The 121,896-nt window shown below is 32.6% G+C and overlaps 17 protein-coding genes and 1 pseudogene across 30 annotated transcripts; 8 read left to right on the plus strand and 10 right to left on the minus strand.

Moving 5' to 3' along the window:
• The first annotated feature begins 4,616 nt into the window (after positions 1-4,616).
• Positions 4,617-10,548, plus strand: TIR1D (protein TRANSPORT INHIBITOR RESPONSE 1D). 3 transcript variants are annotated; one of them, XR_001387588.2, is made up of 4 exons: positions 4,617-5,321; positions 6,597-7,089; positions 7,200-8,061; positions 8,135-8,440. XR_001387588.2 is itself a non-coding variant. In NM_001358246.1 (3 exon segments), coding segments are annotated over 3 exon segments (1,761 nt in total). In that variant the 5' UTR covers positions 4,668-4,851; the 3' UTR covers positions 7,998-8,440.
• Positions 10,549-14,274: 3,726 nt separating this feature from the next.
• On the minus strand, positions 14,275-16,978 carry LOC100816761 (stress response protein NST1). Its single transcript, XM_003521484.5, has 3 exons — positions 16,684-16,978; positions 15,030-15,139; positions 14,275-14,861 (listed from the first exon to the last, which is right to left on the minus strand). The coding sequence occupies exons 1-3, from the start codon at positions 16,841-16,843 to the stop codon at positions 14,556-14,558; spliced, it is 576 nt and encodes a 191-aa protein (XP_003521532.1). The 5' UTR covers positions 16,844-16,978; the 3' UTR covers positions 14,275-14,555.
• A 5,026-nt stretch (positions 16,979-22,004) lies between these two features.
• On the minus strand, positions 22,005-23,943 carry SWEET2 (sugar efflux transporter SWEET2). Its single transcript, XM_006577060.4, has 6 exons — positions 23,827-23,943; positions 23,647-23,683; positions 23,320-23,536; positions 22,906-23,073; positions 22,616-22,726; positions 22,005-22,508 (listed from the first exon to the last, which is right to left on the minus strand). The coding sequence occupies exons 1-6, from the start codon at positions 23,870-23,872 to the stop codon at positions 22,137-22,139; spliced, it is 951 nt and encodes a 316-aa protein (XP_006577123.3). The 5' UTR covers positions 23,873-23,943; the 3' UTR covers positions 22,005-22,136.
• A 3,055-nt stretch (positions 23,944-26,998) lies between these two features.
• Positions 26,999-28,723, plus strand: LOC100817307 (CASP-like protein 1E1). Its single transcript, XM_003521485.4, has 2 exons — positions 26,999-27,389; positions 28,153-28,723. Exons 1-2 carry the CDS (start codon positions 27,160-27,162, stop codon positions 28,502-28,504), a joined length of 582 nt encoding a protein of 193 aa, XP_003521533.1. The 5' UTR covers positions 26,999-27,159; the 3' UTR covers positions 28,505-28,723.
• Positions 28,724-31,544: 2,821 nt separating this feature from the next.
• Positions 31,545-34,839, minus strand: COL15 (zinc finger protein CONSTANS-LIKE 13-like). The gene is given in 4 exon segments (NM_001292014.1): positions 31,545-31,641; positions 32,265-32,527; positions 33,538-33,699; positions 34,311-34,839. Coding segments are annotated over 4 exon segments (1,050 nt in total). The 5' UTR covers position 34,839.
• A 4,826-nt stretch (positions 34,840-39,665) lies between these two features.
• On the minus strand, positions 39,666-43,147 carry LOC100818374 (E3 ubiquitin-protein ligase MIEL1). 5 transcript variants are annotated; one of them, XM_003521487.4, is made up of 12 exons: positions 42,995-43,144; positions 42,800-42,887; positions 42,627-42,683; positions 42,492-42,524; positions 42,340-42,417; positions 42,179-42,222; positions 41,994-42,034; positions 41,745-41,827; positions 41,554-41,645; positions 41,401-41,467; positions 40,540-40,578; positions 39,710-39,974 (listed from the first exon to the last, which is right to left on the minus strand). In XM_003521487.4, the coding sequence occupies exons 1-12, from the start codon at positions 43,042-43,044 to the stop codon at positions 39,831-39,833; spliced, it is 816 nt and encodes a 271-aa protein (XP_003521535.1). In that variant the 5' UTR covers positions 43,045-43,144; the 3' UTR covers positions 39,710-39,830. The 5 variants fall into 5 exon arrangements, with proteins under 5 accessions (XP_040870103.1, XP_025983703.1, XP_040870104.1 ...); XM_026127917.2 differs by lacking the exon at positions 42,800-42,887 and having other exon boundaries at positions 42,995-43,088; XM_041014169.1 differs by lacking the exon at positions 41,994-42,034 and having other exon boundaries at positions 39,666-39,974; positions 42,627-42,887; positions 42,995-43,146.
• A 3,860-nt stretch (positions 43,148-47,007) lies between these two features.
• LOC100818909 (membrane-anchored ubiquitin-fold protein 3) lies at positions 47,008-49,644 on the minus strand. 4 transcript variants are annotated; one of them, XM_006577063.4, is made up of 5 exons: positions 49,282-49,560; positions 48,760-48,911; positions 48,305-48,523; positions 47,655-47,825; positions 47,008-47,415 (listed from the first exon to the last, which is right to left on the minus strand). In XM_006577063.4, exons 3-5 carry the CDS (start codon positions 48,435-48,437, stop codon positions 47,360-47,362), a joined length of 360 nt encoding a protein of 119 aa, XP_006577126.1. In that variant the 5' UTR covers positions 48,438-48,523; positions 48,760-48,911; positions 49,282-49,560; the 3' UTR covers positions 47,008-47,359. The 4 variants fall into 4 exon arrangements, with proteins under 4 accessions (XP_006577126.1, XP_003521536.1, XP_014629430.1 ...); XM_003521488.5 differs by having other exon boundaries at positions 48,760-48,969; XM_014773944.3 differs by having other exon boundaries at positions 48,760-49,000.
• A 1,849-nt stretch (positions 49,645-51,493) lies between these two features.
• LOC100305984 (uncharacterized) lies at positions 51,494-52,289 on the minus strand. Of its 2 annotated transcripts, none has more exon segments than NM_001248947.2 (2): positions 51,494-52,042; positions 52,130-52,254. In NM_001248947.2, a coding segment is annotated over 1 exon segment (306 nt). In that variant the 5' UTR covers positions 51,984-52,042; positions 52,130-52,254; the 3' UTR covers positions 51,494-51,677.
• A 1,963-nt stretch (positions 52,290-54,252) lies between these two features.
• On the minus strand, positions 54,253-54,906 carry LOC100819447 (glutaredoxin-C11). Its single transcript, XM_003521489.4, has one exon. It carries the CDS (start codon positions 54,807-54,809, stop codon positions 54,501-54,503), a length of 309 nt encoding a protein of 102 aa, XP_003521537.1. The 5' UTR covers positions 54,810-54,906; the 3' UTR covers positions 54,253-54,500.
• A 4,835-nt stretch (positions 54,907-59,741) lies between these two features.
• LOC100819977 (OVARIAN TUMOR DOMAIN-containing deubiquitinating enzyme 5) lies at positions 59,742-63,506 on the plus strand. Its single transcript, XM_041014171.1, has 3 exons — positions 59,742-59,879; positions 60,910-61,026; positions 62,425-63,506. Exons 2-3 carry the CDS (start codon positions 60,920-60,922, stop codon positions 63,290-63,292), a joined length of 975 nt encoding a protein of 324 aa, XP_040870105.1. The 5' UTR covers positions 59,742-59,879; positions 60,910-60,919; the 3' UTR covers positions 63,293-63,506.
• Positions 63,507-66,674: 3,168 nt separating this feature from the next.
• LOC100820510 (monothiol glutaredoxin-S6) lies at positions 66,675-67,381 on the plus strand. Its single transcript, XM_003521491.5, has one exon. The coding sequence runs from the start codon at positions 66,807-66,809 to the stop codon at positions 67,113-67,115; it is 309 nt and encodes a 102-aa protein (XP_003521539.1). The 5' UTR covers positions 66,675-66,806; the 3' UTR covers positions 67,116-67,381.
• Positions 67,382-72,871: 5,490 nt separating this feature from the next.
• LOC100775606 (monothiol glutaredoxin-S6) lies at positions 72,872-73,945 on the plus strand. Its single transcript, XM_003521492.5, has one exon. It carries the CDS (start codon positions 73,342-73,344, stop codon positions 73,657-73,659), a length of 318 nt encoding a protein of 105 aa, XP_003521540.1. The 5' UTR covers positions 72,872-73,341; the 3' UTR covers positions 73,660-73,945.
• Positions 73,946-77,447: 3,502 nt separating this feature from the next.
• LOC100776155 (uncharacterized) lies at positions 77,448-78,426 on the minus strand. The gene is made up of 2 exons (XM_003521493.5): positions 78,209-78,426; positions 77,448-78,060 (listed from the first exon to the last, which is right to left on the minus strand). Exons 1-2 carry the CDS (start codon positions 78,265-78,267, stop codon positions 77,865-77,867), a joined length of 255 nt encoding a protein of 84 aa, XP_003521541.1. The 5' UTR covers positions 78,268-78,426; the 3' UTR covers positions 77,448-77,864.
• Positions 78,427-78,951: 525 nt separating this feature from the next.
• LOC100776688 (BTB/POZ domain-containing protein At1g03010) lies at positions 78,952-83,409 on the minus strand. 3 transcript variants are annotated; one of them, XM_003521494.5, is made up of 4 exons: positions 83,014-83,409; positions 81,818-81,884; positions 80,251-81,450; positions 78,952-79,755 (listed from the first exon to the last, which is right to left on the minus strand). In XM_003521494.5, exons 1-4 carry the CDS (start codon positions 83,103-83,105, stop codon positions 79,225-79,227), a joined length of 1,890 nt encoding a protein of 629 aa, XP_003521542.1. In that variant the 5' UTR covers positions 83,106-83,409; the 3' UTR covers positions 78,952-79,224. The 3 variants fall into 3 exon arrangements, with proteins under 3 accessions (XP_003521542.1, XP_006577128.1, XP_014629431.1); XM_006577065.4 differs by lacking the exon at positions 83,014-83,409 and adding an exon at positions 82,009-82,627; XM_014773945.3 differs by lacking the exon at positions 83,014-83,409 and adding an exon at positions 81,978-82,627.
• Positions 83,410-89,349: 5,940 nt separating this feature from the next.
• Positions 89,350-94,941, plus strand: LOC100777225 (peptide chain release factor APG3, chloroplastic). The gene is made up of 15 exons (XM_003521495.5): positions 89,350-89,664; positions 89,752-89,808; positions 89,884-89,964; positions 90,055-90,112; positions 90,211-90,314; positions 90,882-90,933; positions 91,411-91,460; positions 91,675-91,740; positions 91,821-91,985; positions 92,418-92,490; positions 92,599-92,731; positions 93,025-93,082; positions 93,214-93,261; positions 93,670-93,753; positions 94,623-94,941. Exons 1-15 carry the CDS (start codon positions 89,476-89,478, stop codon positions 94,692-94,694), a joined length of 1,290 nt encoding a protein of 429 aa, XP_003521543.1. The 5' UTR covers positions 89,350-89,475; the 3' UTR covers positions 94,695-94,941.
• A 667-nt stretch (positions 94,942-95,608) lies between these two features.
• LOC100777751 (spermatogenesis-associated protein 20) lies at positions 95,609-101,306 on the plus strand. 2 transcript variants are annotated; one of them, XM_003521496.5, is made up of 15 exons: positions 95,611-95,982; positions 96,045-96,117; positions 96,235-96,256; positions 96,348-96,426; positions 96,536-96,568; positions 96,799-96,947; positions 97,128-97,284; positions 97,541-97,781; positions 97,980-98,221; positions 99,122-99,385; positions 99,486-99,596; positions 99,902-100,126; positions 100,210-100,413; positions 100,567-100,743; positions 100,830-101,306. In XM_003521496.5, exons 1-15 carry the CDS (start codon positions 95,737-95,739, stop codon positions 101,034-101,036), a joined length of 2,430 nt encoding a protein of 809 aa, XP_003521544.1. In that variant the 5' UTR covers positions 95,611-95,736; the 3' UTR covers positions 101,037-101,306. The 2 variants fall into 2 exon arrangements, with proteins under 2 accessions (XP_006577129.1, XP_003521544.1); XM_006577066.3 differs by lacking the exon at positions 100,830-101,306 and having other exon boundaries at positions 95,609-95,982; positions 100,210-100,417.
• Positions 101,307-102,401: 1,095 nt separating this feature from the next.
• Positions 102,402-104,664, minus strand: LOC100500446 (60S ribosomal protein L19). Its single transcript, NM_001251296.2, has 5 exons — positions 104,503-104,664; positions 103,912-104,034; positions 103,029-103,342; positions 102,717-102,781; positions 102,402-102,637 (listed from the first exon to the last, which is right to left on the minus strand). The coding sequence occupies exons 1-5, from the start codon at positions 104,612-104,614 to the stop codon at positions 102,613-102,615; spliced, it is 639 nt and encodes a 212-aa protein (NP_001238225.2). The 5' UTR covers positions 104,615-104,664; the 3' UTR covers positions 102,402-102,612.
• An 838-nt stretch (positions 104,665-105,502) lies between these two features.
• Positions 105,503-112,057, plus strand: LOC100778635 (peroxisome biogenesis protein 6-like; annotated as a pseudogene).
• Positions 112,058-121,896: the final 9,839 nt, after the last annotated feature.

Raw genomic sequence — 121,896 nt, forward strand, 5'->3', positions numbered from 1 at the left:
TTATAAACTTTAATTTGATCGTATTATTAATCAGCGTCAGCCGCATCAGATATCCAACGATTATGACTGTAAATTTAAAATAAAAAATATTTTTAAAGAATGAAAGTTATATACTTTTCGGGAAGGGTTTGATGGCATTTGTGGAAATTGAGCATCTTCGTGTTAAGAGAAACTCTTTCAAAGAATTTTTTTTTTAGTGGAACTCAACCGATAATTTTAAAGTAACTTTCTTACTATTATTTTTTTGAAAGAAAAAATGCCTTTCATGTATGGTCAAGGTCATTAAGACGATGATGATTGATCCTTGACAGTTCATTACCGATGTCCATGGTTTGTTGAAGGTTATTGGACAATTGGCCTGCAGGCCTAGTGCACTTGGAGTTAGAAGAGAGAGACAATCCTTTCTTGAGTCACATTAACTTTACCAGCACCCGTTCAAGAAGGCACACTTAATCCCATCATTGATTGGAAAATACGATTGTAACCACATATGCCAAAGAAAGAAGCAACGAACAGACAATTTTGTCTAGTTGAATCCATAGCACCATAGAACAACCTTACTATTAAACCACCATGTACTAAATTTTGATTACCATTGAAATTGTAGGAACATCAAATATTGGCATTTTCATTCAAAAATAAAAAAAAATTCTATAAAATGTTGAGTTGGCCAAATATAATGCATATCTACTCAATAAATAGGTAGCAAATCATACAAGAAAAACGTGAAACAAAGGCTGCTAGTTTTGATTTTTGAATAGGATCTTGCTATCAGGTATCAACAACAATAGGACCTGAATTTGGAGGATCTATAACGCCTATATAAAATTAATAAATACACCCACATTGTGAATTATGGATCATTCTGTTAACGAGATTGTGTTGTTCTCTGCTGGCACGGTTCCTGAATGTGCCTTTGCCTTCTATGATTTGATCAGCAGGTGTTCCGGCATGCTTTCCGCTCTATTCCCATCGATCCATGCTTCTTTTTCTTCTATCTCTTCCTCGCATTTATTTCGCTTCATTTATTTATCTTCTTTCCAATCCTCCACATTGGATGTGCCACTTAACGTGTAGAAGTTAACACGATGATAAAATCTAAATAAGTTTATTTAAATATTTGTGGTGTTATTTAAAAAAAACATTATATATATAATTTGTTGTTGTTATTATTATTATTATTTTAAAATCCCAAGTTCTATCCTTCACAAAAATTGTATGACTATTTTTTTAATACTTTCATTTACATTTTAATTCTTTTATTTTTCTTTTGTCAGGTTCAATTTTTTTTTTTTCAGATTGCCAGATTCATTTTTGAAATCAATAAAATTGGAGGGTACCTTAAAAAGTACTATACGAAGCTTATACTAATACTAATATTATTAAAGCTGAAGGCAATTTAATTCCACTCGAGGGAGAGAGAGAATCCCGGAGAACCGTGCGTGGGCTTAATATTAAACTCATTAAATTAATTATCATAAGCTCGATTTCTTGACAAAAAAAAAATGATGATCTATATGTGCAAGACAACTAAGTTCCTGCTTTAGTATTTTAATACAAATTATTGGAGTTCAGAGTTCAAATAGAAAAAGAAAGAGATCAATGAAGTGGTTGTTAATTCATTACCCTTACCTTACTTAGATCTTAGTTTTTGAGCGGAACTCGTTTAAAGTAAATGTTTTTTACTTCATAGATGGGGCGGGTTATGAAATCTGTGACAAGGGTGGTGTATCTGTGTAAGTACCTTTGGTACTTTTGTCTCTACAATTTATTTATATATATAAATATATTATCTTTCCCGATAAAAAAAAATATTTTTTGGAAAACTTTTGCTGTTTACTAAAATAATGTAATAACATTTTCTTTTTTAAATTTTTGCTGTTTTGAGAACAGCGTGAACAGAGACAAACGTTGATTTAAGATGCGATCTAAACCGTTGATTCTCCGCCTCTCAGGCTCTCGGCTCTCAGTTTCTCATTTTACTGTCCAGCAAGCCAAACCCCATGGCCCACACTATGTCACATTCTGACCATAATACCCTTCATTTTACGAAGCAAAGACATAAGAACGAAGGATAATTGAGTCATTTCAGTTAGCCTCACCAATAGTTCTTGTAATGCTCATCATTCATGCATACTAAACTATACAACTGCCAATTTATGGGTTTGTACAAGGAAAATACAAACCAAGACTCATTTTCTTTTTTCTTTTGTCAGCCACAAAACCAAGACTCGTGATAGCAAGTAATGATATGAGCATTCAATTTTAGTTATCTAAGTTTTGATTGTTACTACTAGTAAAAAAAGTAATCATTTAATTATATTTTAATGACACATTATAGCTCCTTAATTTCTGTTTACTCGCTTTCGTGTAGAACAACATATTTTCAGTTTAATAAAGTAATCAAGTAACGATAAAATATAAAAGTGGAAAAAAATATTGAATATTTTAAAATAAAGATGATAACACAAGTAATTTATTTAGGATTTTTGAAAGAAAAAAAAATTATTTAGGAAGCTATTACAAAGAATTTAGTGTTTTCTCATCATGAGTATTTTATTATTCTCTTTTTTAGGAGGAAGTGTTTTTATTATTCTAGAAAAGGGTGAAGGGGCCATCATAGACGATTTTTGAATATATATATATATATATATATACACGTTTTAGTAACAATGACATGTTAATGTACAATTTATATATAATTTAGATTAGATACTCCAAACTATTTTTTTCTAGTTCTACCGGTGTGTAGTTAATAGAGTTAATCAGTGGAGTATTTAGTCTAATTTTAAATTAAAAATATATATAAAAGGAATATTTATGTAATTACTTAATACTTTTTAATTAAATTTAATATATATTTTTTTCTGGATAGAAGACCTGATGAGATGTTAGTGTGTGTCAAAAAGCGAATTTGATAAGTAATTATAAATACACACATATACACACATGTAAGGAGAAAAGAAGAGATTGGTTCTTTGAATTCTTTATTTCCTTTGGAGGTAGCTTGAGATGATGGAATTCTTCCTATCTTAGAATAGAATTTGACTGAATATATACTAAGGATAAAAACCAATCAATCCTTACCTTATTAAACTTGTTCATCTACTTGATTTCTTATTGGATATCACCACCTATGCTAATCAACTTTATAGAGAATTGTTTGTCATGGTGAACTTAAGATAATACTAGTTTAACTAACCAAAGGTCTATGATTAGCATCTACCAAAAAGGGGGGAAAGAAGATAACCAACCAATACGGTAACTGAAGAGATTTATATGCTTTTCACGGGCTTGGTACTCCAGTAGTTTTCCACTTTTTTTAATTTAAAGTCCCCAAGACAGTAGTCATCTAACAACCAAAAATATTTTGTCTACCTTTTTATTTATTTTGAATTTTAACAGTAGTAGTTAAAAAAATTCCACTCACTCACAAACAAGAAAATACTGCAAGTACTACTATTGACTTTTATAATAGTTGTATAAGTTATACTTAGAGTAATTTATAATTAAGTTAATAGTATCATTTCTTTCAAATTAATAATAACACATAAAACTGAACTTATATAATGTTTTCAAGAATGTCGTATTTGAAATTGACATGAGGGCATTTTGAACTTGGCTGATTTTGAAATTAAATCTCACCTAAATTAGGTGCGATCGATGTTCATTCCAACTTTAATTTTTCCTCAAATAAAAATGATTATTGATATAAAACGGTATCATAGCAATTATCATGATATAATCATCAGTATATAAAATGTAACCTAAAGCCAATAACCATCATAATAAAACATTAATTGAAGGAAGTATATATTGACATTTGCACGATAAGGTCATTAATGCAGGCTGATTCGTACTCGTACCATAAGCATATGGTAAATAATGGCAACGATCATTAGATTAGTGTGTATAGCGGCATTAAAAAAGTGGACCTAGCCTTTTCTTTTGAGTGAGAAAAAATAAGTTTGATAGGAAATGTGTGATAAACCGGAAACAAATATCTGACTGTTAGAACTTAGAATCATAGAATGAAACAGTTACATATGATTGGACGGCCATGATGTCATGATTTCCAGTTTCCATATCATTCATTCATTCCCTCAATAAATTATTTAACACAACGCAAACTTTTTTTTTTTTTGTTTGTCTGAAAAAATGAAAATATATAATATCCGTGCATCGCGGGTGGTCCCCAGCGGATCCTCCCCCATCTCTTCAGATCCAGCCGTGCAACGCGAATCATGAGATTCCCTTCCACACCCAATTCGGTACACATGATAACAGTTTACCAAACCCCCCTCCCCTCCGCGATAAATAAAACACTGTCGGTCTTCCCATCCCCGACGAGTCGCGAGAAAATAACGACATATAAGGAAAAATCTCGTCCCCATTTGGTCCACGGCTTTTACGTACACCCGTTTTCTGCGGCTCCTCTTCCATCCTTCTCAACGGATAAGATATTAAGATCACCTTCTCACACTTGTCATCCAACGGCTCCTATCATCCTCCCGCACCACGTGTCTCCTTAATAATTGCTCACACACAACAACATTACCAGTTTCAGTAGTTCATAGTTCAGTTCAGCAGCACCACCTATTTAACCATGGTTAATTTCTAACCTTACCGGGCAGCATAAACATAAACTCCTTATCCTCTCTCTCTCTCTTTCTCTCTCCGTCTTTCTCTCACTCACATCACACAACACAAAACACATTATTACATACTACTACCACTACTCTTGCAGTCTTGCTTTGGTGTTTAATGGCGTCTCAGATCTAACATAACAGTGCAAGTGGTTCGGCGTTGTTGTGAGTTTGTTTTTAAACGACGGCGTTTGGTTTTGTTAGTATGCAGAAAATGGCGTACACGTTTTCGTTTCCGGAGGAGGTGCTGGAGCACGTGTTCTCGTTCATATGGAGCGAGAGGGACAGGAACGCGATCTCGCTGGTGTGCAAGTCGTGGTACGAGATCGAGAGGTGGTGCAGGAGGAAGGTTTTCGTGGGGAACTGCTACGCGGTGAGCCCTTTGATGGTGATCAAGCGCTTCCCGGAGCTGAGATCCATTGCGCTCAAAGGGAAGCCGCACTTCGCGGACTTCAATTTGGTCCCCGAGGGTTGGGGAGGTTACGTTTGCCCCTGGATCGCCGCCATGGCCCGGGCCTTCCCCTGCCTCGAAGAGATCAGGCTCAAGAGGATGGTCATCACCGACGAGAGCTTGGAGCTCATCGCTAAGTCCTTCAAGAACTTCAAGGTCTTGGTTCTCACTTCCTGTGAGGGTTTTACTGCCGATGGACTTACCGCCATTGCTTCCAACTGCAGGTTTCTTTCTTTATTTTCTTTTCTTCTTCTCTCTGTTTTGATCCTCTCTTTTCTTTTAGTAGAGTCAAACGATACATTGCTGGAGCTTCTGGATTCTGATTGGTAGTGAACACTAGGTATCTATAAAAACGATACTCTGCTTCGGATCTTCGCTTTTGAGTGTCGTTTTGCGTTATGGTTAATGTGAACCACGGCTCTCTCGCCGCTTTTAAGCTCATGTTTGGCCCATTTGTGTTTCTCTTAAATGAAGTGTTAAATGTTTTCGATTTTTTTAACTACGTCTTCGAGTTAAGGCTTAGTTCGTAAGAACTGGGGTTCATTCAAATCGAAATTACTGTTTTTTCAAGTTTTTAATTTGAGTGTTTGGAACAGACGTTGTGTGAATTTGAGAGACGTCTCGTTATTTTTATTCGGTTTTTCTGGTTTGCTGGACTATGCCAGATCCGTTTTCCTTCCCTTTCAAACATTTCTAACGTTTTCCGTTTGGTTTGTGTTGTGTTTGTGGCGCTATTTGTAAAAAGATGTGAAATTTTGGCATCGTGAGTATGGTTGATTATGAATGTCTGTGATGTGATTACGGGGTTTAGATTTCGCAAAGTCTTGGTTTAAATGACTACTTGTACTAGTTTGTATTCCTTATATTATTATTATTAATTTCACTTTCCAGCCATCGGGAATTGGGGTATTCAATACTATGTTGTTAACATTATTAAACTTTGGAGAGTTAATTTTCTCTGCTTATTAATTTCTCTTGCATCCCGGTGTTTTTTTCTGTGTACTTCTAATTATGGAGTTTAATTCTGATACACACAATCATCTAATTAAATATTAAATTTAATTATTTTTTATGACGTGACAGTTTAATTTATAATTGATTGACAAGTTAAAAGTTTTTGTAATGACAATGCATTTCAATTAAATCCACAGTTTAATATATAACCTGTATTTTTTCCGTCTATTCTTAATTGAGAAACTTGGATGTTTAGAGGGACACATTTTGTTTGATAACGGATAACGGATTAGAGGCGGTAGTCTGAAACATTTGGGAAAAATTTATATCAGTTTCTTCTAAACCTTTGCTTTACGTTTGGTGCGTCTGTGTTAAATAGGATGATATGCTCATATTGGGTCATTGCCAATAACGATGTTAAATTTTGGCTCTGTTGTTTAATGTACTACATTTTGCTGTAAGAAACCCAGAGGATGCGAGTTTTTGAACTGAAGTGTCTTGACACTGTCATTGAAAAATCTACTGTCTCTGCTTGTGCATTGTAGGAATCTAAGGGAATTGGACTTGCAGGAGAGTGAAGTGGAGGACCTTAGTGGGCACTGGCTAAGCCATTTTCCTGATTCCTACACTTCATTAGTTTCACTTAACATCTCTTGCTTAAACCATGAGGTGAGTTTATCTGCATTAGAGCGTCTGCTTGGGAGGTGTCGGAACCTGCGGACCCTCCGTCTCAATCGTGCCGTGCCCCTTGATAGACTACCCAACCTACTTCTCCGGTGTCCTCAGCTGGTTGAGTTAGGCACAGGAGTCTATTCAACTGAGATGCGACCGGAGGTCTTCTCAAACCTGGAAGCAGCATTTTCTGGTTGCAAGCAGTTGAAGAGCTTGTCTGGCTTTTGGGATGTGCTTCCATCCTACCTTCCAGCTGTCTACCCCATCTGCTCCAGGCTAACATCGCTAAACTTGAGTTATGCTATTATTCAAAGCTCTGATCTTATTAAGCTTATCAGTCAATGCCCAAATTTGTTGCGATTATGGGTATGCCTTTTATTTAGTGCTAGTCCCACGTTTATGTTTCGTCTCTGATTTACTGACTGGCCTGGAGTGTCATACTTTAAACTCTTAGCTAACTAAGGTGATTGCTACAGGTGCTGGATTACATAGAAGATGCTGGTCTTTATGCCCTTGCTGCATCATGTAAGGATCTAAGGGAGTTAAGGGTGTTTCCGTCTGAGCCGTTTGGTTTAGAACCAAATGTTTCATTGACAGAACAGGGCCTTGTCTCTGTGTCTGAAGGTTGCCCCAAGCTCCAATCGGTTCTATATTTTTGTCGACAAATGTCGAATGCAGCCCTACATACAATTGCACGGAACAGGCCTAATTTGACTCGTTTTAGGCTTTGTATTATTGAGCCTCGAACTCCTGACTATCTAACCCTGGAACCCCTGGATTCTGGTTTTGGAGCTATTGTAGAGCAATGCAAGGATCTTCAACGCCTATCCCTGTCTGGTCTTCTTACTGACCGTGTTTTTGAGTATATTGGGACTTATGCGAAGAAGCTGGAGATGCTATCTGTGGCTTTTGCTGGAGATAGTGATTTGGGACTTCACCATGTGCTGTCAGGGTGTGATAATCTTAGGAAGCTGGAGATAAGGGATTGCCCCTTTGGTGACAAGGCCCTTTTGGCAAATGCTGAAAAGCTGGAGACAATGCGATCCCTTTGGATGTCCTCCTGCTCAGTGAGTTATGGAGCGTGTAAGCTACTGGGTCAGAAAATGCCCAGACTCAACGTTGAAGTCATTGATGAAAGAGGACCTCCAGATTCAAGGCCAGATGATTGTCCTGTTGAGAAGCTTTATATATACAGGACTGTTGCTGGGCCAAGGTTGGACATGCCTGGTTTTGTGTGGACAATGGAAGATGATTCTTCACTAAGGCTTGAGTGATCACGCGGTGGATTGAGGCAAGGAAATCTAATGCCACTTTGGTTTGTGATATCTAGAATGGCAGGTACATGCTCAGTATGCTATTCTCTAGTGAATTTACTGTTGCCTGGCTTATATATATATATATATATATATAGTTGCAGACTTGCAGTTATGGCTTGTGGTTGAGCTTGGTACTGGAGAGCTTACACAGAAAGCTTGAGCTCGATTGCCATTCATTTTACACTTTGGCTGAGCTACGGGATGCCAATTTTACTGATTTACAAAGAGTCTGAAACTGTGTTGTTGTTGTATGTGCGTTAGATGCAGTTATTTTATTCTTCATACTATAATATTTGCGGGCTTCAATTTATTTGTATGTTAACTTTGTCTTTCGTAGTAGGATGTTGGACACATTTGTCATTGTTAGCCTTCCCAATGAATAATATTCGTATTCTAATGCAGCCAGCGTTGTTAGCTCTTTGCAATTTTGATGCATTTATGCCCATTTGTATGTTTGCTTGTTCGTTGGATTCAAAGTCACTCTAAGTCAACACAATTGAGATTCACCAGAGTTCCAATGCGGATACCGTCTGAAACCATGAATCATTAATGGTTCTACTGTTAAAAGGAATTTTTATAGTCCCATAAAGTCGGAAGAGGTATTTAATTTGCTTTCATTGGACTATGGCTTTAACTTAGGTCATATAGAAGCTCCAAATCCTTGGCTTAGTGGACTATGTTGTGTTTGGTGAAATCTCCCTATAAGCATAAGAAAACTCTAAACTATTCTAAAACCATACCTGTGAAGAAAGTAAAAAGGTAAGCTTGTATAAGCATATCAGCTCTTAACGGTTGAAACAGCTTTATTAAACCCTATAATCTATGCATAACTTTTCACCCAACTTTTAGTTGTTTCTGTTTCATTCAAATGCTGTTCAATAAATTACTACAGAATCCTTCTCAAAGAATCAGATTTTATTTAATCTTTTCATTATTTTTATTGCTCATACTTAACATATGTTATTTTATGCTACTGAATGGTAAGGTATCTAGTTCGTATGCCTTTTACCCATTTAAGCTAAAAAAGAGTGGAGACGTAAACTTGCTGCATTTTAGCAGATTATGATTATGTTTTTACTTTAACAGCTTGCTAAATCGAAATCCAAATAGAAGCAGTGTGTAAAAGGCTAAAAGCCTGCAAATGGATCTTTGGTGCTCTCTTCCTCCTGAGAACTGGAGAGAATCCAGTAAAGCTTTTTTTGTAAGTTTTGCTTGCGGAGGAGAGCGATCAGGTTTTCAGGTGGCTTTGGCAGGCTAAATTGTGAATGGCCCAAATTTTGTGGCACTGTCAATACTATGGCATTTTGAAAAAGCAAAAGAAATAAGAAAGGCTAAATGGCCTCAGCCTCAGGTGTGGTGACATCTGCTTTTCATTCAATGTTATCGGGGAAAGAGAGGAGGAGAGCCTCGACTGGTGAGCCACGTGATAGATTCGGTGACATTGGATGGTGTCCCTCGCTTTTTCCTTCTTTTCTACTAACCCACCTGACAGTAAATAATAACAATGACTCAGTAATCTAATAATTTAAGCAGAGAGAAAAGAAACTCAGATTCTGTTCTAATTAGACACTAGTGACACTACCATAGTTCCAAAAACCTTTGTTAACATGTCAATTATATTTCGGAGAAGAGGGTGTGATCAACAACTTTTCTTTTTTAAAAAGGAAACTGAAAATCAGTAGAAAAAAAAAGAGAGAGAGAAAGAAAACTGTGCCGGGTAGGACAAGTAGGCAAGACAAGAACATTATGTTGCACGGACACTTTCGTCCCCACCAAACTTATCCAATCAATAAAGAAAAAGTAGTGAAAGAAAGAAAAGGGTCAAGAAGGTCTGGTGAGGCCTCGTTTCATTAGTTAATGATGGCCGCACGTTTCATGTTCACGATCATCATCATTTATATTCTCTTATTATTATGGTCCTTTGATCATTAATTCACCCAGTTCCCTTTGTTCCATATCCTTCATTCGGTTTTCACTATTCTTTCGCACACTTATTATTATTATAGCGGTCTGGCCTTTTTTGGTGTCTTTTTTCGAACGGTCTTGTGCTGCCTATTCAAAATAGGTCAAATAATACTGAATAGGTAAAATAATACAGTTGTATTAATATTTAATTATGGTTTAATTTTAAAAATTATAAAAACGGTATCATTTTGAAAGGACAATATATGGGGATAGTTTGGAAATGAACAATAAAGAAGTCAAATTGTTTCCAAGTCATCTCTTCCAAACGATATCATTTTCATAATTTTTAAAATTGAATCACAATTAAGTATTAACATAACTGTTACGTAACGTCGTTTTGAAAGGACAGCACATGAATAACATGAAAAAGGATAACAAAGAAACCAAATCGACTTAAAAAGAAACAATAGAGAAGCCAAATCGTTATTATAGTATTACAGTTGCAAATAGATGTTGTATGATTACAAAAGTTATGATGACGCTGCTGCTCATATCACTTCTGTGGATAAAGTCATGCTCTAATTTGTAAGGTTTAATTGTAAAATCGGTCCTCTTAGTTTGTCTATTAGATTAAATCCATCTTTTTATTTTTTATTCACTATTTGAATCTTTTTATTTTTTCTTAAAAATATAAGAACTTAAAAAAATAGTTAAAGAAAAATTAGAACCATGATTTTTAAAGTAAAGAACATATTCTTTTACTACTACACCCAAATATTCATTAATATTTGGTGTAAAATATAGTATTAATACAAATTTTTTAGGAAAATAGTTCAAATTTTAAATTTTATTTTTTTAATTTATTATATTTTATAATGTTATCTATTATCTTTTAAAATATAACAGATTAAATTTTATTTTCACATAAATTAAAAAATTATATATATATATATATATATATATATAGATATTCTAATTTATGTAAAAATTGAATTTAATCTTATATATTATATTTTAAAAGATAATATATAAGATTATAAAAATATAATAAATTAAAAAGGAATAAAATTTAAATTTTGAATTATTTTTGCATAAAACTTATATTAATATTATATTTTACACCAAATATTCAATTGAATACTTGGGTGTAGTGGTAAAAATATATATGTGTTTCTTACTTTAGGATTATGGTTCTAATTCTTCCTTAAGCATTTTTTTAGTTTTTATTTTTTAAGAAAATATTGATCAATTTTCTAGTTTAATTCATGCTTAAAATTTAAGATAGTGTATTTTGAAATTTAAGATAGTGTATTTTGAAATATAAGGAGATTCAAATTGTGAATTAAAATATACAAGAACGGATTTAGTGTAATAAATAAAATTGGAGAAGCCTATTTGTAAAATGGAATGGAAGCAAGAAGGAAAAAAATCATAAATAAATTTGAGCATTTTGATGTATAAGTTCTAATATCAAGGTATAGATGTGTTAAAATCTTCAAGTTCAATTATTAGATGAATTATTTTAGTAAGTCTCTGCCAGTAATTCCAATTTCGCGCTGGTCAATAACAAATAGGATTGTTGAATAATCTACTTCATCGTCAGGGTTTAGGGCCTCAATAATATGTACTCTCCTCAAGCATTGCAGGACATCTTAGCCCAGCCCATAATGCTAAACCCCTGAAATATTTTAATTTGTAACTGAAATAGAAGTACCCACCAAAACAATTAAAATAGGAATATTTGCCAATTAGCTATGAGGGTATATTAATTGAAGTTTCGCAATAGTATATTTCTTCACCATCAATAATATTAGTATATATTTCTTCATCATCAACAGTATATTAATATTATTAGTATTAATTTTTTTTATACGTCATTATTTTATTAAGATATTTCTGTTAATGTTTTGGTTATAAAATAAATGCTATAATATTCTAAAATTTCGAAAGATATCGATACGTTTTTCTATGGATCAATAGTAATTCAACATTTTTTGGGTACAGATAGTAATCTAACATATCTGTACATTATTGCTCCACCCATAATCTGACTGGTTTTTTTTACGAGTTTCTTTAATTTCTTAAATGAAGAAATTACTAAGCAATTTCAAATTTCTATAGCGTTAATTAGTAATTACACAAAATCAAAATATTAGATGCCCAAATTTGCAAAGATTCATATTAGCCCTGTTTTTTGTGTTGTGTTTGAGAAAACAATCACTTTCATCCAATCACCATTAATTAAAATGGAGGCTTGGAAAATAAAATTAAAAGGATATGACACTCTGACTTGGCAACATTATCTTTGACGCCTCTCGGCTACTTGCTGGGCTGTCTTATTGCTCCGCTCATAAAGGTATTTATTTCACGATGAGAAATAAAGAATATAGTAATAATTTTGTATAAATTGGTTGATTGAATAGAATTTTGGTTTAACTCGAAATAGCCTGACTAAATCTTAATTTTTTTTGGGAAGTCATCTACTAAAAGTTAGGCCAAGCTAATCTAAACAAAAATAGTACATGAGATTAGAAATTTAGAATATAATAAGTTGAGGAAAAGAATCTTGCTTACGCAATTGAATTAGAATATTATAGCGGCAATAACTTATTTCGTATCCATAAGATTTTTTTTCCTCTTAATATTGCTTTTTCAGCCTCTGAAAAATGATAAAGACCAAAGACCTCGTCAATTATTTGGTTTTGAATTGTCTGAATATGTTGTATTGACCAACCAAGTAAGCATCCACTCCTGTCAAGTATAAGAGCTGTAAACCATTCGATTAAGGACGGATGGACCTCTAATCCTTGAGTCTAATTATATTTATTAGTGTGACCACTTCTAATCATGCCAGATTGCACATAAAAGAATATTTACTTATGTTTTTTTTTATTTTATAAATTTTAACTGATTTTAGGATTCCTCAAAAAGTATACCAGTGATCAGTCATACGTTTGAGTTTTTTTTTTTTAATAGAGAAATGTTAGTATGTTAGTTTTGTTAAGGTGAATTTAAATCCATAATCTCTTTCTCCTTTGTTTTTCCTTTTTTTTTTCAACCATTAGACTAACCTTATATTTTTTTAGATTAGGATTAGTGTTAATCCATGATTTCTAGAATGATCTTGAATAATATTGTTGTTTGATTATTAAGTATTGCGAGGAAATTGAAAATCAACGACCCGTGAGATACGGGTTCAGGAAGTCAGGTGCCTAAAGATGAAAGTTCTAGTAGGGAGGGATGGTCCAAGAAAAAATGTGATTAAAGCTATTGTTGATAGTAAAAACTAGAAAATGAGCTGCTTTATTTTTCAATTTTCAAACAAAGTTGGGATTAAAAGGACATTAAAGAAACTAGTCACTAGAGGAAAAAATGAAAAGAGATTATCAAGCATGCCCCTTCATTAAGTCAAGGTTGGTGTAACTCAACCAGCCACCATGCAATGGCCCGCCATGAGAAAATTTGTAAATCATATTTAAAATGGACTTAGACTTGTAATAGAGCTAATAATGGGTTTAATTTTTATTTAAATAAAAGAGACAAGCCATCATAAAATAAGATAAGCGAATACCGTGGCCATACACGACCTTATTTTGCCCTTGCTTCTTTTTGGCAGAGCAAGACTTACGCAAGACCAAGGCACAACAATGGCTTGCACGGAGTTATGTATTGACTTCATGGGACTTCTCATGGCGCTGGTGATTGCTCTCACCCTCATGATCATCTGCTCCTCCCCTAAGAGGCGCGTCGTGGTGCATCGCTGGCCTTGACCTTTTTCTCTCCCCAGAATATCTCTGTCAATCGCTACAGATTTCTGACAATCTCAAGTTTTGTCATTTTGAGTTTGTGTTCATAGGGTGATTTTTCATTTCTGTGGTTTCCTTACCCTTTGTGATTTTATCTGGTGTAATTCATATAGCTGGAAGCAGTTAACTGGGGATGTGCCATCTTCATTTCCCCTGCCTCTCATAGCTAAATAGATAGATACTCTCTGTTCATACAATTGAAATGAATAAAATAGAAGCTACTTTTCAATCAGCGAGATACCCACTTTCAAGTGATATCTAATTTACATATCAATTAGTAAGATAGGTGCACAGTTTTCTTTTTTTTCCTCACATATTTCGTGTGGTTGACTTCAACGAATTTCATTTATGAGTAAGATATTGGAATTACGGATGAGATTCCTCAAAGTTACCTTGAGTTTGATCCGTGCGAGAATAGTTGCAACTACTACGATCACTTCCTACGTTAGGATGGTATTTACATGAATAGTAGCAGATTTAAGGTCTCAACTGCATAACTAATAGATTAGATAAATAGAAGAAAGTTTGCATGATAAACATTCCGCATTTCATATTTATCTGTTTCTATATTGGCGCAAATGGCAACTTAATGTACTCACTGCTTACAGTGATTATCACGGCTGCTACATAAATATTACTAGCATCAATTTTGGTACAAACAAAATTGTGATGAACAGTATACTGCACCCATCAAATATGCTAAAGTCAATATATCATTAAGCAGAGCATCGTTCCTCAGTAACTGTTCTACTCAAGCTGGCTCACCGAATAGACGTCACGATTGGCCCTTTTTCTACTCCACGACTCAGGATTTACTGCCAGCTGCATTTTTAGTTGAACCTTGAATAGTCTCCAAGAGATGCTCAATTCTGTATTTCATAACAGGCTGCCCTTTTCGTGTCTTCTTAAGCATTTTTTCTCGCATAGCCTTTCTCCGAGCTTCAGCTTGTTCTCTCTCTTCCTTCTTTACCCTCAGGACAGCCTCTCTCTCCATTATTTCTTTCTCCTTCTCTTCATGCTGCTTCTTGTACAACTCTTCCAAACTAAGGGCACTATTCTTCCTCTTCCTCCTCTCACTATCGTCCTTGTTCTCTTCAGTTTCATTTACATTCTGTAAAAGCAAACAGAAACTAAGTGAATAGTGCATCAGAATCAGAAAAATAAATACATTTATGAAAGAGCAATTTATGAATTGAATTTACAGTATACATTCTTATGCCTTATCAATTTCACAATCATGTTAACAACCTCAAATCAAGCAGCTAATAAGATATCAAACCTCTATATGTCTCTGAGCCAAAGAGGGTTCATTCTGCTGGTTTTGCTGCTTTACCAACTTCTTAAACTTATTCACATTCTTAGCATTTTTATAGAACTCCCTTTGCTTCTCTGACAACAAGGAAACAAGACCCGTCAAAAGTGTGTAATGGCATATGACAAAGGAACTTAAGTTAGATACGGTGACACCCACATTTTCATCTCAAATCGTAAGTCTGTATGATAAGGATATAATCAGAATTCAAACAAGGGTTCAGAGACCTATTTACTAACCTTATCATGACTGGAACATGTCTTAAAGACAACATAAAATAGGAAATTGTAGGATCTGTAGAACATATTATTGGAAAGTGCACAAGAAAGAACTCTTTCATATTTTTTATGAATCACATAATCTGAACAAATCATGACAAGGACTTAAGGTTTTTGATTATGACCCAAATATTCAATTACATTAACATAATGAACTAGGTCCAAAAGATTTTTGACAACTGTACCCTCGTGGAAGTGTAGAAAATGAGTTGTAAGATTAATATTCTTGATTCACTTTGCACTTAGTTTACTATAACTACCACTTATAAGAAAATTCTTCATCAAATTTGTCTATCGTATAAATAATTTTTGTGTCTCAAACTATAATTCATCACATTGATTCAGCCAATAAATATTAATTTTCCCAACAAACAAAATATAAGGATGTTGGACAATGCCACAAAAGGAGAGGGAAGATGTTTGAGTGAAAGAAGTTTTAAAATAGTGGAAGAAAGACTACAGCTATTTTTTTATACATGAAAAAGAATGGAATGAAGTGAAATTATTCTAGGCTCTGCTGGCTGGATTGTTTAAATAGGATAGAACTGAACCTTGAAGGAACGTATTCCATACCATTCCATCCAATTTCAGGGGTATCAAGTAAAACAAACTTGTTTCCCAATTTAATCATAAAAATATCCATGCAATGAAATGGTAACATTATTATTCAATTCAATTTAATCCCATTCCATTTTGTTCAACTCACCATTACATGTCCAATTTATTCCATTTAGCACAAAGTGGTAACTTAATTCAACAATCTACTGGCATTTACAATATGAAAATTTCAAAACATTTGGTGATATTAGCAAGAACACACCAACTGCTACAGCATTTCCACGTGTCTAACTCCATTAGTATCGATGTTTTAACCTAGAAAGTGCTAAACACAATGGCACATCCACATTGAAAGCTCTACATTACTGGTGCCGTGCAAGTGTAACTAGAAAAATATGAAGAAAATGCCTAGCCCAAAATATTAAGGGAGAAACCATCGAGCATGTTTTAAAGGGCTATTAGCAGTAAAATATGCGCAAAGAACAAATAGAAATCTATCACTCTTAATCCTTAGAAACCCAACTCAAGTTTGCAAAACTAGCATCATTAATCTCTTGTAAGATTTAAGATGTTATTAGGCATCAGAGATGGCCGTTTCTACATAAACTCTGGTACTAAACAGGAATAATAAAAAGCACATAGTATGCGAACAATGCACCTAATCATTCACAATTTCATCGCAAATTATCACTCAAATGAAATAGCTAATGAAGCAAACACAGAAAACCATAAAATAAAAGGGTTTAAAAGCATTGAGAAGAAGTTGAAAAGAGAAAGTTGCGTACTTATGATGGCTGGGTTATAGTGATTGTTCTTGAATTTTGCGTTGGCGAAAGCGTTGAGCGAAAGGCCACTTCCGCCCAACCTCGAAACGTTCTTCTTCTTCATCATTATTTGTTTCTTCTTCATGCTCTGATTATCGCTGCGTTCCTCGTTCTTCTTCATCGTCGATGGAAAGATGGAGATTCTTCAGAGCAAATTGAGGTTGCAAACCCTAACAATTTGCACAGTACCAATTGGAGGACACTGCCCTAAACTTATACATGATGTGCTGGGCACAGCACAACAAATGAAATGCTGACACAGTGACACGTCATTAAAATTTAATATTAAACGAAATCTGGAGTATTTGAGTTAATAATCCAATAAAATCTTATCAAATCTAATTATGATTTATATTTAATTTTTTTAGTATTTGAGTTAAATTTAATTCATTTAAAATATGATTATATATAAATTATTTTATCAGTTTTATTTTTTTAACTCAACCCAATGCTACATAACTCATATTATATAATTAAATTTATTATTATTATTATTATATATTAATTATTAAATATAAAATATATTAATTTTTAGTTCACATGATTTATTAAATTAAATCATTCATAATTTTTTAAAGTAATTTCTTTTATTTGTCTTGATTTTATTTATTTTTTCATGTTGATATAATATTTTATTTTTATATAAAATAAAAATACCATATTAATATTGAAATTATTAATTTGACAATTTTATCTTATTTGTTTACATTTAGTCATGGTATACTTCAAATTTAAGACAAACACAAATTACTATTCTAAAAATGTTTAATTTTTACAAAATAAAAAATGATTTTTAAATATTAAAATCTATTTAACCTAACCTGACTCAATCTAGTTATAATCGGATTAGCTTGAATCGGGTATGTAACAAATTTGCACAAAATCAACTCAACTCACAATTTTTTAATTAGATTAAATAATAAATTTAGTGAAACCAACTCAACTAGTCCGGAAACACCCTTAATCTACCTTTTCGCAAATCGATCAATAAGCTCCACAACTAATTTTGAAGGCACCAAGACACAAAAAATGTGTTGTGTTCTTCTAGATACTAGTTTTTTTTATAATAGCTGCTATAGATTGTGTGTCTACAAATTATGTACAGCGGACAAGAAAATTCATTCATGCAGATTTTAATTATTAATTTTGATATATTTATTTCAAAATTTCAATCACTTATTTTGCATCCAAGTTGTGTTTATGAACTTTGATATTACTCTATCAATGAAATCGTCTTGTCAAACTCACACACGCACACATGAAAAATTATCAAATTATATGAGAAATTATCAAATTATACCGTTTAATTTTATCGATTACGTGATCACTGAATTGTCTTTCCTGCATCCCGGTGTTTTCTTATTTCTCCTTCATCTGCAAAAGGTGTCTAACAAAAAGTGTCTAACAAGAGAACCTAAGCATGATAATAAACGCAAGGAGGTCTTTATTAGTGGATATCTTTTTTAATTTTCAAACAGCATGGTCATCAATTCATATTCTTCCAAATTTAGTGTGCAATTACAAATTGGAAAGGATATTACTGAGCAGTGAACACCTTCACGTAACCCACCCACTTTAATAAAATATCCTAGATCCTCATATTTAAATAAAATAAAGGGACATGATTAAGAACAGCTTCAAACACTTACTCAATAGAGACTGGATCTCTTTCCTATTTATAAGTTGAGTAAGTGGATCTCTTTCCTATTTATAGACTTACGTTAATATAATTAAGATGCATCTTCTGATGAGAATCATGAAACTGGCCAAATACAGGCTAAAGGCCCAAGTGGAGAAGGGCAAAGCCCCCGAGTGGAGAAGGATGAAGGCCCAAGTGGAGAAGGATGAAGGCCCAGAGGCAGAGACACTATCAAGACTATTAATTGTTGCTGAAGGCCCAAGTTAAATATATTTTTTAGTTATAATTTTTATTTATTGTAATTTTGGCCCAAACTATTTAGAAGGTCCATGTCTATTTTTATCTTTTAGTTCAGATACACTATAAGTATTGGTTTTTGTTTTGAATAAAAGAAACTTTTGGGCATTTGATAAAATTGGGTGAGAGTTTCTCTCTGGGTTCCTTGTTGAACCAATTATCAGACTTATCAAGGTAATCCTTGTGGCGTCTACCCAGACTTATCTTCCTTCACCGGAAGTGGCGTCTACCCAGACTTATCTTCCTTCATTGGAAGTGGCGTCTACCCAGACTTATCTTCCTTCACCGGAAGTGGCGTCTACCCAGACTTATCTTCCTTCATTGGAAGTGGCGTCTACCCTGACTTATCTTCCTTCACCGGAAGTGGCGTCATCCAAACCTTCGTAGCCTGTATCAAACAATCCGCCCCGTAAGATTCACATCATCTGGTATCAGAGCTTCGGCTCTTGATACAGGTTCTATCCTATCCTATCCTATTTTTTTTTCTTTGTAATTTGTCTAGGTTCGTGTTTTTGTCCTTGTTCTGTTATTTGCGTTCTTGTTTACATCTTGTTTCGTTTTTGTTTGCGTCTTGTGTTCTGTTATTTGCGTTCTTGTTCTTGTCACGTCCTTGTTCTTGTTTCTTGTGTCTTTCACACTGTGTCAAAAAAAATTGCAAAAAAAATTTGAAAAAAAAAGTGGGTGTTTGATCTTTGAACACGAAATTGAGGCAGTTAGAGGCTTTTTTTTGGCAGAAAATCATGTACCAAATCCCCTTATCTAGATTCTCCTCTGAATTCTGAGCGTTTTGATATATAGTGGGCCTCAAACGGACAACCGTAACAAAAGTTATGAGCATTTGAAGTTTAATTGTCATATCTGTTATCTTATCTATTATCCTATCTGTTATCTTATTTGTTATCATATCTGTTATCCAAATTAAATCTAATTTGTTATCCAAATCTGATCTATTATCCAAATCAAATCAAATCAAATTTTTTATCCAAATCAGATTTGTTATCCAAATCTAATCTGTTATCCAAATCAAATCCAATCTGCTATCCAAATCAAGTCCAAGTTATTATCCCAAATCAAATCTGTTACTCTGATAATTATATTGTCTTTCCTTTTATTTTATATTACCTTGTGTGTCTAATTCGATCCATCCAGGAACTTAAGAGGGAGTGAGTGGTAAAAGGCAAGAGTGAAAACATCACACAAAAGCCTATATTGAGAGCATCAAACACGAGTGAACTACCATTAAAGAGAGAAACACGTGAGTAGAGTGTGGTGAGGTCCTGAATTTTTTTTAATTTACTGCAAAATTCTTTGTTCCTTAATCATGGCAAGAGCTGGTGACAATGGTGGTGTATATCATCAACTGGACGAATCTCAACGCTTATTTCTGGACGCGTGGACTACACAAATGCAACATTTGTTGAACCGTAACAAAGAAAAGCCCTACAGACGAATAGCCAAATCTTCCTCGTTTACTCTTAAACCTCTATCCCCTAGAGAAGTGTGTGATGACCAAATCAGAATGAGAGAAAAGAGAGAACAAGAGAAAGAAAATAGTGAGGCACCACAAAGGAATATGAAAAAGAAGAGTGATACACCCGAGGAAAAGAGTGATACACATAAGAGAGAGAGTGATACACATGAGAGAAAATTTAATTATTTTGCAGAGGCGAGTGAAGTGAGGAAAGTGTTACCTGCTCATGAACCACTCAATCTACAGTATTGCAAAGACAGTAAAATTTCTACTGATAATTCTAATGAGTTTACTATTTCTATTTCTCCTAGTGTTCAACCCTTATTGCAGGAATTTAAAAATGTCTTTCCTAAGGAGATTCCTCATGGACTGCCACCTTCAAGAGGCATAGAACATCAAGTTGATCTCCTCCCCGGAGCTTCATTGCCTAACAGGCCAACTTACAAAAGCAATCCCCAAGAGACTCAACGTAAGGATGCACATGCCAAAGTTCAGTATGTGAAAAGATTGTATGACCAAGTGAAGGTGCAAATTGCAAAGAAGAATGAAAGCTATACCAAGCAAGTCAACAAGAAAAGGAAGGAAGTGGTACTTGAATCCGGTGATGATCCTAGACATTTGAGGACAAATGTTTTCCAAGAAGGAGGGAATGATGAGAATCATGAAACTGGCCAAATACAGGCTAAAGGCCCAAGTGGAGAAGAACGAAGGCCCAAGTGGAGAAGGACAAAGCCCCCGAGTGGAGAAGGATGAAGGCCCAAGTGGAGAAGGATGAAGGCCCAGAGGCAGAGACACTATCAAGACTATTAATTGTTGCTGAAGGCCCAAGTTAAATATATTTTTTAGTTATAATTTTTATTTATTGTAATTTTGGCCTAAACTATTTAGAAGGTCCATGTCTATTTTTATCTTTTAGTTCAGATACACTATAAGTATTGGTTTTTGTTTTGAATAAAAGAAACTTTTGGGCATTTGATAAAATTGGGTGAGAGTTTCTCTCTGGGTTCCTTGTTGAACCAATTATCAGACTTATCAAGGTAATCCTTGTGGCGTCTATCCAGACTTATCTTCCTTCACCGGAAGTGGCGTCTACCCAGACTTATCTTCCTTCATTGGAAGTGGCGTCTACCCAGACTTATCTTCCTTCACCGGAAGTGGCGTCTACCCAGACTTATCTTCCTTCATTGGAAGTGGCGTCTACCCTGACTTATCTTCCTTCACCGGAAGTGGCGTCATCCAAACCTTCGTAGCCTGTATCAAACGATCCGCCCCGTAAGATTCACATCATCTTCATTGAATAAGATGATAAATAAATGATTATCATAAGACAACTCTGAGTGTAAATTAAGCAACTAAAATAAATAACATGAAATGTACCAAAAACATTCAAACCAAAGTAATATAACTAAAATGAATACAAGTAATTAAATATATAAGTTGAAACATTTTCTTAAGTAGTAAAAGTAACTACCTATGAGAGACCAGCAAAGGCACGCATATGTGTTCATAAAGAAGAAGTTTCAAACAAAACGACATGTAAGAAAAACTCGTCATAATATAAACAACATAATTTATTTTTGAAAGGATATAAACAGCATAATTAAGTTCCATATTTTGCAACTAATTACAAATTAAACAAACACTCAAAAGAGACAGCATGTATTATATATGTTATAACGTGTGCGTATCATTGTTTTAGCTAGTATTCGATCATTAAACTTTTCAGGCATTATAGTGACCTCTCCCTCAAAAAGCCTAATATTATAAGATCCATTTCGCTTTAATTATAGTTCATTAATTCCCTCACACTTACACGTATATACTACATACCAAGACTACACAGTATATACATACGCTATTGTTACGGTTCACAAGTAAAAGGGTTTTCATTTTGCATAAGCAAAATCTTATTATTAAGATAATACAAGATTTTCTATTTACAATTCACAACAATATACATTGTGAACGTTACTTGGCACCACGTTAATTTCTACTTTTTCTCACCGTTCATCCGGGAATTTCAACAATCTCTGGTTCCGCCACCGACTGGATCTCATTACACACTATTCTTGTGCCGTTTCTTGTAACAACAACAATATTGTTCTGCAAATGGACAATCTCACAAGGTTCCAATTCCACCCTGCTGCTGCTGCCATTTTCTTTTTTCTTAATATCATCGTTGTCTGTTTGGTGATCAACATTTGTGTTCTTCGCCTCAGCAATTTGCATTTCTATTGTCTCCAAAATCTCGTCATTTTCATTATTAATCTCACCAGTTTCTGACTGCACCCTTTCTCTCTCATCAGCACCACCATTCCTGTAGATGAAGCATAGGATCATCTGTGCAACACCAAGCCAAAAGTGTAGTACATTTGGCATCTACACACAAAAATTAATTAAACCATATATGCATCAAATTGAGTATACATATATATAACCACATATAGTATGTACATAAGTTGGATATAATTTCTAATACTACTTACCACGATGAAATAATCGTGAGAAAAAAAGCCATAGAAGAACCAAACGATGGAACTCAGGGTCAGAGAAATCAATAAAGGCATGGATATACATTTTGTCCTCACAACCGTTCTCTGAGGAAATTATACATATTAATATAATTTGATCAAATAAAATAACACACATATATATTTAGAAGCTGCAACTTATGATGGTATATAATGCACTGAGAAGAACAAAAAGCAAATATTGTTGGTTAAGTGTGAGCTTAATTTGTTGTCATTTTGCAGTGGAAAAAATTAAATTAACTTACCATCATGGGATTGATCAGAGAAGTCACATAAACACCGACAGAGAAAGTGGCGCAGATCCATCCCACAACTTTCAACCTATTACTTAATGGTGAGACCAAGGAAGTTAAAAATAGGATGACTAAGTATGTCGCACCATTGAACAAAAACACCCATCGGACAATCACTGTCTGCATGGTCAATGAGAAAACCAAACCATAATTAATTAATCAATTAATTAACATGCATACCTGTAAGTAAATAAATAAATAAATACAACTTTATTGTATTAGGAATTGTTGCATGATTAAATTTCCTATGCCTAGACACATTAAATGACAATAAAGCTTTTATTGAAGTTATTTTAGTAAGTTTTTAATTCCTTGTTTGTGCAGGCATATTAATTATATGAATGTCTGCATATACGAAAACATTACCTTGGCTCTGAAGTTGGCATAAATGTAGCATATGATGAGATAAGCCACTTCCATGGTGCAACCAATTGAGTTTATGGTGATAAGAAGCAAAGCTTCTTCGTTGCCCTTAAGGTGGGCATAGTATAGCATTAAACTTGCAGTGAACAGAGAGAGAGAATAGGGAATGGCATTATAATGTTGCTTGGTTTGCTCCTGGAAGGTATCATAGATGGTTACCCTGCACCAAATGTGTTTTATATATTTATGTGCGAAATCCAGTTAAAGCATTGAGGATTAAATGCACAGTAACATATATATACAGAGGTCTATTATAAAGAGAGAGATTACATAGGAGCCAGATAAATAAGGGAGTTCACAATGTTTCCTGTAAAGATAAGAAACAATAAATAGATAAAGTAAGCAAATTGGCAGAGAGGATGATGAATTGATGATACATATAAATCTAGACGTACATCAATAAGAACAACTAAAACAAAGTACGTGCATATAAGTAGGTATTTTATGTACCAAGAACTCCAAATACAAGAACAAATACATCATGGTGGGTTTCCATTACTTCTTGGTGCAAAATAAACTGTGAGAGACTGAGAAGAAGATAGATTTCTGAAGAAATTTGCGTGAGTTGTGAATTCTTGGCTATGGAATCGGTGGTGTCTATATATGACATAAAAGGAAAAAGTAATGCGGAGATTATGGCACGAAGAAGAGTTGCTTACGGACACACTCATTTGGCTCTATAACCTTCGTTTCTCTTAAGAAGTTTTCTTCATCACCTCTAACTGCTTGCATTGGAGTTTTTCATGTGAATAACTTGGTGCGCTTTTGGCTTTAACTTCCATATTCCCTTGACGTGGAGCTTTCACGTGAGAAGCTTGCTACACTTGTTCAAGAGTTTTGCATTGTCATCAATCCACATGCATATAGATTTGGAGCTTCTGAAGTTCTCTTGTAACAAACTACTTCGCTAGCCAAAGCCAGCTAGCTCTAGCTGCAATTTTCATTACGGTTTATGGAAGAGAAGAAAAAAACGACGTGGAAGATTTGTCTGTTCATGATAGCATAGCTTAAGTTTGAATCGGAAATTCTTGTTAATTAGTGGATGATTCATATCTTCATTGTCTCTCACGCTAGTGATTTGCTTCAAAATGTGTAGATGCTTTTTACCTCCTCAATTTTGAACTTTTTATTAGCAAAAAAGAAAAGAAGAAAAGATCCCTTTAACTACGCAAACTTTTCGTTACTTCTACGTGTTCATTCACCTTATTTTCCTTGAAAATTTTGTATGGTATATTCATTCAATGATTAAATTTTTATATTCTTTTAAAAAAAAATCATGATATAAAGTCTATAATTGCCTTGATGAGTATGAAATTTGAATTAAATAAATACCAAATATACTTGACAAGCTTCTTTTTTTTTTGTCCGTATTTCTTTCTATCACACTATTTAACAAGCTAGTAGGCGATTGCAGTTTAGTTATTTTTAAAAGTATTTCTTTCTAACACTTGTCATAATCGCCAACGTTCTAAATAAACTTAAGAAAATGAATTGTGTCAATTAATGTTCGCATTCAAAATTAATGTGCGAAAATGTGATTTCAATTTTTTTATTTATTTACTATTATTAGAATGTGATTCATTTGGAGCAAAGTAAGTGCATATCCTGATCATCATTCTTATGACTCTATTGCTATTAATTAAAGGGGTGAAGGATGTATATACGGTGTGGGATATGCCATTAACTCGTTGTTTAAAAGGAGGAAATTAAAGTTGTTTGATCTAGCAATTTATGCTCAATATATAGCAGGAAATTACTTTTCATTTTATGGATAGTCCAACGATATAGTCAGTTTTATTTTTCCCTAACTACTTCCTTTGGTCGGTGTTTGCGTGTGTAGTTTTGCTTTAGGGCGTTTTTTTGCCCTCCTTATACAAGAAAATTGATATAACCATGAAATAAACTCTAGCATTTCTCCTTCTCAAGGATAGGCTATAGGGTGATTCTTTTGTCTATGTTTCCACACCGAATAAAAAAACTATGTTATTATTGATGTGTAAAGAGAAGTAAAAAAATAATATTAATTTTCAGTACAAACATTCGTGAAAAATTAAAGAATAATCTTCTACAAGTGTTTTCACTCATGTTTCATATACAACATATGAGATACACATGCAACAAAAAATTATGGGATAAAGATAACATGATCTCATTTTACTTAATTTTAACATTCAATAAATTAAGTTCATGCAGGTCTTTAGTATTTCGTTCTTTCTAACAATCAATTAGCCACAAATAGTGCCATTTTTTTGAGAGAGAACCAATAGTGTCATGAATATTACTTTTTTGTTTCTATTATAATAGAATCTTGCTTTGGTGGGGTTTATTATAGTTTCAGGGTCAAAAAATTTTACAAAAACATGTTAACATCTCAATTACATATTTTGCACAACATACAATTTATATAAATCAGTTTTTCAATTCACACTCAATTTTTATATTGATTCATTGCGTGTTTTTTTTTCTTCATTTTTTTAGTCCCTAAAAACAGATATCCCAGCCCCAACAATTACTTTTTCATTTAAACAACTGAGATTTTACAAATATCATGTTTACTGACATTATTTAAACAAAACAAAAAAAAGAATTTAATTTTGAGTTAAATTTTGTACACAAGCTAGAATCAAACAAGAATCCAGGAAATATCAGTGGTTAAAATTAAAGACAGTGTTATTACATTCACATTTCCTTTTCATTCGTATTAATTAGAACCATTATCAATGCAAAATCACCTATGAAAAGATGAAAAATACTTAAAAAGTCCTTAGCTAGCCAAGGTGTCATTGCATGTGAGAGTTTCTGAAGTAAGCTTTTTGTGCAAGGGGTATACAAAGGGGGTTGAAATATTTCTCTCCATTAGGTGAGAAATAGTATATAGATAGTAGCTAGATAAGTCCCATAATTTTTAAAATTGTTTTCAATTTAATCTTATCGACCAAACAAACCAACTAATTTCAATCCCTTTCCTTTTTTTTCAATTTCTCTTATACCAAACAAAGCCTCTTCGAGAAAAATAAATAAAAAAAGAAATTTGATTTGATGATAAAAAAAGAGAAATATCAACAAATTAAGGATTTGTGAAGGAGGATTCTAAAATAAATAAAAAATCATAAACACTTACGCATTATTTGACACCTAAATGAAAAGACGAGGAGAAAAATATAAATATAATAAGTAATATATAATGAGATAATAAAAGATAAATAGAAAAAAATATAAATATTAATAAAAAAATTATAAGTTGATACAAATAATTAAAGATTCATTACCAACTCTCTCATTCTTCATAAGTTCAAATATCTCTCTGATGCCAATTTTCTAGCTTGGTATAGTTAAATAACTGTATTTAAATAGAAACCTATTCTAACATCTCATTGACATCCCACTGGATAATATGAGGAGCATCTCCTCATTCTGTAACTTTTCTTAAGAAAAAAAAAAGATATCTGATATATAGTGGTATTTAATGATATACTACTTATGTGTCATTACTATATACAAGTAATGCATGAGCATTGGGCATAGATTGTTGATGACATTAAATAGGTACAGGCCGTACGTGGTGCCTTGAATGCATCTCCAACCTCCCCACCTTTCTCATTCATACATACATCTTCGTTCTCCTTATTATAATAACATCCCATCAACCCTCTCCTTCTTCCTAGTGTTACAACATTCCACAAACAACTCTTTCTTTTAAATTTTATAATATTCTTCTGAGTCTGTTTTTTTTTTTTCTCACAAGACCATTATACCAGATCCAGTTTGAAGAGATCGAGTAGTATGAGCAGCCAGACGTCGAAGCCGAACGTGGATGGAGTGCACATCGATGTGAAGGTTGTGGAGAGGCCAATGAGAGAAAGGCCCTACGATCTGTTGCTGCGGTTTCTTGGCCTTTCACTCACTCTTGTGGCAGTCATCATTGTTGGTGTTGACAATGAGACCAAAGTCATCTCCTATGCCGAAATGCAGTTCAAAGCCACTGCTAAGTGGGAATATGTCTCTGCCATTGTGTAAGCCCTTCTCACTCTTATTCACCGCTTGTTCTTTCTTTATTTGTATTTAAGCTCTCTTTGAATATAAGGTATAAATGTTTTTTCAGTTGATCTCTTAAAAATATGAAGTTTTTTCAGTAAAAAAACTCTTAAAAAGATTTTTAGTCTTGTATCCAAAAGACTAGTATAATATAACATGAAACTTATTCATGTATACACATATAAGGAGGTCTATTTAGCTAGTTAGAGAGTGCCAAAAGAGTTATAGTTTTAATCAATTTCTTTTTGTAAATATAATTTGAAAAAAAAATGTGTATATTTAATTTTTAATAATAACTATTCAAATGTCTAATAACTTACATTTATTTAAAAAAAAAATATAAACATTCACTCTATTTTGAAATCGATTTTAAGTGGAAGACAAGTGAGATCCAAAGGGGGAAATAATAGATGTGATAAAGAATGTAATAGAAAAAAAAAAGAGATGGAAGAGAATATGAATCTATGAATATAATTACTCTTTTTTTATTACTTACACTAATCAAAATTTTATGTACACTCTTTATATGTCTATATTGATTAGTCAAAAAATAGATACTTGCTAAAGGTATTTTTGCTCCTAAAACAGCAATTTCTTGTTTCTTCATTTTGTGTACTGGAATTCAGAAATGAGCGTCAGAATTTGCTAAAGTATTTTTCCAACTTTTATCCGAATATAGTTAAGACAGTTAGAGGTTTGTTGTTTCCATTGTGATCTGAAAACAACTCAAATCTGGAACAGGTTTTTCTTGGTGATAAACGCGATAGCATGCTCATACGCAGCTGCATCATTGGTTATCACATTGATGGCAAGAAGCAATGGAAGAAAAAACGATGTGACACTGTTGGGGCTAACAGCGCTAGATCTTGTGATGATGGCTTTGTTGTTCTCGGCCAATGGTGCAGCTTGTGCAGTGGGAGTGATAGCACAGAAGGGGAACTCGCACGTGCAATGGATGAAAGTGTGCAACGTCTTTGATGCCTATTGTCGCCACGTCACTGCAGCATTGGTCCTCTCCATCATTGGATCCACGGTCTTTCTCTTGCTCGTGCTCCTTTCTGTTCTTAAACTCCATTACAGAACAGGAATTTAGATCTCGATATGATATGATACACGCTATAATATATATTTGTAGGGTTAATTAATTAATTGAGGGTGTTCTTGTACGTGTGAATCGTGTTTTTGGCATAGACCTTGTGCACTTGTTGTGGTTGATGAAGAACGCCAAAGCACTTAAAAGATATAGATGCTATATTTAATTTATTATGTCCTTTAGTAGTGATTAAATTGAATGTGGTTCGTTGGTAGTAAATATACTTTACCAGATGGTAGTTCGATTTATTTAAGAGAGCAGTAACAGTAAATATAGGTAGCTACTTTAATTTTGGTTTTCTGAATGAATGCGTGATAGAGTGATCATTTCACTTTCCAACAGTAGGTAAATGTAGTAAGTTACCCTAGATATATCAATATACGACGACCTTCTCCACCTTCCTTCTTCAAAGGAAATTAACGTTACCTAGTAGTAATAATAATTAAAGAAGGGAATATACCTGCATTGTTCTAACGACTAACGAGTGCAATACTAGCACATTGTTCTTTCACTTTTTTTTTTAGTTTAATCATCACAATTAGAATTTTTACTCTTCGATATATAAGATCCTTAAATATTTAATAAGTTTTAGTTCTTTAGACTAATTATGAAATTAGTTTTTAATCCGAGATTTAATTACAATTTAAGTTTTTCTTTTCTTTTCTTAAGTGTATATTTTGTGATATTAAATCCAAATTCTTTATCACAAACTCTCAGCATGGATTAACAAATGGCTTCGGTCATTGAATCACGTTCTTATTTTACTACGTACACATTCATCTATTGTCTTTAATTTCTTAGCTACATATCCATTGGACAAGAGAGAAATTGAATTAAATAAACACAAATGTACCATTGGTCAATATTTTTTTCTTCTAAGACAATTTTATCAAGAGGCATCGCCTTCAAATCAAAATAAAAACTAAAAAAGGAAGATCTTCTAGTCAAATACAGATAGTATTATTATTGTAATTCCTAGAAAGAAGGCTAAGGGGTCTACGTACTGTGTACAGACTGCTACCTTATTGAAGGCACATGCTAAGAAATTGCCTGAAACTTAAATTGATGTACGTGGTTTCTGTGCTAAGTAAGACGTTGCCTTCAATGACTGTGTTTGGCAGAGACGTAATAAGTTAATTTATAATTTATTTAAAGTTTTGTTTAATCAAAGTAATTTTTGATGAAAATATGTTATGCACGGACAAGTATAAAAAAATTTACATTTTCAATAATTACAAATTATTTTGTATAATGTATTTGTTAATTTTTACAATAATTATTTTAAAACTTAAAAGTCATACAAACAATACTAATTTATGATTGATTCATAGTCTATAAAATTTTTTACCTTAATAATACATAACCATTAAACTCAAAAGAATTTCACTCAACTTATAAAATATTTTGAATTATTATTTCATGTAGCTAGTACAAAGATTTTAAAACTAAGGGTGCAGTAGTATCACCTCTTTCTTCAATGATGCTGTAGCTTCGTCCCTTTCCTTTTACCTTATTTTGAACATGAACATTACTAAGATGAATTAGATATGAGATGGCTTATCAATCAGGGAAAGCTTCGACGCTAGAAAGGGAAAAAAATATATTAAGGAAATTAAAAAGATAAAAATATTCAAGGTCAAATAACTGAGAAGTGGCTTTTGGTATATATTCCAAGCAAATTCACCATTCAACTTCCCACATGATCACACCATCCCTGCGCTGATTCATGTAGCATCTAACGACTTTTATTTTATTTTATTTTGGTGTATACACGTCATACTTTCATAAATACCTGAGGAATGTCTACAAGTAACACTCTCCAACCCTACATCCTTTAAGCATTCATAAAGTGTAATGAAAAAAAAAACACTTGTACAAGCTTACATTTAGCTGGAGAACGTAAACATCATCCAAGCTACTGTTTCTAAAACAACTACAGAAGAATGCGTTAGCCAGCAAAACGGTGCCTTCTCCAATGTATGTTCTGCTCCATATATACTTCAAAAGCTAATGATATCTGTCGAACATGATATCAATGCTTTTAAGTAAGCACGATATGGAAATGAAGAGAATATAGTTGGTTATCACATTTACAAGATGATTAGATTGTATGAAGCACAGAATAGATTATATTGATTTTCTATATTTAGATGATTAGAACATAATGCTGCTCATCAACACACACTTCAGTATTTACCAGACAATTAGACAGTTTGTGTCCTTTGCTTGTGCACTTACCCCTTTTATTTGCCACCTTTTTTCCTGAGTCAGCTATTAGCAGTGTTTATTGTTCTCAAATTATTTCAAAGCACAGAATACCTTTTAGTTATTGGGAGAACTAGAGTACTCTCCTCGGATCCAGGAAATAACTCTCAGATCTTTTTCCCTTTTAGAAGATACAGGAGCGGAACAATCAACAATTTAAAAGAGGTGAAAAAACACATGCAGCCTCAGCTGAGTTCAGTTCCAGTAACATATCCCCCTCGTCAAAACAAGAAACGATGAATTTGCAGAAGATGTCTTCTTTTGTCATGAATCTTCAGCTAGCACTTTCTGAGCTGTGTTATACCTCAACCTTCATAATATTCAAACATTTAGACAAGTATAATGCTTTCCCTTGCTCCCATGGAAAGTTCAACACTTGTTCAAACCAATTTAAGGAGTCTGCAAGCTATCTCAAGTTGAGTTTTTTTTTAATTATTATTATTATTATTTGATAATCAAGAAGAAAAAATTCTCAGTCGTCCACAAGATACTCTCCAAACACAATCCAAGGCCAAAGACCCCAGTAAATTTGATTCTGATTTACAGAATACTGCACATATTTGTCTACCTCAGGTGCAGTCAATTATGAAGCAAAAAGGATGATAAAAACACTACTGTACTGCAAGAATATGTCTGCCTTATATCCTAGCTCTGAATCCTAGAATACATCACTTGGAAAATTTTGTTAAGTTCACTATACAAGGGATATGCTACATAGTGCATGTGATTTGAGCTGGGAATTATAGTTATGATGTCATAGCAGCCTACCATGATTTCAATGTTCATGTTCCATCTTGGCAAATCGACCCTTGACTCTTACCCTGCTTTCTGCCCGAACTTTTCGTGATTCATACCTTATGTGTTTGTCAAATCTGTTGTTTTCCATATAAAGTATGTCAATTTAATAATTTGAGAAAGTTATAAACTCATATATACAATCATCACGACCACAATTCACACATACAAATACTTGCAGTTCATAATTCATATCAATAAACAATACAACAATCATTTAATATAGCAAGGAGAAGACAAGGCCCCATTAACTACAGAAGCACGCTACACAGTAAATGGTGATAAAAAATAACAAGACGAATATTCCAGAATAGTCTGAACTGAACTCTTTCAGTCAACATATTGGAGAAAACTATGTTGCATATTAATGAATTATTCTTGATATCTCAGAAAATATATCAAAAAGGAAGGTCTCATTTCCCAAAAATATATCCAAACAATTATACTTGTGACCAATGTTTATAAAACATGTCTAGGAGGAGTTAAAGCTTCTTCTATGAATAGATGGAAATGAAAATAACTTTTATTCCTATAATTTCAGCATGTTACGGTTAAAGGCCTGGGATATAGTGTATTGAGAACTTAACATATCAGAAATTGTGCGGCTCAGTCTCAAATAAGCACTTTCAAGCATTAGAAAATAATAGATACCTCTCACATACACACACAAAGCAAGCAAAAGATGCTGTAATAGTAATACCTCCTAGTTTTCTTCTTCTGCTTGTACCGTAATAATGCAGAATCTCTTTCTTGGCTTGTTAACTCACATGCTGCAGCTTTGGGAGTAGTTGATAGGGTTTCAGATTTAAGAGAAATGGATGGTTTTCCTCCATTGTCACCGTAGGTTTGAGTTTCCCCAACAGCAGAAGTAGAATGTTTAAATGGAATTTCTTCTGTATAAGTTCTCATTAATGGGTCAGGAGGAACAACCTGATACATAGGCTCGCTGCTTTCTCTATGCCACTGAAATACATGGTCAATATAGCAGCACAATGATTTTTTTTAAAAAAAAATAAACAGTGAAGAAGGCATCATTATCATTGAATAGTTCTACCATAAAAAGAGCAAAAGACCTACCCTGTCCATAACAACAATAGAACAAGGCAAGCCACATGAAATAACAAAGCAAGATAGATGGTGACGGTGATTGGTTTTGCAAAAGATTTATCATAACAGTGAAAATTAGGATTCAAAATTATAAGAATGTTGAACCGTTAAATAAGTTTCACCAGGCAAAACAGAAATCAATTTTAAAAAAAATAGTATGTTGTGAAAAAATTTCTAGTCAGTCAAATTAAAGTGTATTCGGAGTTTCTTTCATGACCCATCATTACACGACATGCAACATATCTATTAGGAAATGTCATATTTTTACTATTATTCTCATTTTAGACGAGCAAAATCCCCGTATAAGAACCAGTCAAATGTTTAAGTAAACCAATCCATCAGTCATATTTCCTGGCTAGGACTCCAAGACATCTTGTAGGAAGTTGGAGAATCCACTAATGAAACCCTTTCAGCAATAATTCAACTAAATTTACCCAGTATAACAACTTTTTCAACGAACGAACTGTTGAACTGTTTAATCATACTACATACTACATGGAATGTAAGTGCCAATATCATACTATCCCCCAGGTTCATCTTATGAATACCCATGCAAGTGAGTTAAGATGCCAGTAGATATCAAAATTTTATGCAAATAGTTTTTTGTCAAGCAATATCAATCATAGCTAACACTCTCCTCTTAAACAAAAATTCACATACAGACAAAAATTCACATACAAAACTTCAATATGAACAAATAAAAAAGGAAAAACAAGGCAAATCCAATCTAGAGACACAAAAATCTATCCCTTATACAAACACAAATAAAATTACATGGTTGGAAAAACAAATTACCCATCATCAGGCATCAGCACCAACTTTGACAAGAAAACACAAGTACAAAACAAGTTTAGTAGAAGCTTTACCTCATGAGAAGGAAAGATATCAGCCTCTGGTTCACGTTCAAAACCCGAGGACAAGTTCCCCGATGACACATATGGTTCAAGGTCCAATGGCTCAGACTTGGCCAATTCCCGAAGCTGACTAAGAATCTCTTCTTTGTGTTGCCCACAAGCAGCCTTCCGATTCTGAATCAATAACAATACCCTAAACAAGTCAAAATTGTAGGCAATAGACACGGATTTTCAATGTCTTCCTTCAAATCCAAATAATTCACTCTCGTATAAAACAACCACACCTAAATAAATAAATAAAAACATAAATTAACATTTTCACTGTTCACCAACCAATCCCCCCCGGTTGAAAAAACAAAACCTGAAAAAGAAAAGAAATCCTACCGCCTTTAAAAATTACTGTTTTACCCAAATACTAAATTTCCATTGCATTTTCTATATTCTCAGCATCCAAACAAGCTAACAAAATAAAAGCTCTTAGAGATCTCACATTTACTAGTATGTAAATGGGAGACAAGTTTCACTCCATCACATATTTTAAGATTGAGTTAAGTCTAACCCAAATTCTAAGATGATATCATAGTCTATTCAACTAGTTATTATTAGGCCTATCGAATCATCCCTTATTGAATTAGCTGCAGATATTTAGTCCTTCAAACTCAGATTCCAAGATGGTATTAGAGTCTATCATAACGGTTGTTGGACCTATCGAGTCCTCCGTCATAGGACCTAGAAACTTCACTAGGCACAAACTCAAATTCTGCATTCATAATTCATATATATACCTTGGGCAGAGGAGGAACCTCCATGGCCTGAAAGCTATGAGAAGAAGGAGAAGAAGAAATCAAATCATCAAGCGTAACGAAAGAAGGAGAATCCCACACAAACAAATCCGAAAGCCCTTCAATTTCTCCACCGAAGATCCCATCAGCGCCACTTCCCTGAGGCGAAGAAAGAAGAGATTTTTTGCTTAAATCCGAAAACCCCACGATGGATAAGAGTTCGGAGACTGAAGGGCACCCAGTGAAGCCTTCGAGGGGCCTTCGTTCGTGAAGGGAATCGGAGAGCGCAGGGTTGTGCTTCTCCCAGTCGCAGTTCTGGCACAGAACAGAGGTGTCGGTGGAACAGAGTATGGTGGCAGGGGAATGATCGCATGCGTCGCAGAGCAGCGTGCGCGTGTGTTTCGAGAAGAGCTGGTTGGTGGAGTGAACCTCGCGATCGCACGAGAAACAGAGTTTTGCTGAATCGGCTCTGCAGTAAAGAAGTGCTGTGGAGTGGCCACAGTAGTCACAGGATCGCGCTTCACCACTCATAGCTATGGCTTTTTGTTTTGCTTCCGAGTTTAGAGAAGAATTGTCAAGGGCATTTGGGAAGGGAAGGGTAGGTGTTTGTATTCATGAGTTTGTTTTTTATCCTTTTCTAATCCATGTGTATTCATTGTAGACTATCTCACCAAATCAAGTAGGATTGGACGATAAAATTCTTATTATTTTAAGTATTTAATGTAATTATATATTTAAGATTTTAAACCAAAATTCTTCATTAGGTTGGAACCTTAGGACTTGATAAGTTATTTTACTTCTTTTCAAAAGTAAAGAATATATATATATATCATTTTGAAGTGGATGGGAGATAATGGAATTGAAATTTTGTGATTAGTACTAAACTGATGTTTTTTGGATTTTAACTTTTAAGTGGCGTGGAAGATGATAATTTATGGGTTAGAATTTATTTTATTACACAACTTTATTTTTTACCTTTTGGCTTTTCTTACCATCAGGTTTAAGTAAGATATGGGATTATAGTTGGAAATTATAAATTCAACTTTTTAATAATTGAAATTAATTCATAATTATAATTTTAGTTTAAAAAAAGTCACATGATTTTTCTAAATGCTCATGTAACATTAGATTTTGATCATTCATTCATAATTATATGATATGAATTTACTTTTCTCATTCTCCTATTAAGAATATATAATGATATCTATTATTATCTCTTTTAAATTTATTTTAATAAGCTCTATAAAATAATTTGTGAAAATAACTTATAAATCATATCAAAATATTTTAACTCAATCCCCTCTTCAGTCATAAAAATAACTTATCTATAAAATTTGATTTGATACGTGGCCTAAGAAAGTTGAAGCACAAACTGACAGACAACCAGATCAAATAAAATAAAATAAAAACAGTGGGTTCCAGTTCCACTATACGAAAGGGACCATACGTATTATTTTTATTTTTTTTCAATTTCTCGTTCAATCTTCTAGCACGCATGATCATAATTAAGAAAAGTGTAACCGGCAAGAATTTTTTTTTAAAAAAAAAGTATTAATATAAAAATCCAAGTAAAAGATCTTTTTTGGCTGTTCAACAAACAGACTGTATATTCTATTTTACGATGGTGAGCCTCTAAAACCAAATCTTCTATATACAATTTATATTTACTTCAATCATTATTTTAATAAAATCTCATGATTGAGTTAGATTTGGACTGATAAGAGTAGTTATCTAATAGCAGTCAAAGTACTACCATATTACCACCACAAAAGATAGTATTGTATTAAAAATATGAAAAGAAATAGATTATTTTCCCCCTAAACAGTGCATCTTGATTTTTGAACTTTCCTTTTTCGTATCATAAGCGATAAATATATTTGTACAAATTTATATTCCATGTATACTTATTTTTCGTATATGTAACTAATATTAATCTTATTGTCACATTTTAAATAAATATGTCGAGAAGAAATTCAATTATATAATTTTAATAACTATTATATTATTTTATGATTTTTAATTGAATAATGTTTTATTAAATTTCATCATTTTGACATATATGATATTAGTAATACGTAAATATAATTTAAAAATTAAATAAATTAAAATTATATTTTATATCAAATTATGAAAAATAATGTAATAATTAAATCTCTCCTTGTATATAAAATTTTTTCTCATCTATCATCATAATATACATGTACTATGAAAAAATTGTATTATATATATATTATTTTTTATAATTTCAGGAACATAATAAGGATAAATAAATCAAATTAATATCAAATTATTAATTTTTATATAATACAATTGAATATAAAGAAATATAAGAATGATAACGTATTTTTTAAAATAAATAATTACTTTTTTCGACATGGTAATAAAAAATAATTGTCTTGTTAACATTACAAAATCGTTCTTCATAAAAAAAATCATGAGAAAATAACGTTATAAATTATTCCATTAACATTACAAACACAACATAATTTATCATTGTTTTTCTTATAATTTTTTTTTTAAAAAAATAGTTATTTTTTCAAATTCATTTAAATAGAATAAATATTATTATTTTTAAATGAATTTGAAACAGTCACACTTATTATTTTTAAAATAATTATATAATGTAATTTACTGTGCATGAGAGACAAAAAATGATTATTTTAAAATTAAATAATAAATTACTATAATATCCTTACATTAAACTTAATGACACAAAGGAATTAAATGTTTTTTTCCAAATATTTATGATATTGAATTTTAATACACTTATACTAATGATGTATGTATATTAATATTCTCCCATATATATATATATATAAACATACTACTTGGTCATCTATAAGAAGGATTTTAATTTATCTAAAAATATGATATAAACCTATTTATTTGGGTATGGAAAAAAAATTATACACAAAAAAGTTTCTCTTCATGAAGTATGTTTGTCATTGAAACATACACATATGTTAAATAAATGTATTATAATGAGTAGCATCTAATCCATTGGGATCGATCTAATGTTAAGAAATTTAAGTAATACACATATTATAGGTTCTATAACTTTAGTACAGTAGTAATAATAATAATGGATAACATCCGGGAAGAATTTTAATAAACTATAGCATTTTTGAAAAGAAAATTATTGTATACTCATATATAGAAATATAATATTTAAAAAAAAGAACAAAAATATAATATTACTCTATGAGGTCATATGTAGGTTGGTCACTCCTGTATTGCCCTCTTATTATGGCAAAAGATTTGACCATTTCAGAGAGGTGTGCGCCATCATTTGATTGTATCCCTGAAAATAGGATTGAAGTTTATCCCTTATACCAAAAAAATATAAATAAAAGAAAAAAAAAACGAGAAAAATCAAAAGGATAGGTACACAAAAGATTTGGTGTCTTTTAATACAGTTTTGGAGTTCAATAATTCTGAGGAGAATAAAATTCAATAGAGCCAACCACCAAAAGAGAATGAAGATAATTTTAAATTCTCCCACAACATCTTTTATCAATTTTTTATTGATATAAAAATATTAATTATTTTATATTTTTAAAATATTAATTACACTTAATATAAAAAATAGAAGATTTATTGAAACATATAATATTATTCTTAGAATTTAGAGGAGACTGATGCTTCGTTTTCACGAGCCATATCTGGTATGGATATTTACGCCTGTGGGCCAACTTGACAAACGACCTTTTCAGAGGAACTTGCTGGAAATAAAAACTGGACCCCTCCATCACAAATCACACTTTTCAGTTCTGACCCAGCAACCTACTCAACTAAATCATCATTAATATTTTGTGCTGTGAGTGTTCAAATAAATTTTAATATAATATATATATAGACGGGTTATCCATTTTCAATTTGATTTTCATATGAATTTTATTTATTCTTTATATATATATATATATATATATATATATATATATATATATATATATATATATATATATATATATATATATATTTTTAATTTGGTCTGTTGTTATTATATTTATAATTATAATCCTGTATGTTAAAATTATAATATAAAAAGTATACAACTTAAATTAAAAGAAATATCACGTATGAAGAATAATAATATTATATTGTCACATGTCATAGGAATATTTGTTTCATATAAAATTATAAAAAAGAAATAAAAAATAAATATTGGACCAATTAGATTAAACTTTAAAAAAGTAATTTAAAAAATATTTTTAAGGAGGATAAGATTTGCCTCTTAAAAAAATTAAAAAATATACTTTTTTTAAGAAAAAAATATATCAAAAAGTGTAAGATGATGTGAACCTTACGGGGCGGATCACTTGATACAGGCTGTAGAGTTTTTGGATGACGCCACTTCCGGTGAAGGAAGATAAGTCAGGGTAGACGCCACTTCCGGTTAAGGAAGATAAGTCTGGGTAGACGCCACTTCCGGTTAAGGAAGATGTGAACCTGAGTAGGAGCGGATCGTTTGATACAGGCTACGGAGGTTTTGGATGACGCCACTTCCGATGAAGGAAGATAAGTCAGGGTAGACGCCACTTCCGGTGAAGGAAGATAAGTCACGGTAGACGCCACTTCCAGTGAAGGAAGATAAGTCTGGGTAGACGCCACTTCCAATGAAGGAAGATAAGTCTGGGTAGACGAAGATAAGTCTGGGTAGACGCCACAAGGATTACCTTGATAAGTCTGATAATTGGTTCAACAAGGAACCCAGAGAGAAACTCTCACCAAAATTTTATCTTCACAGAATTTGAATGAGATTAATGTGGAAAGAGGTGGCAAATTAATGATTGTGGTTCTTTTTATCAAACATACTAAAAGGTGCCATATACATATTTATCTGCTTCCGTCTCCCCCTACTGAACAAGACATACTTTTTGTTTTGATAATAGTTTCATGCGAAAAGACAAGACAACTCAATTTTGAGCATATTCCTTCGGTGGGTTTATAAAAAAAATATACATAGACAAACCTCACACCCAACAGAGATTCAATAAAAGTGTATCAAGAAACATTTTGATGATATAAACTCTTTCAAAATTACATTAATAAGTCATTACATTTAGTTTTATTAAACGACTTTTTTAATTTTATTTTCTTTATAACTAACCTTATTTTAAATGCATTCTTTAATTAAAAATATATTTCCCTAAAATCACACGGTTATGAATATATGATATTGCAAGGTTTAGAGCCAAGATCAGAGTAAACCCACCAAATATAGCACTAAGTGTCATCAAGCTTGAAGACAGTATCAAGAATTTTGGTGTAGCATACAGGATATCATTCTCTATCTTTTTTTTTAGTGTAAATTCCTTGAATGGAATAGACAAGGCGCTAGAACAAATCGCATGCACGTAACACAAGTCATCCACAATATATTTCACAACATAAGCCAATACTATCGGCAAAATAATAATGTATATCCTTTTATTTCCCTTTGATATTACATCGGGAAAATAAGCAAAAGTGATTAAAACAAAATGTAAAGAATAGAATAGAAATTTTGGGATGATTTTATAATTAGGTTCCACTAACACCCAAACCTTCTTGTTTGGGTTTCGAAATCCTACGGGTGTTATACGAACCGCACTGTAAACACTTGTGACCAAATATGTGAAAAGATACTGTGCTGGTAGAGTTACAATCATTGCATAGAATTGAAACCTGTCAAATACCCAAACAATAGTTACATTGTATATTAAGAGCAGCAGCACGGTTATAAACCAGAAACATTTGAGAATAAATAAATTCTGACAAATTTCATCATACCCCCCTCTCCCCTCCTACCAAAATGAATAAATAAAATGGCATAAAAATAAGAGCCTCTCTGAAACAAGCATTATCATAACAAAGTATATGACTCTCCACCTAGAAAGTATATGCAGAAATCTTGGTTCTGCCTCCATAAGCCACACGATTACTACCATGGTCTCACAGTATATCCCCCCCGAAACATTTTGGTTATTATCATATCATTTATTATCATGTTAAGTCCAAAAAATGATATACTTACATGCTCGTCTACGCTTAAGAAGCATCCTAAACCCAAAGACATGATGATGCTATAAATCAATTATCATATATATGCATTGACAAAATTTAGTCATCAAGTTGTAGGTAACCATGCCAATTCATATTATATGAAATTCAAAAATGAACAAACATATAAATGACACTCTTAATAGATCAACTATGAACTAAAGAGAGAATCAAACAGATAAGTAACTACCTCAAACTTGTACTCCTCAGGCATATGAACGCCTTCAATCTATCAAGAATTACAAGTGGATAAATATAGAAGAAACAAATTTCATAGGTCACGAAAGAAATCATTATCAAGATAGAACACTAAAGTAAAACAATTACTAGCAACATCAAAAGCTTTTATAGTAATTGATAAATTTATTAAGCAATAAAAAAGAGCTTCCAAGACAAAAGCATAAAGGAACAATGGCAATAATTTATTAGGAAGGATGAAGGAAGAATATCAAATAAAGCAATGAAGTTGTTCCAAGATGCCACTCAATTAGTTATATATCCTGAGTAACACCAGTGACTATTATGAAACCTCCATGGAAGTCTTGTCATTATATTTTCTCCTATGTACTAATCAATTAACAAGTTACCAGAAAACTAAGAAATAGTTCTTATAAGCACTTATCCCAAACAGAAGGTTGAAGAGTGACAACAGATTTCTCCAGGACCATCCGCTTAAGCAAAAAGTGATTTTTTGTAATAAGCTACGGTGCCAAAGCATCCCTCACAATAGACAATTACTACAATTACCTCATGTTTTCCTATGTACAGAGAGAAATTTTAAATTTTATCTCAAAGCAAATATGCAACTCACCATGCTAGTTGCATTTTATTTATATATGACAACAACCATCCAACCATTACAATCATAGCAAAAATTTGATACAAAATGTCTTCCAAGGCTCATTTCCTAGTTGTTTTATCCCCATGAATTTTCCTTGTCTCCAAGAAAGTCATGTGGAATATTACTTTAGAGTTCAAAGACATAAAACATGGTCATACATAGACCAACAAAAAATATTTCAAAACAAAATTTAATAATAGTTCCACACACCTCTCGATCTAAATATTCCCAGTTCATATCATTGACTATTGTCTTCAAGCATATAGGACAGCGATACCTGTTGATGAAACAAATCCCAAATTATTAACTGGGCACAAAATATTTAGCTCGTCAGATAAGAGAAGGAATTATTAGGAAGTTAACTGATTTTGAGTTGCCATCTCTCGATAGCACTCCATATGCATTGTGTGTCCACACTTCAAAATGGTGCTGCCTTTTATTGAATCAAATTGGTACTATCCACATACAACAACCTTGTCAGGACAGTTTTAAATTTTAATAACAGTTTTGAGCAAAATAAGCAATTAAAATAGCTACAAAGGCAAAAAACAAACCTCCAAACAGATAGGGCAGAAACTCTTCATTGAGTTCTCTACACATGAGTGATTGTTTTGCACACTCACTGAATAGCAAGCACCTGTATTCATACAATAGTACTAAAAAATGGTGAGGACATTCATAATCTTAACAAGTCCAAAGTGAAATGCAAATGATAAAAAGAGAAAATATGTGATTTGTTACATATGGTCCTTGTACTTTAAAATATGAATAAATGACAAAGGTTGGTCGGTCAGAGTACGTACAACATTTCTTACAGTGAAAGAACTTATCACGACCACCAACCCTGAAAATAAGAAAATTTAAAAAAAAACCACACCGAAAACTCCACATTTCATAAAACAACTAAAACAGTATAACCCAGTCCATACTCCATAGCATGTTAGATCAGGTTTATTAATCAAATATCTCATAAATATAAGATTCTAACCTGCAAATGCCGCATTCATCACAATGGAATTGTCCTTTATCCGTCTGCGACAATAAAAAAAAATTGCATGGCATCAAATTAAAATGCTAAAAACCAACAAGACATAATCAGCATTCAGCATACAATATCTCGATTACCAATATTCAGAAAGGAAACCTTACATCATCATCATAGAATTTGCAAATCTCGCAATAATATTCTCCCATATTGACGCCACAGCTAGAACACACCTTGGCAACCTGAAATGTCAATATCAAATAATCAATTGATAAGTTTATATTAAATTATTTTTTGTATTAATTATTGATTCTACCTCCTGTTCAGTATCACAGACAGAGCATATAACCTGAAATAATAAAAAATCGTAATCAAATTAGGGTTTACATGGAAACCTAGGTCAACGAAAATGCAAGGGAAGAAAAGGGAAAAAAAATTACACTATTCTTACTTGCTTAACATCGCGTCTAACAAGTTCATGACGATCTGCGGGGTTGCTAGATGAGTTCTAAACGACAAAAACAATCGAAAATTAATCGAGGAAAAAGAAGAAGAAGATAGAGACGAAAAAAAGAAGCTAGACGTCAATTGCATAATAGGAATAAATGGAAGAGAGAAAAAGACCGCGGCGTCGTTGTGGCAGTGACGACATGGAAAAATCTGATTGCAGCATGGTGCTCGAATTTTGCATCGTCTCTTATAGTGCTCGCATCTAAGCGTGGAACAAAGGAATACACGCAGAATAACAACATTGAAGGAGATAGTCGTAAATGGAAAGGAAGCGAGAGAAGGTGTTTTTGCAAGATTAGATTAAATTACCCGTACTGCAACTTCCCAAAATCCTCTCTCTTCTCGGTTGCAGGCTCCATTCATCAAGGTGCAAAACAAGCTAAACAAAGATTAGGTTTATTTAACAGTGATTTTCACCATTGGATTTACAAAATATATTTATACGTTTAATTATGAAAAGCAAATAGGATAAATAGTGATCCCTGAAAATGTAACTCGCTGTCAATTTGGTCTCTGAATCGAGATAAATTGCAAAATAGTCCCTGAAAGTGCAATTTGTTAGTCACGTTAGTCCCTGCCGTGAATGGAGTAGTTAACGCCGTCAATTATCGCTGATGTGACTCGTTAAGTGCCACACAGACATGATTATGTGGATTTTTTATTTCTAATTTCGTTTATTTTAATGAAATGAGGGACCAAAACGAAAATAAAAAACCCTCATATATCCTCCTCCTCTTCTTCTTTAACATAACCCTTAAATAGAACCTATGCTCTCTTCTCCTCCTCCTCCATATTTGCACTTCTAATCATCTCAATAGACCTAAAAAATCGCACCATTTCGTTCTCTCTTACTATCAACAATGTCGCAGAGGAGCAATGCATCATCATCTCGAACAAGAGTTTCATCACAAGTTGTTCTTTTTTGTGGTTGTGGTAGAAGGGCTGTTAGGCGTGTTGCTGGAACAAATATTAACAGAGGAATGACGTTTTTCACTTGTTCAATTAATAAGGTATGTCTATTTCACATTTATTGATTTAGGATTTTGATTTCACATTGGGGGTTTTGATTTAGAGTTTCTACTTGGGGCTTTTCAGGATGAAGTTGGATATTGTGAGTACTTTATTTGGGTTGATCAATTGATTGAAGCACTTGGAGTTGATGATTCACTTGGGACATTTTCCATGGAACAAAGAAGACAATTTGGAAGAGAGGAAGATAAGACAACGTGGAAGGCTCAAGTTAACTCAAAGCTTGATTGTATGGGGATTGAAATGAAGATGTTTAGAACAATTGTCTATGGAATGTTCTTAATCCAATTGTTGTCAATGATGGTGTTTGTATGTATTCACAAGTACTAGGAATATATATATTAAGTGTAATGATGTAATTTGAGTCTTAGTGTGTTCATGTTGTTATCTACTTGAATGTTTTTAATCAATTTGATGTAATGCTAATCTAAGGAATGTTATTTTGTTGTCTTAGTATGTTCATTTTGTTGCAAAATTGCATAAGATTCAGTTCTGCATAAGGGCATAATCTGTCAAAAAACAATGCTGCATAACTGTATAATTGGTTCCAGAAAATCAATGTGTAACTGTCATTTTAGTCCCTGAAAGATATACGTTTATATTGTTTTAGTCTCGGTAAGTTATCACTAAACGTGGCATGTCTGTGTGACACTAAACGTGCCACATCAGTAGCGAAAACTGACGACGTTAACTACTCCATTTACGGCAGGGACTAACGTGACTAACAGATTGCACTTTCAGGGACTATTTTACAATTTATCTCGATTCAGGGACTAAATTGACAGCGAGTTACACTTTCAGGGATCAAAATGACTATTTACCCAAGCAAATATGCTCTTGTAGACAGGCCAAGATTTTGTAATAAAAAATTGTTCAAAACGACAACAAAAAAATTGTCCTTTTTTACGCATTGAATCTTATTTTATTTTTATAATTATTCTATTTTATGTTTATTTCTTAATATATTTCGACACTATTCCAACATAAGAGAAATGATATATTAAAACACGATTGCAAACATAATATTTCCATTAGAAAAGAAAAAAATATTTTCACTTATCCAAATTATAACGTTTAATTTCACGTTCAAAAATTAATTATAGACAAAATTTTACATGTTAAAGAATTAGTTCATAATTGATAATTTTATTTATACACGTATAATTTAAAAAACAAAATATCATATACAAATATAAAAAAATTATAATTTAAATGAGCCCGTGCAATAGCATGGTTAAATCATATATTATAAGTAAAATTTACTTGAAAATTTTTACAATCATTAGATTAAAACTTAAAATATATAATAGTAATTGATTTAAGAAAACAATAAAAAAATTGAAAATTAACCGTTAATCAGACTTAAATAATATAATAGCAGTTGATTTGAAAAAAAATGATTAAATAGCTCAATTAATATTCTTTATCATATAATTTATGCACATTTTTTGATATAACTATTGAGTATAGCATGCTAAAATATTTATTTATATATGAATTATTATTATTATTATTATAATACAATTTAATGAATTTTAATATAATAATAATACAGTTTTAAAACTGGTTATAAACATAAGTCTATTAGGTGTCCTCTTTTATATATATATCAAACGGTTCAGATTAAAATATTTCAATTAATATATTATTATTATGAACATCATTATCGTTACTATTACCATAATGATGTCATCACCATTGTCATCAACTAATACAATCATTATCGTCAATAATCATTAGTGATAGTGATAGTAACAATGAGGATGACAATCATGATCATAGAAGTAAGGACATTATAGTGGTGACGATGATGAGTTAACGATAATTGAGATATTTTAAGATCATATTTATTTGATAAATCTTTTAGAAATTTTATGGCTATATTAGATTTTAATTTAATTTTAAAATATTTTAATCTTAATTATTTATTATTTTTAATCATGATCTAATTGTTATGATTAATTGATCTCATTACGTAAAAAAATGTTCTTAGAGGAGTTATATTCTATATATTTATATTATTTTAACCATATTTTCATCAAAGTATTTTTTAAGATATTATTAAAGTAAAAAAAAATTATCCTTATATATAATTATAAAGTGATCATTATTTTCAAAATTATCCTTTTAATCATTATTTTCAAAAATAATAATTAATAAAAGAATTAAAAGATTATTAAAAAATACTACACATATATTAATAGCATTAAAAGTTATATTTTAAAATATTTTTTTTACTTTTATTTACTTATGATCAATTTTGAAAATATAGTGTAAAATTTCATTAATAACTCATATTCATAGTATTTATTATATAACTTATGCAAAAATTTAAATTAATTTATAAACTAAAATATAAACCTTTTTAACACACACACACACACATTTTTCAATTTCATTTTATTTAAATCTTAAATATTGTTATAGGTAAAAATATATAAATATTATAATAATAGCATTGTATATTATATTAATATTTATTCTCAACTTTATTAAAATTTAAATTTAGTTACTTTAAATTATATTTTATGAAAAAATCAAATAGATTAACTTTATAAATACGTAATTATCTATATAAGTATAATTTTTTGAATTAATTATTAAAATATATTTTATGAACAATTGTAGTTAGAAATAAGGAGTTTATAGATATTTAATTAATTTAAAAGTAACTTTAAAAATAAAAGTAGTAGATAAATTGTCATAAACTTCATTTTTTACAACATATTTCAAAAAAATAATTTATTATCTCTCTCAATTTTAATATAATACTATTTTTTTAAAATAATTTAATTAATATACTATATTTTTTTACAAATACTAAATAAAATATAAAATATATAATTTAATTGAAACCCATGCATCACACGGGTTTAAAATCTAACTAGTATAACCTTAAAAATTATACTTATCATAACTTTTTGATTTAAGTACTATTTCATCCTTATAGTTATAAAAAAACTTCCTTTTTAATCGTTATATTTAAAAAAACATTATTTTGATCCCTACACATTTTTTAAATTTATTTACTCCTTAGACATATCATTTTTATCTTTTTTAGTTTGTCTCTCAAACGACAATTAAAAGGGATTAAAAAAGATATGTGTAAATATTAAAACAAGATGTTTTTAAGTATAATCATTAAAATATTTTTCTTATAACTATATGGATTTTTTTTTTGTTTTTTAAGCAATTACAGGAATCCAGCAAGTAATTAAATCTAATTTTTTCATTAGTTGATGACGTAAAAACATTTGCATAAAATTTAAACTCAAATGTAATCTATCAAGGAATCATTAAATAATGTCAATTGGTGCTTGGCCAAGTTTTGTCAAATTATTTACTTTCAAACAGTATGCATTCATCGAATGTTGGGGCCGCCTGATCTAGTCACGTATAGCCATGTTTTGTGCCCTGCAACACTCTTATTGTACTTGTTGAAGTCCGAATTTTACAATGTTAATATCTGATTTCACTCCGAAGACAATAACAGAGAAATGAATTGAACATTAACAGAAGCAAACATGTCTTAAAAAGGTGACCACAAGGTATTGGATAGGCACTGGCTACCCATCATTCGCAGCGTTAAAAATAGGAAAAATGTAACCTTATCTTCAAGTGCAACCATGATGTATGCTTCCTAAACTAAAGTATAGTGCATGAGCATGAATTCATCTTTTGATTGTTCTCCTTATTCTTCTCTGCAAGGCAACCACAAGGGAAAAGCACGTTATAAAAAAAGGTAATATCTTAAGTCTGTCTGTGAATCAAATATCTCAAAGGCAACATAATATATGTCGCTAAATGCATCTATGTAGTAATGCAAGTAGCCCTGTACCAACACTAATATAGGTGCACAGGTGAAAAGATTGAGCAAACCCAATATCCATGCAACCTATATATACTTGAGAAAGAGTGCAATGAAAAAGACTGAGCAAACCTGTTTTCTTTTTAGTTACTCGAGGTTGTACTACAACATGCATTGTAACAACATCCCCAGGGATGTCACCAAACGTTATTCTGGAATCAGCAAGAGTTTTGTTGTTTTCCAAAACTTTACCAGCATGTATAAGTTTTAGGTCACTTACAGACATTGGTGTAACTGGTTTGCCTGTAAACAGAAAGATTCCATAAACTCACAATACAAATAGAACAAAGGATAAATGCACACAGAAAGAACGCATTTCTGTAGCTAAAAGGAGCGATAAATATATAGCCGGATACATATTACAGTCAATTGCCAAAAAATGTCTAATGTATGTTTCAAATTAGTTCTTAGAGAAAACACAAAGTACATAGAATATTGAACAACAACGATCCAACATAAAATAAAATAAGGAATTATCAATATGACATCGTTCATTTTGGTGATCCAAAGACTTTTAAGTTGTAACATCAAATATTCAAAGCAGTCCTACATGTGACATCAATTTTAACCATTTTAATGCCACTTAAGTCTTTGGGGAACTAGTTTGTTCCCACAAATGTTTTGAATGACCAAATTGTTGCCAAATATATTTTTAGTGAACCAAAGTGGTTGTGAAGTCTTAAGAAATTTTTTATACAGACACACCCCACAAGAAGACAAACCTTGAGGCCACTCAGCAACTAGCTTTTGCTTAAGGGTACCAACTGTGGTAGATGAAGAATATGTACTATGTGCTATATCAGTTCCATCATATATGCGGAATTTAAGCTCAATACGTCCCTCGCCTTTAGCCATGATAGCTTGTGTCCACCTCCGCCAAGCTTATGCAATAGCAAAACAGTGCTTCCTTGGATCAAAGGATTTAGTCTTGCCTTGTTCACCTACAAATGAATTCCCATTTCCATAAGGGAATAACTCCAATCCATTTACGCACAAATTTAACTATCAAAGAAAATCAATAGTTGTATCAAGAATGACAAAGCAGAGTAGAAGAATTCTAACTCTTAGCAAGAATGACAAATATAACATGTTTTCAGTGACCAAAAAAATCAAAATCCCGAAACATAAACACGAAGAATGAAATTAACATGCACACACGCTATCCACTAAAACTAACCTGTGTGACTCTGAGGGAAATTTCCTTATTATAGCAAACTTGCAAAAATTGCACATCTGAATTGGCTGCTAGAGAACCGATACAACCAAGTGAACACCTCATATGATCCAATTGCTTCTCCAAACAATGTTTACGAGATAATTCTCAGCGTCCTTATAGGGAATTTCAAGACCAAAAACAAAGAGAAAGATCGGATTCCCACAGATCACACTGGATTCACGTTAGAATTGATTCAATCAATCTGAACTAAGAAAAACCGTAGAAATGAAAACCAGAACTAATTGATAAACTCTGTAATTGTTCCATTTCCTAAAATTTTGGGCAACAGAATGCGGTTCTACGGTAATTAGCGGAAATTAAAACCTAGAATGATGCGAAAACGAAGAATCGAATCTTAATAAAGAATCGGACACGATTTTAACATGCCCTGGGTTTCTCTTCAATAAGGCTTAGCTAAAACTGAAATTCAACAACAACAAAAAAAGAAGAAGATAGAGAAAGAGTTTAAGGAATTGATAATACCTGATCAAGAAGCCATCAATGGAAGATCAGTGACATGTGATAGTGTATATTAGAGAGAGATCTGTTTGCTTCGTTTCTTTACTACGTTTGTGGCTACGATGGCTTGTTAAAATTGTAACTATAAAAAGATAAAAAGAAAAACACAACAAGGGTTGTTGAATGAACCAACTGACGGTACGGATTCACAAATACAACCACTCTTACCCTGTTAAACCACCCATGCATGGACCAAAGACACAATGTGCCATTGCATGGTCGCATTTTTGGATTTTTATGATTTTGGTATCTACAAAGTATGTTAGGCCACGAAAAATATGTTTGTGTTCCTAGTAAACATGATTTCTAGGCCAAAGAATTCACCTCAACAGTCACTTGGTTTAACATAAGGGATTAATAAGCTGAAATATACCTTAAACATGATTTCTAATTTTATTTTATCTTTCATTTTATTATTGTCGGCAACATTTCAATTGATTTTTTGCACATATTTTTTTTAAGACAATAAATGTAAATATTTTTATCAACAAAAATTTAAACCTTAATTCGTGGTATTTTAATAAACTAATCCCTTATGTTAAACCTTACTATCTCAGCTGATTCTAGGCCACTGAAATATGCTCAATCTGAAAGATACTAAATACAGGGATCACCTGAAACTGGCGGAGCATAGGGAATTCCATGATCCCCACAATTGCTATCTGTAATATATGCTCTTACTTGTCTCTAATTATTACATAACTTGGATTTTTTCATCACCAATGACACTAATTGACTTATTTGGTAGCAAATGTCCACTTAACTTCCTTAGTAAATAGACCAGTACTACAACCATGCACAATCTGACAGTTATACTTATTTCCCATGTAGTTGGGAAATTCTGTATTTACAAGACATGGTTATGAAAGTTGATTTGACACCTATTATTGAAAAGGGAAAAAGTAGAACTTTTTTTAAAAAAATCTGTTCCCGACTTGTACTATATTTATACTTGTGTTATTGCTTCGCTTCAACTGTGGACTAAGAGATCATTCATAATATATTCGGAATTGATAACCATCATTCTTCACCAAGATACTAGGCTACATATGTATAGCTAATTAAACTAACATTAAGGAAAGAATTTTTTGTATAAATACAGGATTAATTTCACAGAACTACCTCTTGCTAAGCCTAGAGTATGCTTTCCCATAATTCGATATTGACTGATGTTTGTGGGAGGAAAAGAAGAGAATAAAAATAAACACAAGATAAAAAAAGGTAAGGAATGTAATACCTTTCTTTATCTTGGGATAAAGTTGAAGAATCCGTGGCACTAGATCAGAAAAAGAAGAGAATTTCCCTGTTTACTTTTTAAATTTGTGGACAACGCCAAGAGATTGAAAAGTTAATGCCAGCACAATATTTTATCTTTTTCTATATGTTGCCTCAGTATTCTATTCTCCCCCTCACAAACAATTTCCAAAGTTTCAAATGCTTTTTTTTTTTTTTTTTTAGTTTAATAGGTATACACTGAATGTAAAAGTTTTTGCATTATGAACCAATCACAAATCAATTTTAGCATGACTAAAGTAGTTATTATATAATTCAACAAATTTATATATAGTGATTTATGATTAAATGAATGTATAAAGAACCTTTACACCATCAATGCATATATTAGTTTATTCTTTTTATTTTACATAACTTTTTGGTAGAGAAGCCCCCTTCATCACTATAGAATACATGAGGTTAACATGAGAAGGATGGACAAAATCTGACAGAAACAATGATTTTGACCTATATAGTGGTTGGGCCGACTGAGACAGGAAAAACCATAAAGGGTTTGCTAGCTATTAGTGTTGGTCAATTACCATGCAGCTTACATTTCTTTCAGAGAATATTTTCTTCACAAGATGCAGAATGAAGGATGGACACACTCACACACATTCAAAATAAGTGACTGCAGATACTTTTCATTTTACTAGGATGATTTGAAGTTGAAGATTGAATATTACTGGTAGTTGCTTGAAACAGATTGGAGAAAGAGGGACAAAGACAAGAGGGAGAATGATGGTTGAGCCTTTTTTCAGGGTATGCTCTTTAGTATACTATAGTGCTAGTACCCCATGTTAATTGAGAGATTATTAGCCTTAATTAACCCAACAATTGCCTTGTTATGGGAAACATCTTGTGATAGAGATTGTCAATATCATAATCAGACAACTGGTACTGTAGTACAAGTATATAAATCAAACTTTCATTAAGAATATTTATGTGATTACATTATAGCTAATTAAATGCTAGGAGCAATTTCAGACATAAAAACACTAGAATATCAATACTATGGTCACTACTCTACTAATTCAAGCCAGCTTATTCTTCCAGCAGGTGTCAGGAACTGTTTCTTGTGCTTCTTTTCAAGACAAAGCCTGGTAAGGTTTCAGCATCTGAGTGAGTGAACCACTTAGGTGGAGGGACATGATTTCATTGGTGGATCCCATTAGCTTCCCTCCTATGAATACAGCTGGAACTGGAGCAGTGCAGCCTTGCCTCAATAGAGCTTTCTCCATTTCTCTGCCTTCAGGGTCATGATCAATCTCATGAACCACAGGATTCACACCAAGTTCTTGAAACAGAATGTTGACTGCATAGCAGAGGCAACAAGAGCTCTTTGTGAAAATCACCACACCCTTTTCAGAAGCCAACCTCGTCACCTTGTCCATCCTGATACACCACTGATCAAGCACCCTGTGATCTTCTAAATATATATATGTACAGAATTCTGTTCCTGACACACAAAAAAAATGTAACACATGAAATAGAAAAAAAAAAAAAAAAGTCTAATTTGGAAGAGGTGTGTTCAGATTACCTTAGACTTAATTAGAACTCCCAAACCATTAGACCGAATTCAGACTGAATTCGATCCAATGGCTATATTGGGTTGGCAGTCTAAGGAGGAGATTTGGGGAATAGAAAATTTATATGAAGATTGAGGTTATTTGAAATGAGCTGATATGCTAGACTATTTATAGGGACAGATTAGGGACCGCTTTTGTTTGTGCAAGAGCAAAGCACGTTCCAAAGAGGCTGTGCTTTTTAGATACCCAACTTAGTGTATGATCTTATTCGGTTGTGCAAGTTGGAAGACATATTACACGTATATGCCTCAATTGGTAGACTAGCTATGAGACCAAAATTATTTAGTACCAAGATTTTATTCAACTTAAACAATTGAAAACAGTATCTTCCTGTGACCAAGTTAATGCAATTTTTCCTGTGTCAAACGTGTGTCACATATATATTAACCCTTTGTTAAACTTGTACTGATTATGTGAATGTTAAAAAATAAAAATGCTTCTCTCTCTTTCTCTGGTGAGTGGTCAATTTATATCTGATTCTCACAATCAACCGCTTTGAATCCTTATGCCTAAAGAATGAGAGACTGATGAGATGGCTTTTTCAGTGGCTGCAAGATTCTTGGTGTTGCACCCACTAACTTGTGCGATTCTCTCTGACACTGAAGCAGTTTAATTTTGGGAGTTGGGGAACTCTACGTAGATGCAGCACTTATATAGTGTCTCGCGCGTGTAGATGACACACGAATGTAATACATTATATTATACGCGTATAAAAGTAGAGCGAAAAAATAGTTCCATTTTGAGAAGAATTAATAACCATTCAACCCGCAAAAGAATCCTATGCATATATCATAACTGAACCATCCAACTTCTTATCCATGGGTAGGTGCCAGCACAAATACATATCACAAGCACATGAGTCTTGGTTTGATGAATATATGTTAATTAGCCAAATGGAATAATGACTAATAAATTTGGAGACATGGTAAATTATTTGTCATTGCGAATGTTGCTTGAATGTCACGTCATGCTCATACAGATAAATTATTTTAGAAATTAAATGATGCCTTAGCAATAGCATATGTAGTCTACACACGCATGAAAATCGTACAGGAAAATTAATATATCTTGCTTTGTGGATAGGGAGGAATAATAAAGGAGACATAAAAAGTGCTTGCATTACCTTTTTGTCTCAAGGTTAGGAAGGAGGGCTCGCCATGCACGTTCCTCGCTAAAAAAGTTTGAATATCTCTACAGCCAACATATCTCTAGCATACTTGATTATTGTCCCTCGCACCTGGTGCCCATATTGAGCGGTGAGGAATCAACTCTTAGTTATGCCTTAATTTAACATTTGAAATAATACAAAGTCTTATTCCACTATAACTATATGAGATTAATTACATGGAATATCTGATAATAATTGGCTCAATTAAAGAACAAAATTTTAGATGTTATTTATCATAAAATATTTCTTGACAGTTTTGCATGTCTTCCTTAATTAGTTTTTCTCTTCTCCTCTTTATAGGACTAAAAATCACAAAATCTATTCTTCCATACTTGAAATATATCTGTATAGAGAATTTCCAAGTAAGAGAGATACACACAAATAGAATATAAGTGTAGATTTTTTAACCATTTAATTTTTATGTGTATCTTTTTCATACTGAAAATTTCTTCTCACTGGTGTCTCTTTTCTTTATGTGCCTATATATACCACTTTATCCAATTTTCTATTATCTTTTCTTCAATTAATTAATGTCATGTCAATCTCTTCTTGTATACGATGATTTTGTATCTAACACTTGGAATAATAGGATGATATATTTGTATTAGCTTAGCTGACTTTCACGAAGGAGGGGTTTATTTCCCTTTTCACCAAACAGATGAGACTTTGATGGAATACTATATTTTTTGATTAAAAACAATACTCTACCGACTTTATTATTCGACAGCAAATTTTGCCCGCAATAAAGTGAATTGATGGCTAATTGACTATGTATTATCCTCTTATATGCGAGAGGAACATGTTGTTATGGCGAAATTAGATAAAGCGTGTGATCAAAGTACTTCTTTTTTCTCAAGGTTTTTAAAATTAAAAGCGAATCCAAGAAACTTTACACTTGCATAAACCTTTTCTCCCGCATGATCAAGTTTCATCATACAACTTAATAGACATAGAGTTAGCCTTTTAGAAAATACCCCAAAAAAAGACTATTTTTTTTAACAGACTTGTTTAGGTACAATTGAAAGAGGACCCTCAAGAAAAAGCAGGAGTGTCCCTGATTAAAAACACTGACTGCAAATAGCATATCAGAGTTCCTTCTACACCACTTTAAGTGTATGGAACTCTTATATATAAGTGTTAATTAGTGTAACTAACTAAAACCAGATGGCTTTTGCATCCATGAGCAATTGTTTGAGAGAGCCATCAACATGAAGGGATATGACATCTTTGGATGAGCCCACAAATTTTCCACCAATGAACACTGCTGGGACTGAAGGGTTACAGCCCATACCCCTCAAAGCCCACTCCATTTCCTTCCCATAGGAATCATTGTCAAGCTCATGAACTGCTGGGCTTGCTCCAAGCTCATAGAAAAGTTGCTTTATGCTGTGACACATGCAACATGAACTCTTGGTAAATATAACAGCAGCCTTCTTTGATGCCAAGTCCTTAACTCTATCCATTTAATATAATAACTAGCTACTAGGGAGAATATATTGAAAGATGAGTGTGGGAAGCTAGTGTGTGATTTTTTGTTGTTGCCCTGGTGAACCTTGAGATTTCATCACCTCTTATTTATACTAGTTGGTGAGGGATAGTGGATTGAATTGTATAAGCTAGAAAAGCATAGAAACAAATTAAATTATAGTTAAATTGGATAGGAAAGAGAAAGAGAGAAAGTTCCTTCAGATATTTGTTTGGATAAGGGAGGTGCCACCCTGATCATTTGGTCGATGGTGACACAGCCAGTACCATGAACAAGTTGCATTTAGCATCAAAACTGTAAATGATAATTCAAATATTTAAGGTGGTCGTCCGTACTAGCAATCAACACAAGAATAAGAACAATGTATAGTTTTATAAGCCTAAAAACTCTTTCCGCCCTGCCTTCAGCATCACAAAACATTATTCTAATGTTAATTATATGAATGAACAAACTTCTCTGAGGCAGGTGGCACAAAACCAATGCGGCGTTGTCACAAAATCTATCAAAAGCCTGAAATCCATTAGAATTAGAAATATGCAAAGTCATAGGCCCAGAAGAAGAGAAAACAAATTCCAAGTGTCTTTTGAATTGTTATCTATCAATAAGGTAACCGCATAGGCCATACCTTGACCTATAATGTGTATGTGTGTGTTGTGGGGTGGGGGTACCCTGCCCTTATTTAATTTGTTAAGATATATGAAAACATAAAAAGGGAGTAACAAAAGAAGAAAAAGGAAAATGGTTATGTTAATTAAATTTTAAGTTATTTAACCAATTAGTGTCATAAGTCTATCTATTGATGTGGTGTTTATTATATCTCATAGACACTCACTAACTTCTGCAACAAGTGGTATGTGGCAGTGGTTTAGTTCTATTTCTGCATTATGTTAGGTTGTGACTTGTGACCGAGGTTGATGTGAGGAAAGATAAGAGTTTATCCAAATTCTTTCCACTTTTTCACTTTGGTCCCCGCATCAGAATCATGCAATGCAATGCACAAACAGTGGTGTATGTAAGGTCCGGTAATCTTAGTTGCATTCGGCCCTTGGGCATGGGAAGGGATTCTTGAAAATTGTGGGTGTAGGTTTATATTTGATTTCATCAATATATATAATTCCATTTCCCCTGGTATAAATTACGTGGCTTCGAGCAATCATGCTAACTTTGGGAGAATGCTTGCATACATATCCATGAAAGCAAATCCAAATTAAAGGATTTTAGATTCTTCCACATCAATTTATAGTATCAACTCAAGGAAGGAGAGAATGTCAACTTGAAAGCAGGAATTTTGCTAGAAGGATAAGGTATAATTTGATGGTAGGTTGCTCATTGTTCATGTCTAAGAGTGGAGCGGGTTAAAGATTGCACTGTATTTAGATATCTTATGCTGGGTAGTTAGGCAACTATAATATACAACACTAAAGAAACCGACCAAATCGGTTATCTAATATTCTTTAACTGTTTCAAAGTCGTTATGCAAAACATAAAAAGTTTTGAATTATTCAGTTTGTGTATTCTTTTTTAGATTAGTTTTCATACACCGTCAATCTAAACATTTTGAACAAATTACACTAATTCCTCTAAAAAACAAATTGCTCTAATATTGCTATGGTTCCTTGAAATGACAGACTAAACTCTCTTGTCTTCTTAATTCTTTTGATTATTTAAAATATATTTTCATCGAAACTCTTGTGTTATTCGAGAAATACATTTCACCATGTATCCATGTAACGAGTTATTTTAAATGTTGAAAAAGAACAAGAGCATCGTGTTTAATTCCAAAAATCACAAAAAGTATAATGTAATTTGCTCAAAGATTTTAAAATAATTCAAGATTTATGTAGAAACTTCGGCACCGATATAAGCTGCTACTAAGCAAAAGATGCTGATAGAGAAATTGAAAGGGGGGTGGCTGTATCTTGAGGAGGGATACCCCTCCACCAAAGTGAGTTTGTATAAAAAAAATTACAATATAGGGAGCATCTATTCTTAACTTTCCTGTACCAAAAAAAAAAATCATTCTTAATTTTTAATTCATTGGTCACAATGTATTTCAAACTAATCTAATAAATACTACTAAGTCCTAAATATGCAGCTCGTTAAATATTTGAAAAAGAAACAAAAAATTATTATTGAGAGAACTCTCAACTAATGAACCCTTAGTTTAAAAAAATAGAAATGGAGGAAAAGGATAGAGAAGGAAGAGAAAACACAATTATCAAAAAACTTTCCCCCCTTTGACATACAAGAAGACGTGAAAAGAAAGAAAAAATGAGAGGAGTCTCAAACTAATCACACTAATATTCTTTCTCTACAATTTAAAAACAAGGTGATAATAAAAGATTCAATTGATATAATTACCATTATACTCCTTGATATAACAATAAATATAAATAGAATTGTTTTTATAAAATTATCATTTTTATTTCAAAAGAATAAACAAATAATTTTAAATTTATGAATATTTTTACATTTATATTTAAACATATCTCAAGTTTTTATTGACTATTTTTTTTTCTTTCTCATTAACAATTTTTGTTTTGTTTTGTTTTTTCCTATATAGTATTGTTCCATACCATATCTTGGTATGATCTCACTCAATATCCTTGTGCCCAACTTGAGCGTGCCCCCTTATTAGTGCATGATTGTTCTTAGTTTGTGAGTCAAGTATAAACACTAACTTGATCTCATCACTCACTCTTCTCCTTCTGAGATTGACTTAGGCATCAAAGTGTTTACAAGTATAACTCCCGAAGTCGAGCTCTATCATTGGACAATATGATTTGTGTTGAATCTTCGTCCTAGGAGTGAATCTCCATCACTTCCACCGAACAACTATAGGCATCCACTTTAAGTAAACATTTTTTTTTTCTTTTTTTACTTAATTTATTTTTATTTTTTTAATAGATAAAACGAGTATTATAAATTTATCTTAAATTTTGATGGAATATTTATTTTTATATTTTTATTCCCTTGACTACATTTCTTTTTTTACTTAAAGGGTATTTTCGTCATTTTTGTAAATGGTTAGAGTTCTTTCTTTCCTCTCACTTTTTGTTTCCCTAGAGTTTCATCAAAATTCAAATTAGAGATAGCAAATGTCCAAGTAATTGATCAAGCCCAAAATTATAACATGTCACGGACGTGCTTGGAGTCATGTCTCTATCCTCCAAGGTCATGAACTTTATGAGACCACATGACCTCCTAAAAATGATGATGCTGAATTAATTACACATATTAAAGGTTAAACGAGGGGAGTTTATGTGCTTAGAGCCATCATTGAGCACAAGATGTTGGAACACAAAAGTAGTCAACGATATCAAAGGTAGCTTGGAGCAAGTTTTGAAACCATAGATTGTCAAGAGGAAAAGTTTCACAACTTCAATTTCTAGAGAACGAGTTGTCTATAATCTCATGAGGGGAAACGATTATCAACCATTATTTAGTAAGATATATATTTTGAAGGAAAATGCTTTTAAGTACGAAAATAAGTTTCGTAAAAACTGCACGAAGGTTATTTTCCGTAAAATCTTAATTTATATATTTTAATCTTTTTAGTTAAGATTTAGTTTAAAACAAAGATATTTCTCCACGTCATTATTTCATGCAATTCGCACTGTTTTTTTTTTTTTATTCGTAACTAATAGCCCTGCTCAAAAGAAAAACACAAGCATCACGGATATTGGATTTATTAGAAAAAAATAGAATATTTTAAAATTTTGGAAAAGAAAGAATTTTAAAGTATAAATAACTAAACTTTGAGATTAAAAATCAATATAAAAATAAAATTTTAAAAAGTTTAGATATGAAAACTTTAATGTAAAAAATTGAAAGCAGTTAATATTTCTTAATATAAAATAAATAAATAAGAGTATTGTCACTTTATAGATAAAATAAAAACACAATTAAAAATATTCCCACATTTAAAAATAAATATTCAATCTTATAATGTAAGCATGAATTAGGCTTTTATGGAACTTGGAAGTTCTTCTCTTATCATGTTTGTGACTAATTTAGATGTAAAAGTAAGTTAGGTCAAATAAGTTTCGGTAGGCTTGAGTCTAAATTTTGTTAAGAAATAAAGCATCAATTTTGCCTATTTGCATGTTGTAGGTATTTTTAAAGGTTTAACCTAAGATGCATAAAACTTTGGCCCAGTCTCTAAGTGTATATTTAGACTAAAGTTTGCAATCATACTTTTGAATAAAAAATATTATAAAGTCAAGTTTGACAAATAAAATAAAATAAATAGGTTTACTGTAACTTAATTTATATTTAAATATTTTTATTCAAAAGTACGTTGATAAAATAAATTCATCTGAATAATACTAAAAAAAAGTAAGTGGATATCTTAATTTATATTTAAATATTTGTCAATTGTTATCATCATACTACTAAGGTTAAACTCAATTGTTATCATCATACTACTAAAATTTGTTTGAGTTGAAATTAAGTTTACTATTAAACATAGGTGAGAAAAATACTATGAGGGACAACTAAACATGATAACAATTGAGTTTATTGAGATAAAAGTAAGTGGACAAATAGTTTTCAAAACATGTTCTGAGTTTGCTTTTATTTTGTAATAAGGAATAATTAAAATATTAAAAACAGATGATTTTATGTAAGATGTGCTTAAAAAATATTTCCTCTTTCTTTCTGAAAGCCACCCCACAAGTTCATAACCGGAAACAATGAAATTAATCCTTCAAGGTGTAAAAGTTTTTTTTTTCATACGCACCATTAGATAGTCGAAATCCTATGTTGGACCTTGTTGGCTCTTGAAATAAATTATAAAAGCTAGTTTAACAATATATATATATATATATATATATATATATATATATATATATATATATATATTATTTTTTTTTTTTTATCATCGTACTTTCATTTTCTGAAATGTAATATTGATGGGCCATGGTAACCTAAGTCCAAGTTAGTTGAAATGGACCCAGCCCACGACCTTCGCTTCTGGTTGTGTTTTGTGTTTTGTCATTTGCGAGACACAAACATCGTCGTCGTCTCCGCCGTATGCCCTAGCTTGGTAAGCACCTTCTCTTCCAACCTCTTCCTCTTCCACTTTTCCACAGAATAACTGTTTTTTTTTCATATTTTTATTACTATTATTCTTAACTTATGAGTCATGCCACACACCATTCTCTTTCTCTTTCTTTCTCCTATCAGTTAGCTAATTTGTACTGTAGCCTAACGTTTGCACATGCTTCCGTTAACTACCCTTTTTCGAAAATTGATTAAAGTTTTAATCTCTTATGTAATCTGGATGTATAAAATAACTTTGTGACTGGGTATTTAACTTGGGTTTTGGTATTTTCTCACCCCTCTCTCTCTCTTTCTCTCTAAAAAACACTATTGGGTTTGATTGTATTTTTTTGTTAAATTATTAGTGGCTTTGATTGTGAAATTTCATTTTTCCATTGTTTTGTTTATTGTTAAAGATGGTATTTGAAATTGATTCCGATTCATGAATCGGATGTAGCTCTGCTTCAGTCTAGGAATTTAGTAATTAATTTTGACCGAGGAAGGATTTCCCCAAGCGTGACCACATCATTTGTAGTTGGAAACCCTGATTACACGTTCACAACTTTTAATTTGTTTGTGTTTAATATCTGTTCCCCAAAGACAACCACCTTACCCTTTCTGATGTTAAGTTTGTATTCATGAAAATCACAAGTCTTGTAATTAGAATTATGAATGAAGAAGTTTTGATTGTAATTAGTTGTTTAAACATGTCTAAGATTGCGATAAACCACATGTCGCACTATATTAACTGATATTATCTACTTTGAGTTGTTAGTTAATGATTAGCTGTCTAGTTTTAGGAATTTGTTGTTATGTCTTCATACATAACTTGCACTGAACCATCCATGCAAAATGTAAGTCATGTTTGCAAGAGTTAGATATTGGACAACTAGACTTTAATAATGCATTAAGGTTTGAAGATCTCAGTACCTTTAGATGGCCTCATCATTTTATTTCTAACTATGATGATTGACTTGTTTATGATTTCTTATTTCTTATTTCTGTAAAATGTTCGCATTTTTATTTTATTTTAGGGTTGCTCCAATGGAGGATACCCAAGAAATTGAGGAGCAAGGACATGAAGAAGTGATTTCAGACAAAACATTCAAGAAGCAGCAGGAAACTCTTGATGAAATTCTTTCACGACACAGGTGATTCACACTTCATAACATTAACAGCATCAGCTCTTGCCATTTTTATGAAAGTATTTAGTCTTACATAGATGCTCATAGAGATGGACTCTAAAACACAACACTGATGGGCTTTATCCATTCTGGTAGATTCATAGTTATCAGACTGCACTATAGCTTAATCAATTATATTATATTAAAAATACAATTAGATGAGCTGGTAGGATGTGGTTTCAGTAGATTAATGGAGACGGAGGCCTGAATAATAGTGTATTGAAACTAATATTGAATTAAAAACATCATTTGTTCAGGATTCATTCTTTTGATCTAATATATTTTGGATTAAGTCTTGTTGCTTCTTCCCTCTTTTTCTTTTAAACTTTTTAATATGGTTGCAATTAGCTTCGTGTTTCATCTGGTACTTATATAATGTCAATTTCCCCCACTACCCTTCAGATGCTCAAGGGAGGTGCGTGGATGAAAGGTCATGTGCTTACATAGATCTAGGCCAGTTGCCACCTGACCTAGGAGAGTGCCTAACATTACTGGCTAGGCATGCTCCCTTTTCAAAAGCTTCCTCAACTTATTTCTTAACCCTCAACCCTAGAATACCATGTCCAAATCAATGTAAAGGTTTCTGTAATTACATTTAAGATGTGTTTCATGGATTTTGTTTGTGTTCTTCTGAGCCAGTGCTTAGAGATTCTAGCCTTCATTGTTTCTGCCTTTCTTTTTAACCTGTGTTTCTTTTCGAAGAACACACACAGAAATTGCTGAAACTTCCACTGGTGTCACCTTCCTTGAATGCAAAAACAAAACAAAAAAATTTGCTCATGTAAATTACATTTTTAACTAATTTTTTGATTATATTTATATGAATTAATAAGATATAAAAGAAAACAAGGTGATCAAGTGTTTAGTTTAAGTTCTTTAGATTTTCAAATAATTTGATACACTTTTTGAACTATTTTTAAAAAATAAATAAAATATAAAGGATCACTTCATTCACTTAGGTTAGCAGTTAGCACCTTCTACATTTGGCTTCTCAACAACTTATGCCAATTGCCACTTTCCACTGGCGTCTGGCAACAGCTATGAAGTAAATAAAATCAGGCATTATGTGGTTTAAGGTTTATTAGTTGAGAAGATAATTATCATATCAACACAGCCATACTCTGTTAAATAAGCTGTTTGACTTAGTACTGCTTGCTACATTTGTTTTGCATGGTTGACAGCAGCTACTTGATAATGATGTACCTTAGGTGTCCTTTGTTTTCCAAATACTTGGTTTATTATTTTTATCAAATCCGTTTGCATTTCAATATGGTGACTTGAATGTTAAGGTATGTGTTACTTCTTATGTTGTGTTCTTTTGGTTCTCATTCTATGTGGGTTCCTCCCTAACTTGCATATTTTCAGGAAAGAGATATTGCAGCTGCAGAAAAAGGAAGTTGAGATGAAAAAGGCTGCAGCTAGAGGTAGCAAGGCTGAGCAGAAAGCTAAGAAGAAGCAAGTGGAGGAAGAGGTTTCTCAACTTTCTGCTAAGCTTAAGGAAAACCAAGCCAAAGAGCTGGCTGCATTAGGCTATAACAGTAGCAATGGAAATGAAAAGAGCAATTTGGACAGTTTGGTGAAGGCCATAGCTGGAGTATCTGTTGCTAGTCAACCTGAACATACAAAGGTCAGCAAGGCCAAACAGAGGCGAGAGAAAAGAGCTCAACAAGAAGCAGAAAGGGAGCAGAGAATCCAATCAGAGCAGAGTGACATTATAAGTGATCGTATGATTGAGAACGAGAAATTGGAAAAGAAGTTGAAGCCTCTTGGTTTGACTGTTTGTGAAATAAAGCCTGATGGGCACTGCCTCTATAGAGCCGTGGAGGATCAGCTGGCCCTCCTCTCTGGGGGTAGATCTCCTTATACATACCAAGATCTTCGAGAAATGGTGGCTGCGTACATGAGAAATCATACATCTGATTTCCTTCCATTTTTCCTGTCAGAGAATTTGATTGAAGATGATTCCGACGAATCACCTGCCCAGAAGTTTGAAAATTATTGTAAAGAAGTGGAGTCCACAGCTACATGGGGGGGACAACTAGAGCTTGGTGCCTTGACTCACTGCTTGAAGAAGCATATTATGATATTTTCAGGGTCCTTCCCAGATGTGGAGATGGGCAAAGAGTATAAATCTGATGGTGGTGCTGGCATGTCTAATTTGAGTATTATGCTTTCTTATCATAAGCATGCTTTTGGGCTAGGAGAGCATTATAACTCTGTGGTTCCAACTTGATCAAATTGGGCATATATAATATTATCGCAGGGATGCTTGCTTATCATGTTGCCTTCTATCATTTTTCTTTACAGCCTGGCATTTGGCTTTAGGTCTCTTAAAACCGTAGTTGTGATTTTGAAATGGCTATAACTGTACATTTCACAACTGTAATTGATATTTTCTGGATTGATTGTGTTGATGATCATGGAAAAGCTCTTCTGGCATTTACCTACTTTTGAGTGTTTTAGTAATATCTTCAAAAAGAGATGAGATTTGAATACCGTGATGAACTTGTATCTGTACTGGCACTTTTGTTCTGCTGATTGAAGTCACTAAGGTAAGGATTGAATGGGTGGTATTATTTTTAAAAAGTAAAGCACATTTTCTGTTTGATACAGGAGAGTTTATTTAGAGTACTTATTTAGTGTGTCTATTAAATAACACCACCATTTAATAGACATGTGGTTAAACATCTGATTATTTACTGTAATACAAAATAAAAAAAATTAGGACAAAAAAATGTTTGCCTATTAAACTAGTCAAGCATACTATAGCCAAAAAAAAAAACTTGCACCGGTGTCATAAGTACTACACATCAATCATTTTTAATATTGTTTTGTTTTCTTTAATCTCCACTCTTAAAGCTTCCATAATGGTAATACAGGACAAAAAAAACATGTTTGCCTATTAAACTAATTAAGTATACTAAAGCAAAAAAAAAAAAAAAACTAAAACTTGCACGGGTGTCATAAGTACTACAAATCAATCATTTTAAATATTGTTTTGTTTTCTTTAATCTCTACTCTTAAAGCTTCCATAATGTTTTGAGGGACAGAATGTGATATATGTGTATGAAGGTAAAATGAAGCGTTTGGAACTGTTTGCATATTGAATGAATTGGGCGTTATTTTGAGTAATTAATAGATATTATGATGAAATGCAACTTCAATTCTTGTTGATTTGAGAAATTTAAGCAAATGACCTGATATTGAAAGGAATTTTCCCTCTCTATACCAGTAGAAACTGAAGAATTAGGTTAGAAGTTCACACCATAGCAAAATACTGATGTGCTAAAAGAATTGAAAAATTATAGTTGTGGTGTCAACAGTCAACACTATGATTTACGCTTTAGCTTTTATAATATATAAATAAATAGATGGATGGATATGTTGTTAATCAAGTGTAGAAGAAACATATTCTTCAGAGCAATAGTTGAAATATAACGTAAGCTGATTCACTGGTTATTATTTTTTCTTCATCCGTAGGAAATTGAACACAGATTTACAACAACTTACCGAGCCCGAAGTTTACCACGTGAAAGAAAATAAAAAGAAAACACAGATTATAATCAGATAATGATTCCACTTACAGAATCCTATGAAGTTGACATGCACATTGTACTGTTGTTATCAATGCAAATGATTTTACTGATCATAGATAATTTAAGATTTCCATATAGTAATAATGACCATATTTTTAACATGTTGAAACATAATTAATCAAAGGAATATAAGCTCTTTGCATCTAGGAAAGGGTAAAAGTTGAAGCATACACATCGTGGTCGGAACAAGCAGAGCGGAGAGAGATAATATCTAGGTTCCTTAATCTGTAATCCATGAGTCTATATGCTGAAAACCGTCTTCGTATTCATTACTAGTCACGCTCGTCCACAACTATTATATATTCTTATTCCTTTTATATCTTTGTCTCTTTCTCAACCACTTTTTTTCCATATATTCGTCTTATCAAACCATCCACATGTAGACTTACAATGGTTGAGGTGGCCGGTAAGGATTGGAATAGAGGTGTCAGGTTTGGGTTGCGGGAATATCCCATCTATGAACCAATCAAAAATTAAAATTGAAGAATTTCGTACTGATGATCACTCCTTAAGAAAATACCTATGTATATAGAAACACATATACATGGAGAAAATCGTGAGGCTTTTTGGTTTCATAATTAAATGGAACAATAAAATAATTTGATGATATGCCTTGGCATGATATTACTTCGTGAAGTCGTCAAGCATTAGTAGTCTGTGTTTATTCCTTCCATTTTAAGAGACACTTCCACCAAACAGTTTAGGTAGTAGTCATAACTACTGAAAAGATTTTCACCAATAGATTATTCATAATCCCACAAGTGAATTTAATATCACATTTGTATTTCAACAAATCCACGTAAGCATACTTCACATTTGCATTGCTTGTTCCTGAGTCACAACACAAGTTCCAACTGCAGAGTTAATTGTCGCATTTGAGGAAATGATCAAGACCACATGTTTAAACCCAAAATTTTCATGGTAATCAAAGACAAGAAAGAAATAATATTACCATATATGTGGAGTTGAAAGCATTAATTTAGGTCTGCTGCATGTATAGTCCTGTCACTTTCATAATATGAATGGGATGTAATTGCTAATTAAGGATGTGTGATTTCTATAGTAAGAGGTTATATATATGAACGACACAAACAACATGTACGGTCCAGCATGGCCACTATGTAGGATGCTGATTTTCTCGCTCGTTAATGAGGGGTTCCGTATCTTGCGCTTTTAACCATTTAATTGTATTCCTAATCTCTTCTATCAGCTTTCAAGTTTTCTGAATTGAAAGGGCCACGAATCTTGTAATGAAAAAAGTTGCTAATATTGTTTTAGGCCCACTTCTTTCAACCTTATAGCAGATGCTCCAAAATAAACAGACAAACAAAAAAAGAAAGGCGGAAAAATCCATTTAGGAAATTGAATTTTGTTTATAGGTTCAGATTTGTTATTAACACTTTTTTTTTTAAAAAAAAAATTGTTATTAACACTGTATCATGGTGGTAAGATCTCTCATGCATACGGTATTATATATTATTTTAATGTGAGACGTCTAACATTTCTCATCCCTTGATTGGGAGTCTTTTTCCTTTAACAGCTTCACTCACATTAATATTTGGTTTGCACCTTAATCTAGTCTATAAATAATTTTTTCAGTAACTAGCCCACTTAATGAAACATCAATGTTAGGATTTAAACACAAGGAGAATTCAACTCAAAAGACTAATATGTTAGATAGGAAAACCTCATGGCTTAAGTAATAAATCAAGTTGTGTGACTCCTCCTAACACTGTATCATGGTGATAAGATCTCTCATGCATGTGGCACAAATAGTGAATTATTTTTGACAAAAAAAAATATGCCTCATGCACGATCGACCATGAATCTTATTCTTGAAGAAAGTTCTGGATTCATTAGATTGACCTTAACAGCTAGCTAGCCAACTTGTTTTCTACAACACATGAAGTACAGTGCTAAAGGACAGTTATCGGGAATCCTCCGAATTCTCTACTACGATCTTTATTCTTCTATATGAGGCGAGAATACAACATTGGCCACCACATTGAATCAGCTTATAAATAACCCTTCAATGAAGCCAATTTCCACATAGCCAAGAGTCTTCTTATATATGCTTAATTTTCCTTTGTTCTCTCTATATTAATATTGCATTGTGTTTGAGTTTTATCTATTTGAAGCCAGCTAGCGAGCATGGACGTGATCACAAGCATGGTAGCTGAAAAGCCGGTGGTGATATTCAGCAAGAGCACATGTTGCTTGAGCCACTCCATGACATCACTGATACGTAGCTTTGGCGCAAACCCCACCGTTCATGAGCTCGATGAAATGGCGAATGGCCAGCAGATTGAGAGTGCATTGCTTCACATGGGGTGCCAGCCAAGTGTTCCTGCTGTGTTCATAGGACAACGATTCATAGGTGGTTCTAAGAAAATCATGAGCCTACATGTCAGGAATGAATTAGTTCCATTGCTCAAAAACGCAGGGGCTATATGGATTTAACTCATTTAAGACCAAAGTGATGATTTCTATAACCAAGATTATAGTAGTTGCGTACGTTTTAGAACAGAATAAGATGGTTTTGTAGTCCTGGTATACGTGGTTACGCTGGTGTTTTAAAGTATATACTATATACTATGCGGCCTAAACTTTTACTTTGTACTTCTCCCTTTCTTTTCTTTTCTCTTCTCTTCAAGTGAATGCATAGTATGAAATATGAATGATGCAGATTGCAGAATGAGTAACATGCATGAATACTTATTTTTTGGTAGGGTATACCTCCTGATCAACAGTGTTCCTCTTCCTTGATCCCATTGCATTTTTTAAATAAGAATAATATTAATTATGTCTAAGCTAAGTTTAAATTAGATAAAGTATTTGAAGAGTATTTATATAAGCTATAACCCAAAGTAAAGATAAAAGGCTTAAATTAATAAATCGTAAATATAAATATCTAGATACGGAAATTAATTAAGATATTGTTCCGATTCGAGAATATTATCCTTGAGAGTTTTAGCCCCGCATTGAGAAAACAAGGCTTCCAACTAATGCTAAGTTCCTATAAATACAAGCAACATTATTGTAAAAGGGTCATGCTTTCATTGTATAAACGTATAAAGTATATGCTTTCATTTCACAATATATACCTTGAACGAGATATTTACTAACATTATTAAGCATCGGATCGCCTCATGTTGGGACAACTAACTTGATTGAGTCCAGACCTCCACTGACATATTATCATTAAATTCATAAATTAAAAAAATACTCACATAAATTAATAATCGTAATTAGTTTATTCTGCATATATTATGCACCAATCACTTGCTGCTTTTTCTTTTTATAATTTATACAATGAAAACATGACCCTTTTGTTTGCCTTTGATCCATTTTTTATGGCCATTCATATCTTTTCATTTTATCAAAACTATATACCTCCACAGAACACATAAGTTTTCTCAAATTACGATCTTATTTAAATTTAGATGTGGTACACGTATAAATGCTTTTGATATATGTGGACACATGCTGCTGATATTTCGCAGAGACTGGCTATATATTTTTGATACTGCTCATATCTGGTTACACATCTGATTATAGTTCAGTAATGAGGGAATTGCATAGGATGATGCCATGATGGGACTTCAGTTAATTTTTTTATTTTGTTTTTCTATTACTAATTAATAATTAGATATTTATGAAGACCAATCCAAGGCTTCTCGCTTAAGCACTTATGGGAGTTTTTATTAATTAAAACACATCTTTGATTTTTATTTTTTTTTAAAGTAGCACATCTTTGATTAGTGACTAGGATTTTGCTATCCCATTGTCTTCTATTTAGAAGGAAAAGTAAAGAGAATGAATCAAAGGAGGAAAAAAAAACGCCACTAGTTTGGATGTAATCATGTTACAAAGAAAAGGATAATAGGTAGTTAGTTAAATTGAAATGATTAATAAAAATAGATGAATTTCTACGTGATATTAATTATTATTCTTTTCTAAAAATTAAAAACATAAATAATTTGGGAGGACTCATAAATGTAAAAGAGGGTGTTAAAGAGTTTATGGAAAATTCTCATTTTCATCTCTTTTTCTTAATTAGAATATTTATAACAAGAGAAAAGATTATCCTTAAGTATTTTCTTTTTCTTAAGCTTTTGAAAAAGAAAAAATCATGTCAACTAGTTAAATATTGCTGATAGAATGATGTAGGAGAACAAAATCTTAACTGGTGGTTTTTAATAATAAAAGAAATTGAGAGGAGTGAGACGTCCTAATCTTGATGATAAAATATTACAATAGAAAGTTATTAATTATAGTAAATCATCCTTCTGTTCAAGTAGGTGGAAAAGTAAGCAAGGTGAGTCAAATTGGATGGTTAACTAAAGCTTTTGTTTTTCGCTCATGGTTTAACTTAATTAATAACGTTTGGAGTTTCCTGTTATAGGCATTAGGCATGCTCAAAATCTGCGGAGTGAAGAGGTGATTCATACGCATCCCAGGGCAGGTATATACTTACCATTTTATTTGTTTTAATCAAAGTAAAAAAGAAAGAAGGAGATCGGATAAAAATATTAAATTTAATTAAATTGATTGTTTGAAAGTTGAGATAAGTACTTTTTTTTGGATCTCATGAAAAAACTTCCCCTCGAACTAGCAGGGTAGAAATTTAGTTTTCTTAAAACTAAATAACTTTTCTACGTAAAATAAATAAATAATAATTTTTTTAAAATAATATAGTCAAAAGTTTAATTTTTAAGTTGAATTTATTTTTTAATTAGTAAAAAAAATATGCAATTTATTTATTTATTTATTTACTTACTCTTCTGCTCATTCAAACACGTAGAAATAAATTTCTCTATTTTTTATTTCTTATTTATATCAATTTAAATAATATATTTTTAACTCTATTTTCTTTATTTTTATCTTTCTTATTTTTCTTTTTAATTCAAATAAAGCATTAGTAAGAAAAACGAAATAGAAAAGAGAGAGAAAAAATGTAACGAATGATTTATTTAACGTAATGGGAAGAGAAGAATTGAAAAAGAAGAAAGTAAAAGTATCATACAAATATATGAAAACCACGTGTTAAATGAGTAGCACTCTGTTTTTAATATTCTTGTGTTTTCACCATGCTAAGTAAGTGTAAAGTAATTATCATTGCACATATTCTACTTTCACTCCATTTTTCTCTCCACCTTTCATATCACGTTTCTACCTAAATAATCAATCAATGACTTTTTTGTTTTGTTTTTCCTTAAAATGTTATTATTCAGGTAAAGATAAATCTCATGATTTGACTCTTATGTGCACTTTTCGCTCTGTCCAGATTTCAGATGCAGATAACTACTAGTTCAATAAAAACACTATCTAATATCTATCAGCTCAGAACCAAACCAAGTGACCCTTTGATTTACGCTTGAGCCGTTTATTCAAACCGATGGAACACACACAACTCGGACACAAGGAGCCAAGGGCCGTTTCTACGACCAGCAGGCACGTGGAAAATTCTGTTCCTTAAAGATTACGAATAATCTCTAAATACCAAAAATGTTGTAATTCTTAATCTTATCTGCCCATGACAATGTGCCTCAACAAAAGTAAGATCCTCATTGATGCAAAGCTAAATCAATATCACATTCAGCCATATTAGGTCTTTTGTATTTTCTGCAATCAAATAACCAAGGAATCATCACTTGTTGTTTTTCTTTCTTATGTTTCCAACCCCATTCACATTTCTGCTGAAACAATGACAACATTTGCTGACATGTGTAGATTACCTCCTTCAATTCATATATTACTAGACTTAAATCAGATAATAATGTTATTATTTATTATTATCTGATGACATTTTCAACGTTAACCAATGGAGATATCATCAAATACTATGGGCATACAAAAGTACAAAACTGCATCATAAATCAAACTTTGCTAGTTTGTTTTTGTTACATTTCTCACTTTTAAGAAAAGAGTGACCTGTAAAACTTTTTTATCTTTTCTTTGTTAGACTTTTGTTTAAGATTTATTTTTCATAAAAAAAAAGTCAACAAAAGATGCTCGAGGAAGGAACAGTCAACAAAACCGTAGTCATATTTATCTAAGTTAATTCCCTAAAAAATAATTCAGGAAGCAATTAAGCAAATGCTAAAATCCTACCAACGTCACATAATACTTTTGAGTTGCCTGTAGTATTATACAGCACTTTATATAGTAACACGCTAATTTAGAATCCTACATTATGAAAGAGACATCATAATAAGCCTGCCCAAATGTTACAATTTGACAAAAATCATAATCTCTATCTATGCATAAGATTACAGAAAATATTCCTAGTATCTTCCTCATCCCCTATAGCCTATATAGCAATAAATTACAAATTGCGAAAAGGGAAAATTCGGTGCGTCCCCAAAGCCAAAGGTAGCGTTTTCTTTTCCCCTCATTCCTGTACGGCCATTATGTAGATTTTCATGAAATCAAGGGCCAGCCACTGCCACCTATAGCCAAAAACAAAGTAAAATGCTATTATTCAGAGTTTACCTTTTAATTAGCATCTGCCCAAACAAAATAAATAAATACTTTTTTCTTCTTCTAATCTTTCAAGTTTCAGCTCAAATTGTGATAAATCTTTCGGTTTTTGGTGCGAATCTTGTGAAAACATAACAAGTTGCTGCATGTCGATTGGATAAACCCGACTCCTCTGTCGTGCCAAAAACAGAGGAGGGTAGTCAAATTATGATTATACTTATGTAACTTTTTAATGTGTTAGTGATTAATTAAATTCCATGCCATGTCCAAGTCCAAGGAAAAAGTCTCAGAGTTTGAGATGATTTATCCTACTCCTGGAATAATTTTCATAATGCTCGTTGGTTGCAATTAAATGTACTACCTGTAATATTTTACTGACAAAACGTTCAAGTTCAAGTTGTGATATTAGATTTGATTCTTTTAAATAAAATCTTAGATTTAAAATTAAAAAAAAAGTCATACTAAAACAATTAATCAGGTTTCCTGATTTTCTGATAGAATAATCGTCAAAAAACCAATAAATACTTTATCATCTACACCAATATCATGATTCAAAAGGGTAGTTGTCACGCTTAATATAGTCAAGAACTTGGGTTCGATACATTGTCTATGTCAACCGTGAGTTACTCGTCAATTCGGGAATCCATTGTTTTGTTCAAAGAGTTTTTTTTTTTCGTCATTTAAACCCAAAAGGAGTTTAGACAGACAGATATCGCAAACACATGTCCTCCTCACGATTCTATGTTTAGATTGCTATAAACTATCCCAAAATCTTCTGCTGTAGAGCGAAGGGGAAGGGATCCTCTTTAATGGGAAAAAAAAAACTTGACGCAGCAAGTTATATAATTTATTCGTTTATTCTTTCATACCTGTCTTATCATAAAAAAATATGTTATATTAATAAAGTCTATTAAAGAATTAAGATATTATATAATGATAAAGTGGTAATATTTTCGTCAAAAAAAGATAAATGGTAATATAAGAAAGGACGCTTTCAGCAAAATAAATAAATAAAATAACGGTGATTTTATATTCCCATTTCCATATCTCCTTGGGTAAGAGTTCTTTGGGTAAGACTTGCAAGAATATCTTTAGTACTCTCTTTTTAATACTCCTTTTATCAAAGGATGTTGCTAGTATTCTTTGACTATTTTAAATGCTTAATTTAAGTAAAGATGTATAAATAGTTTTAAACTAATTAAAATAATTTTATATAAAAATTAAAAAAACTAATAAGGTTAGAATCCTTTCATTTAACCTCCTTATCAAGATTTTTTTTTCGAAGTTAGAAATTAAATATTTTTTAATGAAAAGTTTTCATAAGTTAGAAGTTAATTTAAACTAGGCATTTATACTTCTTCGCTAACATAAACATGATAGTTGAAATTGGGTGAACCAGAACGAAGTAAAAAGGAATAGAATAAAATAAAGTTGTCATTTTTTCATTGTTTAAACTAATATATCAAACGACGGAGGATAATATTTTGTGTACACTTATATGATAATATATGTCAAAGATAACAGGAAAAATATAAATATGATAGATAATATAATATGATAATAAAAGAAAATAGAAAGAAAAAAGGAGCATTAAATAAGTGTTAAGAGAAAAGAACTGAGTTTGAATTTCTTGATATCACTTTTTTTATTTGGTGAAAAATCCTTTCTAAAAAGATTTTTTAGTGCCTATAGAAGCTAGTTAAATAGCTTTATTTGAATAGTTTTGTTTGTAGTTAAATTTTTAGGTGAACTTCAACTGGCAATTCTAGTATGTCATAGGCACGTGCGTGCGTGCGTGTTAGGATATGTTTCAAACCCAAGCTAGAAAAGAAAAAGAGGAGTATTCATCAATCATCACTTGATACATAATATGATTCCAGTCCATTATTTTTCATCAACTGAAATGGAACTCACTTCTACTGCACTAACCGCGAAGGTTTTGGGAATCCATCGATGATGAGGCACACAACTTTAATGTTTATATTCTTTTATCAGATAGATGTTTATTCTTCTCTATGTGGAACTACCCAATCCCATCTCCCAGAATAACAAGCCATCTGAAACCGGTATAAATAGACCTCCACTTGATCTCAAGTTCCACGTAGCAAATCAAACCAAATTCCTCATTTCACTTAAACCATATATAGTTCCCAGCAAACTCTAGTAATTAATTAACCCTCCAACTCCCAATTATAGCATAGCAATGGATGTGGTAACATCATTGACTGCTGATAAGCCAGTGGTGATCTTCAGCAAGAGCACATGTTTCATGAGCCACACCGTGAAGGCTCTCATATGCAGCTTTGGTGCCAGCCCTTCGGTTATTGAGCTTGACAAAATGCAAAGTGGTCACCAAGTAGAGAGAGCACTTATTCAACTAGGTTGCAAACCAAGTGTGCCTGCAGTGTTCATAGGACAACAATTCATAGGTGGTGCTGATGAAGTCATCAAACTCAACGTTCAAAACAAGCTTGCCCAATTGCTTCTTGGTGCTAAAGCTATATTTATCTGGAGTAGGTAGCTATGCCAAGTTCCAAACTCATCATCCTCATGTGATCAAATAAGAGGTTCTTATTTTCTCAAAGCTGTGTGAGGCGGTTTAGTATAGAGCTTCTTCTAGTTCTAGTCATGTTCCTTGTTGTATTCTCCATTTTTCTTTGTCTTTTTTGTTTTTGTGGAGCAGAATATCACTCTTTCTTTTGTATATTGCAAACCAAGCTTTAACCATATATGATCATGGTCATGTCATGTAATGTAATCACCTATTAATAATCCATTTTTGAGTCCTGTGGACAGACGTTTCTCAAGTGAGGTTAGTAAACCAAAATTTTAGGTGAACTATATCAATTTCAGGGATGCTATTTCTATGCAAGAGATGTATAATCAATAATATGCAAATAGTATTAATGGAATAATAATACATGAACACTTATTTATTATAAACAAGCATTTCACAGTCCTTATTTCTCTCTACCTTTATTTTTTACTATATTATATTATCTCTCATATTTATATTTCTCTGTTTTCTTTCTCAAAATGTCTAATAGCATCAGCTGTTCATACATCATTATTTAAAACTACTCAAAGAAACTCTAACATTGACGACATCAATCACAAGCTTTAACATTATTATATTGACCAAGGTTGTAAAACTTTACTGTTGTTGGATTAAAGTATTCAGAGAGTGTATATATGTTTGAGTGTGAGTACAGAGTAGTATACTATTATCTGAGTTACATGAATTTTGAAATTAAACAAATATTCTCACACTTGTTTTGGGTGAACTGAAATCACTCCATCTCTTAATTCGACGAGCTCTATTCAAAAAATTTCAATGCATGTGTTTTTATTGTTTAACAAGCTATCTTTCCAACAAAAGTATGACCAAAATATTATATTTGTGTTTAATTTTTTTAATTAGAATCATCAAGAGTTATTACAAACGTGTATAGTTTATGAGAAACACTTTGTTTGCAATACATCGAAACAAGTTAAATGAATGTTCTTTTTTAGATCAAATTTTTGTAAGTACTTATAGCATTTGCAAAGTGCTTATATAAGTTACTTAATTTTGAGTAATATTACTTATAACTTTTTTTCATTGCAACAAATGACATAAAATTTCATATACAAGCAGTATTGTTTAACCAAATTTATATCATAAATAATATATTTTAAAGTATTATAGGATTCATAAAATTAAGTTAAACATTCATTTTAATAACTTTAATATAAGAGTAAATTTTTATATAAAATATTTAATTTATATGAAATTGTAAGATTTATAAAATTAATATAAATAATTCATTTTAGCAGACATACATTGTAAATGTTTTTATACTAGAAAAAATAAAAAGGTAATATGAATTAATTTTTTGTATAAAATCAACTTAAAACATTTTAGCTCTTCGAGAAGTTAGATAAGAAATTTTTTATAAAAGTTAATTGGTTTTAACTAACAAGAAAAACTGTACTTATTTTATCTTCTCATTTTTTTCTCCCATAAATATTTATTCAAGCAAAGCCTAACAATATAATAAGGAAATTAAACAGCAGGATATCATAGAGGAGCCAATATAGCCACAACTTTTTTTCGCATACATATTCCAGCTTTATACATAGGATATCCTTAAAATATGAGAGACAAGATGAGGGGGTAAAAAATAAAAAAATGCATGTCAATTCTGAAGCAGAAGCTGCTGTCGAGGAATCCATAGTCCCCACTGCGATGCCGAGAACTGGCCTTGCACTAGTTTATGTGTTCTATACTAGTTCTCTTTTCGAAGCGCATATGCCAAGCTCCCCTTTTATTTTTGTTTTACACTGGTTGGTATATGCCAACAAATAATTGAACTTGAAAAAAATTATGCCTGTTAAAGTATCTTTATGGTTGTTTATATTTAGAATAAAACCTTGTTTTGGTAAAGAAAAAAAAAATATATATATATATATATATTATTTATTTAATCACTCTTATATAAATACTATCAATTTAGAAAAGCTTGTTATGATCTTAAAAGATGACAAAGACATCGATAAAAAAAAAAAAAGTGTTTCTTTAACATTGATAAAATCAAATAAATAGTGGATGAAACGATTAAAATTTTCAAATACTAAAGATGAAATTATAAAATTAATTTATGAGACTAAATTAATAATCTGTGTATTTTTTAAAGGCTAAAAATCAGATTTTAATGTGATTTTCTTCTTTTAAATTTTTTTATGATAAAAGATGACCAAAGGGAAACGCTAAAAAATGAATGTTATTTTAGCTTGATTTATTAAGAGATTGAATAGCATTGAGTTATGGAAAAATAAAAGCATTTAGGACGGATGACATGTTTATTTTTGAACATTTAAGAATGTATTCCTCTCTTACTACAATGCGATGCTCCTTTTCAGAATGGCACTAGGTGTTTGTAGAAGGTATTTTAACACTCAAATCCGTTAAAATGCAATAGGGTCTAGAAAATGGGAGAAATACTCGTACTTTTTGTGTGATGTTGCCTTGTATGAGTGTCCTTCTCTTCTTGTAATGGATACATGAGTGGAAACGCAGTAACGAACCTATTTTCGTGGAACTGTCGATACCATATATAACGATTTTTGGTATTATATACCTTTGGCATGATTATGCAAGTCCTTCTAAATTCACAAGATGGAGAGCCAGAACACGAACAAAAAATATGAGATTACTCTATTTTTAGTAAAACTCATAAAATTCATTTAATAATAAAATGTGTTAAAAAAAATGGTTCGCGTTGGACACATTTGAACAAATCCATATTATACGAAGTCTATAGGATAAAAAGACATAGACTGTGTTAGTATACAAAAAAAAAAAGTAAACAAAGATGTGCCAGATGGTGTTCTAACATTGTTCTGTGTATTAACTATGCTTTAATAACCAATACATGTACACAAGAGTTTACTTAAGAAGACTTGGGGTTCAAAAGAAGTGTTCACTACGCCTAACGCGTCTCCATGTCAAACAGTGTGTCACCGAAAGCTTGACGCAAGTGTAAAAAGTGGGGTAGAGAAAATCCATATGAAAAACAAGATAACACAAGATAATAGATTTCTACAAAAGTTCGGCCTCTTTAAGCAATTTTAGTGCACTTTTGACGTGTTTTATTACATCGTTTCTTATCATAGGGTTGACTGCTTAGTCAGTCAGCTAAGTGGAACTTATTTCCTGTCAAATATCAAACAGTAACGTAACACTTAATTTTTTTATACAATGGCCAAAATCAAACTCGTGTTTACCAATAATTGACGCTTAGCTCATTCTGTGTAAAAGGCGAGTAGATATCAATTCGATAACCCCGTGTTCCGATCAACATTGAGAAAACAAAAAGGGGGGGTCTTAGGTAGAAAACAGAGAAAAGCACGAGGAAGAAAAAACACAAACAAACAACTTTCTCAAGTCTCATTTTCGTGCATCTTATCTTATCCTTAACAAATAGTAAATGCAATTGAGAAACTGGGAAACCAATAAATGATTTTGTAAAAGACGTATAAAAAAAAGGGATATCGTGGCATAACTTATTTTGGTTTCTTTAGAAGGAGCAACTCACTTTAGAAGATAAAATCAGCAATCCTAGCTAGTCATTAATAAGAAAATTAACTATTAATATTTCATGTTCATGCTCATGCTCATGCTCATGCTCATACAATACAAGTATATGAAAATCAATAATTGATCTTCTCATCATCGACTCATACTTCTTTAGATTATCCAAATCCAACTTATTTATTTATCTCTCTGAGAGGGCCATTATTGAAGAAACATAATTTTCAGAACTAAAGTACCTAAAAATATACAAATTTTATTCCATAAGAAGAGATTACGTAAAAAGCTGACATACAAAAAGACAATGCTGACACCGAACAAGGTCAGATCGTCAAAAAGCAAAGACTAGTTGTTGTCGTCGCCTTCACGGATGACAACATTTACTTGCAATGTGTACCAACCCCAAAAACAAAATAATGCAACTCAATCCACACTCCACATCATCAAATTATAGTAAACATAATTAACAATCATACCAAAGTTCAGATACTATTGAATAACTTCATACAAACTTATAATCAAGTAACCAGCATTTACAATACTTAAACACCTCAATAACGATCATACATCTAAACAAATAGGCACACACACACACCAAAGGAAAATGGAAGTAACCTTGGGTCAAAATTTGGCGGGAGGAACTAAAATTGGCTTCACTTGTTGTGAATATAGTCTTTTAAAACGTGATTGTAGTCTTCGAGGATCGCATTGGTTCGCCAATTGGTCACTGCTTTAGAAACCGTGGCATTAGCCTTGCGAATTTCGTCGGCGGAAAACTTGTGCTCTATGATTCCCAAGGGTCCAGGCTGAAGCACCTTCATCACAGTTTCCATCTCTTGCTCGACCTGTCTGTCATAAACACAAAACAAGAAAATCGATGTTAACAGAACGGAACCCTAATAATTTTCTTCGGGTAAAAGAAAAGGAAAATGCAAAGGAATCATATATTAAAAATAATGCAGAGCGCGATGAAGAGGAAAGAAGGAGGGTAAGTTACCTAATTAGCGCAGAAAAGGGCAACGAGCTTCGAAACCCTGCCATTGACAACCTCATCATCCTTCACATTGCAACAACAGAAGCACGAATCCAAGACAGTATTTAGATCCGTACGGCATCGTTTCAACATTGAACAGATTGGGCCGGTCATCGTTGGGCCGGCTCGTAGACATTCCCCTTGTATGTTTTTCTTTGGATTAGCAGTGAAACAATAAGGAAAAAAAAAAAAATTCATTGGTGCAAAATTTTTTAGCACGAATTTGTATAAATTCAAGGAGGTACTTTTCTATTGGTTTGTGAATATATTGTTAAAAAAAAAATTACAATAGAACAAAAATTCTTATCCAAGTATAACTATGGGTGACTTCTATAGATACTTTTTTACCTAAAAAGTATATGTAATAAGTGATATAAAAACTTAGAGGTGAAGATAACATTATTGCATTAAAAATGGAGTTGGAAATAATTATTACAATTTACATGTTTTTTACTCTAGTCAATTATACCGGACAGTAAAATGATTTTTTTTTCCTATTTCTTGTTTAGTACTTTCCCTTTCTTTTCTCATTCCTTAGATTAGATGTCTCTTAATGAGATGCATCTTAATAATTATGGTATTCCTAGGCCATCACGCTTATATATTATACTATTAAGCCTTAATCAAGTGACAACAAATTCTTTTGGGTGCTAATTGGTAGCGAAAAAATTGATGTCTCAGAAACAGTTAAGTTCTCATAGAGTGTTTATATACTAATATTCTGATGCAGAGGATGGTACTGTTTGAATTCTAATACACGAAGTGTTTGTATACTAAAATTTGATGTCTTCGAAACAATTCAGTTCCCAATTTTGGAATTGTTAAGCATGATAACAATAGTACTGAACACAGCATGTCAGGAACATAACTCAAAAAACTATTGACTGGAAAACAAACACAATATCACGCCATGCATTACAACTATGTTTATGCATACTGTACATACGTTATGTCATATACGATATATGACATATTAAGTATCATGAAACGGAGTGGCGTCTTCGCTTTGGAAAAGGGAAGCGAGTTTCTGAACTAGCTTTGCCACCAATAAGTGGCTTAATGCTATTTATCCTGAATAGAGAATTTAGCTTGCTCAGCTTTCTGGTGAATGATTTGAACAACTTGTTGGCAGGGTGAGACTTAACAAGCTCCTGCTTCATGGACACGTGGTCTTTCTCCAAGTCAGTGAGCCTCATTCTCATTCTTGCAACTTCAAGCTTCAGTTCTCTGTTCTCTCTTCTAACAGATGCATAGTTATCTCTTGGGGAAATGGCTCCACTCCCTGCACCACTCCCTGAACGGTGAGGGAACTGACCAAAGAAGAGTTGGTTGTGCCCTCCATTCATGGCATTGCGAAGCCTCATTTGCTCGAAGTAAAGAACTTGAACCACCATCTGCACCGGTAGCCTTTCGTTCTGTGCTGCATGGCTGCATGCTTCTTGAGACAGTTTCTGACAATCAATGGTTTTGCATAGCCGGTTCCTCTCTGAGTCCTTCATGTTTGGATGAACCTATATCATAAGGAAACAGACAACAGGCACACATTGGTGACTACAAGTCTACAACCAACAATAACATTATACTTTAAATCTGATTAAAATTATAACCAAAGTAAATAGGTCATGCACTTATCATGTAAAAAGTCTTCATATCGTCATTTAATCATAAATTGTGATATATGATAAGTTTGTCAGCTTTTATAATAATTATCTTCAAAGTCATATCTTTTGTGATTTCTTATTAGATGATAGTGTAAAACTCTTTAAACTAACGGTCATAGAAAGTAAACTTCTCAACATAGAGTAAATAGTCTGTTCACTTTTTACTATATCATCCAATCATAAATTATCATATATGATAAATTTGTTAACTTTTACTATAATTATATTAAAAGTCATGACAAGATGGTTTCTGATTAGCTGAATGTGTAGATTCTTCTTATAAGGATAATGTATAAAAATTAAACTCTTCTCTGAAAGCATAGACATGATAGGAGTAATTTTCACCTTAAGGAAGATGTCAACAGCTCTATAGAGTCCATCACTAACCACACGTGCATGATCTGGAAGCAGTTCTGCAAGTGCTGTGAATTTTGAAGGCAACAAGTTTGAGTCTAGTGCTACTTCCGCGAGATAATTGTCCAGCAATTTGGATACCTTTATGATTGAGCTTTGTTTAGGAGATCCAGGACTGTCAAAATCATACACCATTTGGCTCTCATCAATGTAGTTGTCACTATCTTCGCCATCCTCCTCGTCCATGTTTAGATAAATAGAGAAGATCCTCAGAATTGAGTCTGTGTCATACATTGTGTTATGGGAGTTTTGAGGTGAGTTTGTTGGGATCAAGATGTCTTCAAGAATGGCCTGGTCAAGTTGCAGACTAATTCTCCTCTCCAAATCAGATTTACAAGGAGTTGATGCAGATGCTGCTATTGCACCCTTCAACAAACTTGAGAGGAATCCCATTGGAACCGGGCTTTTCCTCGAGTGAGTTGGGAGTAAACCAACAATGGTTTCAACAACCACCCTTTGTTTCTTTTGAAATTCCAAGTCATGAAGACTTCCCTTCACCACTTGAGGGTCTCTAACACCAATCCCTTGAAGAGAACCATGGGCATAGTTCATCAAAATCTTGCTGATCATGTCTTGTTTTAGTCCCTTTGACTTCACAACAGACACAACTCGTTGGAAGAACTCAAGACTAAGAACATTGAAAGACTTCCCCCACCAATCTGAGGGTGTTTCTGGCTCCATGGTTGGTGTGGTTTTAGAAGGGAAAGTGTGATCTAGTTTTAGTAGACCAGTTGTAAGCTGTTCTTTGCACGCGTTGTTCGCAATTGCGTTGATTAGCTTGTTGACAAGGTTTATTTGTTCAGATATGGGACGAAGAGCCTCACAACAGTGAAGAACATGTACTGTGCTTGATATGTTAGGGAGCACTGTGTCCCTTAGATATGCTTCAGCTCTGGCCTCCAAGTTTTTTTCAGCGAATTCTTCGGTCATTTCAAGAAAATGGGCCGTGCAACGTAGCAAGGCCACATTTGAGAGGGTGAACTCAACATTGATTCCATAGCAAAACTTGGAAGCTAGCTCAAATGCCTCTGCACCACCTGGCACATTTGGGAGACTTATGCGTAAAACTTTTGAATCTTTTGCATCTAACAGCAGCTTCCGAATTCTTCCACTCCGAGAAACCAGAGGAAACTAGAGCAAAAATTGCTACACTTTCAGTACACAGTGAAAATCTGTGAACTAACAGCAACTATGTTCATATTCCTTTTTTTCCTATTTTTTTCTTTCTTTCTTGTTTTAAACATAGTCATAAGTAGAAGCCATTAAAAAATCATAGCATGGTTATGTTCATGATTCTGTTACCACTTATCAGCCATTAATGCTAGTGGACTAAGGTTGGGCATGAAATTCTCTTCAAAGGAGCTAATGATACATAGATTAATTAATCAAACTATTAATATAAGATTATTGACTATACATGTTTCATGGCAAAATAAAAGTAAAAGTAATGATGCTGAATGTTTAACCTCTTATCAGAATGGTAGCTAGTTTCCTTTACCTTGTGAAGTGCGAAGGTTGATGCTCCTACTTCGATGGTAAGATCGCTAGAGACATCAGATATCGGCCTGCAAAAAACAAATATGGCCGAATCATTACATGACATAGAACATGGAAATTTCAACATGTATCTAAAACTGTTGCTGCGGCATACGTATTACCAAAATTAAATTATCAAGACCATGAAATAACCTTTAGCTACCAGCATGTGTTTGCGATTTAATGTAACAATTGGACTCAAGCCATGTGCTCTCTACAACCCAAAAGAAACCTTAATCTCCCAATGTCAAAAACTTACAGTAAGATTGGCCCCAACTCTAATAAATACAGAAATTTAGGCAAGACTAAATAGGCACACTACTACTGCAGACACAACATGGTTACATGAGTTTCAATTCAAATTGATATTTCAGGACTAATTGGTTGTGTCACTGTAGTGGAACCCATGAATGCAAATCATTGAACATCTAAGATATGAAGGGGAAATCAACATTGGAGTCACTCTAGTATGGTCAGGTTGATGTCAAACACATGTCCTGATCTATGTGCAGCCAAAAGGGTTTTCATTTTTTTACATAGTCGGTGAGCTTCTATTACATCATCTCCTCACTCATTTAGGGCCTAAAGATAATAAAAGCACGAGAATAATTGACAGACAAACATTAATTGTCGTTCACATTGCTGACAGAAGATGAGATCTGAACATTCGCCAGCAGCGCCATACCGCTGTCAGGTGGGTAAAACACTACATCAAGCTCAATGTTACATCTTTATCTACCAATCTCACCGTTTTAACCTATACCATGATGTACTTGAAGTGTTGTTTTCTACCATAAATTTGGACAGGCTGTGACTATGTCAGATAAGAAATCTTGGCACATGAGATGCACTAACACACACTGGCAAGTGGCAACACAAGGCAAAAGAAAATTAAGATTCCAAAGACTAGTATTTTCTTTTGGTAGCCATCCTCAAGTTGCAGGGTAGGAGTAAAATTCTTCATTTGAGCATAGTTGCATACTCGAACTCAAGACTACTAGCTAAACTGAAGCAACTCAGTATCAGTTGATCCATGCACGCTCACAGACTCACAAGACTAATATGTTCATTGGAAAACATGGTATCTAAATGTCATATGTATGGTTGCAATCAACAAACACTAAATGCAGCAAAACATGGTACAAACTATAAGATTACCATTCAGTGGCATGTCTTATACTTGAACTTGGACGAAAGGTCCTTTTTCCTGAAATGCTGGGCTTCAATTCACCAACAGTTACCGCTCCCATGTGTGATAATTCTGCAAATTAAATAGCACTAACCCTGCTAAAGAATTGCACCTTGCTAGTGATGTGACGACTATGTTATCGACGTAAACGTCTAAAGGACCATATCAGATGAATCGAAGCGAAAGAAATAAAACTATGTGGGTTGACAGATAATGTACTGTGTTTAGGACCACTTCTTGAGGCTCTTAATTCCTTCTCTGTCACTAGAAAGTTGAAGTGAAGTGTAAGTCACATGAAGCCATGCAGGCCTAAAGGATGGAGAATATGACTTGGAAACATACTTTATAATCTTAAATCAAGGTAAACTCACTTTTCGGTGAAAGGTATAAGTGGTCTTCGCTTTTCTTTACATGGTTTTTGTCTTAAGAAATTGAAGGAATCGACAAGGGTAACAACAGCGCTTTTATGAATTGTCATGATGGCGTAGTAGCAAAATATATCCACGTAAAGAATGGCATAAAATAAGCAAGTATATTATGTGTAAAGCTTGGTAAAGTGGGAATCAAAAGAATGAGTAGGATTTGCATGTTATAATGCGATCCGTGGTAGTACAGTAATTAATCAGCTAAAATGCGTGTATAAATTAACATTTAAAAGGACTGCTACACTCATATAACGTAATCTTTCAACATATTTTGTAACAGAGCCACAGAAGAGAGAGATAGAAAATGCTAAAAGAGAAGTGTGTGATAAAAAGAAATAAAAATGGTATAAGAAATTTGAGTAACTCTGGTTATGTTAGAAATGTAGCACATGTCCTAAAACAAGCTTTCAATCTTATTATGTCTTTTTTTTTTTTTTTTTGATTTAGAGAATACTTCTCAACTCACTAAGTGAGAAAGAATAATCATTTTTACCTTACATGACTACCCCTGATCCAAAAAATCTTATTACATCTTTAATTTTTATTTTTTGTCAGTAGAGACAATATTGTCTATATTTTCTATGAAATTTCAACTTGAACCTTTTCTATTATTATTTTTTCTATCTTATTGGTTTTCCTGTTTAAACACACGACGGTTTATACTTGACATATTGTTTTACCTATTTTTTTTTCTTTTTCAGGGAGAACAATTCCATTTTTTATATATTTAGAATTTACTTATGCAACATATATCATTGTGAAGGTCAAAAGTGATTTTTTTTATTTGGATAAGATATTTTGATACTTAAAAAAATATAAAAATCAAAGTTAAAAATGTGTGGACATTCCATACTATTTTTACATATTGAGAGAGAAAAAAAATATAAATATAATAATTGTTTTGATATGATAAAAAGAGAAATAAAAAAAATAAGAAATGTGATATAAGGATATGGAGAAGTATTAATAACATATTCTTCAACACGCTAATTTTAGTACACTCTTTATTATTAGTTTTTTTTTATAGCTTTAGTTAAAAATTATTAAAAACTATAATACTCATTAAATTAAAAACAAGACCTATAAATTTTATAATTTTTAATAAAATTTAACTAATAATAAAAATATATTTAAAAGAGTGTTAAAAAATTATGATCCTAATATCTTTAATTATATACTACTTTTGTCTATTTTTATGGTTTTTATACACAAACTAAGAAATTTAATTTTTGCTTTGTTTTTTATAAAATATTTTTGAATTTTCTTATTGCATTTTTTCTACCCTGCAATAAATGTAAACTAGATGTAAATATGTAAATTAATTAAAAAAAAGATAGGTGAAAAATAAGAATAAAGTTAAAATAAAAAATCAAAACATATACACTTAAAAAAAATCGGAGCCCCACCTATTTATTGAAACCACGCACAAATATCTAAATATGAGGCAAAGGAAGTAATTGTTTTGACGTAGGATAGGCACAGTGTATGATTGGAGCTTATTCAATGCCATAGCAATTGTAGTTCACAAATAATTTATTCAAAATTGATTGGTGATACCCATCACTTATTTGATAGTATTAAATAAGAGATAGAAATGAAAAAAGAAAAAATATGTATAATAGGTAGAATGATATAATTAAATTACAGAAAATAAAATAATAGAGGTTAATAAGTATTTAATTAAAATAGTATTTCTTTCAAAAAAAATGTATTTAAAATAGTAAAATATCTATCAATCATCATCACTCTTGTTTATTTACGATTATGGTGATATGATGAATTATTCATTTAAAAAGGTAATATTATAAAAAAAATTATAAACAATTTTTTTATAATTAATATAACTCATTGAAATTTAGTGCAATGTCCCGACCAATACAGATGTCTAAATAAAGAGCTGGCAAACATGCATGCATTAATTAATAAATTATTAAATATAAATAATGTTTATTGTCCAACAACTTAAAATATTCAATATATTTAAGGTTTCTTGTCCAATATTCTCAACTCAAAATATATTTAGTGACCACTGTTGGATGAATCATGACCGTAGGTAGTCATGATGAGACCATCAATTTCTTTTGTCGAATGTCTGAAATGAATAGTCCATGTGTAATGAGGACAATGAAATATTAAATTTAGAAGGAAAAAAGTATTTTACTCGTTAGTTCTTATATTTCCTACCAAACATAATCGAGATCCTATAATTTTATAGTAATAAATTTGATTTATGAACTTTAAAAAAAGTATGTAATAATAGTTTCTTTTAACTTTAAATTTTATATGTAATCTATTTCTAAGGCTTCTATTTTTTATCTATTAACTATTGATTGATGTAACTAAAAAAATTAATGAGAGGCAAAGTGAAAATTTAGTGATATTTAAAGAGATTAAATAAAAAAATCGTAATATTTAAAGAGACTATATATATAAAAAATAGTACTTGATAAGCAAAACTAATGAAAGCCTAACAAAGAAATTACTCTGCATAAAAAAAAATAAAAAGGCAATCATTAAATTATAATTTTAAAAATTAACAAATCATGTATTTTTGTTGTGATTATTAATGAAATGAGATAAGTATTTTGGCAGTAAAAAAATAACAAATCATAATATATATGAACCCTTCCTTTTAAAAAACAAAAACATAACTTACCAAAAAATTTATTTTAATAAATTCATTGATTCATCACAACTTTATAATTTACTGCCATCAACCCCTCCTTCTGAGAAATATGAACAACTAACAGGTGGTCCAATTAAACTCTTGTCAAAGTGCAACGATCTTTAGAATCATATGAAAATATAGAAGAAACTAAAAATGAGCATAATTTCATTAATTTGTTTCCCTTTCCTCCTTCACGTCAATGTTGCTCCCTCATTATCTTTATCATAGGATTAGGAATCTAACTTCAAAGTGGACCAGGTGTATCAAAGCTTCAGAATGAGTTTCCAAAGCACAACCATGATGTAGTAGTAGGTAGCAGCTACTTTTTTTTTATGTTCTTACTTAGAGTCGGGGAAATTAATAATAAAAAAAAAAAAACAAAGCATTAATTTGTTTTTAGTTTTTTTTTTCGTCTCTCTCTCTCTGGTCTCTACTGAAAATTTTGTTGAGATAGTGAATAGATATATTTGATCATTTCTCTATATTTGATTTGCAGGATGAGGATGCAGATTCTTGTACCGAGTCTGGAGACATAGGAAACCCATATGTGTATTACTAGTAATTTGTATAATTGTATTGTGCCCATTTGTGTTTGCATTTCTTCAATAATAAAACCAGTCATCATGTCGCAAGTAAACCTTTCATGTTTTTACTTTCTCAAACTTAAAAGTAGCTTTGTTCTTGCTTTCTAAAGTTTATGAAAACTAATAGCTCTATCATAAAACAGACACAATTAAAGTTGAGATTTTTTTTATTCATAAAATTGAGAGTGTATTGACTCTTGATATTCAATTTAATTAACTATTATAGTCATAATATCAGTTTCCTCTTTGTTACTATATAAAATAGTAAAAAGAAACTATAAAAATAATAATAGTAATAGATATATCAAACAACATTCATTTAGTTAAACATTAACATATTACCACCAACTGAAGTTTACTTCAATTAATTGAAATTAATTGAATGTGAGTATTATAAATTTTTTTGATATTGTATTCAATTTTTATGATAAAAAAAACATTAACATGTTGTCACTTTTATATTTACAGCGGATGTAGCCTATATAACTTTCAAGTATTGGTTTTTGTACCTCCCAATCTCTGTTCGCTTTTGAAACATACAAAGCTCAAAAACCTTGTTTTTCTACGGCTGCCATAAATTAATTTGTTAGTGATCGAACAAATGAGATAGACATGGCTGAAAAAGTTTTTTTTTTTAAAAAAAAAAAAGCAGCAGCAGCTTATTTTCACACATTGGGATGAAGACTGAAAGAAGAGGCTTTGTATCATTAGACATAGTGCAGTGTGGACAGAAGGTGACCACATGATGATATGCAGTAAACATTTGACCCCAGCCTTTTAATTAAACATTGAACTTATAGGGGAGAGTGGGGACACGCACTCAAATTCTAAGCATCATTTGGGTTGGGTGAGCCAATCAATACTCAGCTAACCTTGTATTCAACTTGGTTTCAATTATATTCCCAAATTATATAGTGCTTAGAAAAAAAATTAATACAAAAATTGAAACAATTTTTTCTATAAATTAAAATCAAATTTGGGAAAGACTAATATAAGGAATTTTTTTATAAATGAGCTTATGCATTGAATAAGCTTATTTAACATTTTTTTTCTTTTTTTTATGAGTATTTTATTTTTTGAAGTGTTTATGAAAAAAATATCTAAATATGCCTAAAAAGTAGGACAATGGCATTACACATGGCAAATGTTAACTAAATAGTTGGATTAATAAATTAAAAATGATTTTTTTTATTTAAATATGTTACTACTATTAATATGCAGTTGCTCTGGTTTTCATGCACCTCGGTATGAATTTTAGTATTTTTTATTTATTGGTTCTTTAATGAATGTCTTTAAGTAATTAGTAAAACTTTTAACAGTACCAATTTGTAAGTAAAACTAGAAGTAAGGATGGTTTTTGTAGAGTTGGAAGTGCCAACTTAATTGAGATGTTATTCTCTATTGTGATGTTTTTGCACGGCATCTTGCCATAATAAAAAACAAAAGAGTAAGAATGTTTGGTTAGCCAAAGTAAAACCACACTACTCTTTTTTTAGTTTTGTTAGGTTATTGATCAAACAAGTTTTTAGTCAATTTATGGATATAATCGGATTTTTTTTGTAAAAATCAATACTATATCAAAATTGAAAATTTGAAGATCATGGTTGGGCTTGTTCATTCAAGACAGAGTATTCTTGAGCTGATATGCGTGGGACCAACATGGGCCTCCTCAATGGAAAGTCATGGGCCATACCGGATCAAGAAACTTGGGATGTTGAATCAAATTTCATTGTCGACATCATTATTGTAATATAAGCATGCGTGATGGGGCTAATTAAACATTTAACGAATTTACCTAATCGGATCCTCCATCAATTATTTATTTTAATGATTAACGTGAATGATTGCCAAAATGTGTTGGATTTCATTTGAATTAAAAGAGAATAAACATAAAATTAAGGCACATTTCTTTAGGCGTAATTTCTAATTTTTCTTACAATCGCCTTTCTTCAATAGTGATAATAATAACCATTTTCAAACTAACTTATAATTGCCCAACAATTGCCTAACATATAACCAATGTAAGCCCAATACATTTTGGGCTAAATAAAAGGTGTTGCTAGGTGTACTCAGCATTATTACTGGTGCATTCAACATTTTTTGAAAACACCAAAACTATCCCTACATTTTCTTTGCATTTGTGATGGGTGTGCGTGATGGTGGTCCATAAATCATACGAATCAACTTGATCCGTAAGCCTTTTACGGATCAAGTTAATCCATATGTTGATATTAAACGCATACGGATCAACTTGATCCGTAAGGCTTTTACGAATCAAGTTGATCCGTAAAACTTCTACGGATCAAGTTGATCCATAAAAAGACTTACGGATAAGCTGATTCGTATGTTGATATTAAGCGCATACGGATCAACTTGATCCGTAAGGCTTCTACGAATCAAGTTGATCCATAAGACTTCTACGGATCAAGTTGATCCATAAAAAAGGCTAACGGATAAGTTGATTCGTATGTTGATATAAAGTGCATACGGATCAACTTGATTTGTAAAGACTTACGAATCAACAAGTTGATTCGTAAGACTTCTACAAATCAAGTTGATCTGTAAAAGACTTACGGATCAAGGATATTTCAGTCTTTTTCTCTTAAGTACTGAATGCACCAGCAATAATGCTGGGTGCACCTAGCAACACGCAACACCCCTGAATAAATTGACAACTGCGCCCAACCCAAAAGGACCCAATCGAAGCAGCGCCTCATCTCATCCAAACACCAACAACCACTCTCACCGTACCAAATGTACGTGCCTTCCGCTTCTCTATCCGGTTACTCTGTGGCGATGAACAGCTTAACGGCGAGTTTCACAGCTCGAATATGCGCCACGCGCCGCGACCTACTACTCCCTATACGACACCGTTCCCTTCATCCTTTCACTACCAGACGCGTCGCCACCAAACTCACTCCTCCAAGAATCGTTTGCATGGCGGTAAGTCACCAAAATCATTCAAAACAAAACAAAACACAACTCGTTCAATCCCCTATCGTATTTTTCCTCATTGGCGTTGAATTTCAGGAACCTTATCTGATAACGAAGCTTGAGTCCGCCGAGAAAACGTGGAAAGAGTTATCGGTATTTATTCCACTGCGCGCTACTATGCTTTCCATTTTCTGCAAAGTTTTTTTTTTCTCAAAGATGAAATTTCAGGTCAAGCTTGCTGATCCAGACGTAGTTTCTGATCCAAAGGAGTACCAGAAGTTAGCACAATCAGTTTCAGAGCTTGATGAGGTGCTTTGATTATTTTTTATATTACTCATGTTCATGGAAATTAAACCTTATATATTGACGCAACTGTGTAATGTTAATTGTGTGGTGTAGGTTGTGTCCACGTATAGGAGATTTAAAGACTGTGAGAAGGTTCTAGAAGAAACCAAAGGTTTGTTAGACTCTACTAGCTTAGGTTAGGTACTTGAAGTTGAAGGCTGATTGATATTGAATTATTGATTATTTTTTTTTTGAACTGTTGTTGTTTAGCTTTAGCGAAGGATGATGGCAACGATGAGGATATGGTGGAAATGATATCTTTTGAAATTGACACTTTGTCCAAGCAACTCGCGGAGCTTGAGGAAAAAATTAAGGTTTGTTTCTAACTTTGATATTGCATTGCAAACTGCAACTTCTTTAAAGTCCTATTCTTTCATGCTTTTGACTTGTTTCTAATCTACAAAATCCTAATTAATAGATTTTAAGTGTATGTTTCTAATCTACAAATTAAAGTTTGTTTCTGTTGTATGTTTATTCGTAAGATGTTCTTCTCGTTATATGTTGTCATGGATAATATTTTGTTTTGTTTACTCATTCTAGTTCAATACCAATGTAGTAACAATCATCAATTCAAAATGTTGAATCAGTTGAAATTTCAAAACCATGCAGAGGAATCATGATTCGCTTTCGTCATTCTCTTAATATGTACTTTCTTTTGTTATTGGCTATCATGACTCATGAGTTTTCATTCCTCGATTTTCAAAACCATACTGGGAATCTCCTCTCCTATATATTTCTCGTCATTTGTAGCCTCTTTTGTCTTTGGCTATCTTGAGTTTTCAAGCCTCTCCTCTATCTTTTTTTTTTTTTTTATCTTTTCCCCATTTCCCCATTTCCCTTGGTATTTAGAAACTTCGTAATTTTGTCCTACATAATGATAGGTGTTACTGCTTCCCAGTGATCCTATGGATGCTAGAAACATATTGCTTGAAGGTACATTATCTCTTTCTTTACAGTGTATTGTTGTAGCCCAATGATTTTACTTTATGGCTCAGTTGAATGTTTCACGAATCATGCCTGAGACTTATGCTATAGGACATAAAGCGAATTTCTAAACTTTTTGAATATTGTTTGTCTTTAGTGGGAAATGTACAAAATATGTTATATTAAGGAATTTGTTGAATTGATAAAAGTGTGGCTGCTATCATCATATGCACATAACAGGATTAAATGGTTACAATTTACTAGTGCTACTGTTTTTTTTTTTTTTTTTTAATTTTGCTACGGAGGAGTTTTACTTATTTATTTGATTTATACATCACAGAGTGGCATAATTTTGGGCTACTCCCATTATGTACACTTAAGTTGCACTCCAGAATTTCTGGATAGCTGAGTTTAACATTTCAATACATTATTATCTTCATTTATTTTTCTAGCTCTGAAGGTTATTATCATCATTCACTTCTGCAGTACGAGCAGGCACTGGTGGTGACGAGGCCGGAATATGGGCTGGTGATCTTGTAGGTACATGCTTACATATGTCTTTTCCAAGTCTAATCCATGCGGAATGCTTAATGTACACACTCATTTTACAAATGACAGATCTGTTATGGGATCATTTCTTAATTGTTTAACTGTCTTTAAAACTTTTAAATTTTTCTAGTTCAAATGAAAGAACCATTATGTGAAGTTCAATTATAAACATATTCTGATGCTGTTTTGATGTTGAATCAGGTTCGAATGTATGAAAGATATAGTGAAAGGAATTCTTGGAAGTATTCTCTTGTCTCAAGCTCTGCGGTATTCCTCGTGAAAACTCTAAAAGAAATAGTTTCTCATTACTTATGTGTAATCTGTATAATTTTTTTGCCATCTTTTAGGCAGAAAAAGGAGGATACAAAACTTATGTGATGGAAATAAAGGGAAATCGTGTTTACAGTAAATTGAAATATGAATCTGGTGTCCACCGAGTTCAACGGGTTCCCCTAACAGAAACTCAGGGCCGGGTACATACTTCTACTGCAACAGTGGCCATCATGCCAGAGGTGGAGTACATATTTCAGGCTTTTAGCAATAAATTATTCATGATCTTGACATCTAGGTTTGATAGCAATCAAAACATTATTTAAAGTCTTTGGCTCTTTGCATTTGGACTATTGCTAATTTGATATTTTATTCCAAAAGTTATTACTTTTGTATAAAGGTCTATTTGAATAAAAAAGTATCTAGCTTAAGTCTAAAGTGTTTCAAGTATATATAGATATGGTGCTGTCTCAATTTATCATCTAGTATTGTGGAAGGCAGATTAAATTATGTAATTAAAGGTTGGTGCTCTATTGAAATTGTTTTTTTTAAATTCATATGTTCTTTAATCAGTATAATTCTTAGCATACTAATTCAGTAAGTATATGCATGCCTTCCTTCTTTTAAGATTTTAAAACAACATCTAAATCTATTGATCTGGAATCTTTACATAGGCTGATGAAGTTGAAGTCGTAATTGACCCAAAAGATATTGAACTGACAACGGCACGTTCTGGGGGTGCTGGAGGTAAAGATCTATGACCATTATACCATTTTAGTCAAGTAACCAATCTTTCTATTCCTTGGAGCACGAAATAAACTCCTCCATGAATTCTCATGCAAAGATATCTTGCAGGCCAGAATGTTAACAAGGTTGAAACAGCCATTGATCTCTTCCATAAACCAACGGGAATCCGTATCTTTTGTACTGAAGAAAGGACACAACTTAAGAACAGGAATCGCGCTTTTCAGTTGCTCCGAGCAAAACTGTAAGCATCAATATTGCCATGCAGTTTTATGAGTCTGATTTTAGAATTGAGTCATGTTTATATTTGCAAGTTTTTTTTCCTCCTTTTACTCTTAAATGCATGCTCACAAGATAAAATATCCCAATCTTTTCTTGAGTTAAATTATTCATGAGGAACTAAAGGATATTAATGTCAAGAAGCCAAAAACTGACCAAACGCTATGAGTTCATTAATGTAATTTTTCCAAGTGTTCTCTTTAACCTATTTTCTTTAGTATGCTACTACATGTAAAATGATACAAGATCCTTTTACAGATATGAGATTAAGGTAAGGGAGCAACAGGAGTCATTACGAAATCAAAGGAAATTACAGGTATGCTCCTTCTTGTGCAGGTGTTTGAAAGACTAGTAACATTGAATTAAATTTTATATGGTGTACTTGCTAAATGGGTGAGCAAATAGTTATTGAGTTAAAATTCTTTGCCTTGCTATATCCAATTACAGGTCGGTACAGGTGCACGTTCAGAAAAAATTCGAACATACAATTATAAGGTACTCAATGTTGCTGTCTCAAAATATTTTAACATAGTTACACACACACTCATGAGTCTCTCCAATCCCCATCCAAAATTGAATGAGTTTCTATACATTGTAATTTTATTCATGACAATTTTTCCCTTTATAAATTGTAAGGTGAGCAATGCTAATGCTATTCCATTAGAAAAATAGAAGATATGTGAAAGACATGACATAATAAGCAATTAATTATTTTTTAAGATTTTTGATAATCATGTTCATTGAGTGAAGTGAATAAGATTCAGCGAACTAGAGTTATGTAGTTCCTGTCAGAATAGTGGTTCGAGGTAGAACATTGCTATGTGCTATTAAATTTTCATTTTGTCTTGATGAGATTAAGATTGTTTGTGGCAGTTTATGACACTTTCAAATTTTTCTTATCAGGACAACAGGGTTACTGACCACAGATTGAAGATAAACTATGAGCTCACCTCTTTTCTTGATGGTGATATAGAAGATGCTGTTCAGGTATATTATCTAACACTTGGAATGAACTTGTTCTTTTTTTCTTGTGTTTCCCAGTGTTTGGCTGCGTGTAAAATATGCTTATAGAAAGTGGTGTATGTTAATTAATATAGGCGCACCTGTGCACTTTTTGAGGTGGCTTATTTAGGAATTAGAGAAGTGCTAGCAATACACTATTTCTAACACACTCACTATTATTGGTTAAAATTCATTGGCAACTGCAAAATTATGAGTGGAACTCATTAAATAAAAAGTAGAACCCCCAAAATGTTGTAATTTCCGATAAATTTCATCTAATAGTAGAAAGTGTGTTCAAAAGAATGTATAGAGTGTGTTGCTAGCATTTCTTTAGGTATTATTATATACAGCAGGTTTGTATTAAGATGAAAATCGGTCTGGTAAGCAAGGGCTTGCAACGAGAAAGTTTGAAGAGCTTGAGAGAAACCCAAAATCATTGCAACTCCTGGATTGGATTTGATAATGTTGAGTGGGGTCTTTGAGAAGGATATAACAGGATGCTGAATGCTGTTGAATGACATTGATTCTCTGACTGAAATTCACACAATCACATTAACCAAAAAATGACTTGTTTCTTCAATTATACCAAAAGACACTGCAATGGTGAAGAACGGGAACCCCAGTAAAACAAAGGAAGGGACCTCACCCATGGGATTTTAAAAGAAAAAAAGTGAAGACACGATTGACCAACCGCAAAGAATGACAAACACAAATCTGCTTAAAAGTTACAATGTTTGCCGACATTAAAAGGATATACTACAGACTTTACCATTAATGAGTTAATATGATTAGATGAATGAAATTACTTTATCTATATCAGGGCTCTGCCTTATTTAAAAAGCTTTTTCTTGCAGTCTTGTGTTACAATGGAGCAAAAGGAACTTCTGGAAGAACTTGCTGAATCTGTGGGTGCTCCGGCTGGCTGATATGCAGCAGATTTTGCCCTAGTAATTTGAATTTTTTTTGCTGGAGTAATTTTCACAATGGAAGATCTGCCATATTGTTGTTTTCCTGAATGTGCCCCATCATCCAAAGTTTGAGACATACCGTATCAAGTTGATTGATTGCCAATGTGTAGTAGATAGGGGCACTTTTACATGTAACATTTCATTATATAGTACTCTGTAAAAATCTGTTTCATTATGTAAAGTGATGCAATTGACTTTTGCTTTTTGTGCTCGTTGCATTGTATATGGTGTTGAACCGGGAGTTTGATTCCCAGCTCCCTCATACTGGTTGAAAGTTGGAAGCCAGCCAAGTGAGCCAACACATAACTTCTTACAACAGGTTTAAAGCCTTGAAGAGCAACACAGTTTCATTTCCGACCAAAAAAAAAAATGCTAAGTGCTGCCCAGAGCTTCTTAGCTATTTTAAGTTAAAACACAACAGCCATTCAGACTTGTTGGCTAATCACTACTGTCATAGAGTGTTTGGAAATGATTAGTTTTAATTTGGAATAACATCTCTTTTGTATTCTTAGTAAAAAATGGTAAGACCTTATTTTGGTAAATTAGACACTCCCCAGTTACAAATTTTAGGGCTGCAAGTGTTCGTGAGCATTGTGAATAACCATAGAAAATGATTTTAATAACACAATTAATTAAAATCAAACCCATTGAAAATATAACTTTAATTCTGATTTGTTGTCATTGTAACCTTTCGTCTTTATTGAACCATACAAAAATTAAAATTAAATGTAGCATGTTTTTTAAGTATGAAATTTTTTACTTAAATTTTATAAACAAAAAGAATTGTGTAATGTAATAAGATAAGAGAGAGAGAGAGAAATCTCCTCTATATCCAATAACTATTCTATTGGATTGGGTTCCCAGTTTATTTATAACGGCAAGGCAAGGCAAAGGTTGTGGACGAAAAAGGTGTTCAGTGTCCAAGCGTTGAGAAGGGAAGAGGTACACATGGCAAGTGGCAACTGACCTCATTGTTGATAGTTGATACTTGGCCTCGAAGATGCACTTGCTACTATCCAAGTCCCCACTATTACTGATACATAATTCTTCTATGCTCCTGCACCGCTTCTCTCCTCTTCTCCTTCCTCGTTTTCTCTTTCGCCAACCCCCCTTCCCCTCTTCGAATTTCAAACCTCTCACACTCAAGGTCCTCTCCATGGCATCGTCTCATTCCTCCCACCACATACACACTAATCGACTCGCTTCCGAACAGAGCCCCTATCTTCTCCAACACGCTCACAACCCTGTAAGTTCTCACAATTCTCATCTCATTCCTCAACTTTTCACTAATTCTAATTCCTATTCAAGGTTGATTGGTATCCCTGGGGCGAAGAAGCCTTCGCCGAAGCGCGCCGGCGAGACGCGCCTATCTTCTTGTCAAGTAATTCTCTCCTTTTCCGCCTTTTTCTGTTTTTCTTTCTGCGATTCTCGTTTGCTTTGCGTAATTAACTGCGAAGCTTTGCTTGTGGTTGGTGTTTGATGGCGATTCCGTTCGAAGTTGGTTACAGCACTTGTCACTGGTATGTGCATTATGTTTGACTCACAACTCGTATTGTTTTGGATGAGTTTCAACGTTTTCGGAATCTCAAGTGTTTGTACTTTGTTCGTAAGGTGTCATGTTATGGAGGTCGAGTCTTTCGAGGATGAAGCGGTTGCCAAGTTGCTGAACGATTGGTTCGTTAGCATTAAGGTCATTTAATTTTTTCCTTTTTATCTTGCTTTCAATTTTAGTTTACTGGGCATTGCTTCCAAGGTTGTTATGCCTTGTTCTGTCTCACTTTAATGTGTCAATTCTACAGGTGGATCGAGAGGAGCGACCAGATGTTGATAAGGTATATAATGTGTTAACTGTTTATTTAATTTATATTTTTGGAGGCATGTCAGCTGAGAGTACCTACGAGGATATGATTCCAAAATTATTCTATTTTAAGGAACAAAAAATGGTGTTTATAAGTTATCCAAAGTTCCTTTGGAATTTGAATGGTTAAGAGATGCTTATAGAAAAATTGAGGTTTTCTACCGGTAACAAGGTTTAGTAAAGGATTTTTTTTTCCTTCTTTAGGTGTACATGTCGTATGTGCAGGCTTTGTATGGTGGAGGAGGTTGGCCCCTGAGTGTGTTTCTTTCACCTGACTTGAAACCTTTAATGGGTGGAACTTACTTCCCCCCTGATGATAAGTATGGACGACCAGGATTTAAGACTATACTTAGGTGAGAGTTATTGCACATGTTGACTTGAATCATCAACCTGCTTGGACTCCTCTCTGAGTAAATTTGGTGGATGGCATGTTGGAATTTATTTAGTATAAAACTCCAGGCCAATGGATTTAAATTTTTATTATGGTTTTTGAAGTTCTTATTTGAATACTATTTTGTTCCTGTTTTCTCCAGAAAGGTAAAAGAAGCTTGGGATAGTAAGAGGGATATGCTAATTAAGAGTGGATCATATGCAATTGAACAGCTTTCTGAGGCAATGTCTGCTAGTTCAGATTCTGATAAACTGCCTGATGGGGTTCCAGCTGATGCGTTACGCCTATGCTCGGAGCAGGTGGGGCTTTGAACATCTGCTTTTGTCTACTATTTCAACATTTCTTAGACATGCATTGTGGTGACCAGGGTTGATAGCAACCACTGTTGTAAGATTTTCATATTGTAACATAGATTAAAGAATATTCTTTTTTTTATATATATAATGTGAGAAAATATCTTATATCAGCATGTATTTGTTGGATGTTTTGAATCCTTAAAGTTATGCTGAGTGTTTTGAATCTTGAAAACCATTCAATCTACTCTTTTCTTTGTAGCTCTCTGGGAGCTACGATTCAAAGTTTGGTGGGTTTGGATCTGCACCAAAGTTTCCCAGACCAGTTGAGATAAACTTGATGCTATATCACTCCAAAAAGTTGGAGGATACGGGGAAGTTGGGTGTAGCTAATGGAAGCCAGCAAATGGTTTTCTTTAGCTTGCAATGCATGGCAAAAGGTGGGATTCATGATCATATTGGAGGGGGATTTCACAGATACAGTGTGGATGAGTGCTGGCATGGTAAGTTTAACTTGGGCAGCAGTCATTTCTTTGAGTATATATTTGATATGTACGTGTATCAGCTGTAATTCTCAATATGCAAATACCTGAGCATTTTGATTTGGCCATGTTAATTACAATGTGTTGTTATATCCAAATGCTCTTTGTTTTGAAATGTTGTAAAGACAATTAATTTGTTGGGCTGTTATATCTTTGTAGTTCCGCATTTTGAGAAGATGCTTTATGATCAAGGGCAGCTTGCCAATGTTTATCTGGATGCGTTTTCTATCACAAAAGATACCTTTTATTCTTATATATCACGAGATATCCTTGATTATTTAAGGAGAGATATGATTGGTCCAGAAGGTGAAATTTTTTCAGCAGAGGATGCTGACAGTGCAGAGACTGAAGGAGCTGCAAGAAAAAAGGAAGGAGCCTTTTACATATGGACAAGCAAAGAGGTATTTCATCCATGTCCTATTTGAGTTTCCTTAATATATTTCTTATGGATAATAACATTGTAGGTCCATGAAAAATATACAATTCTCCATTATGGTCCCCCCCAAAAATAAATTAGTTCAACTAGGTCATTACAAAATTTATATCTTTCAATTGGGTCCATGTTAGGAACCAGAATTGAATAACCAGAAAACTGATGGTATTAATCACTAAAACCAGCTCCAGGAGCTGTTACAGCCCGAAGGTGAAGTCTGGAGCACAACATCAAGTTGCTGACATGGCACAATAAGCCACTTATGTGGCAGTCAATTGAAATACTTTAAGGATTCAATTGAATCAATTTATTTTTCTCATGGATAATTTATAAACTGTATTTTTCAAGAGCAAAATCTGTTGTTTAGCCTATTTCTTAATTATTATCTGTTAATTTGTTAAGGACAATCTAACTACAGTATTTTCAAAGTTGAGCTGGAAATATTTGCTTAAACTTGTGAGCTATGATACCCCTTTGAATTTTGACTTGTATATTATGTTTTTCAATTGACCGTTTTGTTCTCCTTGATATTTATTGCTCAACTTGGATAATAAATTTTTTTTATTTGTTTGCTTATTATAGATCTCTATATCGTACTTCCAAATACAAATAGAATATTCTAGTTGATAATAAGCAGATAAATCACAGAGATCATTTGTGCTAAATAAAAAATGCGGTTTAAGGTTTTTTCTGAACATCTCTAGTATTTGGCAGTGTATCATGTTGTTCTGATCTCCTTGCATAATTCTGCAATTATATCAATAGCTTCTTGATTCTTGACAATTTCTCATAGAAGTATTGTAATTAATGATTGGCTGGTATATTATTATTTCTGGTGGTGCCTTTCAACCCGGTTTGTTCTGTTTAGGTTGAAGACTTACTTGGAGAGCATGCTGCTCTTTTTGAGGAGCACTATTACATCAAGCAATTGGGTAACTGTGACCTATCTGGAATGAGTGATCCTCACGATGAATTCAAGGGAAAGAATGTCCTGATTGAGAGAAAGGAACCTTCAGAACTGGCATCAAAATATGGCATGTCAGTTGAGACATATCAAGAAATTCTTGGAGAATGCAGGCATAAGTTGTTTGAAGTAAGGTCAAGGCGTCCAAAGCCACATTTGGATGATAAGGTATTTCCCTTGAATAATCTTATTGATTTATTTGGGATCCACCTATGTTGATCTAGACATCAACTTTTATGTGTACTCTCAAGGGTTCCTATGCTCCTAGGTTATTGTATCGTGGAATGGACTGGCAATCTCATCTTTTGCCAGGGCTTCTAAGATTCTCAAGGGTGAAGCTGAAGGGACCAAATTCTACTTTCCTGTCATTGGCACTGAAGTAAGTTTTCTCCCTACTAGTATAGCAATTAGAAGTTAAGATGAATGGCTACCAATATTTAAAAAAGATGGGAGACACTCTTTAATATTTCTGGAAGATGTCTGTAAACTATCATCATAGATTTAAAATTTTATACTGCTGATCACTATTCTTGCTTGAACAATTACTAGTTTCTGAGTTAGAGGACACTGACTGCTTAAGTTATGAAGGAATAGTGGGTAAAGTTGTTGGAGGAACACCTGTAGCCAACTTGACTCTTTCCCGTGTGTTTAACTTTCTCCTTCTTTTGATTGTGCATGCTCCAGCCAAAGGAGTACATGGGAATTGCAGAAAAAGCAGCATCCTTTATTAGGAAGCAACTTTACAATGTAGAAACTCACAGGCTACACCATAGTTTCAGACATTCGCCATCTAAAGCTCCTGCTTTCTTGGATGATTATGCTTTTCTGATTTCTGGATTGCTGGATCTCTATGAGTTTGGTGGTGGAATTAGCTGGCTTCTATGGGCCATTGAATTGCAGGAAACCCAGGTAAAATTGATGTTTGGACTCCATAGAAATTTTATTTCATGTATACCAGGCATTAAGTTGCTAATGATATGAGTTGGATGCAGGATGCTTTGTTTCTTGATAAGACAGGAGGAGGATATTTCAATAATACAGGAGAAGATGCTTCCGTTCTCCTCCGTGTAAAGGAAGACCATGATGGGGCAGAACCCTCAGGAAACTCAGTTTCTGCTATAAATCTTATAAGATTGGCTTCCATGGTTGCTGGAAGTAAGGCTGAGCATTATAAGCGAAATGCAGAACATCTATTGGTCTGTAAGCCTCTTTCCCCTTTCCTCCTAAAAGCTGTTCTTGTTTATGTACTAACGCCTAACAATGGTGGGATGGGGTTATTAGAGGGAATCTGTTACTTGACTACTGGGCCATTTGCAATTGACTAGAATTCCCTTCAAATGGTAATGCAGGCAGTTTTTGAGAAAAGGTTGAAAGATATGGCTATGGCAGTGCCTCTAATGTGTTGTGCAGCAGATATGTTGCGTGTACTTTCTCGGAAGCAAGTGGTCGTGGTTGGTGAAAGGACGTCTGAGGACTTTGAAAACATGCTTGCTGCAGCTCATGCAGTATATGATCCCAACAGAACAGTAATCGCACTTACTCTTTATATACTTGATATCTTCAATTTCCTTCTGATTGTCATCAATAACATGTTGGCTGGTGTTGATCGTAGGTTATTCATATAGATCCCAACAACAAAGACGAGATGGAATTTTGGGAAGTAAATAACAGTAATGTTGCTCTCATGGCAAAAAATAACTTTGCAGTCAACAAGGTTGTAGCTCTTGTATGCCAAAACTTCACTTGTAGCCCCTCTGTGACTGACCATTCGTCACTTAAAGCTTTGCTCTCCAAAAAACCTTCCTCTTCGTTCACGTAAGCTATTGGTTCTGATGAGTAGGAAAATAGTTAACGTCGGCGAAAGCTCCCTCTTAGAGATCCCCCTTTCAATCTACAGAACTAGTTGGTTCTGACTTCTCTGTCAAAATAAAGATAGGTAACATTCTCTGTTGACTTGAGGAATTGATGCATGTCCTTTTCGTATGCCTGTGCTCAACAAGCCATGATTTTTCTTCAAATGTGATACAGAATGATGGAATCATGGAAGTATGTATAATTGTATATGCAATGTAAGCTATCGTTGAAATAATTATCTTTTCCAGTTGGAGTCTGTTCTCATGTTTATACTTCATTTTTTTCTCGATGAACTTGCACAAGAAAGTCTCGATGGCATGGCTAAGAAATCCTTCATGTCTGTTCGTGCAATATGTTGTAGAAAGCTCAAAAGGTTTGCCAATCTGAGACATTCTTCTGTTTTCGAGACATTTTATTAGTATATTATAAAGTATATGTTGCACACACTGAATGATTTCAGGCGATCGTAACACCATATAATCTGTATCTAAGTAACATACTTTCAGGCGATTTCGTAAGACGTTACGCGGGATTTTCATATAAAACACCCTCTTGATATGGTGATTTGAACTGTAATAATTTCTAATAAAATATTAGGCTAAATTATGTTTTAAGTCCTTAAAATTTAAGGGCTTATCTTTTGCGGTGAAATATTTTTACTAGATCAAATTTTCCCTATTATAACACAATAATTGTATAAATCAAGACAATATTTCAGTTATTCAAATTTATATTAATATCTTTACGACTAAAAGTTCGAGTTAACAATTCAGCTCATACAACGCAACGTCAAATTCAACCGACTAGTAAAAATGTTAAAAAGCTGATTGTATGTTTCGTAACGTTACCCAGCGATACTCGTACATTCATGAAATATTGCAACGAGGATGTCAAATTCTCCCGGATCCCTACCCCAACCCTAACCATAACAATGAACATAATGAGTGAAAATATATGGTGAGAATAGATTTTAAAAAGGAAGAAATTCCCATTCCCTGTCATTCGACTGATGAATAAAAAATAAAATCGACAGCAATTTCGAGGACCTACAATTTATTTCTATTAAAAAAGGAAGAACATTTTGTTAGGACAAGGAAGTTCTGTTATCCACCTATTTATTTACCTTCCCATTGATAAGCTAAAAATATATTAAAATCATTTAGCATAACATTTTTCCCCACATTTTCTTCCCAACTAAAAAAAAATGATCAGGTTTTTGCACCCATTTTTCCCATCTATTTTGCATCCAAAGAATACAAGGAGATAATGGTATAGATCTAGTTATATGTAAGTGGTTAGGGTGAGAATAAAAGGATAACGCAAGCATTTCCGCAACTAGATGAATCTTAATACCAAAAATCAGTAAACACCAACAAACAAAATATATAATTTAAAATATGCAAGATATGAAGTTCTTATACATCCAAAACTTACAAAGTCTAAACCAACAAAAAGAGATTCGTCACAACTACTTTAGCAGACTAAAGATTTTGCCAGAGCTATTAAAGACTCCACGTCCTTTGAATTCCAGGATATGCTACTCACTTCTTGAATTTCTTTGGCGCTCTGCATAAAAAATATACAATTAGGCCACAATAAATTAACGACCAAAAGCTGTAAATATGGCATTAACAGTAATACTCACTGGGTAGACTGGGGTGCTGTGGCAGCTGGGGCACTGGGTGCAGTAGATGTCTTGTCAATAGGACCCTAAATATTTTAGGAAGAAAATATGAATGTCAAAATTTTCATTACCAATTTCAGTGGAACATACTCTTCCAGTGTGTTTGGATTAGATTCATGGTGAAAAATAATCAATTATATTTTCAAGGAGCAACAAATAGTTGTTTTTACTTTTTCATGATACCACCAAGATTTTGAGGAATAGAATTTATTCTTAGGTATCATCCAAACACACTTCGAACAAGCATATATTTTCAAAGACACTGGAACTCACTTGGGCTAAGCGCTCCTCCCTCCGAGCAAGTTTCCTTTCCCTGCTAGCCTTGTTCTTTGCACGTTTAGCCTCAAACTGATCAGACAAAGTCTTCTCTCTTGCCTTCTCAGCCTTGGACTTGTGAATGCTCTCCATCAAGACTCTCTTGTTCTTGAAAACATTACCTTTCACCTTCATGTACATATCATGGTACATGTGCTTGTCAATTTTCTTTGATTCCCTGTACTTACGAAGCAACCGCCTGAGCACACGCATCCTTCTCATCCAAAGTATCTTGGTGGGAAGCCTCGCCTCCCTTGTACCCTTTCTCTTACCTAATAGTATTCAGATATAAATTATAAATAGAAAATAAAGCTCTCCCTTCCACCTCCCCGAAGGACAATAGAGCAGTTCATTCTAATGGCCATCCAACAATATTCAAATTTCAAGCAACAAGTATCTATGACTGTCTCCTAAACTATTCAGCATTAACATTACATTATTCTGTAAACTGATAATCAGCTCAGTAGAATCTAAGCCCTGTTTGGAAAAACTTTTCCAAAAACACATATATCTCCATAAACACTTATAAGAGAAAAAAATTGCTCCAATAAGCTAAAATCAACTTACCACTACAGCTTTAGGAGAAATTAAACGAGAGAGATCCTATAAAGGTTAAAATGCTCAAGTTGATTTGAGTTTGTCTCATTTTACTTTCTTATTTTCTTCTCTTATAAGTTCTTATAGAAGGTCTATCCAGACAAAACCTTAGCCAATTTGAAATGACTAAGCGTGCAACATGACCATGACAATAGGCTCCAAATATTCATTAACTTCGAACTGTCCACAATTACATCCCGGATCATTTATTGATATTAATCAAGTTAAAGTTGGGAATAAATACCATAACCAGAGTGCCGGCCCTTCTTCTTTGCCTCCTTCATCCTACGAGCACGCGAGCGTGAGTGAATCTTGGTTGGCTTCCTGATGATAAACCCATCCTTAACCAACTTCCTGATGTTTTGCCCTGCAAACAGAAACCACCATGCTAATTAAAAAGTCCCTTTTATTGCAAAAATATTTGAGGATCAGAGTACACATTACATAAAAATTAAGGACATCTTATAAATATAAACAATAATAATAACATTAGCAACTGTTCACAAAAAAAAAAAAAAAAAACTTAACACTGCAGATAAGTTTCACTAGTCCGCTTAAGATAAAATAAATATCGATCAAAAATAAGATAAAATTAAGGAAAACCTCATACAAACAATCTAGAAAGCATTTTCTTTCAATGAAAAGGATAGCCGATAGTGCAAGCTCAAGTTATAAATATAATATTGAGAGCAACAATGAGCTTCGGATCCAATACAAGTTATCGATCCTCACCACATCAATAACAAATAAACAAATGAAATACTTATACTGATAAAAAGGTGAGAAAGAGCGATTATACTGATAAAAAAAAAAAAGAGTGATGGTGAGAGGTTACGAGAATTGGCCATGGAGATTTCGTTGACTTCATTGGGGTCAAGCCACACCTTTCCTCTGCCACACTTGAGCACGCTTGCGGCCAGCCGCTTCTGCAGTTTCAGCGACACCATTTTTTCCCCTTATTTCTCAACGATACTGCACTGGGAGGAAGAAAAACCCTAATTTCGCTCATCTTATGGATATATAAAGCCCAAATTATCAAAATTGGGCTGGGCCTTATCCAGACCTAAGCCATTTGGTGTTTGCCCACCGTGGGCAGCCTTGTGTAGAGAAATGTTAATTTGCACCAGATTTATAATACACATAATTTTAATATTGATTTTATAATTTTTAATAAATTTTGAATAATAAAAAAATTATCAAAAGAAGTGGTAAAAAATATTTTACTTATATTTCTAGTGGCTGAGTCAGCCTTTGAATTATGTTTTTTGAAAGTCTTGTGTGTTGTTGATTTGTTTTGGACCTTCTGGCTTCTATGTTAGGGTGTCTATTTGTTATCACTTGGAGCCTGTTGAGGCTTACTAAACCAGAGTTAGCACTTCTGGATTTCACCAAGGAAAAAATACTTTATCTTTCTTTTTTGGAACATAATTCTCAGTTATGGAACATAAAAGATAAATAGAAAAGTAGAGTTAATTTTTTCAAGTTCTAATACGAATTTATCTTACTAAACATTGTCAACCTTAAGTTAATAATCAATATAGACTTAAATAACTTTTAATCTCTATGAAATATAGTGTACTTTATTACTTTTTTTTAAAAATGTTTAATTCCTATTGTCAAATAACAATTACTTGGACCAGTGTTGATTATAATTTCAGGCTTAAATTTTGATTACCTTCAACAATTAAGAAAATAATTATTAATTATGTGTAACTTTTAAACCAACTCACTGCATAAACCATCATTTACTTGCTTCAAAAATAAAACCACCGTTCAGTGGTGTATAAAATATCGCTATGTTCTTAAAAAAAAAAACACAGAGCTTTTGATTGAAAATGGTAGAAAGGAGGAGAAAGCCTCTGATACTGTGTTCCACTGTCCCAATCAACAACTTCTTCCCCCTTCAATCTCAATCTCCTTCCACTTTCCGTTTACCCGTCGGGATTCTCCGATCCCCCCAATTAACTTTCTCCCACTTAAAATATTACTAATTTTAATCTTTGTTAGGTTCTGATCAAGAATGTTGATACCAACACACAGAAAATTGCAGTGGCTATTGCTCTTGATCCACCAGGCACCCCCACTAACATAGACTCACCCTCTTCTTCAATTCTCGAATAATGCTTGTTTTTCCTTCTTGTGATTTCCCTTCTAATGGTTCTGTGTTAGATGATCAAGTAGCTTATATATCTCCTCTTTTAGCATTTAACCTTAACTTGCACGTGACGTGCTTAAAATCTATTTTTCACCACGGGCAAGATGCTTTAGTTTCTTATTTCAAAAGAGGTGATGAGGATGCTGCTAAAGGAACGGTGGATTCTGTTATCAACGTTGAATTGGAACCACTTGCTCAGCCTCCAAAATTTGCCACTCTTCTGAGGGTTTCTTTTGTTAAGATACCAGAATGTGGCATCCTTGAATCCATTAGAGCAAGTTCGCCTGTTGAGTCTCAAGAGCGGCAGGACATGATCGACTTGGCGTTGTAAAAGTACTCTTAAGTCGATAGGTATTTGTCGAAGGGATATGTTTTCGGGATCAACATAAGCTGGAACTGCAATTCCCCCATTTGCATTCCTTGCAATCAAAGATCATTGAATAAAAATGACAACCTTGTCTGTTTCAAGGTATTATGAACTCTCTCTTGCTTTTGCTAAACCTTGAGAAACATGTCAGGTTGGTTGCTAGAGTGTAACTTATGTCTTCAGGTTGTTGGTATGGAACCATCAGATGAACCGTTTTCGGTGTCAATAACACCTTAACTGCTCTTGTGCTGGTAGGGAGTTAGTTCTCCGTCCGCACTTCCTCCGGATTTGTTGATTGGTGGACCAGCAGAAGAACCCGTGCCCTTGCAAGGGGACACTGTGAACATCTTGGCTTTGATACTTACACCAACTTTTTGTCCATTGGTGCTTTCTTCCAAGTTTAGAGTTTCAGTTCTATTGTATGGCTTGGCAGGTGTGTTCTATATTGTCCTGCTTTGTTTTGTAAAGGAATCAGTAATTTCACCCATGATTCATAGAATTATTTTGTGATTTGGATCCCCATTTGATATCCTCATTTGTTGTTCATTTAAAATTTAAAATATCAACTAATCGGTGGTTTTGGAGTGCATTGATGGTGTATGTTGTATTTCCTGATCAACGTAATAATGCAGGTTGCGGGGAAAGTACTGTTGTTAGATATGTTGCTCGTTGACTGGGCCTGTATGTGGTGGAATATAACTGTCATGATCTAATGGTGACTGATAGACAATCTGTTGCTTTAGCACAAGCTTTCAAGATGGCTCGAAGGTTTGTATTTAAGATATTTGGAATGATAAGAACAATTATTGTGCCAGAAACTTTGCTCCTGCCATTTTTTTGTTTTGATGTTGATAAAGTGCATACTTTGCTATAGGGACAGGAAGACATAGTTTCATTAATTTATTCACCTGTTTTTTTTTTCATAGTGGTTTTTCTCTCCACCTAACATTTGTTAGATTTCAGGCTTTACTTGGGCCACTTACCTGATTGTCTGATCATTTGTCAGGCTCTGAGAAGTTTAATGTTTTGGATAAGATTTCTCTCTAAGCTTCTAGTCTGCACTGACAGTATGATATTGTTACAGATACTCGCCAGCAATACTTCTTCTTTGTCATTTTGGTGTTTTTCATGATTCACAATCGCCTGAGGTTTCACCACATGACCAAAGAGGAAATACATCTGAAGTTGCATCAGTTATTAGGAAATTCACTGAGCCAGTCAATGAACATTAAATGGTGAAGCTGTATGATCTAACTTAATTCAATTTACTATTGCTGTTGCTATTTGAGCAACAACCTTTTTCTGTTAATCTTTTTTTCCTGCACATGGCAGATATTGTATCTTGTATTGCTAATCAGATAAAGTAAAGCAAGTTAACATCAAAAGAAATGGAGAAATAATCTTTTTTTCAGCTCTCTAACATAGCTTGAGAAAAAAAAGGCAATTATTTTCTAAGAAATAAACAATACTATAGATAATTATTAAGCAATAATGACAGTTTCTGTAATAGAAATGAAAATGTGATGACAAGGAATTAGCTTCTGGGAAATCTAGTATGTTGAGGCAACCAACTCTGATAGAGATACTAGCTTCTAATTGACTGTTTCATTATAGGGAAAAAGTACTATCAAGTGACATGCAACATACTTTGATAAGAATTAAGAATAAAATACATCCTGCAGAAAGATGCCTTCAGTATGCAATTTGCACTCAAACACTACCACTTTAAGACCTGGATACATCTTTTATCATTCAGCTAAATCCAAGTCAAGACCAGAAAAAACCTAAAAAACCTAATTTGCCTTTTATTTTTAACTAGATTATAGAATTGCAAAGATTTTTACTTTTACAGCATGTTGGTGAAGGTGGAGAAGAAGAATGCTGAAAAGACAAGTGGGCATCAGGTCCTGTTGGTTGCTGCTGCTGACAGTTCAGAAGGTCTGCCTCCAACTATCAGACGCTGTTTTAGCCATGAAATAAGCATGGGGCCTTTGACTGAAGAGCAAAGGGCTGAAATGCTATTCCAGTCACTGCAAAGTGTTTCCGGACTCCTCTCTAATGTGTGTAATGGAGCTTCATCTTGTGTTTATGTCTACTTTTGATTTTTTTTTTCTCTTTTGGACAAAATTTAGATCAAGTTCCTTATATACATGCCATCAAGTTCACAAATCAAACAATGGCATATGGGTGTTTCTTTCAACATTAAACGACATATATTAAGAATATAAATTGCCATTTCATTGTTTGATTTGAGAATTTGATGGAAAAGGTGTAAGGAACGTGATTTAAGTTTTGTCCTTTCTTTGGTTAATTAATTGACTAGTAAAAAATCCCTGTGATGACATTTCTCTCTCTTAATTTCAAAACACTGAATAAAAACTGACTTAAAATCTAAGTTGTAAAAGAAAAACAATCTTGATAAAGAAATTCCTTTAAAGTTGAGAGTGGGAGTAAGATGGTGCCATGTGATTAATTTGGAATTCTAATTTTCTTCTCTCTTCTCAGCTAAAGATATAACACTTGACTTTTAAGGGGAAAAAAAATATTCTTCAAATTTTTAAGAATGGCACTTGGCTACAATTTGTGCTCCTGAATCCCTCATCATTAGCATTGAGTGTTAACTCTGACTGATTACATTGTTGCTTCGTGCAGACTGATTCAGAAGCTTTAGTAAAAGAAATAGTTGGACAGACATCTGGTTACATGCCCAGGGATATATGTGCTTTGATTGCAGATGCTGGTGCCAACTTATTTCCCAGAAACAATGCTAAAGTAGACAAAGATGTGCCTGATGATGTAGGTAGTTCCTTAAGTTCCAAGGTGGCAGAGGACAACAATCAACGGAAAGTTTCACCTCTGATTACTGGGAAAGAAGACTTGTTGAATGCTCTGGAACGATCAAAGAAAAGAAATGCATCAGTGTTGTGTACTCCAAAGGTAAATTGAGTGATCAGGCTTTTATGATGGTTTTCTTGTCTGCATTTAAGCAGAACAATTTACTGTTGTTTTGATGCCAAAAAATGTATATATAGCACGGAAGACATGTTCTGGGAAAAAAATATGTTCCTCAATGCACAGAAATTTTGAAGTATGGATTTTTCTTTTGCAGGTTCCGAATTTGAAATGGGAAGATGTTGGTGGGCTTGAAGATATCAAAAAGTCAATCCTGGATACTGTTCAGGTGGGCTTCTTGTACAACTCCACCCTTTCATTGGTCAGTTTGGATAAATTTCTCAAAAAGAACTTGCGGAAGGAGAAAGGTAAAATGAATTAAACTTCATCAATAAGTTAAAATCAACTTATCCGCCTCAACTTTTGAAAAGCTCTATCATCTAACTTATTCAAAAGTGAAAGTGCATGAGTTAATTTTAGCTTGTGAGAAAAGCTGTATTCATTTTACCTCCATATTTTTTTTTCTCCTATAAGTGTTTTTTGTTAGTTTATCCTATATCAGAGGCAATACATGTCACAGCAACTTGAAAAAATATTTGGTGGAAAAAGAAACTTCTGGTTATGTTTGCATGGTGAGCATTTTAGAAGATACATTAGGATGTCATATGCCATAAACTGACTCGGTTTAGTTACATTTTAATTTTAGGTTAGGTATAAGAATAAAAATTTGAAAAGAAAGTTCTTTTGGAGAGTCATAATAAAATTTGAATGCAGTTCTCTCTTATGTTCAACATGGAAGCTATCAAGATTGAATAGGACCTTTCTACTAGAGCAGGAAGATATGACCCTTCCAACCATAAAAAAATATGAAGTTTTCCTCCTGCAGTATTGCTACATATGTTGGCTCTTTCTATTGAATGGCAAATAATGTGTGCTTCTATTTCAAGTCACTTTTTTCTTTTCTGAGAAAATTCCCCTGGCTTTTTTCGTCTCTATTTTAATACTTATCTTATTAAATCGTATGTTACCTGGGACATACTGTTTATTGTCTGTAATTTCTGAAAATCTGATTCATTCTGTATCTGTAGTTACCTCTCCTGCATAAAGATCTATTTTCATCTGGATTACGTAAGTGATCTGGTGTTCTTTTGTACCTGTAAATGACAATGCTCTACCTCATTTCTGTTACTTTTATCTTAAAAAGATTTAAAACACCATTTTCTCACTCTTTTATTTAATACAGACATTATTAGCAAAAAAGCTGTTGCTACATAGTGTTCCTTAAATTTTCTTAGCGTGAAAGGTCCTGAACTGATCAACATGTACATTGGAGAGTCTGAAAAGAATGTTCGAGACATTTTCCAGAAGGTATAATAATATTTCAGTTTCTTTTATCTAAATAATTTCTCAAGTTAAATTAAATGTATTTGTGTCTCTTTGCTGTGAACTCAACAGTTTTTAGAACAGATTTTGATCCAAATGAAATTCAAAATAATTCACAGGCCAGATCAGCATGTCCATGTGTCATCTTCTTTGATGAGTTTGATTCTCTTGCACCAGCTCGGGGTGCTTCTGGAGATTCTGGGAGCGTTATGGACAGAGTGGTTTCTCAGGTGATTTCCTATTCTGACCAAGACCATGATGTTTGCAGTTTTTTCTCTGGGTTTCCTAATGTAACATATCCCCCTTGTTATTAGATGCTTGCAGAGATTGATGGCTTAAGTGATTCAACACAGGTTTTTTATCTGCTTGAAATAATTATCTTTTAGCAAAATATATTATCCTATTTTACTTCTAACAAGTGGTGTCTCTGTTGTTGGCTTACTATTACCTGTTTATTATTGGTGCAAGTAATAGACCAGATTTGATAGACCCGGCGTCGATTTGATAAACTGCTATATGTTGGAGTTAACTCTGATGCATCTTACAGGGAGCAGTAAGCAGTCTGCTTTTCCAGCTCTCTTTGTTGTGACAATCTATTGTTGATAACAATAACATGCTATTGCGCTCCTCTAATCTCCATATTTCCCAGGGTCCTGAAAGCTCTTACCCGAAAGTTTAAATTGCATGAAGATGCCTCACTTTACTCCATAGCAAAAAAATGTCCACCAAACTTTACTGGTGCAGACATGTATGCTTTGTGTGCAGATGCTTGGTTCTATGCTGCAAAGCGCAAAGTAGTTGGACCAAGATCATAGGACCTATGATTACTTTGCATGCATTTTGTTTGATAAACTGTTATGATATCTGAAACGATAGTGGAGTATCAATTTATAGAGGAAATTGCATCCTGTATTTACTGTCACTAGCAATTCCAGCATTCAGATTTCGGAAACCTTAATGTTGTACAAAACCGTACATAAAATATCATGTGATTTAGAGGGTACTTAATCTCACTACTTCCTTCTAGGTTTTGAGTGAAAATTCGGAGTCTTCCAGCCAAGACAATGAAGCAGATTCTGTTGTTGTTGAATACAATGATTTTGTCCGGGTAACTTATCTATCAATTGTTTTCCCAGCTGTTTCTTGTATCTATTTATGTGACGGGCATTTTCTGGATTTTTCAGGTCTTAGAAGAACTGTCGCCTTCCCTCTCGATGTCCGAGCTCAAGAAGTACGAGCAAATGAGAGATCAGTTTGAAGGCACCTCTAAATGAGTCTTGTTACTATGTGTGTTTCTGCTGCTGTTTTGAGGAATACAAAGCAAATATACAACAAAAATTCAAATTTCCTTTTTTGGGGGTAGCATTGGTGTATTACCTGTATATTAGCCCACATCTAGCTAAGTCACCATCTCACCGTAGCCGAGTATCGTAACTAACCTCTAACTTTTTTTAGGAAAAAAATAATGATGATACATCATATTTATTCTAATGTAAATTATAATTTAATTAAGATATGTTGATAATGTAAAAGCTTTTTGTATTGATACCTTATCGCATATTGACATGTATGGTAATATGACTTTTGTAATAATTATTTTAAAACTCAAACTTTAGAGTGATTTTTATTTGGTTAACAATATAAATTTTTAGGTGGACAAGATATGAAAATTAAACTTGTTAAAGGATCAACAAAAAAATATGGATTTAATTGGTATACACTAGCAGTGTAAACAAAATTAAATAGACAACCAATTACAAGATGATCATAAAAAAATTCAGTCTTATCTTAATCACTTTAAAAATCGCATATGATGCATGTATTGTGATTAATTAACGTATAAAAACATTTACACAATATAGCTATTGAACTCTAAAATTATTTTGGAACTTACATATCAAACTATAAAAAATAGAAAACTATTTTAGATTTTCTTAGTATTATAATGGATAACATATAGAATGGAAGGCAAACTCGATCATATTTAGTATTTACAACAAAGTAGCCAACTTAATCCGATTCAACATGATTTTTGGAAAACAAACTCAAACCTTTTTACAAGCATAAAAGAATATTAAGTCATTTTTTTCAGGAGACATTATTTAATTTTGTTTCAGCATCTCCTCCCCTAGTTTTGAAAGAGTAAGTGGTGGTATTGGGAGTTGTAGGCCAATACGGTGGGGTGTGGAAAGGTGACAATGTCGTCGTGGTGCTCCTTCTATTCGTTTCCATCTCACTCTCCCACAGTGAAACCCATGGCTACGACTCATCCCCCTTTCATTTTCTCATACATCAATCACAATGTCACTTTCTCTTCCTTTTTTTTTTTTCTTTAGCTACTAGCTAGACCCACAAAGCCTTGCTGGCGTACAAGTTCAAGTGCTCATTTTTCTTCCCATTGTCATCTAAATAAATTTTCAATGTCTAACGGCCCAACGTTTCTTATCTTTTTCTCTCCATGTAATTTAGGGATTTTACACTATGCTTGTCTTGAATAAATAAAAAGGTTAATTATATTGGCGTTTTCTTGTCGGAAAAGTTACTTTTCACTTCCTTTTGTTATTTAATGGCGGAGTGTGTTTGCAATAGAATTAGTTTCTCATACTGAAAATGTATTGGATGCAATGCAAGAATATGAAGAGCAAATGATATATAGTGTAAGAAGGGCAGTTTATACTACTGCTAGCAGTTGAGGAAATTGTCACTCAAGAGAAATGCTTCCAACATATTTTCTAACATTTTTTTTTTTTTACATATTTTCTATTATTAATGAGAGCCATAAAGCTTTATCATAGTAACGTGTGTGACTTTGGAAAATCAATTAATGTTCTAAAACTGAAAGGGCAAGAAATGAAATGTTTCTTAGTATATCTTCATCTTCAAGCTTTCAAATCAAATAAACGATACGTGGATCTCTTTTAAACATTAATTAGCTTTCATTAAACACATGTTGCTAATGCTGGTTAGAAACAATTATTACTTTTTTATGGGTAAATATATATTATTACTTAATTTGGGAACTTAGTGGCAAAAATATAGAATTTAATCTAAGTTTTATCTTTAAAAATTAATATTTCCCCTCAAAACACATGAAGGGAATGAGTATCTTCCGGCTAAATAAAGAAGTCAAATTTTAGTTAGAAGTCCTTAGTCTCGTATTTATTATGCGATCCATACGCATTATGTGTCCGAAAATTTACGAATGGCAAATTGGCAATGGATAAATTATAAAAGGACAAATTCTAGTTTGCCATCAAGTCTTCCATTCAATTGATGGCACGTGAATTTTTTTAATAATAAATCTCCTCCATTAAATGTACGTGGCAAAATTTAAAATTAAGATTTACGTACGTTCCTCATTTAATTAAAGAAGTTGATGATAAAAAATAAAAAATAAAAAATTGGCTCTATATTTTTTGTTTTTACTAAAATGCTAGGAGAAATCCCAGATCCAAATGGAGCCATGTAGGAAAGGGTCTCATGAATGGATATTTTTCCTAACAGAGATTACGGCTTTGGATTTTGTGAAAAACACTACTAATTCCAAATAGTATTTCAAAGTACCAGCAAATGGCTTTTTCATTGAACCTCTGGCATATTGTTGAGGTACAGTTGTGCAGACTTAAATTTGAGGGGAACCACCTTTATTTTCTTATTTTGATTATATAGCATGCACGAACATGGTGTTATATATGCTTGGGAATTCCACATGCACGTGTCACGTTAAAGTTTTGGTTTTGTTAATTGTTAGTATTCATTTATGACCGCTCCCACATTCTTTTCTCAATTTGTGGGTTACTCGGATGATGGATGGATATGGTTTCCATCGCTTTCAACCCAACAATTAACAAAAGCATGAATGAATGACTACTCCACTCACGAGATAAATATTCGTGGTCTTATGGTCAACGCGGGTAACATTAACTTTTCCCTATCTACCCGGCCTCCATTTTGAATCTTCTAAGTTTTTCCTTATATGTATGTGTGTGTTTTTGTAGTAAAGGTTCTTATGTAATTATGTTAAGACAAATGTTAATTTTTTAAAAATTAACCAATACTCTAAAAATACTGATTAACAAGACTCTTATGTTAAATAAAGTAACTTGATAATTAATTTGGACTATTATATTTTAAAAGCATAGATTCAGTATATCATGTAAATCCAAATTTATGACTTTTTTTGTTTTGTAATGAAATTAAACTCATCATAATTAATTAATGAAGTGAGTAACTTTATCAATATTTAAACCAACTACTTGTCACATAATTTATGTCACTAAGTGTATCTGTGAATTACTAACATGGAACATAATAGTTGATGTATAAATGATATGGTTGAAATCTTTGAGTATATTGTAAGAGATTTGATTCTTAATCTTATATATAGTGAAGACTTTATTGAAAAAAAAAAATCACTTCATGTGTTAAAAAAATAAAAATGTCTCTAATTATTAGTTGAGAATATCCCTAATGTAAAAAAATTTAATCCTTTATATTTTATAATACCATTTTTAATTCCTTATAGTGATGAAGTTATACATACAATTTAAAAAACAAAAAAGATTCCTTTTAGTCTATATACTTAAAAATAACATCTTTTATTTTTTATACATACCATTTTTAATCCCTTATAATTCTTATTATAAAGATTAAAATCGTGTATATAGGGAGTTAAATAGATTAATTTTTTTTGTAAGAATTAAAATATGATGTTTTTAAGTATAAAGAGTAAAAGGGAAAAAAATTGTAAATACAAAGATGAAATGAATAATTAAGCTTTTTGTTCATTTGTTAATTGAATAGTTTAAATAAAATTATTTTGAAATTGTTTATAATTATTAAGCATGAGTAATGTATTATTTAATGACTTGAAATTTAAATTAATGGTGATGGACCACATCATAATTATAGTAACCGCTACCAGCAAGGGACTTTACTTAATAATAGATTATTACATGCTATGAAATTAATATAATTCTTACAACTATTCAAAGACCATTTTCATTCATCATTACAGCCATATTTAACATATAACAGAATTTAAGGTGTTCGATAAATCAACATAAACAAGCTCTTTTAACGGGAAAAAAAAAAAAAAAATCGCCTTCACCTTTCATTTTCCCCTGCATTCGTTTAAGTTGGCAACTTTATTTTCCTTATTTTCAATTATGCAATACATCTAATCAAGTGAATAGTGTAGATATTGAATTCCAATTCACTTATCATGCCAAAAACAAGTACTAGATTCATCACCTTTTTTAGCTTTAAAAAATGAACCATACTTGAGGTCAAATTGCATCACCGCCAAAATGTTTGCTATCCTTTTATTTGTTGAATGTATATGTCAAAATCTTCAACATCATCACTGTCATACTTATTTATTAAATATTATAATTTCATATTGTATCAATTTGTTTTGGAGCAAGCTGGTATCCCTTGTGAGACATAACATTGTGTTCTTCATATGAATATTTAGCGTAATTACATATTCGAAGTTTAAACTCAAAATACGGGTTAAAGTTGAAAAATTTTAAACTGGAATTAAAAACATTTTTTTTAGTTTTCTTTATTAAAAATATCTTCTGGTGTTAAGAGCTTTTCTAAAACCGTGCTTTGTTTGTCTTTTAGTTTAAATGCAAAATGATATCCAAAAATTATGAATTAACAGTTATAGCAAGCAAGTTGTCCAAAAACAAATAACTTCCATTTCAATTTTTCTATTCAGAATGTAATTTGAAATTGTATCCACGAATTGAAAAAATTATAGAACCAATAAACACAGGAATGCACATAAGATTAAGAAACAAAATTTGAAGTGATCGATATTCACGAAAAAGATCAAGAACTCTGTCAGTTTAAACTTTAAAATACCCTTAACAACAAGAAAAATAGTGAAATAGATAATCATAAGAAACAAAAAACGATGAGAAATTTTGATAGAAAATTTTCTAAGGTCCACCTTGTGCGCCTTCTCTCTGAATTCCACAAAAATCTCCTTCATTCATTTGCATGAGGCTTTCCAACGAATGATGAATGATGCGACGACAACTTGTGAATAGATTTTTTGAATATATATTTATTGTTAAGATGATATCATCTCATCATTTAATTAATAAAACAGGCTTAAGATAAAAAAATTGATATTCAAGATGCAATATAACAAAAAAAATTATTGAAAACCTAAAACAAAAAAAATTATGAAGGACTTAAACATGGTTAAGTCCAAATATTAATTATAATAATATTTAGTATATTAATACTAAAACATGTTTCTGACTTAAGCTAGTTTTAATTACTATGGATGGAGTACAAATTATTGTGGTTTTAACTGTTTCTTCTGTGATATAGGCTCGTTAGCTCATTAGCTTTTTGGTTTTTTTACCGGTAGACTCATAGTTAGCCCACAACTTGTCGATATGTGTAACGATGAAACCGACAACCTATTTAAAATCTTAAATATAAAAGAGGTCTAAAAATAAATTAACATGTTATATCATATTTATGTAGAGGTCAAGACAAACGTAAAAGAAAACTTGTAATAGGTTAATAGGTCAGACTTTTTAAGTTGAGAGATTATAAAGTAAGTTTTGTCAAGGTTAGGCAAGTTGACCTAGCTTAGCATGAATTATTTCCATCTCTGACATATTATCTAACTCCCTAATTCACATAAAGTAAAAGATAAGATAACATATGTATAACCTAACAAATTATCGATCGGATACACAAACATTAGACAAGATAATAGCTTATTTTGAAGAAAAATAACATAATGAAAGTTTGATATAGTTGGTTTTGATGATTAGCCTCTCACTTGATTGTGATGGCAAGTTATATAATATGTTGGTTAGTTAATTAGTCTCTTAGACCTTTTGATTGACTGAGTTAAGAAGTCTGAATGAGTTAATAAAAAAAAGTGAAAATAAACTAAGTGTGCCCTAGATGATTGTTAAACAAACCAATATAACTCATATTGATGTTCTTAAATGAATATGCTAGTATTTAAGTTGATGAATCATATTTTGTGTTTGCTGTAATAAAATACACATGTAATCTGTCACTTAGTTCAGAAGCTTATGATATGATACATGATCATTTATTACATGGTTCAAAAACTAGTTTTACATAAAAAAAAATATTGCCTCATGGAATAATCAATTAAATACTTACTGTAATTGATTATATAGGGTAAATCTTTATTTTATTAAAAAGGTATTTGTTCTATAATAATTGTTTACATGAGAAATTAATTGATTACTTTGTTTATAATTCATACCAGAATGTCTGTTGAACAATTTAATCAATTAGGTTGAATAATAATTGATCACAACATTTATCGACCATTGTTGTTTGAAAATAATGAACTTTTATGTTTTTACCCTTTATCTGATACTCTAAATAAGGGTAATATGGCTATTTGGAATACATGAAAAGATACTATAAATTTGAGATAATTCACTCCATTCTCTAGGAATTAACAAGGTTTTCAAGATGACCAAAGCTCGTCGAGATCACCTTTAAGCTTTTCTAGTTATTTGTCAATCACATTTTAATTAGGTGATATCTATCCTTGTTTGAGTTGCTTCTGATTATCGTATGCAATTGAGAAAAACTATTTTCTCGAAAGGGAAATTGCAGAAATGTGCTATAATTGTTACCAGGTTTTCTTGAAGGGTTCCATTTTTTATTTTTTTTGGGAAAGGCAAAGTGTAGTATATATTATAACTCAATCAAAAGTTATATACAAGCTGTACAGTATACAAGAGTCCAGCCATATACCAAACCAAAAAAGCTTCTGATATCAACAAAAAATGGGATAGATAACATCTACCTAGCAATCAAGAACTCCCTCGGATCAGTGCACCAGAAAGAATAGAAAAACCCTGTTGTATGTCCTGATTTATACAGGAACCACTTCAATGAAACAGTGTTGATTTGTGCCAAAAAGTCAAACGAATAACGAATTTGTCTCTCTGTTTCTAAAAATAATTGAGTTCTTGTTGGTCCATATACACCAGCAGGTAGAATGCCAAAAAATGTGTTTATATAATCTGTTCATCCTCCCTTGAAAGCAATTACCCAACTGATTATACATACCATGAAAATCATTAGGAAAAAATAAGAGGGATATCCAACCAATCAAACACTTTCTTCCACGCCTCAGAGATAACCCTGCATGATACAAAAAAGATGTTGAGCGCTTTCCCTTTCTTCTTTACAAAAAACACACGAATTAGACATGTTAATGTTTGTAATTCCCCTTTTAAGCAACTGTTCACAAGTTGGCAATCTATCTTGTAACAGTTTCCCTGAGAAAGCCAACACTTTTGAAGGAATTCTACTCTTCCAAAAGTTTTTGAATGAAGACACTTCCAACAACAGATCGGACCCCTCCCTCTCAATAGAATGAATGAATGTCTCTATACGCATTAGCCACAGAAAAACATCTCTCACCGCCCCCACCCACTTGTGCTCCCAGAATCTTGTTGACGGATCGTCCCCTACCCTCCTTTTGCATGAATCCACGAACCATCCTGGTTGGATCGAGTTTTCAGAATCAAGGTTCATGATATCTCTCCACCATATAGACCATCAATTGGACTGTACTTCCTCATATGGAATATCGAAAATTCCCATACTTTTCCAGAAGCAAATGTTCATTCAAAAAACGCCATCTCCACTTGGACAGAAGGCTTATGATAAATTTCTCCAAGTTTTTAACCCCAAGCCCCCCCTTCTGATTTCGGCAAACATATTCGTTCCCATGCTACCCACGAAATCTTTTTTATATCTGCATCTCCCGCCCATAAAAAGTTTCTCTGCAACGACACCAAGCGTTTGATCACTTTCTTGGGAGCCTTATAGAACGAAAAATAGAATAGAGGTAAGCTACTGAGCACTGAATTCACCATAACCAATCTCCCTGCAAAAGGCACATGTTCCTACCCTTCCACACCGCCAAGCGCTTCTTAAATTTATCCACCACTGGATTACACGCCTCACTTCTTCTTGGGTTAATTTCAATTTGAATTTCCAGGAATTTAGAGTGAAGGGTTCCATATGGCCTGAGCAAGTTTAGGGTTGTCTTTTTTCTACTTTTGTTTTTTTATATCCTATTGTAAATGATTTAGAATTTTAGTGAAAAATCTCAACATGTTTTTTGTTTTTTTTTTTTATCTTTTTTAAGGTTGGGGCCGTTTTTCCATGCCCTGACAACACCTTTCCTTTTCCCAAACTTAGGTGGAGATCTCTTTAATAAATAATAATGAACAAACTTGAACATTTAAATTAGATTTTTTAATAATGAGTAATAATTGAAAACTATTGATGAACTTGTTGCATGACGTGTCCATATGCATAATATATATTACATATATACACACACAACAAAATAGCATTCTATTCTCTTACTTCCATCAATTAGGGCAAACAGCTAGCTTTCCAATTAAGAAAATAGGTTGGTCTTGAGTAACTTTCAAGGGTATCTTATCTTAACTAGTAAATAGGTGTTGACAAAATATAAAACTAAACTACTCAGTAAATGAATCTCTAATCAATCAAAATAGAAATACATATAAATGTAAATATAACAACAAATTTACGCAGCTTGTGAATATTTTCTCAAAGTATTTGAGAGCATTCATAAAAAATAAATTCAATGGGCACAGCCCAACAATCTTCAGCAACTTAGCATCCTCCAAACTTCAAACATTCTTTCTTGTCCATATAACCTTGCTTGGCAATTTGGCATGACATGTCTTTATCCTTTTCCTTTTTAGCCTTATTTATGGTTGTTCTCAAAACCTTTATTCTGTCATTGCATGCCATATAGTTCAACTCAAACATTTAACGAGCCCTAACGAACGAAAGCATGATCAAATCTACACTTTTGGCCTGTTCATCATTTTTAGAGATACCATATTCAGGTCTATCAAATTTTGTGCAAAAATGTGCAGGCACACTATTCATAAATTCACTCATTCTTTTACCCTCTGTGACCCCTTCTATTTTTTATTTGTTGTGTAGTACGAAGTGTCACCCTAAAAAACACCATCATATTACGTATTTAGCGTTAACTTGAGCACCCATTTAGTGTTGATAATTTATGTTTACTCAATAATTTATTTAAGAATAGCATCCAAAAAAAATAGAAATTACTTATTTTATTAAAAAACACTTTTTAAAAAAATAAGTTTAAATAAATTTGCTCATATTTTGTTTTGGTTCCTATGTATTTTGTTAATCTTTATTTCAATTTTTAGTTAAGATTATAAAATATAACAAAAAAATAAAGAGTATATTATAATTACAAAGTTTATAATAAAATATAATTATATAATGAAAGGTTAAACAATAATTTAAACATTGTTTAAACTGTAATTTTTTTAATATATCTGTTTGATCAAATAATATATTTTACTATAAAAATTAAGTTCGATTGATTGAGTAGGATATGAGTTATAATAAATCTCATTACATATTCCAACCGATAAAATATACTAAAAATGATATTTTAGAAAAAATAATATTATGACTAAATGAATATGCTTTATTATAACAAATATATAATATAAATAAATTGAAGCCTAAAAAATTTATCATTTAAAATAACAATTTTTATCTATCTTGATTTATAATGTATCTATATCAATAGATAAAGGGAATACCCAATTAGATAATTATTTTTTGATCTCCACCTTTACTAGGTTATTTTGTCCTTCAAAACTTATATTTAAAAATAATTTTAATTTTAATAATAATCCAATAAGTGCAAAAGTATTTTAAACCTATTTTATAACTATGGTGTTCCAACTTCACTTAATTTCTCTCTCTTTCTCTCAAAACACACCAAACCATTCATTCATTGATTCTTAATTTCATTCAACAAATCATATAATATGAAACAAGGAAATGTTACATAACAATCCTTCCACGGTTGTTCCCGGATGCAGTGGCTCGCCACCACACCCATGTCGTGTCTCCGTACCAATGCTGCTCTGCCGTTGTGCAAAACAGATCCCGCAACTCATAACTACTTAACCAGTTCTTCAATAAGTTAACAATGGTAGAACCACAAACACAAAAATTAAGAAAAACAAGCAAACAAAAAATTAGTATTAATAATCGCAACCTAGGGATCGATGATAGTTTCAGATCACTCAAACCCGTGGATAAAAACAACATGTTTTTTTAAGAATTATTTTGAAAATCAGGGAAATAAAAAAGAGGAACACAAAAGAGAATGAATAACAGAATAAGGATAGCAGGTGTTACTTACAGTGGAAACTAACGCGATGGAAGAGGAAGCCCGAAATGGAGCTTCAGAGCCCGACAGAAAAGTTAAAAAATAATGATCTAAAAAATAAGAAAACTGGATAGTTAGAAAAAAAATAGCCTAAAAGAATGTAGTGGGGACAGAAAATTTTATTTTAAAA

The sequence above is a fragment of the Glycine max genome, chromosome 3, assembly GCF_000004515.6.
Source record: "Glycine max cultivar Williams 82 chromosome 3, Glycine_max_v4.0, whole genome shotgun sequence".
Classification (NCBI taxonomy): domain Eukaryota; kingdom Viridiplantae; phylum Streptophyta; class Magnoliopsida; order Fabales; family Fabaceae; genus Glycine; species Glycine max.

What these genes read in the sequence shown, in the direction of transcription:
- LOC100818374 (XM_041014169.1), bottom strand. Translation starts at nt 43,044, where the DNA reads ATGGAGCCTGCAACCGAGAAGAGAGAGGATTTTGGGAAGTTGCAGTAC. An exon ending in GCAAATTCTATGATGATGAT is followed by an intron (nt 42,223 to 42,339) that starts GTAAGGTTTCCT and finishes TTATTGTCGCAG; the next exon opens with ACGGATAAAGGACAATTCCA. An exon ending in GATGAATGCGGCATTTGCAG is followed by an intron (nt 41,828 to 42,178) that starts GTTAGAATCTTA and finishes GTATGAATACAG; the next exon opens with GTGCTTGCTATTCAGTGAGT.
- LOC100817307 (XM_003521485.4), top strand. Translation starts at nt 27,160, where the DNA reads ATGAGCAGCCAGACGTCGAAGCCGAACGTGGATGGAGTGCACATCGAT. An exon ending in GAATATGTCTCTGCCATTGT is followed by an intron (nt 27,390 to 28,152) that starts GTAAGCCCTTCT and finishes AATCTGGAACAG; the next exon opens with GTTTTTCTTGGTGATAAACG.
- LOC100819977 (XM_041014171.1), top strand. Translation starts at nt 60,920, where the DNA reads ATGGAGGATACCCAAGAAATTGAGGAGCAAGGACATGAAGAAGTGATT. An exon ending in GAAATTCTTTCACGACACAG is followed by an intron (nt 61,027 to 62,424) that starts GTGATTCACACT and finishes GCATATTTTCAG; the next exon opens with GAAAGAGATATTGCAGCTGC.
- LOC100776688 (XM_003521494.5), bottom strand. Translation starts at nt 83,105, where the DNA reads ATGGGAGCGGTAACTGTTGGTGAATTGAAGCCCAGCATTTCAGGAAAA. An exon ending in ATAAGACATGCCACTGAATG is followed by an intron (nt 81,885 to 83,013) that starts GTAATCTTATAG and finishes TGTTTTTTGCAG; the next exon opens with GCCGATATCTGATGTCTCTA. An exon ending in CTGTTGACATCTTCCTTAAG is followed by an intron (nt 79,756 to 80,250) that starts GTGAAAATTACT and finishes CTTATGATATAG; the next exon opens with GTTCATCCAAACATGAAGGA.
- LOC100818909 (XM_006577064.4), bottom strand. Translation starts at nt 48,437, where the DNA reads ATGGCTAAAGGCGAGGGACGTATTGAGCTTAAATTCCGCATATATGAT. An exon ending in AGTTGCTGAGTGGCCTCAAG is followed by an intron (nt 47,826 to 48,304) that starts GTTTGTCTTCTT and finishes TTCTGTTTACAG; the next exon opens with GCAAACCAGTTACACCAATG. An exon ending in AGTAACTAAAAAGAAAACAG is followed by an intron (nt 47,416 to 47,654) that starts GTTTGCTCAGTC and finishes GTTGCCTTGCAG; the next exon opens with AGAAGAATAAGGAGAACAAT.
- LOC100816761 (XM_003521484.5), bottom strand. Translation starts at nt 16,843, where the DNA reads ATGAAGAAGAACGAGGAACGCAGCGATAATCAGAGCATGAAGAAGAAA. An exon ending in CTATAACCCAGCCATCATAA is followed by an intron (nt 15,140 to 16,683) that starts GTACGCAACTTT and finishes CCTTGTTGTCAG; the next exon opens with AGAAGCAAAGGGAGTTCTAT. An exon ending in TGGCTCAGAGACATATAGAG is followed by an intron (nt 14,862 to 15,029) that starts GTTTGATATCTT and finishes TTGCTTTTACAG; the next exon opens with AATGTAAATGAAACTGAAGA.
- LOC100305984 (XM_006576083.3), bottom strand. Translation starts at nt 51,983, where the DNA reads ATGGACAAGGTGACGAGGTTGGCTTCTGAAAAGGGTGTGGTGATTTTC.
- LOC100820510 (XM_003521491.5), top strand. Translation starts at nt 66,807, where the DNA reads ATGGACGTGATCACAAGCATGGTAGCTGAAAAGCCGGTGGTGATATTC.
- LOC100777751 (XM_003521496.5), top strand. Translation starts at nt 95,737, where the DNA reads ATGCACTTGCTACTATCCAAGTCCCCACTATTACTGATACATAATTCT. An exon ending in TGTGGATGAGTGCTGGCATG is followed by an intron (nt 97,782 to 97,979) that starts GTAAGTTTAACT and finishes ATATCTTTGTAG; the next exon opens with TTCCGCATTTTGAGAAGATG. An exon ending in TTGAATTGCAGGAAACCCAG is followed by an intron (nt 100,127 to 100,209) that starts GTAAAATTGATG and finishes AGTTGGATGCAG; the next exon opens with GATGCTTTGTTTCTTGATAA.
- LOC100776155 (XM_003521493.5), bottom strand. Translation starts at nt 78,267, where the DNA reads ATGATGAGGTTGTCAATGGCAGGGTTTCGAAGCTCGTTGCCCTTTTCT. An exon ending in CCCTTTTCTGCGCTAATTAG is followed by an intron (nt 78,061 to 78,208) that starts GTAACTTACCCT and finishes TGTTTATGACAG; the next exon opens with ACAGGTCGAGCAAGAGATGG.
- LOC100775606 (XM_003521492.5), top strand. Translation starts at nt 73,342, where the DNA reads ATGGATGTGGTAACATCATTGACTGCTGATAAGCCAGTGGTGATCTTC.
- LOC100500446 (NM_001251296.2), bottom strand. Translation starts at nt 104,614, where the DNA reads ATGGTGTCGCTGAAACTGCAGAAGCGGCTGGCCGCAAGCGTGCTCAAG. An exon ending in GGGCCGGCACTCTGGTTATG is followed by an intron (nt 103,343 to 103,911) that starts GTATTTATTCCC and finishes GAATACTATTAG; the next exon opens with GTAAGAGAAAGGGTACAAGG. An exon ending in GGGAGGAGCGCTTAGCCCAA is followed by an intron (nt 102,782 to 103,028) that starts GTGAGTTCCAGT and finishes TAAAATATTTAG; the next exon opens with GGTCCTATTGACAAGACATC.
- SWEET2 (XM_006577060.4), bottom strand. Translation starts at nt 23,872, where the DNA reads ATGGAAACCCACCATGATGTATTTGTTCTTGTATTTGGAGTTCTTG. An exon ending in CTTATTTATCTGGCTCCTAT is followed by an intron (nt 23,537 to 23,646) that starts GTAATCTCTCTC and finishes CATTTGGTGCAG; the next exon opens with GGTAACCATCTATGATACCT. An exon ending in ATGCCAACTTCAGAGCCAAG is followed by an intron (nt 23,074 to 23,319) that starts GTAATGTTTTCG and finishes TTGACCATGCAG; the next exon opens with ACAGTGATTGTCCGATGGGT.
- LOC100819447 (XM_003521489.4), bottom strand. Translation starts at nt 54,809, where the DNA reads ATGGATAGAGTTAAGGACTTGGCATCAAAGAAGGCTGCTGTTATATTT.
- LOC100777225 (XM_003521495.5), top strand. Translation starts at nt 89,476, where the DNA reads ATGTACGTGCCTTCCGCTTCTCTATCCGGTTACTCTGTGGCGATGAAC. An exon ending in ACGTTCTGGGGGTGCTGGAG is followed by an intron (nt 92,491 to 92,598) that starts GTAAAGATCTAT and finishes GATATCTTGCAG; the next exon opens with GCCAGAATGTTAACAAGGTT. An exon ending in GAAATCAAAGGAAATTACAG is followed by an intron (nt 93,083 to 93,213) that starts GTATGCTCCTTC and finishes ATCCAATTACAG; the next exon opens with GTCGGTACAGGTGCACGTTC.